This window comes from Gopherus flavomarginatus, chromosome 1, assembly GCF_025201925.1.
Source record: "Gopherus flavomarginatus isolate rGopFla2 chromosome 1, rGopFla2.mat.asm, whole genome shotgun sequence".
NCBI classification, from domain to species: domain Eukaryota; kingdom Metazoa; phylum Chordata; order Testudines; family Testudinidae; genus Gopherus; species Gopherus flavomarginatus.
In genome coordinates, this window is record NC_066617.1 from 7,885,428 (window position 1) to 8,025,066 (window position 139,639).

Genomic DNA, 139,639 nt, shown 5'->3' on the forward strand with positions numbered 1-139,639 from the left:
ATCCGTACAAACTCCTCGTAGTTGACTTGCCCATCGCTGTTGCTGTCAGCCTCCCTGATCATCTCGTCCACCTCCTCGTCCGTCAGCTTCTCGCCGAGGTTGGTCATGACGTGCCGGAGCTCCGCCGCACTGATGTAGCCGTTCTTGTCCCTGTCGAACACTCGGAAGGCTTCCCGGATCTCCTCCTCGCTGTCCGTGTCCCTCATCTTCCTCGCCATCATGGACAGGAATTCGGGGAAGTCCACTGTGCCGCTGCCGTCAGCGTCCAGCTCGCCAATCATGTCTTGCAGCTCGGCCTCGGTGGGGTTCTGCCCCAGTGACCGCATGACGGTCCCCAGCTCACTGGTGGTGATGGTCCCATCCCCATCCTTGTCAAAGAGCGAGAAGGCTTCTTTGAACTCCGCGATCTGCCCCTCCGTCAGCTGGTCAGCCATGCTGGTACCTTCAGAGTATCCGCGTCACACAGCCTCCCTGCTCGCTGGAGCAATGCACGCTCGGCTCGCCTTGCCTCAGCATGTACAGGCAGCGCGTGGGCACAGGCAGGGAATGGCCTCCTGACATGCGTTGTTCACTGTAAATCAGAACATCCACACCCTCTGCATCACCTGAGAGCCTGGAGCAGGCTTCCACGCCTGGGTGAAGTCACTGGGAGGGTCAAGCCCCCAACGCTGTAAGCCGGAGCCATGGCAGCCATGTCTGCAGGGGACAAGGGGTTAATAGAAGGGGCGGAGGTATCTACGGGGGGACATATTGATATTAGCATGGAGAATATCAGAGAGGGACTAAATATTTTCAATGATCCGTCTCTCTGTCTGGCCACCTGTCTGTCTCTCTCTCTAGCTGCATAGCGCCCCAGGACTCTGCCTCATCCTAGGGAAAGAGAATTTAGAGATGGCCCCTCTGTTGGCCAGGTGCCATCGGAAGATTTCATACTATGATCTAGACTGAAGAGCCACAACTGGGGAAATCAAGGAGGGTACAGTGGCTCCCTCCTTCTTCCTCCTCCTTCAGGCTTAGGGCTCAGCTTTCTGTGGGTCTGCACTAGACTCTGGCCTGCTCTGTATTGTAACGCCAGCCAGTAATTCATACTGCTGATTATACCCAGGGATACATGCACGTTGTCTACCTAGGGCACAGTTGTGGTCTCAGAGCGTTGTTGCTCCCAGCTGCAGTTGCTGTGGTAGGACTGGGAGTTAAGAAACCAGGGTTCTTTTCTCAGCTCTGCTGTGGATTGGCTCGGTGAGCTGGGGCAAGTCACATCGCTGCTCCGTGACTCAGTTTCCCTGCCTCTAAAAGGGGATTATGATGCTCTGTGGAGGAGAAGTGTTATCCAAGTAATATTATTAATATGCTACATAGCTCTTGTAGCTCTCCACGCCAGCCTGTGCGTCCCACCAGGCGCAGACCCTCAAAAGGTATTTAGACACTTTAGTCCCATTGAAATCAGCGGTGCCTCAATCCCTTTGAAGATCTAAGCACAGAGGGGCCACAGCTGAGCCAAAAGAGGGGTCAATTTCTCTCCTCCTCCACCGCAGACTCTGGGCACTGTAGGTTGAGAGAGGACAAGCAGCGGGAATCATGGGATGTCAGCTGGTGGAGGGAACTATCTTCCATGGGTGGCAAATGCAAGGAGGAAAGCTCAGTGACTCGAGCCCTGGAGAACGCCAGGCTTTACAATGGTTCTTCCCCGGCTCAGCCCCGTGATCACTGGTCTTGCTCTTTGGACTGTAGGCAGCCAGATTCTGAACACGTGCCACCTGCCAATGGTGTGATGCCAATCTAAGAGCGAGCGGGTTTGTACAGCTCCAAGCACGAGGGGACCCCAGTCAGTGACCGTGTCTCCAAGGTGCTAACGTAGCGCAAATCAAAATTATAATGGAAAGTCCTGGTAGATTTCAGAGCTCCCAGGCGGTAACACCACGGTAATTTCCTCACGCTGGCATACAGCTGTTGAATAAGCTGGCTGGAAGGGATAGCTTCTTGGGGCCTTTATGACATAAGTTTTAAAATGTTTTAAAAGGATCTCGGCCCTTCACTGACGTGATGGGGCCTGTTTCACTGAAATCCAGTTTGGATGAGAGAAGCTGTTAGCCCTTTGGGGTTCAGGTGCAAACCCTGGACTGCTGCCAAAAGGGATTCACATGAGGGGTTGGGATTTGACAATCCTACCTCCCCCCCGGGCTTGGTTTCAAACATTCACGCACTGTGATGGACAGCTGGGAATTTCTGCCCTGATTTCTCTTCTGCCAAAGGGTCAGCTTCTCGTTTGGCCGAGGCCCCTTTCCCCTGGCAGAGCTGCAAAGGGGTGAGAAAGTGAATGAGAATTAGGCCCTCTGATTTCAGACGAACACAATCAAGCCAAGCGGAGACTTGTTTGAAGGGGTGTAATACTAATGATCTCACAATCATTCAGTTACAGTTCCTGCTAATAATAATTAATGGACGGCCTGATCTAAAGTCCAATAGAGGCAGGGAAACTGAGAGACGGGGCGGCGACTTGAGCTGCCCGAGCTCACAATTAACCTGCAGCCATTCAGTTCAACCTCCTGCTAATGACAGTAACAGGTTTGGTCTAAAGGCACAGTACTGCGTCTTTTCACTGCCTCTCTAGTCCTCACTGCATCTTCGCAAGCCAGGGTTCACCTAATGGTGATTCATGGCTCAGCAAATCCCAGGCCATAGGCATGCATCTGGAATTGCCTTGCCTCGCCCAAGTTTGATTTCAACGGTACCATATCACCTATGGTAATAGATGTGGTTAAAAACATCTGAACAGCTACATCGATGTACCCTGCTCTAAGGAGCTTACACACTTCAGTCCCCAGTGCGCACTGTCTGGCATTGTTCAGCAGCCATACATTTATAGAAAGGGGGTAGCCGGGTTAGTCTGTATCCACAAAAACAACGAGGAGTCAGTCCGGTGGCACCTTAAAGACTAAGAGGTTTATTTGGGCCTAAGCTTTTGTGGGTAAAAAACCTCACTTCTTCAGATGCAACTTTTACAGAAAAGTGCCCATGACTGCAAGCCATTTTCAAAATCATGGGCCTGATGCTGCTTTTGGCTCTTACTGGCTCAGAACGCAGTTTAACGCCCTCGATGGTGTCACTCCAGATTTACTCCAGCGAAAACGAGATCAGAGTCTCGTGCCAATCGTCGGCGCCACGTGCGAGCTGCCGAATCCAGCACGAACTGAAAGGAAAAGTTGGTCTTGTGCACTGAAAGAGACGGGCGAGAGGAACTGATTACAGCGACGTCCTGTTTGTAACTGACTCACCATTTCAAGAAACAGTGGGACGCTGAGAAATGAAACCACCGCATTTGGGAGCTGCCTGGAAGAGATCTTTCCAAAATGGGTTCAGTGTTAATGATCTTTTTGAATCTTTGTTTCTTCTTCTTTATATATGTTTGTTAACGGCGGTGTTATGTAAGAGAAATGGGAGCTGGCAAGCTGCCCCTTTAAGAATAAGGCAAATGGGCACAGTGAGTGAACGAGTGTGCGGAGCAAACGCTGCTGCCAGAGTTGGCTGACCTGCAGCGGGGCACCTAGACTAGGGTTAGTCCCGATTTTGGGTCTTTTTCTTATACAGGCTCCTATTACCCCCCACCACAGTCCTGATTTTTCACATTTGCTCTCTGGTCACCCTAACCTAGACAGTCTCTGCAAAAGCCACTCAAAGAAAGTGTTGGAAACTCCAGACTAACCAAAGTTCTCCCTGAAAACCTGAGTCTTGTGAGTGAAGGTGTGACGTGTTCTGCTGTACATTCACACGCCAGCAGCACCCCTCGGGATGATGACAGCTCCCAGCATGGTAAGGTGGCACTTGGATTGCTAGGCCCAGAAAGTCTTCGCTGGCGGAACGTTAAGACAAAAGAGAAGAAGAAAATCAGGGCCCTGCAAATCACTAACTGAAACGAGGATTGCACACATGCCTGCTGTGTGTGCATGCTGGCTCTGCTCTCTATGCTAATAGGGCAAAAACGACTTTCTGCAGACGTGAGCTTAGATTTTAGATCAAGCACTGCACACAGGGAAAAATCAAGAGAAAAGTCTTCAACAGGGAGCACGTTCTGTGCAATGCCTGTGTGCTCAGCTCATTCTGCAGGCAACAGTCCTGAGCGATTTAAAGATGTCAGAGACAGAAAACAAAGGTGTTGCTGTTACCTAGCTACATACCCCACATTTAATGGGCTACATTGAGGATTTAAGAGGATTTACCATGCGCATGGGTAAATGGCTCTGTGTGGGCTGAGTTCAAGCCAAAGTGAATTTCGTTTTAGAGCAAAGAAAAACAGCCAAACAAGAACGAACAGAGGTAAAGTCTCCTTGCAAGAGAGCACAGTGTGTGTGTCTCCTTGGTGACAGGCTGTGTCTGAACTGAACACAAAATGGCAGCCATGCCTGAAGTCATCCAGACTCCTGGAAGTTGGGCAGCATAGTACACAGACAACAAAAGAAGCAGCATCCCATAGCAGCATACATCAGATTCCCTGCACGATGCTTTCCAGTCAGCTGTTCTTTGTAGTGCATGAACATCTAGTGCTCATAAAAGCTTGAGTCAAATAGATTTGCAAGATCAGGGAAGGGGGGGTTAGATGCAATGGAGATATCACTCAGGAGAAGAAGAGTGATCCAGTGGTTAGGGATGCTGGAGACCGAGGTTCAATTTCCTGCTCGGTCTCAGATCTTCTATACGCCCGTGGTCAAGTCACTTAACCGCTCTGTGCCTCAGTTTCCAATCTGTAAAATGGGGGTAATAGGACCTCCCTGCCTCACAGGAGGGTTGTGAGGCTAAATGCATTCCAGATTAGGCAGTGTTTGGATACTGCAATAATGGAGGCCAGGTATGCACCTGCACTAGGCTTCAGTCACGTGTTTCAATCCCTTTTTGTACCAGCTGCATTAGGGTAGCAGAGACGATTGCTTAGCTCAATCTTTTCCCCACGGAACAAGCTCAGCACCGTCACTTCCAGCTATCGCAAACAGCTGCTGAGCTTGAAAACAACCCCACAATCCAGACCTGCAACCCCCAAGGCTCTTGCAGGCACTCACAGCATCTTTGACAATATTTTCAGGGCTTGCAACCTGGGTTCCCTTGGGCAGCTAGCTTGCCGCTGTGCAGGGCCCCTAACGGAGATCATTACTCCACCCGTTGTTGTGCACAATGCTATAGCTGCTAAATGGGGGGTCTGGCGTCCTAGCTTTGTTTCCGAGATCAGTCTTTATTTGACAGCTCTAGGTGGAGGCTGCAAGGATAGAGCAGACTCGTAAAAAAACTCCCAAACAAAACACCCTGTGATTTTCCAGGCAGATTGAAAGGATTTCCTGAGCTGGGCTAGACAGTTTCCCTTGCTTTGTGTAGGGAAACAGATAGTTTGTTCCCCCAGCGGATTTTCCTAGATCTCTTTTAAAGCACAACCCTTTTTGATCTTGGAAAACAGCTCCGTGTTTATGCCACAAAGGCTGGCGCACAACCAATTCGGGTGCCCGAGTTGCTTGTGGAATTGCACAGGCTGTCAGAGCAACTGCACACGCAAATCAGGAAAGCAAACGTGGGGGAAATTCACCCCTCTGCAGAAGGCTTGCAGAAAACAAGGGCTGTGCAACAGTTAAGACCCAGGAAGACTGAGTCTCTCCCACAGGTCCCCCAGGGGCCACAGGCCAGCTGAGAATTGCAGAGCGCAAGCTCACTCTGCCCAGATCCTGACATGCCCTTTGTGCTGTGGGGAGCAGTTGGTGTAGGAGCTTTACACCCAGGCCAAGGGAATTCTCAGGAAGCCAGGTAGGGCCAAATTCCAGCCTCTTTGTGCGTCTTGAGCCAGAAGGAACAAGGAGGAATGAATCTGGCTCATGATCTCTAAGCCAATGTCGCACCGACGTTCCGGCACAATCTGTGCTCTTTTCCAGTCATTTTTATTTGTTAAATGCAAGCCTGAATCAGGCATCTTCCCTGCCCTTTTCTGCCTTCTGGGTGCTTGATTTCCCAGCTGTCACCCTGCACGGCCTCTACTGTATAACATGTTGCCATGTGCTGCTTGCTATGCAACTTCACAGCGGGAGAAAGAGAGCTCACTTCCAGAATTCAGCCTGATCTCGTCTACTCCAGGCTGTGATAGATCAGCTCCCGACAACCAGCTGGGCCTGGTCAATTCAACAGAAGCCCGGCACTGAGCTGGTGTTCTGAAGGCAAGTTCTCTTCATTTTACACTTCTCCAGCAGGCAGGACCACCCACCGAGGCACAGAGACGTTTACCTTAGTCCTGGAAGGCAGCCAAGGCATACAATTTCAAACAAAGCTACAGAGAACTGGGACTAGGAACAGCTCCAGGCCTATCAGAACTTGGCGCTCTTTGCACGCTCACAGCCAGTGCTGGACTCTGCTCTCTTTATATGGGTGCAGCTCTCGCCGACTTGCTCCTATGTAACTGAGAACTGAATCTGGTTTGTCGTCTCTAATGTACCATACAGCTCCCGCCCTGCAAGGTGGGAAGAACTCAACAGCAACCTGACCTATCTGCATGGGGATTTATCACAAAGGCATCATGGTTGGTTTTTTGGTCCAGTGAGGATTACTCATGGTTTTAATGTTGTGCTTTAATATTTGTCTGTCTTTGTCAGAAAACAACTGGGTATAAAATCAAAGAACGGTGAGGCCACCTGCTCAGTGATCCATCCATCTGCCTGTCTATTTTCTGTAAAGCCCTTCACTGGAGCACCTGAAGTACCTCCCAGATAAATTAGTTCTACGCAGCCAGGAAGTTAGTTAGAACAAAGGGCCAAATTCTCTATTAGTGTAAAGTGGTGCAGCTCCATCAGTCTACACTAGCAGAGAATTTGACCCAAGGGATTTTTGGGAAACCCTGCATAACGTAAGCAGGCATTCAGTGGGACGCCCCCTTTCCCCCATATCCATGCAGAAGGCGTGGGAAGGCAGAAGGTGCCCTCCGATGGGAAAGGGGATGACCTTGCCAGGAGGTTCGACTGATTTGCCAAAGTGAGGGCTGAGAGAGCAAAGAGGAGTGAGCAGTTCAAAGGCTGTAGAGGGGCCTCGTGTCTGGGGCACGTCCAGTCCCTCCACCCTTCTGTGGGCAGAGAAGGCCATGGACGCAGTGGATCTGGTGCTGGCCTTTTACAAAGGATGATGGGAGATCCTACTCAGGATGTTCACAAGCCCCACACAATACTGAGCACAGCTCCACAGGCCTGGTGCAGAGCGGGAGTCTGAGATGGGGCAGCCCAGGTGCAGGGCAGGACAAGCAAAGCCCCCAAGAAATCTCTTGTAAAGAGGATGCCGTGTCTCCCCACAACACTACTGCTTCTTTTTCCCTCAGGGCCCCCAGGACTGGTTCCCCCTTTCCCATATCTCTGTCCTCTCCTTCAAACCCCTTCATCTTCACCGTCTACACTCATAGCTTGCTGCCTCCCTGAAGGCCTCCATAAATCTCTCCACAACAGCCTCTCCATGTTGTTTCCTTTCTCTCCACCATCTTGTCTCTTCAGCATCCACTGCCTGCCAAAAACAGGCCATTAGGGGTTACCTGAGGAGTGTTCCTGAGCTTGTGCCTCCTCCAGCTCCCCCGCCTCCCCCAGCTCCCACCCTTCGCATATGTGCCAGATGCCCCAGAAGCCGGTGAGAGGCAGGAAGCTGGGAGTCAGCAGGAGGCCGGGCAGCCCCCGCGGTGGCAGGGTGAGAGGCCAAGCCAGGAGGTGGCAGCCAGCAAGAGATGCTGAGCGGGTAGGAAGGGAGCCAAGTGCTCAGCATGTGGGACATTGTGGGGTGGCACGAGCTGTTCCTCAGAGGGCGCCGGACAGTGCCCCATGCGCCATCTCCTCATGGGACAGTGAGCAGCATCTGGCAAGAGGGGTGGGGAGATTGCGGCTAGAGGGGAAGCAGGACAATGCTAAGTCCTCCTCCCTGAGGACACCTAAGGCTGGGTGCAGAAGAGTTAGGCCTCATTGTCCTTTTCATCGGGAGGATCCCCTGAGCCCGACTGGCCCCTCCACCCACCGTGTTTCTCAAGTCTGGAGACCTGGCGGAGTGTGGAAACGGTCCCAGGGGCAAAACCCCAGGGTGAAGCCCAATGTTCTCCAGAGCGTCCAGCCAGGAGCCTTGGGACCCTGTGGCAGTGAATGACGGCCATGTTAAACCCCACTTCCACTGCCGGCTCCCTGGGAAGTGGGGGAAGATGGTGTCTATGGGCATGGGACTTACAGGTGCGCCGTCTTCCACTGAGCAATGGAGTCACAGCCATCTGTGGAGGCTGCGAGGGCAGCATGTGAATGGAAACTGGCATCTCAAGGCTTTGGAGGGCAATCAGGAAGCTGGGAAACTGAGGAAATCAGACAGCAACCAAATCCAGCCACCCAAGAAAGTGACTTCTGATCTCAGCTTTGCCTCTTACAGCCCACCTGCACGGGCTAAACTGCCATGCCGGGGGCTGGACTGTGACACAGCAGAGCCCTGAGGGAGTTTTAATGCACTGCGGTCTTTCCTGTGCAGAGGGGCCAAACCATGGGAGACATAGGCACCCACTCCGTCAGTGGTCTGGGACTCAAGCATTCACAGGGAAAAAACAGGGGGTGCTCAGCACCCACCAGCCACAGTGGTTCCGTGGCACTAAGGCTGGCTGACGATCAGCTGTTTGGGTGGCCCCGGGGTTGGCCACCGATCAGCTGTTCGGTGGACCTGGGCCAGGCCGGGGATCAGTGAGTGGCTCGTAGGAGATGCTCTGAGGAAGATGGACAGAGAGCAGCATGTGGCAGACGGGTGAGGAAGCCTCGGGGGAGGGGCGGAGTGGAGGGCGGTGCACCAGGTTGGAGTGGGGGTGGAGCATCCACCAGGAAAAACAAAAGTCAGCACCTAGGATGGGAGAACCATGTCACTGAATCATGGTGTAGTTTTATAGGGAGAAGAATGGACTTGTGCCTAAAGCAAGAGGCAGGCCTCCTGGGTTCTATTCCTGAGTCTGTTGCAGGCTTTCTGTGCAAACGTGGGCAAATCACTAAGGCCCGATGGCAGTTAGGTGCCTAAATCCCTTTGAGGATTTGGACCTCATTGTCCTCTAATTTTTTGGGTGTCCATCTTGAGACAGTGAAAGGGACCTGATTTCCAGAGCAGCCACACCTCCAGTTGAAATCAACAGGAAATGGGGGTAAGCAGCAGTTTGGACACTCAAGGCCTGTGTCAGCATCTCCAGTTAAGCACCCCAAATCCAATGCACCCCAAATGCATGGACATGCTTGAAAACCTGGGCCTTTGATCCCCCCCCCCGTGTTTCATTTTCATTGAGGATAATGAATGTTACTTCCCCTCACAGATTGAGGTTTGCAAAGCATGCTGAGAACCTCATCTGGAAAGAATGATAAGCGTGCAAAGTGCTATTATTATTATCAATTGGACAGGCCATTTTTCTGGATTTATTGCCAGCCCGGTGGAACCTGTTTGCCAAGGAACAAAGCAATGTTCATCCCTTGAGATAATATTTAGGTAGGGGCCAGCTTTGACAGCTGCTGGATGCTTATATCTGATCTTGTGCAATGACTTGCCATATAATTGCCAGTGGAATGACTTGATTTTCTTTCCTGCTCCGTATTGACTGAGATTTAATTGATATTATTATGAAAGAGAACCTGGCAGTCAGCCAAGGAGCACATCGTAGGGAGGGCTGGATTGAAGTACCTTGAGACAGGCAACTGCCATCAGATAACAATGTGTTCTCTAAAGCCTGAGGGATTAGACAGACTAAGGTGACGATGCCAGCTTCTTGGGCATGCAATGGACGTTGGAACATGAAAAACAAAGGCAGGGTTGGGGTGGTGTTGCCTGAAACGCCAGTCAAGAGGGTTACCTGCTAAATGAAGATGTGGACATTCAGTTCTTGGGCAGCTTGGCCTGATCCAAAGCCCAACAGAGTCAAGAGAGGTCTTTCCATTGACTTCATTGGACTCCAGCTCAGCTCTAAAGACATTTACTTTTCTCCATGCCCCATGAGCTGTAACAGTCTTCTGGTTTCTATTAGCCTAAATTGTTCCAGCTGTACAGCACAATCTCAGCACTGACTGAGGTAACTTGAAGGGAGAACATCCATGTAAACTAATCTGATTGCTACACCTACCTGCAAATGAATCCATGGTGCCTTACTGTGAAAGACAGCCTTTAACCTGGGGGTGTCGTTTTGTGCCCAAAATTAATTGCAGCCATATTTATGTGCCGGTGATTTAGTGATGTCATCCGATTGCCTGTATAAATCAGCTGGCTGGGTGGCAGAATCCTATCATTTGTGTCTGCAATTAATTGTGAGCACAAGAATGCAGTAATATGGGGATAGATAGATAGATGTGGAGGGGGATCGCGAGGTAGATGCACCAAGTCACAAGAATTAAAATGCCAGATTGGATCACTTGGTGATGACCTGTTCTGTTTATTCCCTCTGGGGCAGCTGGCATTGGCTACCATCAGAAGACAGGACACTGGGCTAGATGGACCTTTGGTCTGACCCAGTCCGGCCATTCTTATGTTCTTATTGCCTCGTGTACCAGAACAATCCATATTGCAGAAAAAGCCCGAGCAAAACATGCTCAAAATAAGGGACTTGCTTCAGTCCCTCTGACAGAGACAATTCCATTACAAAGCCATGGAGCTCTGGTAGCTTTCATGTTAAGATGCCTGGGTTTGTTTTACTTGGCCTTATTTTGCTTTAGAAAATCAAGATGATTTTGTAGTGAACTTACCAATGTCAGTGGTAAAAGCTCTAAACACAACAACCGATCAACCCTCCCCATGAAGCATGACAAGAGACAGATTCATTTCCCCGCTACAGCCCTGGCAGGAAGGAGGTGGATATGGGCCTGCTTCTGTGTTGTTAGCTTGCAAATGGAGCAGGCTGCCTTTTCCTTTTCTGGCCCTTGACCAGTAACAATATGGGGTTTCAGAGATGCAAGTGCAAGAGATCTGCGGATGTCGGGAGAGGGCCAGATCTCAAGGCTCTTTGACCCAGAATCCCAAAGGGAAGGTAAGAATCACAGCTATTAGAAAAGGCCTAGGAGTCGGTCTAATCAACACCTCTGCCCGTGTAGCACCGCAGTCTTCTCTCCTTTGCTTTGTCTAGTCTTGTTTTAAATGTCTCATGTGGTAGGAGATCCTGCCACTTCTCCACGGAGAACATGCCACAGCCCGGCACAGCAAGTGTCTCCTAGTTTCTAAATCCTTCAAACATGGAGGACTAAGTATCAGGGGGGTTGCCGTGTTAGTCTGTATCCACAGAAGCAACGAGGAGTCCGGTGGCACCTTAAAGACTAACAGCTTTATTTAGGCATAAGAGTTCATGGGTAAAAAACCCACTTATGCCCAAATAAATTTGTTAGTCTTTAAGATGCCACCAGACTCCTTGTTGTTTTTTTGGAGGACTAGGTGACCCCGAATAACCAACGGTGGTGGTGTTAGTCATCATTTGTTCACATTGATGCCTTTGAATTTTTCCTCAGAAATCAATCACTCCAACATATTAGCCCATTTGCAAGGGATCTTCTCTGAATTATTCCCACTTTCTTTCAACTCCTCCTTTCCTCTGTCACTCTGTACGGGAGCGGATACTTGGGGTTCTGTCCATTGTAGTTTTTGCTTTACACTGTGTCTCTGGACAATCTCATCTCACTAAGATGGCTGCACCTGTCATCTCTGTATGGGTGACTCAGACGTTTCTCTTCCTCTTTCTACCACCAAACCACTTCCCTCCATCCCATTCTGTCTCTCTGACATCTTTTGGGTGGCTTCAGGTTAGGATGACTGTAAGCGAGACTCGCCGGGGCTCGACCCTCCCGGATGAGGAGGGGAGCCACACCGGCCTCGACTTGTCATCTGAGGGTCTCGGTTCTCGGAACTGTCGCCCACCACCCGGGTAGCTCGGTCCCTGTGGATAGGACCGGGCAGTGGCACAGTCAAAGGGGGCCCAGCCCTTGGTTCGGGCGGGCACCAAGTACACAGTTATCTCCGCTCCGGCCCTTTGGTTCAGGGGCGGGCTGGCGGGAGTGCAGGTTGCTCGGGCCCTTTGGGACAGGGCCGAGCAGTGGCACAGTAACAGGGGGCCCAGCCCTTGGTTCGGGCGGGGCACCAGTTACACAGTTATCTCAGCTCCAGCCCTTTGGTTCAGGGGCGGGCTGGCGGGAGTGCAGGTTGCTCGGGCCCTTTGGGACAGGGCCGAGCAGTGGCACAGTAACAGGGGGCCCAGCCCTTGGTTCGGGCGGGGCACCAGTTACACAGTTATCTCAGCTCCGGCCCTTTGGTTCAGGGGCGGGCTGGCGGGAGTGCGGGTTGCTCGGGCCCTTTGGGACAGGACCGAGCAGTGGCACAGTCAAAGGGGGCCCAACCCTTGCTTCAGGCGGGGCACTAGTTACACAGTTATCTCAGTTTAGCTGGCCTCTTCAGGCCAGGGGAGGGGGATTCTGCCACCCGTGGATGGGTGGCGGGGGAACGCAGGCCCACCCACTCCACTGCGTTCCAGCCCGGGGCCCTAGTAGCGGTGATCACCGCTGCAGGTGGTCAGTGGGGATCCTGACCGCAACACACTGCCATGGGTATCGGGAGGTCTGCAGCCTGACTCGGGTCGGCTGCTCCCAGGCTACTTCCAGCATCCCCCTCTGAGCCTACCTGGTTCGTGGGATCAGCTTCGGGGACGTCCCACCACGTAGGCTCCTCCCGGCCAGGGCTGGGCGGTAGATCCGGCAGCTCCTCTGGGAAGTCCGGCCAGGCCTGTTCCGGGGGGTCCTCGGGGCCGCAGCGGGGACGGGGCGATTCTGGCTGCTCCTCGTTATAGCGAGCGCAGGGAAGCTCTGGCAGCTCCGGACACCGGCCTGCGGCCTCAGCGGCTTCCCAGTCAGGAGCTCCCGCGGACAGGTCTGCTCCTGACGGTGGCTGGGCTCCAACTGAGGGCTGAGGGCCGGCTTTTATCCTTCCGGGTCGCCGCTTGACCCTCTGGGGGGCGGGACTTCCGCTTAGAAGTCCCGCCCCATGGATGATTGACGGGGCTCAACCCTCCCGGATGAGGAGGGGAGCCACACCGCCTCGTTACAGTGACCATATTTCTTAAAGTAAAAACAGGATGGCTCAGGGCTTGCCCAAGCTGAGACGTCCTGCCACGTTCCCCACGCCCCCTTCTCATGCCACCCGGGCTGACCTACCGAACCCCATGCCACTGAGATGGGGGGAGGTCAGCTCTGAAGGCAGTGCTGCCTGCCAACAGCAAATTTCTCTGCTGCTGCTGGCGGACAGTGCTGCCTTCAACTGACCTCTGGGCAGCAACTGCAGCTCTCTGCTTTCCCTTGCAGCTGGGACACATACCCAGTTTTGATGAAAAAGTAGGGACTGCCAGGACAGAGTTGATAAAGGGGACTGTACTGGCCAAAACGGGACATATGGTCACCCTACTTCAGCTGAAAAGGAGACAACTGTGATGTAACTTTAACACAGTTTTCAATACAAGCTATCACTTTGTGATTTCCTGATCCTGCTGGTAGTTAGGGGACTCTGTAGGGAATCATGGGAGCTGGGCTTCTGCACTGCAGTCAGACTCAGTCTGCAAAGAGCCAGCTTCTAGCAAGGTGAGGGTAAATTGTGCGTGTCTGTTTTAGGGAGCAGCCTGCTTTGTCTCTTTCTGTCTTGCGGTTCTTGTGTGTCATTGTTCTGAATTCTAAGAAATAAAGTAGTGTGATGTTGCCACCAACCAGCAAGAGGCATTTTATATTTTCATCTGACTTTGCTCTGTGTATGCCACGAACATAGGAACAATGTGCTCAATGCCCCTGGACTGAAAACAACCAAGAACTCCTTAGTTTTCATCCCAGCTTTGGGCCTCAACCTCCCCATGTGTAAAATGGGGATAAAGACACCTCTACCCAGGGCTGTCATGAGGATTCAGTAGTTAAGGGTTTGTCAAGTGCCGAGTCTTAATACATTAGTAAAACGGCTGGGACCAGGGAACGCCAGAGGACTAAGTTCACTTGAGGCCCAGTGAAGATGGTGGTGTCAATAAAGATAATGAATGATATTGTGCAATCACATGCAAAGTGAGCAGAGCCCTTCCTAGGAACTAGGTTAGGAAATAGGATGTACAGAGCCCATAGAAACATGTAAAAATGTGAGAATGCGGGGGAGGTGCGGGAAAGCAAAGGAAAAAAAACAAAACCCAGGTTGTTAATAGATGGAAAATTCCTGCAACTCTCAGTCAAGTGTGCAGCTGCAGTAAAACCAGGCTAACAAGGTACTGAGCAATACCAGCTGAGGGCCATAAAAGGACAAAAAGATGTTAGTCATTCTACAAAGAGTTCGCTGGACTCCATTTGAAACATCACATACACTTCTCTGCCCCTTTTCAGCAAAGGATATTTTTCTGCTGGAGCAGAGAGTATGATACAGGGAAACATAATGGCGATAATTTGGGATCTTAAGAGCAGCTTTGATGAGAAATGGTTCAGGGAGTTGAGATCACTCTCATCAGAGAGCAAAGAGTTTATGCACCGGATGAGCACATTCTCATCGCCCAAGGGGAAAGTGAATAAAGAGTAGCTCAGTCCAATGCAGAAAGGTCAGCAGCTCAAAATTAGGGCAGCAGCGCACATTTCATTCTTTATTTATATGGTTGCACCATGACTGGTAGTTTCATACAAAGTCAGTGCAGCAGAGAGACGACAGACAGACAGACAGAATGCAATCAATACAGATTTTATCCAGAACGATTTCTTGCAAAACTGATAAACATCTTGCTCTGTGGAAGCTAATCTATGGGTTTCTAAGGTGTTGCTATTGTTTCAGGATCCATGATCCTCAGTTTAGACCAGTTGAATATCTGGCTGATAGACGTTAAAGCCAGTAGGGACCATTATAATTAGTCTGACCTATGATTTAATTGGGGTTGGTCCTGCTTTAAGCAGGGGGTTGGACTCGATGACCTCCTGAGGTCCCTTCCAACCCTGATATTCTATGACCTTCTGCATAACCCAGGCCATAGAATTCCACCGTGTGCTTGCAAGAGGAGAGTCAGTGAACATTAGACTACAGAGTTCAATAGCTTGTGGTTGACTATAGACCATGTCCTTTAGAACCACATCAAATCTAGGCAGAACAAGTGGATGATAGATAGATAGATATTCCAACGTGACGAATTAGGTCATTAAAGCAAATGCAGATGTGTTCAGAAGACATCTGGGGTTATGTCAGAAGAGGGCCAGAAGGTGGAGGAAAATGGAGAAAGGGTGACCGATCTGTGAATAAGAATGGTAAGGAAGCTGAGATGTGAGATTTGTTTGTTGGCGAATACTCTACTGAGCCCAGTAGCTGTCGTGTGTTCTGAGATTCTCTAGGTCCTGTAGCAGGATACAGTAAAATTCAGTCCCAGCTGAGCACTACTGATACATCACTGCACGGATTTACACACGTCATGTGTTCAGAACCCTCCCAGTCTTTGGCTGTCCTGAATTTCATGCAGAGCCTATTTAATCATAGGCCAAGCACTGTTATTACAGGAAAAACACGCCTTTTAGAAAGTCAGAGCGCAAAATCCATCACAGTACACAAATACCAGAGAGAGACAAAGAGCCTTGCATCAAGACGTGTGTTTGAAACTTTGCTCAGCTGGTGGCTTAATAAACAGAGGCACAAACTTCATCTGGGCTTAATGTCCAAGCTGAGATTTTAACAAGACCAAGTTTGGTCATGATCCAGTTAAGATTTGGGGATGGAAGGAGCGCAGGAAAAGCTAGCTGGGTCTGGTGCTGTTAAACACACTGTCTGCAGGCTGCTCCGTGCTAGTAAAAATTAGCATTCAATTTGTTTGGGCTTTTTTTGCATAAGTGTCTTTGCTAGTGGGTTCTGAAGGACGACCACGTCCAGTGCAACGTTAACGCCATTCTTGCGCGGGCTCTCACAGGTTGTATTGTTTCTAGCTTAAGCAGAAGAAATCATTAGCTGAACATGTGCACCTGGTTCAGCCATCCCAGGGGCATTTGATTAATTGTATGTTGAAGTTTCATGCTAGAAAAAGGGTGGCTGGTCCTGAGGTTAAGGCTGTGGCCTGCAATTTAGCAGAACAAGATTTAGTTCCCTGCTCTACCTCAGGCTTCCTCTGTGAGCGTGGGAAAGTCACTCAGTCTCAAGTGTAACCTACGGACAATGCTCACTCTGCCTACCTTTTGTCCCTTGATAAACTGTAAATTCTTCATGTGTTTGCCTAGTGCCTGGCACAATGGACCTGGAGGTACTTCTCTGGCTCCCATCACCATAGCGTCCAAGCACCTCCCAATCTTTAACAGAGTCATCCTCACAATGCCCCTGTGAGGCAGAGCTATTATCCCCATTTTACAGATGGGAAGCCAAGGCACAGAGTGGCTAAGTGACTTGCCCAAGGTCACACTGAAAGTCAGTGGCAGAGCAGGGACTTGAACCTAGGCCTTCCAGTTCAGTCCACTGGCCCATCCTGCTTCGCTTGATGGGCTCTAACTTTGGGCGGCGCAACTGTAATACAAATGATTGTAGTGGCAGAATCTGGCTGCGCAGTTGTAGAGGGTTTATATGCACTTCAAACGAAAATGGAGAGTGTCCTGGCTTCATGTCTTTCCTTCTGCGAGCTCTGCTCTTGCAGTTACTCTGTCTCATAGCACTGGATGGGGACCCAGGACACGGGGGTTCTAAAGGGCTTTGAGAGCTGTGGATGGAAAGCTCTAGGTGCTAGTATTAGTCTTCTCATCAAGGGATGAACATTACAGGGAGAGCATTACAATGAGACCGCTTCTGGCATGCTAAATTCTCTTCCCTCAGTGGCCTTGTTTCTTATCTGAACCAGTTACTTTACTGAAGAACAGGCGCTGGTGGAAGAGGCAGCCATCAGCAACGGCTGTTGCAAGGAATCTAATTAATTCACAACTTTCTGTGGCTTTTACCAACAGGAACAACTCATCAGCAGGCTTCAGTAACTCATCGTCCACTTCCTCATCCAAGTCATTAATGCAGCTATTAACTAGCAACCTACTATCAGCCTGCCTTCACTTGGTGTAGCAGCTAGGCGGGAGGACACCCTGCTTATTACTCTATTCCATGGAAGAACTTTGCTGAAGCATATTGATTTTCCATCATTGTTTGCAGTGATGTTGCCAGGATGTTGGAGCCACAAGGTGGATGAGGTAACAGCTTTTATTGGACCAACGTCTGTTGGGAAAGAAACACACAGTTGAGTTCCACAGAGCGCTTCTTCAGGACCTGTGTGGCCTTCGAAAGCTTGTCCCTCTGATCCACTAAAAGCTATTACCTCACAAACCTTCCCTTGCAGGAGCTCCGGTGGCTTGACCCGATCATGTCCTACTTACCCCAGGTTATGGTGGTGGCTGAAGCTACACATGATCCTGTATCCTTTATTCCCGCCAGCAGAGAGAAAGGATGGCTCTGTGGTTAAAGCACATGAATGGCAGTCAGGAGCCCAGCACTTCATTCCTGCCTCTACCACAGACGTCCCATGTGACCCACGCCACACAGGGCCTGGTTTTCAGCAGCCCATTTGAAGTCAATGGCACCTGCGGGGTGGGAGAGGTCATATGAGACGAGATAATGAACTTGCAGCAGCAGGCTCAGTAGAAAGTAAGGTGAGTGCTTGTTCAGGGAAACACCTGCCAGCACCAGTCTCACCTTAGGGTAGGGAGGGGGCCTATGCAGCTAGGTCAGAGCAATCCCATTTCACTGATGTAGACGGGACAGCGAGAGTAGCTCCGACAGACCCGGTTAGACGATGCCCCATGACACAGCTAAGCCCTTTATCGTCTCCTGAACAAGGAGCTGGGGCTGCTCATCTAGTCACCGGCTGTGTGGCTAGTTCATCTCCCTCATGCATGGCTAATACTTCTACTGCGTGTCCAGAAACTTCCAGCGTTAATTACTGACCGAGAAGCAACAACTAAGAATGGAAGTAAAGTTCCCACCCCGGGAGCACAACGTGTGCATGCATCTGCTTCCTTGAACGTGTCGGAGCAGCCGGGAGAAGAAAAGGGCTGTCACTTCTGCAAGAGTGGCTGAGTTTTTAAAGTACCGTAAAGAGCGAGGCGCACACATTGTAATTTCAGTGATAGTGCTCGGTGCTCCTGTAGCTTCTTCACCCCCGAGGCTCTGGTATTATTGATAAATTCACTTTAAAGGCAAATTTCATTCGCTCTTCCCAACTGATTTGCTGTCTGTGGCTAACTCAAGACAGCAGCCATCTCTTACTTGTTCTGACAGTCACTATCCAGGATTTTCCTGCTCTTCAGAGAGTAGCCACATGCCAGGCTAGCTGAGCTCTTTATTCTCGGAGAGTTAAAATGTTCACTTTTCCACACCTTGTGGATTGTTTCGTTTTTGTCAGCTAACAAGTTGATCTTTCTTCCAGGCCAGGAACTGCCTGGAAAACAGGATCATCCATTGAAAACCCCACTGGGAAAGACTCCCACATTAGTCACCACCAGTTGTGACTTGTTTGGATTTTGAAATTTGAGTTTTGCACCCTTACACCGAGTAAAGTGTCTTACTCCACACAGCTCCTCTACCAGATATGTAGTTCAGAGGTCGGGTAGCTGCCAGGGAAATATTATTGGAATGTCTGCTAAAGCTCTTTGCCAAATGTCCCGACACTGTTCTGGGGAAAGAGGCACTGGATCCTAAGTCCCTCTCCCAAACACACATGAATGTATCCTATTGCTTACCCTTTCTTCGATACTTGCAGGTAGTAATCTTTTGCTTCTATCAAAGTATTGCAAAACAAGAGATTCCTTTCTAGGTGGTGTTTTTTCAAAATGGGACAGTGAGCCATTCTGATCTGTAAGAGAGCAAAATGAGCATCTATCTTAGTAGTGCATACGGACCCAAACCGTTGTTTTCGAATACACACATCTGGTTCTTAAGACCCCCTTTCCTGTTTATGAGAGCTCACACCCTGGCTGGGTCTACACGAAACTTTTCCCCCCTAACATTTCTGACAATTGCTACCTCCCAGACAGCATGGCTGGGGACAGTAGATGGTTTCCCCATGTGCTCCAGTGCTGCTCAGAGCAGAGCTAGGGAACACGACTAGAGCACCAGTAGATCTGCAGCAATGATTGCAATGATGGAATATTTTAAGAAAAAAATGATCTAATGTGACTAGGCCTCTGTGTTTAAAAGCCTGGAGTGAACTTTACAGGAAGTGAAGGGAATTCTGTAACCAGGTAAATGCAGGCTATGTTTGTGTTCTGGACAGGGTCAAGGACAATGTCAGCACTCAAACATTAACCCAATCCTAACTATCCAATCCAATATCTGTTGTATGGGTTATATAGCATCAGTTGTCTTATTCATTGGATGATCACTGTCTTTTCCGAATGGAATCCTTGTTAAATATGCCCTACTCCATCTGAATCTGATTTTCCAGAGATCACATAGGTAGAGCAACTCAATTACTGCTCTTAGATAGTCAGTCTCAATGCTCCAAGAGATTCAGGAGTGCCACACCACCTCTCCCTTTGGCTTTCATTAGAAGATTGTGTCTATTTCTTGGTTGGTTGTTTAAATGAGTTATTTATAAATCTTTGCTAAGTAAGGATCTTCCCCCGGCCCCTCCTCCGCATTTTTACCAGGTGAGTTTGAAAGCAGTATCAGGATCATCTTTACACCTCGGTGGAATGTCTGTAGAGTTCTCTCTGATATGTCTGGGTCCAGTCTGGTTTCAGGGGAATAACTGGAAGCTACCACCTCTCTGATACTTGGGGAATGGAGAGAAGAGAAATTAAGTGAACTTTGTCCATGGTCACACAGTATTGTTTGTTCTTTGTTGGCCCCATTAACAAAAAGCATGTCTGTAGAGATGGTTTTCAAATGCGCCAACATCTGATTGGCAAAGCAAGCTCTCTCTGTGGACCAAGTACAGTATATCTTTACAGACTGTTCTAAACAAGGCATTCACCAAGTCTAAAACAGAGCCAAGTTTAAAAATGACTATGCCTGGTCCACCTCATCCAGGCAAAACATAATTATACCTGTTAGCCTAAAATATTTTGTAACAGTCTAGGCTATCAGTTCAACCCCAGGATGCACAGAGCCGTTCGATCTCAGGGAAAAGCCAGGGTGAAAAAAGAATAGAGGGTCTATTTCGGGGCACTGACACCATCATCATCACTGGCTTACATAGATATTTTTGCATCTGTAATTCCAGGAGTTGAGAAAATTAAAAACACACTGCTTGAATGAAGCAATTTGGGTTGTATGCTCCTTTATAAAATGAGTTCTGCATGTGTCATGCATGAAAGCTTGCTGTGGTGAGTTCCATTTTGGAATCGCAAAGCAGTAAAAACTAGGCTTGTGTCTAGCCAAGTGTTCGAGTTATTGGTGCAAAGCTACTGGTCATTCTTAGCCTTCCCAGCATAGACATCATGAAGTCCTTTGCAAGCTGGAGAGAGGACTCTGATCACAACCAGCAAAGACTCCCAGGAATTGCAGAGCCCACATCTCACGCTAGGCAATGACATTGGTGACAATGACATCAGTGTTTGCAGATTTACAGCAATGTGCCCTGTCCCTTCTTATGGCACCTCATTCTGTAAAACCCCTTATCATGTGAGTAGCTCTTCTGAACACAAGTAGTCCCATTGCTTTGGGTAGGTCCACTTTGAGAGAGGGTTTTTTAAATCAGTAACATACCCTGGAATCAGTAACTCACAGCCCAAAATGCTGTTATAAGTAGGGGCATTGCCAGCAGATCAAGGGATGTGATCATTCCCCCTCTATTAGACATTGGTGAGACCTCATCTGGAGTACTGTGTCCAGTTTTGGACCCCACATTACAAGAAGAATGTGGAAAAATTGGAAAGAGTCCAGCGGAGGGCAACAAAATGATTAGGGGGCTGGAGCACATGACTTGTGAGGAGAGGCTGCGGGAACTGGGATTGTTTAGTCTGCAGAAGAGAAGAATGAGGGGGGGATTTGATAGCTGCTTTCAATTACCTGAAAGTGGGTTCTAAAGAGGATGGAGCTAAACTGTTCTCAGTGGTACTCGATGATAGAACAAGGAGTAATGGTCTCAAGTTGCATTGGGGGAGGTTTAGGTTGGATATTAGGAAAAACTTTTTCACTAGGAGGCTGGTGAAGCACTGGAATGGGTTACCTAGGAGGTGGCAGAATCTCCTTCCTTAGGAGCTTTTAAGGTCAGGCTTGACAAAGCCCTGGCTGGGATGATTTAGTTGGGGATAGGTCCTGCTTTGAGCAGGGGGTTGGACTAGATGACCTCCTGAGGTCCCTTCCAACCGGTATTCTATGATTCCAAAGAATACTGCTTCTTGAGAGGCATGATATTTGTGATGAGGAGGATTTACTCAGGGATATTTCCACTTCCCCCTTTGCATCAACATACACAATACAAGCGAGATGCTGTCAGGAATTTAATTGTACTTGGCACTTTAAACTGTACAGTACATTTACAGAGAACCATTCATTTTGTTGTGTCTATTTACATTCTCTTCCAATTTTACCACTGCCAGCCCAACAGCTTGCACATAATAACTCTTTATATCTGAGTTACAGACTCTTGAAGACTGATTCATGTAATGCTTTAGTATCCTTATTATGTGCTTTCATTACTGTCTTAATGATAGGAAAAAACCTTATCATTTGAATTGCAGCTGTTGCCACTTTGTATAATTGTTCCTACGCCATTTTGCAGCATAAGGCTTACTGAGTTACTTTCGTTCATCCCTATGATTATTAAGGCCACCAAAAATGTGTCAACTTTGTTGTTATTACACGTATAAATACTTGATCACTTTCCATTTCTTTTCTCCATAACATCACATCCTCTCTCTTCTCCATTCTTCTATGACATACAATATACCCTCATGTTTGCCTCCAAAACTGTCTTTCCTATTCCAATGAACTTAAGACATTTTGCCACATAAAGCAAACAAACTTTCTCTTCTCCACTATTTGCCACTGTCAATGCTTCTCTCCACCCAAACCTTCTGCGACATTCTTAAAGCCTTCAGCTCTTACCAACACAGTTCTCTTTCAGTAGTCAAGAGCACACACAAGCCATTTACCTTGCTTATAATCAACACAAAATGCTACACTGAGTAAGTTGTCTTCCCTTATTTCTATCAGCTGAAAACGCTATGGCTTGGTTTCATTTTGCAAAGTTTTGAATTGACTGTAAAAAATAGAAAAAAAAAATATATATACACACACACGCACACAAAACCAAAAACAGAATGACATTTTTGAACAAAAAAGGTCAAATACTTAGAGAAAATGCCAAGTTCAAAGTCTTAAAATACAATACATTGAAATAATTAAAAATGCAAAACAAAAAATTCTAAAAAACCCTATTTTAAAATATAAAAAATTAAATACCTGGCAGGTTATGTAAATGAAAATAAGGAATGTACAGTGAGCAAACAAAGACGAAGAGTTCCAGTAGGTAAAATGGAAAACTCATTGAACCTGGGGTCTGTTTTTTAAAACGTTGTATTGCATGAAATAAAATAATCAAACACTGCAAAACATGCATCTCATAAGAATAAGGATACAAAATTGCTCAGATTTAAGTTCTAATTTAAAAGTTCTTTTGCAACATTGATCCAAAAGTTGTGACTGGTGCATAGCCTGAAACTTGCTGGATTTCCCTCAAGGGAGCAGATTTACATTATCGCCAATACAGATTACTTGATGTTTTCCAGTTTCAAATACGGTACCATACCACTGCTTTGGAAAACTGAAGTCTACTCTTCAAGTCTGCCATTAAATAACAGTCAAAAGCACAAGAACTTTTGAATTGTTTATTTCACACTAAAAATCTGAATCAAGGTTGCCATATCTTCTTCAAAAAACAGACTCCAGCTCAACAGTGTTAACTGCATACCAGTAGCTGCCATTAAACAAATACATTTATTTCAGCAGAGTAATCCCATTATGCTCACGTTACAAGAAGAAAAATGTACACATTATTTATAAATAAACAGTCCTTCTGCTAGGAAATCCCTGGGCTCCTTTTACACTAATGTTTCTTTCCGCTTGCTGCTTAACGGCTTCTCCCTTGTTCTTTTGTGCCCAGATTGCGTTCGGTGCGTTTTCATGCTCTTAGCTTCCTCCGTGTCCATAATGGATCCACACTCTGATGTGTTTTCATCTAGTTCCATCTGAACCACACCAGACATAGAGGACTGCCTCCTCTGGACTTTGACGTTGGAAGCAGATGGGTTGTTCTCTTCAGACTCTTCACTGAGCTCGGGCAATTCTTTCAGGTCTGCTGGAGCAGCAGTCCGCTGGAAGGGTGCGATGGCTGTTCTGATACAATTAAACCACTGCTGCTTGTGGAAGATATCATTGGCCTGCAGTGTGTGGGACTGGCCAGAAGAAGGGTCTTGGAATCGAACTCTGAAGATATTTTTAGCTAAAGGTAATCGTAAGAAAAGAAAAATCAGTTCTGCAAATTAACACTTACGGATTCTATTGAGACTAAACATATGTACAGCTACGGTTATGGAGGAATTTCTCAAAACATGTGCATTGAACAGAGAATGCGAAGCATCTAGTCTGCACCCTTGATTTCACCATTTCAGACACAATTCACTTATGACTGCGTAAAGGCAGGTCACACATATTTCCTGCCTGCTCTCTGAGTGGGACTTAAAGGGCAGACAATTACTAAGCCCTCCCAACGTTTTAACACAATTCCTTTACACTGAGTGGCTTGACAAGTATGCATTACTAATGAGGACTAATTGGCTTGTTGTGTACCTTTATCTGAATTGCCAAAAGCCCCTCTGAAGGACCCTCCCATTTTCACATCGCCATCCTGCAGATCCTCCAGTACCAGCTCCTGAACTGGGATCGGTTGTCTGTACACCTGGTAAGAGTGACGCTCATTACGAGTGACTGGCCGAGTTAAAACCAGGATGTCTTGGAAGAGGAAAACGTATAGTTTCTAAAAGAGGGAAAAAAACCAGACAAGCCTTGTTGGAATGTTTGCATTTATAGTCTTAGATTAAAACATATTCTCAAAATAGTCACATCACTCTGGCTTGAGGCTACACTAACGTCGGTGCTACCTACATGAACCTCATTAAATGGCCTGTTATAGTATCGCCGCAGTAATACATGACCTCTGACAATATTATTTTCATAAGACTGTGGGCCTGAATCTGCTCTTTGCGTATGTCCACCATTCATTATGAAGCTATATACAGTGTTGTTGACAAGCTAGTGCAGTGCTATCAGATGCTGCTGTAATTAAGATTACTTGGGGAGAAGATAAACTGTTGTCACTTCATTTCCACTCAAGCAGCTCTGTGCAGACAGCATTTGTTTGGAAGAGCTTAAGGGTCACATTACATCACTGGGAATGTCATGATACCTTCAAAGTAAATGTTTAGACAGGAAATCCTTTTTGATTGAGGGCTAAATGCATAGCATGCTTTCTTTGGTAGTTTGATGCTAATGATTTTGCAATATCTGAAGGCCCTTAGAAATCCTGGCAACAGTCAGCTTTCCTGTAAACTTAAAATAAAGCAAGACATCACATGAATTCCCTTTTTATGTATTCTGGATTTGTTAGTACCCTCTAAAATTAGGGCTAAGGGCTTAAAGGATCCCTGCTCTGCTCCGGCTAACAAACAGCTTTAATCTACCCTTCTCCAGAGGTGGGGATGGAGGGGGAGGAAAGCTCCCAATTTCAAGCTTTCAAATTAACGTAAAACACCAATAATGAGACAAAACTTACATGCCCATTCTTATTCTTCAGCTCCCCATGGCACAGTAACACTTTGCTGGCTTCGATTCTAGGGTCCTTCTGCTTCTCGTCCAGATATTCCAGCTTGTCGATGTAATACTGACATTCCGATTCTCCCTTCTTCAAGTTGATATCAGACAGGACTCCTTGGATTATAGAGATCTATAAAACAAAATGTTTTAAAAGCTTGATTGGATGGGGATTTATGCTTTAGTTTACCCATTCTTTAAGCTCCGCTATAATAACTGGCTTTGATCCAATAGGAGCTCAGGACAAATCACTCACTGAATTTCACTGGAGTTCCATTTGCAGGATTGGGCCGGTTGTGAAAACCGTACCACTCCATGATTTAGGATTTAAGAGCTTTCTTATAACCCCAGAGTTATATGGTTACGTAATAGCTTCCTCATTACTTACTGCTTCTTCCAAAATCTGGACATCAGCATGGTCTTTAGGAGTATGTTTAAGAATTTCTTTTAAGAGCAGTGGATATTTCACCAGCCGACTTCGAGGAATATCTAGGAAGCTCCAGAGGTCTAGCTTGCGACTGAAAGGGGATTCAAGACAGCGCTGAAGGAAGTCCTGGACTCTACGGTCTTGCTTCTTCTGATCCAGAAGAGCTTTGGCTGCCAATTGGTTACTGCAGTAACCTTTGTAGGCATTGAGTCCTGGTAACTGAAAGGACAACAGAGCAACATTTATGAATTAGATTCTTTTGAGGGAAGTATTGACCCATAGGAACATGTCACACTTATGCAATTGGATTATCTCTTAACAGAATATTTGGTTTTAACTTAAAACAAATTAGAGATTTAAATTGCATATGTGCAGTTAATTTGTGGGGGGAATGGAAGCTTCACATTCTGCATCTAATCCTTTGACGTTTGAGGTTAAACTGTGGTAAGCGTCCTGCAATCACCTCACTTACAAAGGGGCCACAAAATACAGACACTGCAAATGTAAGTCAATGTGGGGATGAAATTCTGGCCACTGGTGTCAAAGGGCTCCCATTGATTTCAGTGTAGCCAGGGATTTCACTCGAGATCTTTAATTCAAGGCAACAAGAGCTTGTTGCTTTGTAACTTCTAACTTCAAACCTCATTTAAACTCATCATAGTTTTATGTCTGGTTTTCCCTGCTAATTAGAGTAAATAACCAAAGTGATACTCACCCATTTCACAAGTATGGGCCCTATCTGCTCCACTGTTCCATCAGGTCTTGTTGCTTCTCTTAGCCTTGCCAAGAAGTCTGAAATTTAGAAGCAAAAATAGGAAATGCCACAAGTGTCTCGGGTATGGGTCAGTAAGTCTTTAGGATTTGAATGAGAAAATACAGATTTTTTTAACCACTGTCCAAGACACTCCACTAAAAATTAAGTAGCTGCTCTTACCTTCATGCAGAGGGATATAAGAATCCAAGTCCCCAAATATGTGTGTAAGTTCCTCCTCCGCCATGATGGACAGTTTCAACATGGGGTCATGATAAGCCTGTCAAGGAAAGTGCCAAATTATGTCAAGATCCCCCCAAAGAAAGTTATTAAATGTATATTTGGGGAAATATTTGTAGCTCTACAGTTATCAAGAGTAGGAAGGTCTCATGTGCAACCATGCACTCATGGACGCTAACAGCAACAGTCCCACTGACTTCGATGAGTGCACAATTGAGCCTTATATACGGGTACTAGGACCACAAAAGTGAAGAAAAGATTCTAGCACCTAAACTGCTCCCAAGATGACTTTTCTATGGGGAAGAATACCCACAACAGATATTTGTGGAACTAGATTATTGCGAGTATCCTTTTCCAGCAGATTTATTATGAAACAATCCAGTACAATGACTGTAGGACTGATCACGTCACCATTTTTAATGCAATACACAGTGGGTTCAAAGCCTAGTGCTAATCCACACTGTTTGCACACGTGAACATGACCTCACTAAGCTTTTAGCTGTGACCACTCATCACAAGGAAAGAAGAAAAATACTAACCTTTCTGGCAAGCTTAAGATCCTCAATTAAATCCTGTTCTCCTCTGGACAGTTCATATATTGCCTGAGAGAGAGAGCAAGAGAGAGGGCAAGACACTGAGTTATTGCCTCATTTTAGAGCACAAAGTGAGCAATTCAGTCTAGCTGCTTTTTGAACGTGAACACCCTGTTATGTTATGTACTTTATACCCTGTTTCTGTTCAGTTTTTGATAAAACCATGAAGTGTGAGTAACAAATCAAAGTCTCTGCACTGTCTGAAACAAGCAAGGTTCAGCTGTGTACCACCTCGGTGTTACAATCCAAAGTAATTCCTCCCTCTTCCTTTGTGCTGAGAAAGGTACACTACTTGTAACTGTGAAAGCTCTGAAACTAACGGCCAAATTAAATCCTAGAACCTGCGTACTCATGACTTTTGCATATGAAGAGCAGAGATTTACCTGAAAAGAACGTGAAGGTCAAAATCCCAAAAGTCATTACTTAGTTTCTACTTACTCAACAGGAGGGCTGCCTAAAAACTAAGTATGCAAAGGCCTCACCATTTGGCCCTTAACCCACTGTCAAGAGCTTTTAGAGGAAGAAATCTGGCCTTAAAAAAGAACTCTCTAGTCTAACATTTCAAAAGTGACTAATGACTTCCGAGGTGTTGAGCACCACCTTCTGAAAAGCTGGGCTCCCATGGGGCATCTGAAGTTGGGCACCCGATGTAACTAATCAATTTAGCAATAGAATCTTTAATTTTCAGAAAGTTAGTACAAGTGGATCATTTCCCCTAAGTCAGGGCACACCGCAGAATACAATCACTTTAATGAGCAACAATTTCTCCCTCCTCCTTCATCTGCTTTCTCTTCTTCCAAACACGATAACTAAAGGCACCAAATGCCTACTGGTTGATTGACAGCCTACCTCCTGGCGTTTAATTTCTTTGGTGCTCAGAGTCTCTTTCATGTTGACATCTAACATCTCTGACCAAAGGACACTGTTTCTTCTTTTAGGAGGTGTTGGAGCAGCAGATCTGCTACATGACTTCTGAGAACAGCTGGGGGATTTGCTGTCACCACGGAGGGCAAATGACTATTGGAGGGAGAAAAAAATATATGAAAAGTTTATTTCTTATAGCTGTACATTAGTGTCATCCATACACCACTCCCATCCCCCCTTTGCTCTTCTGCCTAGAATAGGAAGACACACTCAGGAGATGCTTTTCCTCAAGTAAAAGGAGTATTTCATAACTGGTGATAAAACCCCTATGATCTGCAACTGCTAGACTCTTTCCTCGTATCCCTCTCACCACACTGTGAACCAGAAACACTTCTGGAGGAGGAAAAAAACTGAAACTAAAATCTAGTTACAAGGCACAAGGAAGCGCATAAATTAAGACTAATTCCACCTCTGGGTGCTGGTGACGCTAACAAGCTAATTGAGCATTGCTCTAGTGATCCGCAATGTCTCTACGTCTGGGTTCTACATCTAGTCTAGTGTAACTGTATTTACACACACAATACAATACATACCATGTACATTACTAGAATATGCACTGATTTGTGCATCAGTGGACTCCCTCCTTTTAAGCTGGTTTATTCCTTCCCCTTTGCTAAACTGCAAGCAACCTGGACATTTTATACTACTTCAATAAAACCAACAGAAGCAGCAATGTATTGACTGTCTTAACTCTTCACCCCTCTCAATGTGCTTGAGCGGCTCAGGAGTATAGAAGAGGTCATTCCTGGAGCACATCAGATTTGATCTGCATTTAGGGACCTCATCGCACTGAAGAGTTACTTATCAGGTGTACATTCAGGGGAGCTTCTTTCACCATGAGCCGGGGTGGTTTAGGAACCTGCAGCTCCTTTCTGTGCACTGATTTGGCATGGGTCAGTTTCCCAAGAGATGCCTTGAAATTATGGCATCAATTCCACAGGGCATATTGCTTCCATATTCATATATTCTTTACCTGTATTGTCTGACCAAAACGCCGGACTGCACCATTTCTTACAGGGGAGATCAAGTTCGCCAAGGATGTGACCCGAGCTAGAGGCCGAATCCTCTTATTACTTGGCTCCTGTAAGTTATAAACAAGACAAGAACAAACTGTACTAACTGCGGTTTACTTAGCCTTGACATATCAGTGCTGCCCAGACTTGTTTAAGGCATAAACAGATTTACAGGTTTCAAAACAGAGAAAAGCACAGTGCTTTGACGCAGTCGTCCCTCTTAAAGTCAAACCTGAAACTGTCAATATTTAAACATGGACGTCACACTCAAGTTGCAAACAAGTTGTCCAGTGTTGCAAGAGGCCGGGGTAAAGGAATCCATTATAATCAGGATGTTCAAAATTAGTTTTGAACAGTAAATAGGTAAGGCTCAGTGTGGCTTCACTTTTCTTGTGAACAGTTGGAGATACATACACCTCAGCTGGTGTGACCTGTCACTACTCCACTGATTGAGCTATGGCAAAATTTACACCAGATGAGGATCTGCCCTTTTAGTGTTAGAACTGTGTGTTTTCTCCCAACGAGAACATGTTTTCCATTCTTTTATTTTATTCTGAAGGCAGGAGGCATAAAGAACAGCCAGAGTGCAAGGCAGTTTTATGTAGCTAATATAACAAATGGCAGAACATGCTGAACATTCCAGTGATGTACAGGTAAACATGGTGGGAGAAGTCAGCTGATTAAATGTAAAGCCTTCAGCCTAGGAGATATTTTTCTAAAATGATAACAGGTTCTCTTTCATATCATTTAACTCTGAAAAGCAAAGTTGTTGATTTTGCATAACACTGATTTGTGCAACGAGTGTCGTCAATAAGTATTAAAAAAATCCATTCCAGTGGAAGCACCTCCACAGATGGAAAGTCATCATCTCATTGCAGCCTGTAGGCTCTCAACATCAGATATGATTTTAATGAAATAATCAAGCGAGGGTAATGACAACCGTAAGATTCCTGATATAGAGGAACTGTCAAGAAGAAAAGATGTGCACAATGGCAGGTAAGGCAAGGACGGAATGAAAGTTTGATGCTAGAAGAAAAATTGCAAGACCAGGCAAAGTATTCTGGTATTGCATACATAAAAATAATTGCAAGTTATCTATAGTGAATGGCACTGCTGAAATTGACTGCCTGATCACAGTGATACTTCAGTTAAAGTTTACTATTATGTTTACTTCATTAGACAACAAATGTAATGAGTTAACCTAATTAACTATGTTATCAAGGTCTTATCAGCCACTTTTGGTTAATTATGGTGGATTCATCCCTAGTAAGTAGGAAAAAAAAAAAAAAGGTGGAGCATGAAAAGATTACATAAGTGACTGAGATGGGGGGCCCTACAGTCTCCATTTCCTGTCTCAGATTGCAAAGAAAGTACCAAAAGCCATAGACGTTCTTTGCTTCTGTGCAGTAACGGTAGGGACAAACCCAAAGAAGGAGAAAAGGAACATGCGGCACTGGAACTGGATTTGGAAGAGTGCCACTGAAGGCAGAGGCATTACACTGGGGTAAAACCTGGGTAAAGGAGATCAGACTGAGGCCACACTATGAATAGCAACCATATCTTCCCATATACAATATTAAGCAAGAGATGAGTTAGGGGAAGATATAAATGAAGTCTTTAGAGCTGTAGGGGGAAAAAGCAGCACTTAAATTTCAGTAAGAACAGGAGCATCAGCTATAGGATGAAAAGAATTTCAGCACAGTATAAGATAACTGAGGCCCCATTCTAACAATCTTAAAACAACTAAGATATTATAGGTGTCAGAAAAGAACGGCAAATAGGGTGAACCAGATGGCCTGATTTTATAGGGACAGTCCCGATATTCAGGGCTTTGTCTTATACAGGCACCTATCACCCCCCATCCCTGTCCCGATTTTTCACACTTGCTATCTGGTCACCCTAGCTGCAAACAAAATGACATTAAGACTAGGAAGTTGGTTATCCATTTCATTTATGCTTAACATACTGGTCCCAGTGACCATTATTTGCAATGGAAGACCAATTTAACAGTACTAAATACAGAGTCCATCAGCAAAGAGATTATTCAAACTTTTAGAAAGGTCTGGCCCGTATTCTTTGGAAGAGAGGGCACCTTAATGAATTATAAAAGTCTCTGAAGGGAGCATTGGGATGGATTCTACAGTTCTATTTAACTTTATATCAAAGTACCAGAATGAGGGAACAGAAGCTAAGAAAGGCTTGAGAGTTAGTGAGGAACATAAGCAGAATTTATACAGACAATAACCAAATATGCAGATCTACCAAGAATAGAAATACAAATGAGGAGAGAAGGAAGAATGTGGCACCGAAAGTGAATAGTGTAAGAAATCTCAGTGCTTCAGATGGGATGTGTGTATAATATTTTTCAACTCACTCTGATAAAGGGTCAAAGGAACAGACTTTCTAGATCTGAGATACGACACACTATATGCACTAATGCACACATGTGAATGTCTTTGCAGCACATCTGTGCAAGACTGAAGTGACACATGCATATGCACAAGGTCTGGCAGAAGGCATTCCTTTCCATTTGCTAAGACAGTACAAAGGGGCTCCCTGTTTGAATGGATTTATAAATTACCACTCTTCAGAACAGATAAGTTGATACAAACAGACATGCCAACACTAGAGTGAAGTGAAAACAGCAAAAGTACTTCTCTTCCTAAACCAAGAATAAAGCCATGCCCCCAAAGTACTCTTGTGCATTAAGGAAGAAAGAATTTTGCACAAACCACCACCAGTAAGAAATTAGCACAATCAGAAAGCTTTCTAGATAAACATGCCCTCCACCAAGGAATTCAAAGCCAGAGAGGCTTGACTACATGGAGAGAGAAAAATCGCCCCAAACAGAAACCACCATACACCACAAAAACCTGTTTTCCTTCCTCAAAGAATAAATACTGCATTTTGCTATGATCTCACATCTGTATTTCAGCTTTGGGTTTAACTCCACATTAGGCCAAGTTCATCCCTGAGGTAAACTTCATTAGTTTCAATTGAACTTATATTAGGGATGATATTGGCCCAGTATTTAAAAGTACTGCATTTGGAAACAATAAATAGTCCGACGCTGGGAAGCTCTACTTATGGAAATCTACAGTTTTAAGAAAAGATTAACATTTATTAAACTTTCTTGTGTTTTAGTTAAGTGTCAGTGCTGCAATAGCTAACAGCATGTCTCTTTCCATTTGAAAAACCAGTTTTTCAAGGCCTTTTTTTGGTTTTTGTTTTAAAAAAAAGTATCTGGGCTAGACATTGCAGGCAAAGATTTGAGGTTGAAAGCAAAGCTTTCGCATTCCATTCAGAAGGCAGAAGAGGCAGAGAACAATTAGAAGTTTCCAAGTCCTTATCCTTCACAGGTACAAAATTTGTCACATTTTAAAAAGCCACATTTTGTAGCTGATTCAGTCTAAAGTGGTTTCTGTTTTTCGAGTGCAAAAGGACTTAAGAGCCTGCACTGTGTACAGTATTTCCTCCACAGTAATTCTTACTATTTTTACAAGGATCATTTACTACATCAAGTGTAGTTATACATTCTACATACAAGGGCATACAAACATAGGAAAAGTTGGTGACAAATTGAAAAAATATTCACAGCACAAATTACTGCCAAATATTACCAGTGAGATTCAAAAGGGACTGAACTCACTAGTTCAAATATGGTCTCTGTCAGAAGTAAATGCTATCTGAGAATTATTTAAAGATTTATGTGAAATGAGTCTGCTTGTGCTCAGCCCAATTCTTAGCAGATAGCTGTCCACATCTCAAACTGAGTTTCAGCAGAGGCCAAGGATTGAACTGACACATAAATTAAACCACCTTCTCACTTCCTTGCAGTGAAGAAAGTGATAAGGGTAGAGGGGGAAGCATTGTGCTGTACCTCTTTGGTGGATAAAGGACTTCTCTGGCTGGTGACAGCAACTGAGTACTGACACCCCAACCAAAAATAACTATTTCATGTCCAATACACAGCCGAACTTTCATAGTATCCTACAACACATAAATCCATACAAGGATACAGATTTATTCCTTAAACTGTTTTTACCTTGTTTATTTCACAACTCTCTTAGCATCTATTTTTTCTTATATATTATGAAACGACAGTAGTGACTCCTTAGCTGAGGTTGCATTTATGTTTCCCGACTTAAAGCAGGATAACTGTTTTAGAAACTGACGCTCAAAGAACTTTAATAGGATGTCTTGGGTCAAATAGACTTTTACTGCAGAATTGACTTTTTTATAATATACATCTTTTAACAAGATGATACCGTAGGCAGTACATTTCTACTGGATTACTGGACTTGTGTCTTGTGTCAACACACAAGGTATGCAATAATCCTCCAGGAATGCAATGGGACTGACTTACACAACATTAAGGTTGCAAAGCTTTTAAAAAAAAATAACCTTGTTTACACACATAGTAAACACCTTAATAAAAAAAATCTGCAAAGCAGCCAATAAAAAATAATGCGTGAGTCATTAAATAGGATGGTTTTAGAAAAAGGTTCATGGAGAGAATGAGCCCACTTTAGGGCCTGATCCTACGAGCATATACTTGACTTTACTCATACAATTAGTCCCAGTGACTCCAAGGGGACTACTCACATGAGCAACGTTACTCAGAGGCATACAGTGTTACAGGATCAGGCCTTTACATATTTAGGATAAAACTTCAAAAAGTGTCTAAGTGACTTAGAGGCCTAAGTCCCATTTTAAAAAGAGACTTGGGTACTTCTAAATCACTTAAGTTCCTAAGTCACTGAAGTGCTTTTGAAAGTTTTACCCATCAGATTTAAGTTTATGGGTTTCTACAAGATTGTCCTAAATCTTTAAGATTTTTATATTAATACTATTCTAAAAACAAACACAATGAAAAACAAAATAAAACTAATTTTCAAGGTATGGAAAAGAAACAGTGTAACCAATCATTGGCAGAAAAACTAAAACATGAAACACCACTGATCATAAGTTTTTAATGTTATGCTCTCATGATAGCATTAAACACTTCAAAAATACTTAAACTTACTATAAAAATTGAGAAGAAATACCACACAATGCCAGCTTTTAGCTAAAACAGAATTATTCAAAAATTTTAAAAGAATGCTTTAACCTTTCTACTCTCTAACAAAAATAAAAATATGTAAAAACTCTGGATCCTGTCTCTTTAGTTGTATCCCAGCAAAAAGAAAAAGATATTTCATTGCCACCAAGTAATTCTATCCATATAATTCCGTGAGGTCAAAATTAAAACAAAGTCTAGACTAAGCAGAGGGTCCAAGACAGATAAACCATGGGTTTAAACTGCTTCCTGTTAGAGGAAGGGTATAAAATACAAACTTGGCAGAATACAAAGAAAGTTCAGACCTCTCCACTACAATTTTGTTTTCTCGATCTACCTCAACTACAGAGGAAGTGTTTCTGAACATAGTCCTGTGAAAAAACTGTCGTTAAAGCAGAAGTCTAATACAAATTAAAAATTAATCTACCTACAGCAGAAAATAAACAAGTGTTCTATCTGTATCAGGCACGCAAGTTCCAAAGTCCGCTGTTTTAACTGAAGAAAGTCTACTTCTGTTTGGAAGTCAGAGTCTAACTAACCAGAGTGGACAGATGTACTGTCCACTCTGGTTAGTTATTACTATTTGCAGCGCCTTACTGTCCACTCTGGTTAGTCATTTCTATTTGCAGCACCTTAGGTCTTCAACGGTATGTGGTGTGCAGTGCCTAGCACAATGGGGTCCTGTTCTCAGTTACCCCCTTGGAGTTAGCATAATAAACAGGATAAATGCTAGAGCAGTTTTGCCATAATCTTCTAACACAAAATACATTTGTAACAGTTGATAAGAGCCAAAAAAGTCAACGGAAAGCTGTTAGAATTTGGAGCAGTTCACCAGAAATTACACAAGGATAAAAGTACCCAAGCAGCAGTGCCAGCTTTAAACTTACCTCCTGTTCTCTGAAAGACTGATTCTGAGCATCTAGGACTCGAATCGTCCTTTTAATAGGAAGGAGACCTCCAACTTCATCATAAGCCACCATGCTGTCTCCTGCCTGCAGAAGCTTTAGTTTTAATCCAGGTCAGAAGTGCCTCCACTGCTACTTCACTACAAACTCCTCTCCGTAGCTACCAGAAACCTTCGGGAGGCTCTCGCTCATGTTTCCATGTGATAGCCCTGCCTGCCTTGTGAGCTGGGAGTTCAAAGCCCGCAGACCTCAGCGGGAGGGGCAGGAACATATGTTTCATGGGCGTGCTCCCATGGAGTCGTGTATCATTCGTTAACTGACAGTTAATGACACACCTCCGCCTCTCAGTTTACACACTGTGGGAGGACTTTTGTACACCGAGTTGAAAAGCTGGTTTCTTCCCCCTCCGACATTAAGTAGTGTAAGAAGTTTTACTAAATAGATATGCTTTGCTTAAGACAAGTTCTCAGCTGGAGCAGTGTAATTCCTACATCCAAGCTATGAGAGATCTAAGCCAGCTGGACCAGTATTTTCAACACTTTTCTAAAATTAAGCTAGTCATTGCTATGCCAAGTCAATCTAATCTGAGATCCTGCCTCTGATACCAGCCAGGACATAATACTTCAGGAGTTAGTAGAAAATTAAAATAAAAACGGATGCATGCCAAATGCCTCCATTTGGAGGGACTCTGCTTGCTACTTTGTCCCTTCCACCTAAAAAGCCCTGAGTCCTAATCCAATGCATTTCAATGGAGTTGAAAGGTGTGGCCCTATTTAAATGTTAGCAGGTATTAGAAAAGCCTTCCAACAGAGCTAATTATTCTTGCACTAAATAAAGGAGAAGAGGCCAGGGGTAAATCTCCCACAGGAAAACAGACTACATCCCAAAAGGGAAGGTTGGGTTATCCACCCAGCTAACATTGCAGCTGTGCCAGTTAAGATAAATGTTAGTCTAGATGATTTTATGATCACTTGCTTAAAAGCCTGCTTACACTGTCACCCTGATGTCAAGCAGCAGTGAATTCCACAAGTTGAATATACCACACATAAAGCAAGCATTTTCCTTTCTCTCTGGGAAGAGTTGCCATAGTATCACTGTCTCTCCCCACACTAGAATTCTTTTATCTAAAACTGGGCTAGGGTAAGCAAGGGAAGTTCAGGGGTGATTATTACTGGCTGTTTTCTACTACCAATCCAGTTAACAATTGGTTTGCAACAAAACAAATTGGCCCTCCTCAGAGATTGTTGTGAATTCCTCTTCTGTCAACCTCTCATTATTTGTCACACTCTCTCCTTCCACTTCTTTTTGTCCAGATCTCTCTCACGATTTACCCCCTTGCACCTCCAACCCTGAGGCCGTACATCAGGAATCTCTCTCCCTCCCTCTTTTCTACTCCCTCCATCACTCTCCACTTTGTTGCTCCCCTACAAAGGTCTCCTCCCCTCAACAGAAGGTCCTTGCCTATTTCACTCTGCTTTATTTTTATGCAGAAGCAGAATAGATGCTATTCTCCACTGAAGGATTCTTGTACTCACTAAAGAGTCAGATTACAGATTCTAAAGCCAGAAGGGACCAAGATGAGTAGGTCTGGTGGATCCAGAGGACTTTTACAATCTCAGATGCAATCTAAGTCTTTTATATGGGAATGTCCCTTTTCAGTAGTTTATTTCCATTTAATGCATTCAGATATGTACTCTGCCATTTTTATAAAACCAAACTGCTAATGAAGCATGCTGCTGGGCAGGAAGTAGCCATCTTTGATCAGTTATCCCGTTTGATTAGCTCTTTTGAAGCTTCTCATAATTCCCAATTTCTCCCTTGTCCAAGTAGTTTTGTGTAGCCAGAAAGTTTTAATGATTAAATATAGCCAGGAATTGGAGGTGGTGGACATTGAACACTATTGGTCCTGATACCACTTCCTGAGGAATCCAATGATAGCTTCTCCCTGCTGGAATCTACTATTTATCGATTTAAATGTTTAAGAACTGCACAGAGTTAACAAAGGAAAGGTTCTGATATGGACTGTCAAACAAGAGGAAGCACTATGTGGACTCTCACACATGAGCACTGGTATTTAAATTATTAATCAGTAGCTTAGAACACAATGTTCTGCATCTTGAAAGCACTTTAGAAAGTATTGCATGAATTGTTATTCAAGTGCTAAATATAATTTCTTATTACAGAGCCCTAAGGGAAAGAATCTGGTGCCACATCTTATGGAAGCACGTGACTCATCTGCAGGAAGATCCCTGTTCAATTGCATGCCTTTCTACATGACACCTTGTGTCTAGGTCTGATTTGGGGTGATGCAACTCAAGGCTGATGTATTATGTGTAAGTTACATTAGGGAAATGTTAAGATCTTACTGTGACACATATGGAAAATCTATCATGGCACATTGCCTGCCTTCTTATATGACGCACATTAATGGGAAACATTCTAGGCATATATGATTCATTTATAACAATGCATTGTTAAGGATCTTCTGTGGGGAATGCTGATATTTTAAAACCACAAGTTAAACCGCATGCAGCTCTGAGTTGCCATTGTAATGGATGGGCTGATTTCTGAATGCCTCCTATATACAAAAACCTGTTTTGATATTTCTCAGCAGCGGCAACACTTGGGCAAACTCTGGGCACTCATCATTTGAGCAGAGCAGAGATGCATACGGTAACATGGTAAAAACAGCATTACCATGGGCCTATGTTCTTACCCAACATTCACCAACTTAGTGTAAGTAAATTTAAGGTTGACAAATTATCTAGACACACCATTGAGAAGAGAAAATATGCTGTATAAGTCCAGTTTATGTTGCTAATAGATGGATTTCTGTTTTTGTTTTTTTTTTTTTTTTTTTTTTTTTTTTTTTTTTTTTTTTACACAGTTTGTGTTCAAATGCCCCCACAGAACATTTGAAGTAGTGTATATGATTAAAATAAATCCTAGTGGGCTTAATTATCAGTTCCAACCAAGCTACCCTAAGTGTAAGACTAGGGGGAAGGATAGGCCAATTGTTAAGACACTAGACTAGGACCTGAGAGCTATAGGTTCAAGTCCCTACTCTACCACAAATTTCCTGGGTGACCTTGGACAAGTCACTTAGCATTTCTGTAGAAGGGGGTTAACAGCACTTCTTGCTTCATAAGGGTGCTGTGAGGCTAAATATTAAAATGATTGTAAGTGCTTTGAAAACAACAGATTAAAAGCTAGGCATGATTATTATTAATGCCACCTTTATACATCCCTCTGTTCTGGGTCTGGTCAGAGGACTGTGTAGCATAAATCAAAGCTGTTTTAACTTACATTCAGCAACCTCAAAAGGCCTTTCTGGCAGTTGAGAAGAGTCAAAGAGCATAAGTCTCAGTTCCACCTATTACACCAGTGGCTGTGAGGAGGTGGGTAGAGTGGATGCAGTAAAGGGATCCCCTAAGACTGGGGATTCATTGGCCAGATTTTTCAGCTTTTATAGGTCCCTTTATGCTGTTGGAGCCATGAATCAGTCTGTTACTTAACTGACAACTGGATCCAATTTCTTCAAAGAAAGAACCTGTGGCATTTCATCATGTTTGGCGTAAAAGTTTCGTGGAACACTGAAGTATCCATAACCTTTTGCAGAATAAACATTTTATTCATTTTCAAAATGTAAAGTCCACAATAACAAAAATAACTTTCAGCTTAATTTCAGATTCTTAGATGCTGAAACCCAACTAAACTGACAGTTACCTTTTCTGAAACTGACGTTCTTCGAGATGTGTTGCTCATGTCCATTCAGCTTGGGTGTGTGTGCTTGCCACATGCACTGGTGCCATAAGTTTTTCCCTCAGCAGTACCCATAGGGGACCGGCTCTGATGTCTTCTGGAGTGGCGCACACATACCGTACTATTTAGGGCGCCACCGGTTCCCCCCACCCTGAGTTTCTTCTTGCCAGAAACTCCGACAGTGGGGAAGGAGAGCAGGTTGTGGAATGGACACGAGCAACACATCTCAAGGAAAACCAGTTACAGAAAAGGTAACTGCCTTTCCTTCTTTGAGTGCTTGCTTATGTCCATTCAACTTAGGTGACTCCCAAGCAGTACCCCTCGGAGGTGGGTAGGCATTCATGGATGTGTAGACTGCAACACCGCTCTGCCGAACTCGGTGTCATCCCTGGCCTGCTGAGTGCTGGCATAGTGGGCCATGAACATGTGCACCGAGGACCATGTCACAACTTGACAGATGTCCTGGATTGGGAAATGTGCCAGGAAAGCCTCCGAAGATGCCTGCGCTCTGGTCGAGTGGGCTCTGACAATCGGCAGCAAAGGGACTCCCACCAACTCGTAGCAGGTCTGAATGCAAGAGGTGATCCAGTTAAAAATCCTCTGCATGGACACCAAGAGGCCCTTTATCCAATCAGCTGTAGAGATGAAAAGCCAAGTCTACTTACGGAAAGGCTTTGTCCGATCTAGGTAGAAAGCCAGGGCCCTTCTTACATCCAAAGCATGAAGGCGCCTCTCTTCACTAGTCTCATGGGGCTTAGAGCAGAAGACCTGAAGGAAGATGTCCTGGCTCACGTGGAAAGTAGACACGACACCACCTTGGAAAGGAAGGCTGGGTGGGGCCGGAGCTGGACTGTGTCCTTATAGGAGACTGTGCATGGCAGTTCTGAGGTCAGGACCCACAGCTCGGAGACTCGCCTCGCCGACATCACCGCTACCAGGAAAGCTACCTTCCACGATAGGTGAGACAGGGAGCACGAGGCCAACGGCACAAAGGGTGGGCCGTGAGCATGGACAGAGCCAAGGTGAGATCCCACTCAGGGACCAGGGACTAAACGTGAGGAAAAAGTCTCTCAAGACCTCTGAGGAACCTGACTATCATGTCATGGGAGAACACCGTCTGCCTGTGAATGGGCAGATGAAGGGTGGAAATAGCCGCCAGATGCACCCTGATAGAGGACTGTGCCAGGCCCTTGTTCCTCAAATGAAGCAGGTAGTCTAGGATGGACTGCACCAAAGAATGTGAAGGGGAGATGCCTCGTTCAGCTGCCCAGCAGAAGAATCTCCTCCAATTTTCCAGGTAAGTCTCTCTGGTCATACAATATGATGGGAGCAAATTTAGTACAATGAGTCAGGAAAAAGAAGATCTTGGAGTCATCGTCGACAGTTCTCTGAAGATGTCCACACAGTGTGCAAAGGTGGTCAAAAAAGCAAACAGGATGTTAGGAATCATTAAAAAGGGGATAGAGAATAAGACTGAGAATATATTATTGCCCTTATATAAATCCATGGTACGCCCACATCTAGAATACTGCGTACAGATGTGGTCTCCTCATCTCAAAAAAGATATACTGGCACTAGAAAAGGTTCAGAAAAGGGCAACTAAATTGATTAGGGGTTTGGAGAGGGTCCCATATGAGGAAAGATTAAAGAGGCTAGGATTCTTCAGCTTGGAAAAGAGGAGACTAAGGGGGGATATGATAGAGGTATATGATAGTGGATAAGGAAACGTTATTTACTTATTCCCATAATACAAGAACTAGGGGTCATCAAATGAAATTAATAGGCAGCAGGTTTAAAACAAATAAAAGGAAGTTCTTCACGCAGCACACAGTCAACTTGTGGAACTCCTTACCTGAGGAGGTTGTGAAGGCTAGGACTATAACAGCATTTAAAAGAGAACTGGATAAATTCATGGTGGTTAAGTTCATAAATGGCTATTAGCCAGGATGGGTAAGGAATGGTGTCCCTAGCCTCTGTTTGTCAGAGAATGGAGATGGATGGCAGGAGAGTGATCACTTGATCATTGCCTGTTAGGTTCACTCCTTCTGGGGCACCTGGCATTGGCCACTGTTGGTAGACAGATACTGGGCTAGATGGACCTTTGGTCTGACCTGGTATGGCCGTTCTTATGTTCTTATGGTCGAGGGCTTTCTGGACCCCTTCCGAACAGGCTCATTCCTCCAGGTTCAGCCATGCAACATCCACGCTGTAAGGTGGAGAGATGAGAGGTTGAGGTGCAAGATTCGACCGTGATTCTATGACAGCAGGTCCAGTCGGTTTGGCAGGAGCCATGGAGGGATTGCCGACAGGCTTGATAGCATCCCAAATCAGTGCTCGCGAGGCCTTGCTGGGGCAATCATGATAACCTGAGCCTTGTCTCTCTTGATTTTCGCTAGGACTTTGCTGATGAGTGGAATCGGAGGGAACATGTACATCAGGTTTCCTGCCTATGTCAGGAGGAAGGCGTCGGGGGGGAGCCCTTGCCCAGACCCCGTCTGTAGCAAAACCTGTGGCACCTCCCGTTCTGCCTGCTGGCGAACAAATCCACTTGGGCAGTTCCGCACCACTGGAAGATCATGCCAGCTACCTGCGGGTGGACCACCCACTTGTGGTGAGAGGAGAAGTCCCTGCTTAGGTGATCTGCTAGCATGTTCTTGGCACCCGGAAGGTGACATGCGTCTAGGTGGATTCCATGGCCAATGCAGAAGTCCCAAAGATGGAGTGCCTCTTGGCAGAGGGCCGAGGATAGTATTCTCCCTTGTCTGTTGATGTAGAACATCGAAGGTGTGTTGTCTGTCAGGACTCCAACCACTTTGCCCGACAGGTGAGGTAGGAAGACCGCGCACGCCCTGCGGACCGCCCTGAGCTCTTTGATGTTTATGTGTAGCATCGTTTCCTCTGGGGACCACATACCTTGGGACTGGAAAGTGCTGAGGTGCCCCCTCCCCCACAGCTGAGTCCAAGGCATCCAAAACCAACTCGACTGAATGAGGAGTGCTGACAAAGGGAACTCCTTCCAGGACTTTCTCCAGGTCGGTCCATCACTGCAGCGAGATAAGTATAGTTGTGGGGATGGTAACAACCTTTTGCAGGTGCTCCCTGGACTAGGAATAGACTGTCGCCAGCCATTGCTGTAGAGGTCATATCCAGAGCCTGGTGTGGCGCAACACATATGTACACGCTGCCATGTGACCTAGTAGGCACAGGCAAACCCTGGCCATGGTCAGGGGAAACACTGAGACTTCTGCAATGAGGTCCATCAGTGCCCCGAATCTCTCCAACAGCAGGAACATCCTGGTACAAGTTGAGTCGAGCACCACTCCGATGAACTCTATCCTCTGTACTGGAACTAATGTGGTGTTTTTGTCATTTACCAACAGGACAAGGCAACGGCAAGTGGCTAAAAGCATCGCAACATGCCTTTGGACCTGGAGCTGCCCTTGACTAGCCGTTCTTCGAGGTACGGGTAGATCTGGATACCCCAACGTCTGAGGTAAGCAGCCCCCACCAACATGCACTTGGTAAATACCCACCTTGCTGTCACTAGGCCAAACGAGAGGACCGCAAACTGACAGCAGTTGGGACCTACCATAAACCAGAGGAAGTGTCTGTGTCCCTCAAAGATGGCGACGTGAAAGTACGCATCTTTCAGATCAAGGACAGTGTACCAGTCTCCTGGATCCAGGGAGGGGATGTTGGAGGCCATTCAGAACTTCAGCTTTGCTAGGAAGCAGTTCAAGTCTCGTAAATCCAGGATAGGTTGCAGACTGCCCTTGACCTTTGGGTTTAAAAAGTAACAGGTACAGAACCCCTTGTTCCTGTACTCTGGAGGACTGACCTCCACTGCATCTAGCTGTAGTAACCCATCTACCTCCTGCGCGAGGAGACTCTCGTGAGAAGGATCCCTGAAGAGGGACGAGGGGGGGGGGGTAGGAAGGAGAGGTGGAAAGTAACTAAAGGGTGTAACCCCACGCCACCGTATTGAGGACCCATCGATCCAATGTTCTAGATGCCCGCGCAGGGAGGAAAGGAGAAAGGCATTTGGCAAATATGAGGGAGGGAGGATCCAGGGAACAGTCCAGTAGGTCGCCCTCGGGCATACCCTCAAAAAAGACGGTTACTCACCTTTGTAACTGTTGTTCTTCGAGATGTGTTGCTCATATCCATTCCAGTTAGGTGTGTGCGCGCCGCGTGCACGTTCGGAGAAACTTTTACCCTAGCAACCCTGGCGGGTCGGCTGGGTGCCCCCTGGAGTGGCGCCGCTATGGCGCCCAATATATATCCCAGCCGACCCGGCCACCCTTCAGTTCCTTCTTACCGGCTACTCCGACAGTGGGGAAGGAGGGTGGGTTTGGAATGGATATGAGCAACACATCTCGAAGAACAACAGTTACAAAGGTAAGTAACCGTCTTTTCTTCTTCGAGTGATTGCTCATATCCATTCCAGTTAGGTGATTCCCAAGCCTTACCTAGGCGAAAGGGTCGGAGCGAGATGTGGTGGTATTTAGAACTGCTACGCCAAAGGCCGCATCATCTCTTGATTGTCGGACTAGCGCATAGTGTGCGGTGAATGTGTGGACCGATGACCAGGTCGCTGCACGGCATATCTCCTGGATAGGCACGTGCGCCAGGAAGGCTGCCGACGACGCCTGAGCTCTCGTGGAATGTGCCGTGAGGTGGCCAGAGGGGACACGAGCTAGATCGTAGCATGCGCGAATGCATGCAGTCACCCAGGAGGAAATCCTCTGGGAGGAGATTGGTAGACCCCTCATCCGTTCTGCGACTGCCACAAACAGTTGCGGAGACTTCCGAAACGGCTTTGTTCGCTCAATGTAGAAAGCGAGTGCCCTGCGTACATCTAAGGAGTGTAGCTGCTGTTCTCTCCGAGAAGAGTGGGGCTTCGGGAAGAAGACCGGGAGGAAGATGTCCTGGTTGGTATGGAAGGCAGACACAACCTTAGGGAGGAACACCGGGTGGGGTCGCAGGTGTACCTTGTCTTTATGGAAAACAGTGTAGGGTGGGTCCACTGTGAGAGCTCTCAGCTCGGAGACCCGCCTGGCCGATGTAATGGCCACCAGGAAGGCCGTCTTCCATGACAGGTACAGGAGCGAGCAAGTTGCCAGTGGCTCAAATGGTGGGAGCGTGAGTCTGTTTAGGACCAAGTTAAGGACCCAGGTAGGAGCAGGGAGGCGTACGGGGGGGTAGAGACGCTCCAAGCCTTTAACGAATCTAGCGACTAGGGGGTCGGAGAATACGGAGCGGCCACCTTCTCCTGGTTGGAAGGCAGATATGGCCGCTAAGTGTACCTTCAAGGAGGATGTCGCTAGGCCCTGCTGCTTAAGGTACCAGAGGTAGTCTAGGACCGTGGGAATCGGAGCCTCTGAAGGGGTCACACCCTGAGTAGCACACCAGCAAGAGAAGCGCTTCCACTTGGCCGTGTACTTGAGCGGGTGGAAGGTTTCCTGCTGCTAAGAAGGATATGCTGAACCGGTGCGGAGCAGCTCAACTCTGCCGCATTCAGCCATGCAGCAGCCACGCCGTGAGGTGGAGGGCTCGTAAGTCCGGGTGACGGAGCCTGCCGTGATCCTGTGTGATCAGGTCCGGGTGGAGAGGGAGGGGGATTGGGTGGTCCACAGACAGATCCAGCAAGGCGGTGAACCAATGCTGTCTGGGCCACGCAGGTGCGATCAGGATTAGATGCGCTTTGTCCCTGCGGAGCTTCAACAGGACTTTGTGCACCAGAGGAAACGGCGGGAAGGCATACAATAGATGGTGGGTCCATGGCAGGAGGAATGCATCCGTGATCGACCCGGGAGAGAAACCTTGAAAGGAGCAAAACTCCTGGCACTTCCTGTTGGACCTGGTCACGAATAGGTCTATGCGGGGAAATCCCCACTTCTGGAAGAGGGAATGGATGACATCCGGCCTGATCGACCATTCGTGGCATAGGAAGGATCAGCTGAGTCTGTCCGCCAGTGCGTTCCTGGTCCCTGGGAGGAAGGGTGCCACAAGATCTATCAACTGGGCTATGCAGAAGTCCCAGAGTCGAATGGCTTCCTGACATAGGGGAGATGAACGGGTTCCCCCTTGTTTGTTGATGTAGTACATGGCCGTTGTGTTGTCCGTGAATACAGAAACACAACGGCCGTGCAGGTGTTGTTGGAACGCCTGGCACGCGAGGCGGACTGCCCTCAACTCCTGGACATTTATGTGGAGTGACAACTCTTGGGACGACCGTAGGCCCTGGGTACGTAGGTCCCCTAGGTGGGCCCCCCACCCCAGGGATGATGCATCGGTTGTTAGAGTCATCGACGGTGGCTGTGGGTGGAATGGCATCCCCGCGCATACTATGGATGGGGTCAGCCACCAGTCGAGGGAGCGGAGGGGGCCGGAGGGGACTGTCACCAATATGTCTAGGTGGTCCTTGCCCGGGCGGAATACCGAATGAAGCCACGTTTGGAAGGGTCTCATTCGGAGCCTGGCATACTTTGTCACATAAGTACATGCGGCCATATGCCTCAGTAGTGCGAGACAGGTGCAAGCTGAGGTGATTGTGGAGGCCTGCAAGCTCCGTATGATCAAGACGATAGTCTGGAAGCGGGGCTGAGGCAAGCAAGCCCTGGCTTGAGTAGAGTCCAGGGTCGCGCCTATGAAGTCCAACCTCTGTGTGGGGACCAGGATGGATTTCTCGGCATTGAGAAGCAGTCCGAGCTGGGAGAAGAGGTCCGTAACCCCCTCAACATGTTGCCGCACCTGCGACTGGGAGGACCCCTTTAGGAGCCAGTTGTCGAGGTACGGAAACACGTGGATTTGCCGCCGACGGAGGTGGGCGGCCACGATGGCCATGCACTTGGTAAACACCCTCGGGGCCGTGGAGAGGCCGAAGGGTAGGACTGCGAATTGGAAGTGCTGATGTCTGACCGTGAAACGAAGGTACTTCCTGTGCGGTGGAAAGATGGCAATATGGAAGTACGCGTCCTTCATGTCGAGGGCGGCATACCAGTCTCCAGGATCCAGGGATGGGATAATGGTTCCCAAGGAGATCATGCGGAACTTTGACTTGAGCATCCATTTGTTGAGGCCCCGCAGGTCTAGGATGGGTCTGAGACCTCCTTTGGACTTGGGAATCAGAAAATATCGGGAGTAGAATCCCTTTCCTCTCTCGTCTAGAGGTACCTCCTCTATAGCTCCTGCTGCCAGGAGAGAACGAATCTCTTGCAGGAGGGTTTGCTCGTGAGAGGTGTCCCTGAAGAGGGACTGGGAAGGGGGGCGGGAAGGGGGTGAGGAAGCAAATTGTAGGTGGTATCCTTGCTTCACCGTGCGCAGCACCCAACGGTCTGAAGTTAACTGGGACCACACCGGGAGGAAGTGGGAGAGGCGGTTGGAGAAGGTAGGGGAAGGATCCTGTCTTGAGGCTGGTACGCCGTCCCCGGGCGCACCTTCAAAAGCCGGACTTGGGACCTGGTGGTGCCTTGGAGGGCCCTTGGTTTTGTCCTCCCTGGGAGCTGGACTGGTGTCTGCGGCCCCCCCGGCCACGCTGTCTGCTGAAGTCCTGCCTCTGGCGGGGTGGGAAGTATGGGCAGCGTGCTTGGGGCCTGAAGGGTCTACGCTGGGTGGAAGGTGTATGCATCCCCAGCGAGCGTATGATGACTCGGTTGTCCTTCAGGTTTTGCAGTTTGGAATCCGTTTTGTCCGAGAACAAACCCTTCCCGTCAAAGGGTAAGTCCTGGACGGTATACTGCAGTTCCGGGGGTAGAGTGGAGGCCTGAAGCCAGGAAATGCGCCTCATGGTGATTCCCGAGGCCAAGGTTCTGGCTGCTGAGTCGGCCGCGTTGAGGGAGGCCTGTAGAGAGGTCCTGGCCACCTTCTTACCCTCCTCCAGGAACGCATTAAATTCCGGGCGCGAGTCCTGGGGTAGAAGCTCGGAGAACTTGGCCACCTCCGCCCATATATTGTAGTTATACCGGCCCAACAGAGCCTGTTGGTTGGCCACACAGAGTTGCAAGGCCCCAGCTGAGTACACCTTGCGACCCATGAGGTCCATCCGCCTAGCCTCCTTGGATTTGGGGGCCGGTGCCTGCTGGCCACGCCGTTTCCTGTAGTTGACAGACTGAACAACTAGGGAGGAGGGTGGACGTATAGGTACTCGTACCCCCGAGAGGGTACCATGTACTTTCTTTCCACTCCCTTAGCCGTCGGTGGAATGGAGGCTGGAGATTGCCAAAGGTTATCGGCGGTGGACTGGATAGTCTTGATGAAAGAGAGGGCTACTCGGGTAGGCGCGTCCGCAGAGAGGATGCTCACTACCTGGTCCTCAACATCTGGGACCTCCTCCACAGGTAGGCTGATGTTAAGGGCCACTCTGCGGAGGAGGTCCTGGTGGGCTCTGAGGTCTATCGGTGAGGGCGCTGACGCTGAAGACCCAGCCACGGCCTCATCTGGCGAGGAGGAGGAGGAGGATACTCCGAGGATAAGGGCATCCTGTGTGGTCTCCTGCTCCTGGACCAGTTCCTGCTCCAGTTGACCTGGGGAGTCTGGTGGCAGTTGTTTTTCTGACTCAACCGCGGGAGGGGCAGGAAACCGTGGCCTCCGGTACCCGATGTTCTGAGGTGGCAGAACGGGTCTGGGGCAGGGAGCCACTCTGGGTCTGATGGTATGCCCAGGGTGTCCAAAAACCCCACTGTTGAGACCCCACGTCCTGCGGGCGGGGGTCCTGGAACACTCCCAACGGTACTTCGGGATCCTGGTCCCGGTCGTAGTAGTTACCCGCCTGGGAGGACGCCGACGTGCCTCTGGACGGCCATGGTGGAGCAACGAAAGTTGGAGCCGAGGTTCTGACAGACCTTACACCTCTGGGTTGTGGTGACCGGTGTCTGTATTGGTGAGGTGACGGTGCCGAGAGCGAGACCGGGACCTGCGACCGGCTCGGTGCCGGGAGGTCAACCGAGATCTCGAGTCTCTCTGTCTCAACCTGCTCCTGGAGGTGCGGTACCCTCCGCGGTGCTGCGAGCTGGAGCGGTACCGTGAGTACCAGGTTGACGCTCGAGACGTCGACCGGTGGCGGGAGTGTGAGCGGTACCGAGGTGATCGGTGCCGGGGTGAATGCCGGTGCCGGGAGTCTGACCGGTGCCGCAACTGAGATCGCCGTCTAGAGTGTGAGCGACGTCTCGATGTAGAGCGTCCGCGGGACCGCGATCTGGATCGGTGCCAGTCTGCTACGCTGACTGGAGCTGGTCTGGTCAGGACCGGTTTGCCAATTGAATGCAGCACCCGCACCGGCGGTGCCGGGGGTAAGGGCGGTGGTGCATCGGTGAGCACAATCAGATCCTTCGCTGCGGCAAACGTCTCTGGGGTAGATCGCGAAGCAGGCTCTACCACGGTGGGCACCGGGGAGCTGCCAGGTGCCGGACTAGACGGCCCTCGTGGGGTCGGAGTCAACGGTGCTGGCTTAGGCGCTGCCGCGGCAGGTATCGGTGCCGGGCGGTCCGTCTTTGGCGCAGGCTCTGGCTGCGATGTGGATGTTGGTGGGATGATTTGTGCCTTCGCCGTCTTCGACCTCGGGGAGAGGGAGCGGCTTGGAGCCAGTTTCGGCGCCGGCGGAGGCTGGTGCCATGAGTCCTTGGAGGCAGCGCTCGGTGCCGTGGCGGTGCCCTTGCTTACCGGCTGGCTTGTGCTCGGTGCCGAGGGTGGAGGTGTCAGGGCCGCTTCCATAAGGAGCTGTCTTAATCTAATGTCTCGCTCCTTCTTGGTTCTCGGCTTGAAAGACTTGCAAATCGAGCACTTAGCTGATAAGTGTGACTCCCCGAGGCACTTTAAGCAGGAGTCATGGGGGTCTCCAACCGGCATAGGCTTGTGACAAGCCGAGCACTGCTTGAAACCCGATGAGCCGGGCATGAGCTCCGGCTCCGGGTGCGGGGAAGAGAAAATGAGCTGCTAGGGAGTGTGGAGGTCAGCGAGGCCGCTCTCCACAGTTCCAATGACCGACATGGGCGGTAAGAAGGAACTGAAGGGTGGCCGGGTCGGCTGGGATATATATTGGGCGCCATAGCGGTGTCACTCCAGGGGGCGCCTAGCCGACCCACCAGGGTTGCTAGGGTAAAAGTTTCTCCGACGAACGTGCACGCGGCGCGCACACACCTAACTGGAATGGATATGAGCAATCACTCAAAGAATGAGCGCTTGCCTGCCCGCTTATTGCGGGTTGAGTTTGACAGAGGCCTGCGAAGGCTGTTGGCTAGGACACCTCTTGCAGCCTCTGGATTTTTTATGGAGGTTCCTAGCAAGGGTGGCTCCCCTGACCCTGAGGCTACTGTGGTTTAAACCGCTTGCGGGCAGGGCCGGGAACATACAGGCCCAGCATTTTAAGGGTCGCGCGGGGGTCCTTTAGGCCATGGAGCTTATTGTCCGTCTATTCCGCAGATGGGACTTGCCTATTGAAGGGGAGGTCTTACATTGACTGCTGAGCCTCTGTGGACAAGCCAGAGAGGAGTAGCCAGGATGTCTGGCACATGGTGACTGCCAAGGCCATGGCTCTGGTGGCAGTGTCCACCGTATCCGCCGCCGCTTGGAGTGTCGCCCTGACCACAGTCATGCCCTCCTGTATAATAGCCCAGAACTTTTTCTTAGAAGCCTCAGGAAGACAGCCTCGAACTTGGCCATGGCTTGCCACATGTTAAAATCATAGTGTCCCAGGACGGCTTGATGGTTGGCAACCCTGAACTGGAGACTAGAGGATGAATAAATCTTACGCCCAAACAAGTCTAGTCTCTTGGAGTCTTTGTTCTTAGATATAGCCTGGGTTGACCGTGTCGCTCCCTGCGGTTAACCACTTCTATCACTAGGGAGTTTGGAGCAGGGTAGGTGTACAGGTTCTCGTGGCCTTTGGATGGCACAAAGTACTTGCGCTCAGCCCTCTTGGAGATGGGTGACCGGAAGGAGGGAGTTTGCCACAGGGCATTAGTGATCTTAGAGACCCCATCATGAAGGGACAGAGCCACTCTGGTCAATGCTGTGGAGCAGAGGACATTGCAGAGAGTCTGAAGGCTACTCTAGCTCCTTCACCTGAAGACCTAGGTTGGCAGAGACCCTCTTCAAATTGTTCCTTGGCGCTTTAGCGTCATCTGGAGGAACCGGGGAAGGGGGCCCCATTATAGCCTTGTCTGGCGATGACGAGGAAGATGTCGGTGCCGTAGGGTCCTGCACAAACATTGGTGGTCCAGGGCCTTGTTCCCCTGCTCCCTCTTGAACCTGTTGGAGTCCTCACACCCAAGGCTTTAAGGAGGAGGGTGGGAGAGAGAGGCAGCTGGTCTCTCCAAGGCTCCAGACACCAAGCAGGTGGCCTAGGAGGGCTGGGTGAACCCCCACGGGTTCCATGGGTACCACGGCACCAGACACTGTGCTTGAGGCCATTGTGCTAGTTTCAGTGCCGACAATGTAGCCATTACCACTGCTATCGGAGCTTCTCCTGCCATCAGGGAACCTCGCTCCAAACCAGGGCTGGATCCTGAGTGGTCACTCAGAAGACCAGGACAGCAGATTGGTGGCTCTGACCTGACTGGTGCCATTCACTCCGGCTGGAGTCCAGTAGCGCTCGACAGATCCACGACGGCTTGGAGCCAGCTAGCTACATCTCACAGCTGACGAGCGGTACTGGGATGAGAAATGGGACCGGTAGTCAGAATGGGCCCGGTGCCAGGAAGAACCCACACACGGTGATTGGCGACGGTCCAAGGAATGGTAACGTCGATCCCTCGACGAGTCCCTGGACCAGTACTGTGGTTTTGGAGATACTGGGTGCTGGGACCAGAACTCCTGCTGGGAGAGGCGGGGGGCACATGCCTCCTAAGCTCTGTGCCCGGTGGCTGGCTAGCTGCACCTTGAGGCTCTCTGCCTGTGCCCAAGGTCTGGGGACCGAATGGGGGTGTGCTGTGTCTGCCTTTCATGATCAGATACGTGGCGGCTATGGGAGGGCGAGCACTGGTGGGAGGTTCCCCATGACGGGGAACAGTGCCACTGAGGTGGGGACCAAAGTGTAACTGGGAAACCACAGGAGCCAGTGTGGGTGGGACCAGGAGAGACATGATCTCCTGCACCACCTGAAGGACCTGTCGCTATCCGAGGAGGCCTCTGTCGCTATCTGAGATGGCCGGCAGAGAGCGGCCTGGACTACACCGCTCCACCAGAGCTTGGGCTCGAGATTCCGACGTGGGTGAAGAATTGCCAGGCATGGGACCTTGCTAACACCCAGTCTTATCCTTTCCCTTGTGGGAGGTTGGAGACCAGCCTCGCCCCACCTTTTTGGGCTTCTTGGTCGGAGCCACGGATGGGGACTGGTGCCGGCCAATGGATGGTCCCGGTGGGACGACGCGGGTCACGGTAGGTCATCCTACTCGGTAGTTCATGGTACTCGGTGCTGAGCTGGAGCGTTGCTCCAGTGCTGGGGTGAGGGTCGACTCCATAAAGAGCGCTCTTAAATGAATACTGCACTCCTTCTTAGTCCTTGGCTTGAAAGACTTGCAAATTTTGCACTTCTTACTAACGTGTCCTTCGCCCAAGCAATGCAGACAACTGCTGTGTGGATCACTAATGGGTATGGGCCTCTTGCAGCAATCATAGGGCTTAAAACCTGGGGACCGGAGCATGCCCCATCTTGAGGCAAAGTCCCGTTTGGGACCTACAAAGTCTCTAACTATAGCTAAGGGATTTATAAACACTAAGAAACTATATACACTATAATACAAGAGATAACTAGTTTGTACGAACAAGCAGCAACAGCACTAGCTGAAGCAGCCACAGTTCCAGCACCATCACTGGTGGCAAGAAGGAACCGAGGGTGAGAGGAACCGGCAGCACCCTATATACTGCGGCATGCGCACTCCATTCCAGGGGGCACCAGAGCCACTCCCATATGGATACTGCGGAGGTAAAAACTTTCAGCACTGGTGCATGTGGCGAACACACACACCTAAGTTGAATGGACATGAGCAAGCACTCGAAGAAGAAATACTGGTTTTAATTAGCTATTTTTAATGTCTCATATATACACCCCTACTCTGATATAATGCTGTTCTTGGGAGCCAAAAAAAATCTGTGTTATAGGTGAAACCGCGTTATATCGAACTTGCTTTGATCCACCGGAGTGCGCAGCCCCGCCGCCCTGCTTTACCATGTTATATCCGAATTCATGTTATATCGGGGTACAGTTGTACTGTCATGCGTAACATGCACATACTTGAATAAATACGAACTCATTATAACATTCAGGCAATCTCATGCTTCTTTGTATTTTTGTAACTTGAACAAAATCAGCACCATCATCTGTATAGTCGAATTGTTTACTGACTATGATCTGTGTTTAACATTCCATTGCAGATATTTATAGTCTACGTCAAAAATTCAGAGTAGTTTACTTGAAAACAGACAAAAGTAGGACATGAAACATTACTGGGTCACATGAAGTGTTTACATGCAGTCTGAAATACTGAATTTTATTGGTATGATGAGAAGGCTCTATAATTATAATGGAATTGAATAAAAAACAAACAATTACAAATATTCCACACAACAGAAGTGAACTAGACCAGATTTTTTTTTCTGTCCTTCAATTTTTAATTAAAATTAGCATTTGAGACCTCTGTTGGCAGACAGTTACCACAATATTTATATTTGTGAGTCTAGATGTATGTGATCCCAGGATATGAAATCATAAATCAGTTTCCATCCTGCTAATATGGATGCAACGTTAGAAGAACTTTACTGTAGAAGCCTGTGACATTTATGAAATATAAAATTTGTCTCAACAGCAAAGTATTACCACAAGTGAGAAATGTGTTTACACAATTGCTTTAAGCTCCCTGTACTGCTCATGTCTCAAATGTTCTAGGGAGGTGTGGTACTGACTAGCAGCCAATCTCAGAAATGCTAGTTTTAACGTTTATTTCCAAATACATTTTTTCAACTCATGAATGGGCAAGTTGTTGCATGAATTTACATTACCACACCTGACAAAAGTTGATATGGTTTTCTTTTAAAAACGCATCTGCAGCTGGCGGGGGTGGAGAGCGAGAGGGAGGGAGGAAGAATCAGATTTATTCTCCTTTTGTACATCATTATGACACATGGATTTATAAATTCTAAGGCCAGAAGGGACCACTGTGATCATTTAGTCTGATCTGCTACATAATATAGGCCAGAGAATTTCACCCAGTAATTCCTGCATTAAGCCCAATTAATTAATTTATGATTGAACTACAGCATATTTTTTACAAAAACATCCAGCAATGACTTAAAGATTCCAAGTGCTGGAGAATAAGAAGAATGTGGCCCAAGAAGGGTTTTTGTTTTTCAGCTTGTTTTCTACATTAGAAATTCAGGTCTTGTCCACCCTGTTTTCTTCAAAGACCGTGACTGTCTACACTAGAGTTTCTTGGCAATAATTTCCCTCTGTCAACAACACTGACGCACCTCTAGAGCTAGTGTGGACAAAGCTCTGCCCTTCCTCATACTGAGTAACATTTACTCACACGAGATGGTCCCATAAAAGTAAGGGCTGGAGAGGAATATAAGGCTCATTTGTATCTCCTTTGCACAATTCCCTTTTCCAAAGCTGTACCTTCATCTACCCAAGCACCTAAAGAGAATTCTATTTTCTCAAACATTAGCAACCCATGTTCACTAAAGAACTGGAGGCCCGGCAAGACTTGATTCATGAATGTTACTCAGCATTGCTTCATCTTGCTTCTGGCAAGATATACCATCAGTCTTGGTCTACTCCCTGTCAGATACAGAAAGGTCATAATCTGGTTGCTAACAAACATCAGAGTACATGCTTTCAGAACCCACAGCCTAGGTGCTCTCTAAATGAATCATTCCACCCTTTACAGAACAGTACAGAGACAACGCAGTGTGCTGTGCAAGCTGAGGATTTACTTCAGAAAAAGTAATTGGAACAGTTAAAATGCATGACAAAACACAGTATCTATGGTTGCTACGCTCACTAAAGAGTCTAGGAAAGGGCAGAAGTCACCAAAGGGTTTCGGGTGTGCCCCAAAAGTGGGAGAAGTATAACATTCGTAAACAGTTTAAACTCGCTGCGGGCTGAGGGATGTGCTGGCTGCCACTTATTGCAGCTCCCGTTGGCCGAGAATGGCGAACTGCGGCCACTGGGAGCTGTGATCGGCTGAACCTACAGACGCGGCAGGTAAACAAACTAGCCCAGCTTGCCAGGAGCTTTCCATGAACAAGCGGCGTCCCTAGATTGGGAACCACTGCCTTAAAGCTTTGACTCTGATGGCTTTAAGGATTTTCTAAACCTTGCCAATTGTGTTAAAAGGCACGTACATACATTAAATACACACAACTTATGGACAAGCTGTACAGTGACTAGTATCAGAGCTATAAATAAAGTTTTAAAAAAGTGTCTGAGTGTATTTTGTAGGTGCGACTCCAGAACTATCAAGTAAGGGTGTCAGAGATAGCTTAACCATTGAAAAACAACAAGGTAAAAGGGTCAAGTTAAACAAAAGACACAGTATGAGCTTTTAACTCTTTGTGCTCTGCGACTTTTCCCTTCCTGCCGAAGTCTCTATTAAAACTATTATAAGGCAAATAAATCACCTATAATTTTCAATTCCCCCCCTCACCCTCCCAGTGACCCACCGCTGTGGATGTGAGTCATAATTCGTAGGCATTTCTGTCCAATCCAGCAGAATGGAGGTTTTTTTTTTTTTTTTTTTTTAAAGTTCCTTCCCCTGGCACGTTTACTGAACATACCACTCCTAGAAAATCTGAGGAGTCACAGGCCTGGCTTACACTTAAAATGTAGGTTGATATAGTTTTGTCACTCAGAAGTGTGAAAAACACTCCTGAGTGATGTAGCTATGCCGACCTGATGCCTGGTGTAGACACAGCTAGGTTGATGGAATGCTCCTTTTGACCTAGCTACCAGTGCTTGGAGAGGTGGATTACCTACAGTGAAAGATCATTGCTGTATCTACCATCTACCCTATGGGGTTAGTGCAGAATAGCTATGGTGCTGTAGTCCCCATAGCATAGACAAGCCCACAAAATGACATCAATTTGGTACTGAACCCCCCCCCCCATTCAACCAATGTGTAGATGATATTATTGTGATATAACAGCCCTATCTGATATTCTTTCTTGCCTTGAATTGAAGGAACATGTACTGAAATACCAGAAAAATATAGGGAGAGGCTTGTCCAGAGCAGTGGATCCACTGTGGAAGAGGCCTTTTTCCGCATAGAAGTGATCACTCATGGAAAGCAGCAAGCTGTGACTGACACGCAACCACAGCATAGGAAAGTTAACAAAATAGTGCACAATCACAAAAAAAAATCATGGCAACAAAGGATATAGAGGGGTGAGTGTCGGTTGAACAAACAAGCCCCCACCAAAAAACTAGAAATCAAAATTAAAAAGCCATACAGACTAATTAGCTATGAACTCAAAAATTATTACTTCCCAGAAGAAATATTTCATCCCTCTTTCTCCCCCTACTCTGAGAATTCGCTTACAGTCAGATAGTCAGAACAGCTAAACTACAACAAGCAATCTTCCCTTTCCAAAGAATTGGCTTGGATTGTTTCCCTGGAAGCAGCTTTCTGACTCTAAACACCCAGAACATTTACTTGTGTCACACTTGAACCATAAACACATTGTTTCTATATGAAAGAGTTACACACATCATAAAGTCCAGTTTGCTTGAAGTGCAATAGTGTGTGCTTAAGGGTTTGGCTACACTTGCAGGTGTGCAGCGCTGGGAATTAAAGCTGTCTTCGTACAGCTGTGTAGGGAAAGCGCTGCAGTGTGGCCACACTGACAGCTACCAGAGCTGCAGTGTGGCCACATTTGCAGCGCTGTTGGGAGTGGTGCATTATGGGCAGCTATCCCACAGAGCACCTCGTCACATTCTGGCGCCGTGGGTTGTGGGAAGGGGGCAGAGGGTGTGGGTCATTTTGCTTCCTGTCCCATCGTCCTGTGATGCATCACTTCACATCCCAGCAATCCCTGTTTTTCCATCCACGTTTGGCGCCATCTTGACTCTCTCAACGGTTTCTATGCAGTGAGATTTCTGTGGGAAATGGAGCCCAAACTGCTGAGGAATATGCTGATGAGTCTCGCCAGCACATCACGTTTGGCAGTTGAGCTATTCCTTAGGATAAAAAGTGATGAGGAGTCCGACGATAATAGCGAGTCGCGTACGACACGAACTTGCTTGTGGCATTCACGGAAATGCTCAGCACCGTGGAACGCCGCTTTTGGGCTCAGGAAACAAGCACTGAGTGGTGGGATCACATCATCCTGCAAGTCTGGGATGACGAGCAGTGGCTGCAGAACTTTCGGATGAGAAAAGCCACTTCCATGGGACTGTGTGCTGAGCTCACCCCCACCCTGCGGCGTAAGGACACAAGACTGAGAGCTGCCCTGTCGGTGGAGAAGCGGGTGGCTATTGCAGTCTGGAAGCTGGCAACTCCAGACAGCTACTGATCGGTCGGGAACCAGTTTGGAGTGGGAAAGTTGACCGTTGGAATCATGTTGATGTGAGTTTGCAGGGCCATTAATTGCATCCTGATAAGAAGAACCCCGACTCTGGGGAACGTGCAGACATTCTGGATGGCTTTGCACAAATGGGTTTCCCTAACTGTGGAGGGGTGATAGATGGGATGCATATTCCTATTCCGGCACCACCCCACCTAGCATCCGAGTTTGTTAATCGGAAGGGGTATTTCTCCATGATTCTGCAGGCGCTAGTGGATAACCATGGGCGTTTCACTGACATTAGCACAGGCTGGCCCGGAAAGGTGCATGATGCACTGGCCTGTTCAGGAAGCTGCAGGCAGGGACTTTTTTCCCAGATCGGAAGATCACAGTAGGGAACATCAAAATGCCCATTGTGATCCTTGGAGACCCCGCTTACCCATTAATGCCGTGGCTCATGAAACCGTACACAGGGAACCTTGACAGGAGCAAGGACCGGTTCAACTATAGGCTGAGCCGGTGCCGAATGACTGTGGAGTGTGCTTTTGGCCGTTTAAAGGGGCGCTGGCAATCTCTGTATGGGAAGCTAGACTTGGGGGAAAACAGCATCCCCGCGGTTATATCTGCATGCTGTACCCTCCATATTATTTGTGAAGGGAAGGGTGAAAGATTCAGTCAGGCATGGACCTCTAAGGTTCAACGCCTGGAGGATGAATTTGCACAGTCAGAGAACAGGGCTACTAGAGAGGCCCAGCACAGGGCTGCAATGATTATGGATGCCTTGAGGGAGGAATTTGAGGCTGAAAACCAACAGTAATGTTTGGTGCCTTGCACGGGAGTGAAGTGCAGTGGTTACAATATTAGTAGGAATCTGTTTTTCCTAAGCTGATTTGCAGTGCCTGTTTCTTTCCTGGGCTAAGGTATCTTTGACTTTCTGCAACAATAAAGACTGTTTTCAAAGCCAAAAAATCCATTTATTGAAAAGAAAATAACTTTGTTGACAGACACACAAGTTTTTGAGAACCTAAAGGGGCAGGGGAGTGGGGTGGGGAACTGTACAGTCACAGGTTTGAATATGTCCCGTCTGGAGTGCTGTACAATGACTGCTGCACTTCAGGATGGCTATACTGCATGGTGAGGGGGTTGAGTGCAGAGGGTAAAGGTCATAGTTCTCAGGGCTGCTTGGTGAACATACAGGTGTTGGAGGCAGCTGGTGGTGGTGGTAAGAACCTGGATGCTGGGGAAGGGGGTTTTGAGCTGACATGGGGACACAAGGGAAAGAGCTTTGGGACAAGAGTGGCGGGGGTAGGGGGGCAGGCGCGGTAGTGCTCCCGCCTGCATGGCTACGAGCGCCTGGATACAGTCTGCTTGGCGCTCCTGGAGGCTTATCAGCTGCTTTGTGCTTTTCTTCCTGTCCGCTGCATTTCTCTGGCGAATCCTACTTTCCCTTTCCCTCCAGTCCTGCACTTTTTGATTCTCTGTGACAGAGTGCTGCATAACTGCTTGCAGCATGTCTTCTTTGCTTTTTTGCGGCTTCTTCCGGAGGTTTTGCAGTCTCTCAGCCGTTGATAACACGGGCAGCTGAGATCTCAAGGTTGCATCTGTAAAGGCAGAAATGCAACACTTAATAGAGGCAGCATTGTTTATACCAGACAGTTATTCCCCCGCAGTTAAGGAGGGTAACATTCTTCACAATAGCATAATATTCCCATCTCAAAGAGAGCGCATATAACCCATGGGAGCCCCGAAATGGTGAGTAAGGGGGACTGATTGTTTCAGGGCTGTACTGTCCTCGGGCTTTCTGTGCGTTGGGAAAAGCAAACAGCTGCAGGGGACACCTACACTGAACACTACCCCAACATTTTCCACAGGATTTTATCCTGGAAGATATCTCGCTGCTGCGGGTGACCTAGGAAGCATGGGAGGGTCTTTTACTGCAATGCAGATTCCGCCCTGGCCCCTATGCAGCTTGCCCGTGTCTTGCAATGATCCTCCCACCCCTCGCGGCACAGTGGCGCGGATGCGTTAGCCTGACTGGGACAAGGACCACAGTGGCTCTCCCAAGAAACCTGCGCAAGCGCATTGCCCACGCTCTGGCTGAAACTTTTGAAGAGATTACCCAGGCCGATTACCGCGACGTGATAGACCACATCAATGTGCTGTTCCGCATCTAGGCACGCATGCATGCAGCCCTAACCCTCCCTCCTCTCCTGAAAAATTTCAGTCCTGAAAATATAAGCCGCTTACCGGGAACCCGCTCCTCTGTTTGTCCTCCACCAAGTACCGGCTGCTGCGACTGGCTGCCTTCCTCCTGGCTTGAGAAGACCTCCTGGCTGCACGCCTCCTGGGACTCCGGGGTGTCTTCCCCCACCCCAGTACCCTCACTCTCGCTTTCCTTCTCCTCCTCCTCCCCCCCCGCTCTGAAGTGTCCATCGTGGTCCTCGGATTGGCGGTGGGGTCACCCCCAAGTATTGCGTCCAGCTCTTTGTAAAAACGGCAGGTCGTGGGGCAGCACCGGAGCGGCGGCTTTTCTCGTGGGCTTTGCAGTAGGCACTCTGCAGCTCCTTCACTTTAACCCTGCACTGCAGCATGTCCCGGTCATGGCCCCTTTCCAGCATGGCCCTTGATATCTGCCCAAAGGTATCGTAATTCCCACAGCTGGAACTGCACAGCTTCCTCCCCCCAAACACTGATGAGGTCCAGCAACTCGCCATTGCTCCATGCTGGGGCTCGTTTGCCACGTGGAGCCATGGTCACCTGGAAAGATTCACTGATTGCACTCCACACCTGGCTGAGCAAACAGGAAGGGGATTTTTTAAATTCCCGGGGCATTTAAAGGGTGGGTCTGACACTTGGTCACCTGAGGCCAGGGCTGTAGAGTTCGAACTGATGAGCAGAGTGGCTGAACAGGCATTCTGGGATATCTCCGAATACCTCTGGAGGCCAACAACAGCGCTTTTGGTTGCCACTCTGGTGGAGCAGTGCTGCATCAGCAGTGCTATAGTCGTTATTCCCCATGTCAAGGTGGAGTACAACCAGTGCTGTAGCCAGGGAGATACAGCGCTGTATGTGCCTTGCAAGTGTGGATGGTGAGTGAGTTGCAGTGCTGTAAAGCCACCACCAGCGTTGCAACTCTCCAGTGTAGCCAAGCCCTAAGTGAAATATGAATTAAAGCAGAATTTGAAGTGTCATTTTTACCACTGTTATTTTACATCTCAAGTGCCCATCACTTGAACGTGTTCATACACTTCCTTGGGTTTCTTTCACCAGACATTAAACATTGGGGGAATTTCTGGGGGCTAGATAAACTACAATAGCAGGACATTTGAACCTGATAGAACAATACGTTGAACAACATATTACTTGACTTACCTTAAAATCAAGGCTGCAGAGACTGACAACATCATCATCTTTCTCTCGCCGCTTCCTTTTCTGTAATAAAAGAAACCAATCATATCTAACCATTTGATGATACTGTAGAAAGCATGCCTCCCTATATTATACACACACACACACACACACGCACACAGCCTGATTTTGAAATCAGCCTCAAGATGCCCTCCTTACTGCATCTGCAGAACTGTGGGTGAAAATAATTGCACGAGTAATTTTGCAATGGCAAAAATCATTTAGGCTCGTCACTTTATTGCATCCACAAACCATACATTTATAAGTTTACTTGTTTCTTTATGCTCCCCATAATTATAGCTGTGAAGAAAGAACCAAAAGACAACAAGGAAAAACTAAAGCAATGGAGACTGAAGTGCATTCATGTGGCAGTTAGCTCTCTGAATGGATTCAGGTATTTACTTAATTAAATGAGATACTTCTTATGGTTTCCAAGCTCAGCAGGTAATAAAGCTGGGATTTTTAAAGGGGTCTAAGGGAGTTAGGTGCCAGCTCCCACTGAAAGTCAATGGGAGTTGGGGTTCTAGAACCCTGAACGGGACTTGGACGATACCATTATTCCCCAAGATGTACCCCCACCTGCATGGATGAGCTCCTCAGAGGAGCTTAAGGTGGCCTTGAAAATCCCAGCAATGTTGGTGAGAGTACAGCTTGGGGTATAAAGGTATCTTCTAGTTCCCCTTCTGGATTCCAAGAACTCCACACTTTATTTTACAATGTTTTCATTTATACCACTGGGCAACTCTTTTCCACCCCAATAAGTCTTCTTACCAGTACATATTAGACAAATTTATGTTTAAATATTAATTACAAAAGTACAGAAATCCATTAGCTCACATTAGTATTTTCCTTCCTCAGCAGTTTAATCTAACCAGAGTACCAAACAGAAGTTAGAGTTTCCACGGTTTTCAGTCATTTTATTGTCCGAATATTTTAATTCTAAAAGACAACACACAAACTCCCCAGTAGGGTGACTGAGGCCCACTTGCTGATTGAGGAAAAGCTTCTTATAAAATATATACGTACAGCATTTCATTTGTGAGGCTTATATGGAACTCAATGCCATTATTTCAGAAGAGATTTTTGACAGGCTTGATAATGTGTGCAGGTTTGTATTTGTTTTTTAGGTTAAGTTCAATAAAAAGTTCAAAATAGATTTTTGACTAGAACTTGCAACAATACAAGATACCACATCTTTTTGGTTTCAAGATTCCCCCTCCCCGCTTTATGCAAGTCAAGTATACTAATGTCTTCAACACACAGCTCTGTACCCAACCCCAGGCTCTGAAGCAAAGCCAAGGTTTTGTTTTTAAACTGGCGAGACTTGGGTAATAAGTACTGCATTGCCCAGTTCCCCATTTCCCCTGCCCAACATAGCTTCAAAACAGAGCCGGCTGTACAATTCTCACAGGGCGCCAAGACAGGAACAGATTCCAAAAAACCCACCTGTTCAAACTGCTCAAACCAGAAGGCTTAACCAGCATAGCAGAAGGAAAACCATGATAAATACTGTTTTATGACATTATGTGTCTGGCTAGCAATAGTCACAATCAAAGACATGATACGTAAACCTGCTTGAGAAACTCAGGTCATGTGGAAAATATATTTCTATGAAAGGTATTAGACTATAAAAAAAGTCAGGAAGTATTATTCAGGCAACCACAAAGGTAATGAAAAAAAGTATGAACATTTTTTAAATGAAACTCTTGGAGGGAAATGTCTTTCCAAAACAAGTAAGCAAAACAGCATAAAGACAGACACAAAAGAATGCCATTAGTATTAGCATTATATAACCCTTAGGGGTGGAATGTAAAGATCCAGTAATATGTCATAGAAAAGCAAACAAAAATCTGCAAACAATTCTAGTCATCCCATTTCCCCCCCCACTCATTCTGTATTACCAGGAACACTTGCATGAAAATAGCTGGCAAATACCTAAAGAACAAAGAACTTTCTGCTGCTTATTGTCAACCTGGGATTCCTAGAACAGGAATAGAACTTCAGGTGAGGAATGTGCATCAGGACCGAAACTTACTCCCCAAAAGATCAAAGACCTTGTTTTCAGACAAACATCTCTTATAACAAAAACAATACGTTGTTAGCAGTGTTGTCCTAGCCCTGTTGGTCCCAGGATATGACAGAGACAAGGTGGGTGAAGTAATGTATTTTATCTTTTACCTCACCTACCTTGCCTCTCTACAAACAATATGGTCAGTATTGGTTTCAAACACGAGAACATGCGAAGGTTTCCAATGAGCAGGTCTCACATCAATGTCAAGGTTCAATCCAACTTTCAATGGGACTTATCCACAGACCCCTGGGCACTGATTGTGTACAGGCATTGGAAAGTTTGAAAGAGGAGGGCTAATGCAGGCATGCAAGTAGGGGAGGAGTTTGAGTTAGGAGGCTCTGTTCCCCATTGGAACCAGAGAACTAGGCCACGTCTACACTATAAACTTCAAAAGCATAACTATGTCACTCAAGGGTGCGATGAGGTGTCATGTGGTGGTCAATATAGGTATGCCAGTAAAATACCCTTGTGTAGATGCAATTACAACAGCATAGCTTATTTCACTTGGGGAAGGAGGGGCCTTGGCTGGAATAAGCTCTAGTGACAAAATTAGTTTTGCGAGTATAACTGCATCCATACTAGATGGACTTTGTGGATATGGTATGCTGGTATAACTATACTGGCAAAGCCTTCCAGCTGTAGATGTGGCCCTAGACTCTGCAGCAAGGGTGGGGACTCATGGGCAACAGGACTAAGGGATTCATCCTCCATTATCCATACCCTCTTTTAGCTGTTTTTGTCACCTATCCAAGCTCATTTAAGTAAAATTGGGACATCCTCTATATATAAGAACCCTCCTTACAGTTGATAATTCTGTAGAGGAAAGTCCCAGTCTGAAATATTTCCTCAGGTCCATCCAGAACTTGTCTCTAGCAAGCCACAAGCGGCTTGTCAGAAAGAGAAGCTGCCTCCAGACCAGAGCTGAAGTTCTAGGGTGCCCATTGGCTCTTCAGGATGAAGGAGAAACTATGTGCACTGAGATTAAGAGCAGGTAATTGAGATTGATAGTGGGAACTGATGGCAGAGTGCAGATAAACAGTTAACTCATTCAACACCAGTCTCCTTGATTTTTGCAGTTTCCATTGGTGGGGCCAGGGCCGGCTCTGGGCCCCAGCGCGCCAAGCGCGTGCTTGGGGCGGCATGCCGTGGGGGACGCTCTGCCGGTTGCCGGGAGGGCGGCAGGTGGCTCCGGTAGACCTCCCGCAGGTGTGCCTGCGGAGGGTCCGCTGGTCCCACGGCTCCGATGGAGCTTCTGCAGGCACGCCTGCGGGAGGTCCACCGGAGCCGCAGGACCAGTGAACCCTCCGCAGGGACGCCTGCGGGAGGTCCACCGGAGCCATGGGACCGGCGAGCGGCAGAGAGCCTCCCACAGCGTGCCGCCGTGCTTGGGGCAGCAAAATGGCTATAGCCGGCCCTGGATGGGGCATGCAATCTAGTAACACTAAATCTAATTTAGAGTTAGAGAATAAAACATTAGTATATAAACAGCCAAAATGAAAAAGCAGAAAAAACCACACATAGAAAATGGAGATAAATAAGTTTATTGCTTCAAATGCTTTCAATCTGTGACCCTGGGGCAGGTTCATTTGAGAGGATATAATTTGTAGGGCTAATCACTGCGATTCAAAAATGAATATTAAGTTAATCTGTAACCATCAGATAAAACCTTAGAAAGTTTTTTTTTTAAAGTCAGGATTTTATTTCCCACACTTCACTACATTATTATTCACACAACCTCATAAACATACATGATACGTCAATGCCTATGCCCTGAGGAGTGACCAATGAAAAGCAAGCCAAAAAGGACAATAGGGAGAATACAGGACAAGCGTTACCACAGTAAGGCTTATGGATGCTTCAGTTATTATACCCATAAATAAGCTACAGTTTTTCAGTATTACAAAATGTTACTTCTGTAGTCCTGTTCTAAATCCTGTTTCAAGTACCAGCTCAGTCACATTTACCCTGCTAAGTCAGCAAAAGCTGTAGCCTAAATAAAAACAATGGCAAGTACCATCTTGACACTCAGAGCCACAAGCATACAATCAAGTTAAGGCCAACAAGGCAGATCAGCTCTATTATGTACGATTCTCTAGCTACTCAAGAGTCTCAGAATGTCTCAGTGAGGAAGTGTTCATATTTGCCTAACCAGAAAGAGAACAATATGTTTCTTTCTTCCTTATGCAGGAAGAAGGAACCTTATTTATTGACAAGCTTTTGACATACAAATACAGTGTATGCTTTACTCACCAGAGTGAAGTCCCACTGGGGCCCAGGAGTTAGAAATGTGAAAGAGCTGCCTCGTCGCAGAGGATATCTGTGAGTTGAGAATGTATAAAAGTAAATAAAGTAGCTATAATTCATTCCCCCTTTCCCTTTTTAGTTGTTTTAAAATCCTGTGGTGTAACAACATCCCATGCTAACCCTGTCAAATCTGAGCAAGGGTCCCAAATCAGCTCTAAATACTTGTAACCTCTGCGACAAAACACATTTCCTGTGGATTTTTTCAGCCCAGGGTAACCAACTTACAATAGCCAAAGTCCAACATGAAGTACCTCATTCCAAATGGATGGAACCTGGCCTGGAACGGAAATATCCCAAGGGGACAGACCATGCTAAAAAAAATAACCAATACCAGGAGGATACCATCTGAGATTCAATCTTCTGTTTCTGAATTCTCCCTCAGAGGCACAACTGTAACCTGAAGAGAGGCTACGATTTGAGAGGATGCCCAAACAATCTTGACTGTTGCCTGACAGATCAGAAGGTTGCTGCTTCTTAACTTAACCATAAAAGACCCTGCCAGGACTTTAAGAATCCGACTCATATGTCAAATCCTCTCCTTATGAAGAAAACCATGAGCCTCAAGCTACACCTACATTACAGCACTTACTGTGGATCAGCTGCATCCAGCAGCGATTGTGATGGAGATGATCTAAGAGAAGCAATAGCTATGTCTCTCCAGCTGACATAGCTCTGTCTACAGCGGTGCTTAGGTTGGTATTATTTACATCGCTCAGGAGTGTGGATTATTCACAGCCCTGAGCAACATAAATTATACTGTACTGAAGTAACCTGTAGCGTATACTAGGTCTCAGACTTCTCTTCTGATGGGCTTCTGGATTAAAGGATTACAGGCCACAGAGCCAGTGGGTCAGTGGTGTAGCCAGGTTTTCAGGGTAAGGGGAGCAAAAAACACAAAAAAGGCGCCTCCCCTTGGCTCCCCCTCTGGCCGCGCCCCTTTGCCCCCCCACCCCGGCCACGTCCCCAGACTGGACCCCCACGTCCCCAGACTGGACCCCCCTTCCCCCTCTCACCTTCGCTCCCGCACCGGCCAGCTGCCCCGCGGCTCCTCTGGCAGTGCAGCGGGCAGCGTGGCCGGCAGGCGCGGCTTCCGAGCCAGCCTGGTGCCCCGCGGCTCCTCTGGCGGTGCAGCGGGCAGCGTGGCCGGCCACAGCGGAAGCAGCTGCTTCCATTGAATCCAACCAGCTACGCTACTGCAGTGGGTGAATACTCCAATCCTTATGAGCAATTGTTCACACATTTTGTCTGAGGCAATAGGAGCACCTCTTGGACCTCAACCTCACCCCCATTTGCCATCTATTTATTATTAATTATATTACCATAGTGCCCACGAGCCCTCCTCAAGGACCAGATCCCCATTGTGATAGGTGCTCTATAAAAACTGAACAAATACGGTTCTTGCCCCAAGGAGGTTACTCTCAAAGTAAAAGATGAGAAACAACAGATGGCTATAGACAAGGGAGCACAATGAAACAATATGAGTCAGCATGACTAAACAGGTCAAAAATCTGAACCAATCAGCTATACTAAGTGATAACTTTCCTAACTATACAAGTTTAGGAAACTAAACATCCCACACCAATCCTGACATAGAGAAGTAAAAACATCTGGCCTCACTTTCCAATCTCAATGGAGATGAAATCAATGGAAGCTGCAGGTCCTCTGCATCTTGAAAATGAGGCCATCAGCCTTTGCATAAACTTGCAACTGAGGCTTGATCTTACAATAAGTCATCCTCATCAACAAAGCAAAACTGTCAAAAAGCAATATTTTCAGAATAATGTTAAATAAAAATATCCTGGGACCGATACGGCCACACCACCACTGTATCCATCTAAGTCAGGGGTCTCAAACACGCAATGGAGTTATTTGCTGTGGCTCACCAAGCTCCCCTCACCCGCCGCCCCCCTTAGCCCCCCCAGTGCACCGAGTCCCTGCTCCTCTGCTTACCTCCAGGCACTTCCCGCCACCAAACAGCTGTTTGGAGGCGCTTAGTGCTTTCCAGGAGGGAGGGGGAAGGAGCGGGGAGCCACGCTCTTAGGGGAGGAGTCAGAGGAGGGGAGGGACAGGGATTTGGGGAAGGGGTGGAGTGGGGGCGAGGAGGAGGCAGAGTTGGGGTGGGGACTTTGGGGAAGGGTTTGGAATGGGGCGGGCAAGGGGTGGGAAGAGGCGGGGCAGGGACAAGGCTTCATGGAAGGGGTGGAGTGGGGGCAGGGGCAGGGGCAGGGGCAGGGGCAGCAGGCTTTTGTACCTTTATATGAAAAGGTGTCAGTAAAGCGGCCCTCGGGCCAATGTACTAGCCCTCATGTGGCCCTCGTGGTGATCTGAATTTGAGATCTCTGATCTAAGTCATTCTACAGTACTAGTACTGTGCTGACCCAACAAGTTGTGTTCCAAATTTCACTGTCTGGTGGATTCAACGTACATTTCCAGCAACATTTAGTTTATTCTGGACATCATATTAAGAGGCACTTTTGCCCAAAGTTTAGTTTCTGCATCTCAAACTACCAGTCCAAAACAAAGGGTCGCTCCCTCTTTCTGACATAGCCAGTTGAATCAGCTAATAGGGAAGATTTTACTGCGCTGTGTTTTCTTTGTGAGCTTGTGACTAGAGCTACTTTCAAAATGTTGGACAAAAGTTTCATCAGAAAATTCCAGTTCACTGGACTGAAATGTTTAACCCAATCTATTACAGATTTCGATTTCCCTTAGCACCTACAGTGCCATGGCCTATGCATAAAGGAGAGCTATCACTCCTGAGACTGACAAATTTCCAATAGCGGGGTTGGGGAAGACAAGAGAGGATATTTTGGAGGAAACAGTGACAGCATCCCAACAGAGGGCCACAAAGACAGATATGTGGAGTGATGGTGTCCTGCAGCATTCACAGGACTGAAATGGAGCACGTGGCCCTGGAAAGAGACATGACGCAGAGGCAAACAGCTGTGATGGAGCATCTTTGTTACAAAGGTCAAGCACTGCACCCCAGCCTTGCGTTGTCCTGCAAATTATGGAACACACATCATATTGGAACCACCATCCTAATTACTGGTCTTTCCCACAACAATCAACCATTCTGGAGATGAAAAACACCTTGAAGTGCATCATCTACAGAATTTGTGAGCACTCTGTCACTTGGCCATGTCACAGTTCCATTGGTCTTGAATGTAAAAAACTAAACAAAAAACAAAAACAAGCAAAAACCTTAAAGTAGTGAATTTTTTCCCCTGTTGTTTGTGTAACCCTGAAGGAGATTACCTTGATTCCTGGGGCTCTGTCTGCTGGCAGCTCAGCGAGAGGCACACTGTCCCTGGTCGGGAGGGGGAGCCAAAGCAGACTCAGAATTTGCCCAGCACCAACAGGGAGTGAGAGGCCCTTCCCAGCGAGTTCAGGAAAGGGGAGAAGCCATTTCTGAGGGTATGGCTACACTTGACATTTCAAAGCACTGCCGCGGCAGCGCTTTGAAGTGTGAGTGTGGTCGACCGCCAGCGCTGGGAGAGAGCTCTCCCAGCGCTGCACGTAAACCACATCCCTTACAGGTGTAGCTTGCAGTGCTGGGACTCGCGCTCCCAGAGCTGCGGCACTGATTACACTGAGGCTTTACAGCGCTGTATCTTGCAGCGCTCAGGGGGGTGTTTTATCACACCCCTGAGCAGGAAAGTTGCAGCGCTGTAAAGCGCCAGTGTAGCCATGGCCTGAATCAGTCTGGAGCCAGCCAGGGCCAGGGCCAGGGCAGGACTGGCTGTGTGGGGAGCTGGTGAGTCCCAGGCCTGCATGCAGGGTTCCCCTTGAGAACTGGCCTCTAGGGACCTAAAAGCAAGATCCCTCAGCTGGGTTTTCCTTCTCCACCAAGGACTCCCAGTTTGTAGAGTTTTCCTGGGAAACTTCCCCAGCCAGGCTGAGCTACCCTCCAGCTCCGTAGGTGAGACCAGTCATCACTCAGTCAGCTCTGCTCTGGCTGCTAGTCCAGGGCTGCTGCCTGCTGGGAGCGTGTCTGGATGCTGGGCTAGGAGACTACAGTTTGGATTTTAGTATGGTTGTGTAACCTGCACCTTGAGCCCTGCACCCCTTTGTGGTGAGGGAAAATCCTGGGACTGAAGCAGCCTGACTCCTGCCTGAAGAGGATCCCTGCCAACAGAGATCAGCCCCTCTGCAGTGACTGAGGAGTCCAGAGTCATCTCTGAACCTGAGGATCATTCATGGAGTTCGTGAGTGCACCAGCTTTTAGTTAGTCAGTCAGGGAAATTGTTTTGGGGACCCCCTACTCCCTGAACTGTGTCCTCAAGCCAGGGAGTAAGGGTTTGGGGATTTTATAACCTGCTGCATATTAAACCCTGTGGAAGGACTTACCACCTTCCTCCCATTTGAGAGTCCTTTGGGCTGTAGGCTTGTCCATCAAAACCTGTAAGCAGATTGGCATTAAAGAAGGCAACCAGATGGAAAGGGGGCGCTACATTTGTTAACATTATATATTTTGATACAACTCTGCTGAAGAGTTTCATGGAGGTAGAGCTTAACCCAACCCCCATAGCATCAACTCCAAATAAAATCAATGCACAACATTTCAGTTATTGCCTTGATTATGCCATCTTCATTACCCACAACTGCACCCTGGCCTCAAAGTAGGAGAAAAAAAATGCATCACTGACCCTGTTTCCCTGACCTTTTGGGAAATTTCTCAGAGGCACCCTCTCTGGCTGTCAGAGTTTAAGGCCAGAAGGGACTCACTTCCTACCTATCTATCCACCTCTACCCCAGTATAACACAAATTTGGATATAACATGGTAAAGCAGTGCTCGGGGGTGGGGGGGCTGCATAATTCAGTAGATCAAAGCAAGTTCGATATAACAGGGTTTCACCTATAACGCAGTAAGATTTTTTGGCTCCCGAGGACAGCGTTATATCGAGGTAGAGGTGTATATCTAATCTATATCTAAATATCTGGATGGAGATGGCCTGTGATGTATATCTATGTATCTATATCACAGGCCACCTCCATCCAGTACCCATCCATAATGTTCAGAAAGCCTCACCACCTCCTGCTCCCACTGATCCATTAATGTCCACAGAGTCTGCGGGGGTGGGGTGTGCAAAAATTCCCTTGGTCATTCCAGAAAACAGGCCTGAGTTATTAAAGACCCTGGCACCACGGACCTTTCCAGACCACCCCATGTTAATAATAGTGAACTTGCTATGGTGATCAACCAGGTCTTGCAGTACCTGGCAAAAATACTCCTCCCTGTTGATGAAGTCTTTGGGTTGGTGCAGGGGGCAAAGAATAGGCATATGTCCCATCAATAGCCCTATACAGTGTAGGAAGCGTATCTGTGCTAAGTCATCAATAACCTCCTGTGCATTGTTTAGCTTTATGACATGGCACAGCACCACGCTTCTCATAGCCTTACAAACATCCATGACAACAGCCCCAGTGGTTGATCTACCAACAGCCAACTGGTTAGCTTGTCCGGTAGCAACGGGATGTGGCAAGCTTCCAGACAGCGATAGCCACATGCTTCTTTCTCCATGCTGAGGAGACCTCTTGTCCTATTGCTGCAGCTCAAAGGCGAACTGTGCAGATTTCTAGGAAAGTGGCTTTTGTCATTCTGTAGCTCTGCCATCGCTGCTGGTCATCCCAGTTCTGCAGCATTATCTTGTCCCACCTACCAGTGCTAGTCAACTGAGCCCAAAGGGCAATCCACTGAGTAAAGCTGCTCCAGATAAACACCCTGCAGAAGTAACTGCTTGATTTCATCTATCTGCTTCTCCTCCTCCTGCAGCTGTATTGCTGCGGCGTAAGGCATCCAAAGCCGTATGGAGCCACAGAGCCAAATTCATCTGCCTAGACCAGGCTTAGGCAACCTATGGCATGCATGCCGAAGGCAGCATGCAAGCTGATTTTCGGTGGCGCTCACACTGCCCGGATCCTGGCCACCAGTTCGGGGGGCTCTGCATTTTAATTTAATTTTAAATGAAGCTTCTTAAACATTTTAAAAATCTTCTTTACTTTACATACAACAATAGTTTAGTTATATATTATAGACTTTTAGAAAGAGACCTTCTAAAAACGCTAAAATGTATTACTGGCACGGGAAACCTTAAATTAGAGTGAATAAATGAAGACTCGGCACAGCACTTCTGAAAGGTTGCCGACCCCTGGCCTAGGTGACTGTCAACACAGATATGTCATCCTGTTCATGATCATGACTGCGGCGCTCAGCAATGCATTCTCCATGTGGCCAGAGAGCTGTTCAAAAATGGCACTGGCAAAATATAAGATGAATTATGGGATGCCAGGAGAGGAATCATGGGAGTTTGTTAGTTTGACCCCAAGCCTCAGATTTCCTGTAGTTTTTGATAGGCACCCCACAATGCATGACAAGAAAAATCAGAGCACAGAGTTGTACAGTAGCACATTGCACCATAGGATATCAGCCCAGAATGCTGCACTGTTAATTTGAACAAGGGCAGAGGTGCATGGATGCAAGACTTAACCAGGAAGATACCATAAAGCAGGGTGGAAGCACTTCAGTTTGATATAGGTAAATTGCTGCACTTAGAGTGAACAAACTAATCTGATATAACATCCCCAAACAAACAAGGTCTTAAGGTACATCTATACTGCAGCTGGGAACGAGCCGCCCAGGCTGGGTCGACAGACACGGACTAGCTCGGCTTGAGCTAGCACACTAAAAATAGTAGTGTGGATGTTGTGGTTTGGGTGGCAGCTCAGGCTCTCAGGCCCATCTGACCCCCCTGAATCTGAGCTTGGGTGTCTGGCCCGTTTTTAGCACACTAGTGGAAGCCAAGCTAGTGTGGGAGTTTCTCTACCCAAGCTGGGAGGCTCACTTCCAGTGGCAGTGCAGACAGACCCTTAGAGACCAATTCTCCTGAACAACTTGGTGTTGCAAAAAAGTAACCCTTCTCCCTAAGAAACCCAGAAGTGAATGACTAGTACCTGTGGTTAGTCATTCATTCTGATTCCTGAAAGGAGACTACTCTTAATAGATAATTATCTCGTATTGTTCTTCCCAGGATCCCTCCCTTCAGGATAGACTGAGCGGATACAGCTTGAGGAAAGACAGGCATACAAGCAACATGCACTAGGTGTTTTCTCCAGGTTAACTGAGGGGCTTGAAGGGGCTTGTAAGAACAATAGAAAGTGACCACTAGTAGGCTATAGCAGGGAGCATTTTGTTTTAAAAGAACGTTTTTCCCCTTGTTTCAGATGAACTTTGGAGGGAGAACAGGGGAGGTTAGGTGAACAAGTTAAACATTTTCCAGATGCAAGAGCTGCAACTATACTCTGGAGGCAAAGCTCTCCAAACTAGAGAAATGATACTGAGACTGTCCCAAAAGTATAGAGAAATCTGCTTCGATGTGCTGTCTCTGCTTAAGGAAATTAGGTGCTTACCAAAACCAGCCAAAAATAATTTCATCAGTCTTGCCATGCTTACCTTTTCCACAGTGCTTAAAAACATATGATTCTGTATTAAAAATTGTGTTGCCTACAAAAGTCCTGTCTCCATGCCATGCAGCTTAATTGCCAAAATGCAATCCAAAAATGAAAATGGGGCTTAAGCATTGTACCTGAATGGTAATCTGCAAAGGACTCACAAAATCAGACACCCATATTTAAGCAGGTAAAAGGGACCAAACCTGGTCTGGCAACATAGCAGGGAGGAGATAAGTGGCCCCAATAACCCTCCTGGGGGAAGTTTGGGCAATTTACATATCACTAAAGATAAAAAAGCCTAGTAGATTGGTTCTAATGTGAAACAATCAAGAGTGACAGATCACATGTCTAAGGAAGTACTGTCATTGTTCCATGTCTTCCTGAAGTAAACATTAGGACCTTCTGATATACACAAGTGGCTTCTACTGAAAGCAACAGGAGCTATGAGAACATAGAATTTGAGCCCAGACAACAGCAGAAACTATCTAGGCCAGGGGTGGTCAACCTGAGCCTGAAATGGAGCCAAAATTTACCAATGTACTTTGCCAAAGAGCCACAGTAATATGTCAGCAGCCCCCCAGCAGCTCCCCCCAGCCCGCTCCCAGCATCTCCCACCTACCAGCAGCCTCGCCTATCAGCAACTCCCCTTCCCTCCTGATCAGCTGTTTTGTGGCGTGCAGGAGGCTCTGGGGGGAGGGGGGAGGAGTGAGGGCACGGCAGGCTCAGGGGAGGGGGCAGGAAGGGGCGGAGTGGGGGCAGGGCCTGTGGCAGAGCCAGGGGTTGAGCAGAGAGCACCCCCCAGCACATTGGAATATTGGCGCCCGTAGCTCCAGTCCTGGAGTCGGTGCCTATACAAGGAGCTGCATATTAACTTCTGAAGAGACACACGTGGCTCCAGAGCCACAGGCTGGCCACCTCTGATCTAGGCCAACCATCTCATCTCAGAACTAAGTGAGGTGATGTTCTTCAAAATTTCACTACAAAAGGGATAAAGAATAGTGCTCAGCAACATGCAGCCATTTCTGTAAACCTGCCAGCTACACAGACATTACAGATGGGTACATCTGCTGTATAGTTTCTGTAATCATTTAGGAGGATCTTAGAAAACCAAATGTTTCGGTCAAATTATTTTCATAATGGTTACTTTTGCATGTTTATACTGATTTGCTGACTGTCTGAAAAGAAAGTCGTCTTTGTTTCATTGTTTCAAGTCTTGTTGGGGGTAGGGTGGGGCAAAACAGACTGTGTATAGAATGGTGTGAGTGTCAGGTCTCCGTGCCTTTAATCCTGTTTGAGCAGAATAGCATATGTAAAAATCCAAAAGGTGTACAAGATGGGCATCCCATCTTGGATTTGGATTTGTTGGACTACAGTATATGTAGGCTTGGCAGAATTCAACTTAAAAAACCTAACAATTTTGACAGATAATATTGATGCATTTTTTCTGATCACCAATTTAAATGTTCACAGTTACAGGAAATTATGGGAGTGTTAGAGAATAATTATTTTACGACAATATCTAATAAGCTGTCAAGGTGATTTTTCTTTGTCAATCTGTAAATTTCTATTATTATTGATGAAAATATTTGTGTTTGTTTGGCTGTGTATGGTGATATTGACCTTAACCGATAAAAATCAAATCCTTCCAACCTTAAGTATATAGCACAGGGGAGCCTGTACCTATCCTGGCTATTGCAACTTCTTTCCAACTCATTTAATGTAGCTTTCTTCCTCCGTGTTTTTTTTTTTTGTTTACTTTAAGTCTGTACCACTTAGTCAGCATCATTTAGTCAGTCTGCACTCATTCTTTGTACTTATATTTCATGGCTTATCCAGGAAACTGCAGAAACACTTTGATCTGGCAGTTCCCTTAACCTTAAGTCCAACTAAAGATCCAAAATAAATTCTTTGGAGTGAGAGGGGAAGGAAATAAAGAATTGCTGCCCAGTCCAAACCTTTTTTTTTGTTTTCACCGCAGCTTGCTCTTAGTTTTAAATACAAACCATTCACATCGGTTAAATGCTATTTGATTATGTATATTACAGGAATACAAGCATTTTGAAACAGATAGATTATCCTAGTGAATATTTCATTTGAGATCTCCAAAGGCACAAGAAAAGACTTTGTACTTATGCCTTTGAATCTTAATTTGAAATCTAACAAAAAGAACCCCCTTTGATTTCTCACCATTTAAAAAAAAAGACGGTTACTCACCATTGTAACTGTTGTTCTTCGAGATGTGTTGCTCATATCCATTCCAGGTAGGTGTACGCGCCGTGCGTGCACGTTTGCCGGAAACTTTTTACCCTAGCAACTCCAGTGGGCCTGCAGGTCGCCCCCTAGAGTGGCACCACTATGGCACTAGATATATACCCCTGCCAGCCCGCCCGCTCCTCAGTTCCTTCTTGCCGGCTACTCCGACAGTGGGGAAGGAGGGCGGGTGTGGAATGGATATGAGCAACATCTCGAAGAACAACAGTTACAACGGTGAGTAACCGTCTTTTCTTCTTAGAGTGATTGCTCATATCCATTCCAGGTAGGTGATTCCTAAGCCTTACCTAGGCGGTGGGGTCGGAGTGAGAAGTCGCGGCCTGGAGTACTGCAGAGCCAAAGGCCGCATCATCTCTGGACTGCTGAACCAGGGCGTAATGGGAAGCGAATGTGTGGACCGATGACCAGGTCGCCCTACAAATCTCTAGGATTGGGACGCGGGCAAGGAAAGCCAGCGATGATGCCTGTGCTCTGGTGGAGTGAGCAGTCACACGGCCCGTCGGGACATGGGCCAGGTCGTAGCAGGTCCTGATGCAGGAGGTAACCCAGGAAGATATCCTCTGGGAGGAAATCGGCAGCCCCTTGACCCGGTCCGCTACCGCCACGAATAACTGGGGGGACTTGTGGAATGGTTTGGTACTGTCCACATAAAATGCTAGCGCCCGACGGACATCTAGCGAGTGGAGCTGTTGCTCCCTGCGGGACGAATGGGGCTTTGGGAAAAAGACTGGGAGGAAGATCTCTTGGTTAACATGGAAAGCTGAGACCACCTTGGGAAGAAAGGCAGGGTGAGGCCTCAGCTGTACCTTGTCTTTATGGAAGACGGTATATGGTGGGTCCACTGTGAGGGCCCTCAGCTCTGACACTCGTCTAGCTGAGGTAATGGCCACTAGGAAGGTAGTCTTCCACGAGAGGTAGAGCAGGGAGCAAGTAGCTAATGGCTCGAATGGAGGGCCCATGAGCCGAGTTAGGATCAGGTTGAGGTCCCATGAAGGGGCAGGAGGGCGGATTTGTGGATAGAGCCGCTCCAGTCCCTTCAGGAATCTCATCACCATAGGGTGGGAGAAGACAGAACATCCGTCCACTCCAGGATGAAACGCGGAGATGGCCGCTAGGTGGACCCGGAGGGACGACAACGCCAGACCCTGGGTCTTGAGGGATCAGATGTAGTCTAAAATAGTGGTGACGGGAATCTCCATAGGGCGAAGACTTTTCTCCGAACACCAGCAGGAGAAATGCTTCCACTTAGCTGAGTAAGTAGCCCTGGTGGAAGGCTTTCTACTGCCCAGGAGAACCTCCCGAATCGAGGTAGAACAGCGTAACTTGGAGCCTGTCAACCACGCAGGAGCCATGCCGTAAGGTGTAGAGACGGAAGGTCTGGGTGACAGAGCCTGCCATGGTCCTGGGTGATCAGGTCCAGATGTAGGGGCAGGGCAACTGGGTTGGCTACTGAGAGGTCCAGCAACATGGGGTACCAATGCTGTCTGGCCCATGCTGGAGCTATGAGAATCACCCGAGCTCTGTCTCTGTGCACCTTGAGGAGAACCCTGTGTATCAGCGGAACGGGAGGGAATGCGTAAAACAGGTGGGTTGTCCATGGGATCAGGAATGCATCTGCTAGAGACCCTGGCTCCCGACCCTGGAAGGAGCAGAATGCTCGACACTTCCTGTTCTGCCTGGACGCGAAGAGGTCCATCCGGGCACGACCCCACCTCTGGAAGAGTGAGAAGGTGACGTTTGGACGGAGGGACCACTCGTGCGAATGGAAGGATTTGCTCAGCCGATCCGCTAGAGTGTTCCGCACTCCCGGGAGATAGGAAGCGGAAAGGTGAACCGAATGGGCTATGCAAAACTCCCAGAGGCGCATTGCCTCGAGACACAGGGGAAAGGACCTGGTGCTGCCCTGCTTGTTGATGTAAAACATGGTCGTCATGTTGTCGGTGAACACTGCGACACAACGACTTTGAAGGAGATGGACAAACGCTTGACAAGCAAGACAGACCGCTCTCAACTCTCGTATGTTGATATGGAGGTTGATCTCTTGAGGTGTCCACAAGCCCTGAGTTCTCTGGGCGCCGCAGTGTGCCCCCCAGCCCAGATCTGAGGCGTCCGTAGTCAGGGATGCCGAGGGCTGGGGCAGATGGAACGGGAGCCCCTCACAGACTACGGACTGGTCCAGCCACCACCGAAGGGAGTCCAGTACCCTCTGAGGAACGGTGACGACTGTGTCCAATGAATGTCTGGCCGGCCGGTACTGCGCGATGAGCCAAGATTGAAGAGGCCTCATGCGGAGTTGGGCATATGCCGTCACGAACGTACAGGCTGCCATGTGGCCTAGAAGGGCCAGACATGTTCGTAGAGAGGTCAGCGGGGCCGCCTGCAAGCGCAGAATAATGGCCGACAGCGACTGGAACCTGGGCAAGGGTAGCAAGGCCCTGGCCAGGGTAGAGTCCAGAACGGCCCCGATGAACTCTATCCGCTGCGTGGGGAGCAGAGTAGACTTGTCCACATTGATGACGAGGCCCAAGGCAGCAAAGAGGGTGCTGATCCTGCAGACGTGGTCGCGGACCTGCAGCTCCAATGTGCCTCAGATCAGCCAGTCGTCCAGATAGGGGAAGACGTGAATGCGGCAACGTCGAAGGTGTGCAACGACGACTGCCATGCATTTCGTAAACACCCTCGGGGCCGTAGAGAGGCCAAACGGGAGGACCGCAAATTGATAATGTTGGCGGTCGACCACAAAGCGGAGGAAACGTCTGTGCTGGGGGGCAATGGAGATGTGGAAATAAGCGTCCTGCATGTTGAGGGCGGCGTACCAGTCTCCGGGATGATGGTTCCAAGGGATACCATACGGAACTTCAACTTCACCATATACTTGTTGAGTTCCCGCAGGTCGAGGATGAGCCTGAGGCCGCCCTTGGACTTGGGGATTAGAAAGTAGCGGGAATAAAACCCCTTGCCCTTCTCGTTTTCCGGAACCGCCTCTATGGCTCCCTTGACGAGGAGCGCATGCACCTCCTGACGGAGGAATTGCTCGTGAGAGGGGTCCCTGAAGAGGGACGGGGATGGTGGGTGGGGGGGGAGGGGGCGAAGAAAACTGCAGGCGATAACCGGCCTGCACCGTACGCAAGACCCAACGGTCCGATGTTATTCGGGTCCACGCCGGGAGGAAAAAAGAAAGACGGTTGGCAAACTGCGGGGAAGGATCCGGAGGGGAAACTGATACTGCGCCCTCGGGCGCACCTTCAAAATGAAGGCTTAGGTCCTGGAGGGGCCTTGGCGGAGCCTTGGTTCTGCCCCGTTTGGCCACCGGACTGCCTGCGGCGGTTGTTCCTGCCGCAGCGCCTAGAGAGGTCCTGCCGCGGGCGGAACTGAGGGTACAGCCGCCGCTGCTGCTGCTGGTTCTGCTGCCGGAATGGCCTGCTCTGTGTCGCAGGCGTATGCATTCCCAGCGACCGTATTATGACCCTGTTGTCCTTGAGGTCTTTTAGTCTGGGGTCTGTTTTATCGGAAAACAGGCCCTGGCCTTCAAAGGGGAGGTCCTGGATAGTATGTTGGAGCTCCGGTGGAAGGCCAGAGACCTGCAGCCAAGAAATTCGGCGCATCGTGAGCCCCGAGGCCAGGGTCCGAGTGGCCGAGTCGGCAGCATCAAGGGAGGCCTGTAGCGATGTCCTTGCTACTTTCTTGCCCTCATCCAGGATGGTGGAAAACTCCTGGCGGGCGTCCTGTGGCAAGAGCTCCGCGAACTTCCCTGCCGCTACCCACGAGTTGAAGGAGTAGCGGCTGAGGATGGCCTGCTGGTTTGAGATCCTGAGCTGTAGCGCCCCCGCCGAATAGACCTTGCGGCCCAGGAGGTCCATTCGTCTCGCCTCCTTCGACTTGGGCGCTGGGGCCTCTTGACCGTGGCGCTCCCTGTCGTTCACCGACTGGACCACCAATGAGCAGGGTGTCGGGTGAACGTGGAGGTATTCATAGCCCTTCGAGGGGGCCATGTACTTCCGTTCCACCCCTCGAGCAGTCGGAGGGATGGAGGCCGGTGACTGCCAGATGTTAGCGGTGTTGGTCTGGATTGTTTTTATAAAGGGCAGGGCCACTCTGGTGGGCGCATCGGCGGAGAGGATGCTTACCACCGGGTCCTCAATTTCAGACACCTCCTCCGCTTGCAAGTCCAGGTTCTGTGCCACCCGGCGGAGGAGGTCTTGGTGCGCCCTAAGATCGAGCGGGGGAGGGCTGGAGGACGAGGTACCCGCCACTGCCTCATCCGGAGAAGACGACGAGGAAACCCTCGGCAACAGAGTGTCCACGGGGGGTTCCATGTGGGGCTGCACCTCCGACCCTGGAGGGAGCTCTGGGTCCTGGTGACTGGACCTGCCGTCTGCTTCCGGGCAGGGAGGGGGTCTAGATACCGTCGCCTCTGGTGGTCTGCGTTCCCCTGTAGGGCGGGGGGTAATGTGTTGAGGACCCTGGGCTTGGCAATACGCCCATGGGGTCCAAAACCCCCACTGTTGAGGCCCTCGCTCTTGTGGTGGAGGGTCCTGGAACAGGGCCGAGTGTCTGTCCTGGCCCATGGCATAGGCGCTGTCAGCCTGGGAAGACACCAATGGCTCCCTAGAAGGCCACGGAGGCGCTGAGCCTGATTGGTATGCGTCTCTGTGCGCCGAGTCCGACGCTCCCCTCGGGGCCAAGGGTCGGTGCCGCGACCCACATCGGTGCCGGGATCGGGAATGGCGTGATGACCGGTGCCGGGATCCAGATCGGGAGCGATGTCGGTGCCGGGAGCGGGACCGCGACCTTCGATGAGCGCGGTGCCGGGACGGCAGCGGAGACCGGGACCTGCCACCGGCGCGGTGCCGGGAGGTCGACCGGGATCGGGACCTACCATCGGTTCGGTGCCGGGAGGTCGACCGAGGAGCCGAACGTTGAGGTGAACGGCTCCTGGAGTCTCGGTGCCGGCGGTGAGAGAAGCCCGACCGGGACCGTGCAGATAGCGATCGGTGCCGCGAGTACGACCGGTACTGCCTGGGAGAACGGTGCCGGGACTCCGAGCGGCGCCCCGAGTGGGAGCGTTCACGCCTCCGGGGTGATCGGTGCCGGGACTCAGGAGACAGCGCTCGAAGCATTGGTTTACCCCTGGAGGTTACCTGTCCCGGGGGTGCCGGCTGAGGCTGCGATGGCTCCGTCATCGCGATCAAGTCCCGTGCCGAGGCAAAGGTCTCCGGCATAGACGGTACCAGTAGCTCGACCCCTGATCTTAAGGGGGAGCTAGGAGGGGCTGGACTCGACGGACCTTCCAGGCCCGGAGTCGACAGCAGCCCTGCAGGCGGTGCCGCGGCCAGGGTAGGAGCCGGGCGCTCCACTCGGGCCTGCCTCGATGGGTGTTGCAGACACCGAGAGACGTGAGTCTGCTCCCGGTGCCGGCGCGGTCCGGTGCCGGAGTAGAATTGGCAGACTGCACCGCCGATGCCGGAGTCAGAGCCGCTTCCATGAGGAGAGCGCGGAGCCTCTGATCTCTCTCCTTCTTCGTGCGAGGCTTAAAGGCCTTGCAAATGCGGCACTTTTCGCTAATGTGCGATTCCCCCAGGCACTTAAGGCACGCATCGTGGGGATCGCTAGTAGGCATCAGCTTCTTGCATGCCGAGCACTGCTTGAAGCCCGGCGAGCCAGGCATGGGCCCGGTGCCGGGCGCCGGGGAGGGCAACGGCCCACCCGCGAGCGATGTTAAACAACTATATAAAAGACTCTAATTAACTACTACACTAACAAACTATCTACGAATTATCTATGAACTACTTACAACTAAGACGACGAACAAGTACAGGAGAGCTAGGGACGTGGAGGACAGCAAGCCGCACTCCACAGTTCCAGCAACCGACACGGCGGTAAGAAGGAACTGAGGAGCGGGCGGGCCAGCAAGGGTATATATCTAGTGCCATAGTGGCGCCACTCTAGGGGGCGACCTGCCAGCCCACTGGAGTTGCTAGGGTAAAAAGTTTCCGGCAAACATGCACGCGCGGCGCATACACCTACCTGGAATGGATATGAGCAATCACTCGAAGAAGAATGTCTATTTCAGCAATAACCAGTGGCCCCAACCAGGAACGCCTACGTGCTAAGCAGTGTAAAAATGGAGACTAAGCTTCTTGGGGCAGCACCTGTCCCTGCTTCCCATATCTAAGACGACACCTAGAAAAATAAAACTTTACCTTAGGAGAACTAGTTGACAGAAGCACTTGAAATCCTGGAGAGAAAAAAGGGAGGTGGAAGATCTGCTCACAGAGAAATTGCACTGGTAAATTTCTACACTGAGTCTAATTCATTCCTTGTCATAAATGATACCATTTATAGTAGCACGAAGTAGTACTAGGGACACTTTGCCTTGATTATATAGAAAGCCCAAAATGATGCTCTACTTTCTGGCAATTCGTTTTGGTAGAGCTACTCCCCAACTTTCTGTTAGCATCAGCAAAAGCATCATCCTTTGCAACTCTAGTGCAATTAGTAATTCTAGTAGTAGCCTGAGCTTTCAAATAGCAAAGCCATGGAAAAAAAAATGTCTGCTGGGTGATGCGGTTAAACACAGAACATAAAAAAAAACCTAAATCCAACTCCTACTTGGATAGGACCCTGTGCTGCTACTGCTGATCTCAGAACTTCTTGTACTTTTCAGACACCCTGAAATAGCCATTACATTGTTCATTTATATTGGAACAAATTCTGTTTCTTAAGAAAGCTTCCTTTACCACCTTGAGCATGTCTAACCCACAAAGAGGGTGTAGGCTGAGAGGGAACTGTGGTTTTTTCTTTTAAAATTTGCTTTTTTGCTTCGGTGGAACATTATGGCCACGTGTCTGAAGAGGTTAGCTATCACTGTTGACCACATCAGCAGATAAGGCCAAAGTAGATTAACCAGACACTGCTATCCTTGGATAATTGTAAAGTTGACCTCCACATAGCTATGACTTGACCATCTTTTCCCAATAAATATGGCAATCCCCATACACCGACCACAATTTCATCACTAAGGCCTCGTCTACACTAATGAGGTAAGTCAATTTAAGTTACGCTAGTTATGTTACATAATTGAAGTCGATATAGCTTAGATCAATTTACAGTGGTGTTTACACTTTGCTATGTCTGTGGGAGACTGGTCTTCCATGATTTGTCGCAACTTCAACAGACCCGATGAATTGACAATGCTGCATTGATCGCAGCGGCACCGATTTAGCCCATAAGGACGACAAGCCCTTAGATTCTCTTATATCTTTTCACTGCAGACTTCCGCTATGGTCCAAGGATCTTCCTTCCAGTTTCCCTTCAGGCTTCCCTCCCCAATGGGATATCTATTTCAAGCCAAGATTTAGTAAATGCTATACTCCCTAACAATTGTTGCTAGGATATGGCTTCTAGCCGCTCTACAAAAGGAAAAAGATGATAATGAGTTTCCAGTAGCAGTTTCAGCAATCCACCCCACCTCCCCCAAATCCCTTAAACTATTCTGGTTGCGCCAAAGGTGTGAGTGACCTACTGTGTTTGGTGCAAAAGGGCAGTTTCTTTGGCTTACAGTTCTTGCAGCACCTCATCCGGCATGTTTTGTAGGGCACTCTGCTCTTGCAAAAATATATTTGATGAGTGAATGGGTTGTAAGGATAGTGTTCTGGAGCTCCTTCAAAACCAAAGGAGCAAATCTCCCACTTCTTCTCTGGCAGGAGAGCTCAGATTTTCTTCTTCATTTTCTGAGACAAACAAACATTCTAGAGAGTCTATGGTTGTACAGAAACAGAGGCTGCATAGATGCCATGGGTAATCTGTGAATTCCAGGTCTTACCACACCAGCAACCAGAGAGACACCCCTAAAACTCATCTGGAGCTTCAAGAGGGTCTTCTCCTTTTCTTCCCCTCAGCATGGGAAACAGAGCTGCTGTCTACAGAAAAAGGAGCACTTTTTCCTTCCCCTCTGAACCTCAAAGCAGGGGCATAAGCCAGCTTGTTTGGCATAATGCCTCCTCAGGTCATCAGCACTGATCATCATCTACACATTGATGGCATCCCATGCCAGGGCCCAGTCATTTCCTTGGCTGTGTATTAGACCTTGCCTCAATCCATACATATCTTGGAAGATGAGCAATAGCAGATCTTTGCTCCTGGATATCCTCTTTAGGTCTTCAAGGAGAGAGGTGAGTAAAGATCCATAGGAGGAGAGCTCCAGTTCTCAAGCTGTAGATATTGTTTTGTAATTGAGAAATTATAAGTGTATGATGCATATGGAAGAAGAATTAAGATTCCATATATACCTGGCATCTCTGGACTTGAGTGTTTAACCATGTGCCAGGCACGTTGGATGTGTAACGAAGTTATTTGTGCAGTAGTTTCCTCTTGTTTTTTAATGCTTAATTGGTGGTGGGGATTAGACAACAGGGGTGGACCTGTGAGAGTAGAAGCACAACTGATGACAGAGAATATTTCATTTGTCAGCCCTAACACATGCACTCTTATCTGTTGCAGGATAATTTCTGACAAGTGTTGCTCCTGACGGAGGTGGTTTTATGTGCACTCAGCCCCTAAATCAAGCAGCCTTTCAGGAAAGAATGTCCCTGCTTCCAACTCTCAGAACAGTCCTGTGTTCTTAAAGATGTGAGCGACACACACCTTCTCTGAGCAGCCCACACTGATATCTTCACCGCGGTGAGTCGACTGCTGACACTCCCTCGTCGACTCTGCCTGTGCCTCTCGCTGAGCTGGAGTACAGGAATTGATAGGAGCGCGCTCGGGGGTCGATTTATCGCGTCTAGACTAGACACAATAAATCAACCCCCACCGGATCGATCGCTACCCGCCGATCCGGCGAGTAGTGAACACATACCCAGTGAAACATCCCTTTGATCCACCAGCGCTTGCATAATCATAGCTATGTAGCCCCTTCTGTTGATGTACTCTGTGGCAAGGTGGGCTGATTCCAAAATAAGGATGTCTGTGCCATCTGCAGCCGCAATGGAACCCACTGCTGAAAATCCATCCAGAACATCTTGCACATTGGCGAGAGTCATCTCCAGCTACGCAGGACTGTTAATGCCCTACACACTTGCATGACACCAGCCCCCACTGCGGATTTTCTAACTCCAAAATGATTTCCCACTGACCAGTAGCAATCTGGCATGACAGACTTCCAGAGTGCAATCTCATCTCATCTTTCATTCTGGTGTCTCTGGGCTCGAGGGCTAGAGCAAGCTCGGCACATAGATTGATGAACATGGCCTTCTGCACCCAAAAGTTCTGCAGCCACTGCTTGTTGTCCCAAACTTGCATTATGACATGTGCCCATCATCTGCAGCTGCTCTGCAAATGCCACCATCAACCCTGAGTTGATTTTCCACCAGATCTCTTAACAATCTGTCCTCAAAGAAATTGTCACATCCCCCATTGCTGCAGTTCTTCCTGCAGCTATGCAAATACCGGAGAATTATGCATACTGTATTTACATTTGTGAGACTAATGTAGAATTCTGTGGGCATCATTTTTCTCTCTGCTTGCCATCTCTGACAGAAGTGCCACATGGGTTTGTAGGTTTTTTTTTTTAAAAAGGCATGACAATTATAGAATTTGGAGGGCATTATGGAATGGAAAAAGTTGCATTCTGGGAACTTAAACCCTAGCTCCCAGAGATCCCTGGACAACTAATTTCTACCCCTAAGAATTGCAAAAAGTTTCCAAAAGGCATCACGCCAGACAGCGGAGTATGGAACACTGGGATACCAACCGGTGGTGCACTGCACTTTGTATTGACACAAGCATTCCTGGTGAGTATGCACAGCACCAATGCAAACAGCCAAGTGTGCACAATCAAAATACAAACTTTGACAGCTGGGTGCCAACATAATTTGCATCAACAAAAGCTTGTAGCATAAAACTCATTCAGTGTTTCAAATGAACTTCAAACTAGTAGAAAGTTTCCAGTCAGAGAGCAAAAAGCATATTCCAGAACTAGCCGACATTAGTTGTACTTTAATATCACTTTCTCCAATTAAGCCTCAAAAACCTATATTGAATGCTCTCATGGGAGAGTAACAAGGACCAAATAATTCAATGTGCCACGTACGCATGAGAGAAAGATTTCCACTCCCAAGTGCTATGCCAGCTGCGAATGTTTAGATTCAACGCTAGATAGCTATTTTGAGTTCTTGTGGGAACAAACTTTGATCCAAAAAACATTAGAAGCCATCACAAGAGACCAGTTGACAAAACATACACTTTTAAAGTTGGTTGGTGCAGAATCTCTTTTATTTAAGGCCTGGTCTACATAGATTTTGCACAGGTATAACTATTTCTGTTAGTGGTATGAGTATAAAAAAAAAGTTAGTAGTACAACCCCAGTGTGAATGCAATTAAACTGATGTAAGGTATCTTATCCAGTATAGTGTACTCCCTTTGTTGTACATGAATAAACTATACCAATATAAGGCACCTGTATACCAGTATAACTGCGTCCACACTAAGGAGGTTGCACAGCTTTAACTGTACTGGTATAGTTAAAATGGAATAACTTTCGTATTTAACATAAGAAACATAAGAACGGCCATACCAGGTCAGAGCAAAGGTCCATCTAGCCCAGTATCTGTCTACCAACAGTGGCCAATGCCAGGTGCTCCAGAGGGAGTGAACCTAACAGGTAATGATCAAGTGGTCTCTCTCCTGCCATCCATCTCCATCCTGTGACAAACAAAGGCTAGGGACACCATTTCTTACCCATCCTGGCTAATAGCCATTTATGGACTTTACCACTATGAATTTATCCAGTTCTCTTTTAAACGCTGTTATAGTCCTAGCCTTCACAACCTCCTCAAGTAAGGAGTTCCACAAGTTGACTGTGCGCTGCGTGAAGAACTTCCTTTTATTTGTTTTAAACCTGCTGCCTATTAAGACAACCCTCATTACCCTTTGTTACAGAACGATAGCAAGAACATAGTATAAAAACAAACAGAAAATTGCTTGGATCTAAAGCAATCCAGATAATATTTGTTTGCACTGATTGGTCATTGATTCTGTGTACACAATGGCATTCAGCTGGAGGGGGAGGTGAAGGGTCATGTCATCATCCCTTCTTAATTACGAGACACACAGGTTGCTACTGTGCAACGCCAGCCCTCCTCCTCATCCTGCTGGGAAAGAAAAATTCACCTTCTGATCCTGTGAGAGGCTGGAAAAAGAGCATCCAGATTGCTTTGGAGGCTGGAGAGAATGGGACTTGTGCACAGAAGAACTGGGATTTCATTTGAGCAGGTGGATTAAGGAAAGCATGGTAGAAAAATACGAGGGGCACATAAACTAAACAGAGCAGAAGGAAAGCAAGGAGACCGAAAATCAGAAGATACTATGGAAGGCCAAGGAGAATACATGCCTGAGGTTTGGAGGTTGGGCAGAAAACTACTTGTTGGGTGGGGCTGTTAAGCGTAATGTCTATACAATGTAAGAAAAAAATGTTAAGATAAACACAGACTTTAGAGTGTGGGTGGCATGGCCGCACTCAGTGACCTCACATTTTAAAAATCTGATGAATTAAAGATATACCTTGGCCTTATGATTTAAATTATTTCTATTGTATTATGTTTACTTTCTATTAGGGCAGCCCCTTTCAAATTATTTTCTTACCAAATGCAAGGTAAGCAGGCACCCTCCTCTCACTGCTGGTTTTCTAGGCAGTTCTGCATGTCAACAATTAAACAACTGATGCTGCCAGATAGTCACTGTTGACAGATCATTAAGCCAGTAGCAATCCTGTGTGTGTCCATAGGCAGGGTTTGCACTGTTTTTATTCAGCTGGTTTAAGACAGATTTTTGTGCAACTGATGCAACTTTTGTGCTTAGACAAGATTGGAGTCTCCTCATTTCACTTGTGACTGTGTCTCCATGCTGCCCTTCACTCCCAAAATAGCCTTCCTCCTTGTACATGCCTAGAGGTTTCCAGTTCTCCTCAACACTCAGTCCATTCGTCTACTATTCCAGTCCAAACTTGGCGTGGGCACTCTCGGTTGTCATTGCTACACCTGATCATAACGAAGATTTTACTAACAACAAAAATAGGAAGAAGCAGAATAGTGAAGGGGCTGAAAGTTTAGGACAAGAATCTTGAACAAGATAAAGTGGGGAGTCAGAGACTGCGACAATAAGCAAGTAAGAGACAGCTGCCAAGATCATTTTGTAGAAAAAGAAGACAAGATGGATGTTTGGGAGGCTAGAAGAGAGGTGGCTGCAGTAATCATGATGGGAAATGAGGAGAGATTGGATAAGAGAGATTATAAGAATTGCCATACTGAGTCAGACCAATGGTCCATCTAGCCCAGTCTCCTGTCTTCTCTGACAGCGGCCACCAGATGTTTCAGAGGGACTGAACAGAAGAGGGCAATTTATGTAGTGATCCATCCCATTGTCAAGTCCCAGCTTCCAGCAGTTGGAGGTTTAGAGATACCGAGAGCATGGGGCTGCCCTTGTCCCTGACTATCTTGGCTAATAGCCATTAATGGATCTATATTTCAAGAACTTATCTAATTCTTTTTCAAACCCAGTTATCCTTTTGACCTTCACAATGTCCCCTGGCAACAAGTTCTACAAGTTGACTGTTCATTGCATGAAGAAGTGCTTCCTCATGTTTGTTCTGTATCTGCTACCTATTAATTTCATTGAGTGACCCCGGGTAGTTGAGTTATGTGAAGTGGTAAATAACAACACTTCCTTATTCACTTTCTCCACACTGTCACATACACTTCTATCTATCACCTCTCATTATTCTCTTTTCCAAGCTGAACACTCCCAGTCTTTTTAATTTCTCCTCATATGATTAAGGGTATGGAACAGCTTCCATACCCTTAATCATTTTTGTTGCCCTTCTCTGTACTTTATACAATTCTAATATATCTTTTTTGAAATGAGGCAACCAGAACTGCACACAGCATTCAAGGTGTGGGAGAACCATGGATTTATATAGTGGCATTGTCTTATTAACTATCCCTTTCTTAATGGTTCCTAACATTGTTAGCTTTTTTGACAGCCACTGGACATTGAGCAGATGTTTTCGGAGATCTATCCACAGTGACTCCAAGATCTCTTTCTTGAGTGGTAATAGCTAATTTAGATCCTGTCATTTTGTATGTATAATTGGGGATTATGTCTTCCAACACGCATAAATTTGCATTGATCAACACTGAATTTCATCTGCCATTTTCTTGCCCAGAATTAGATAAGTGAAGTTAGCTTGTTTGATTAAAGAAATGTGTGATGTAAAGAAAGGTCCTAACTAGCATGTAAAAGAAAGGCCTTGAAAAGAAAAAGTTATAAGGCCAGAAGGAATGAAGTAGGGAGGATGTCTGGTTCAAAGAATGACTAACGAAATAAGTGACATTTCTAAAAAGAAGGCCTCTGACTGATAGGGGTGACTGCAGATGTTTTTAAATAAGACAGAAGATCTGCTTTAAAAAGAGCCAGCATGGATCATCCCACACCCACAGGGTTATTTCAAAGAATAGGGCCTCGGCCTATGTGAATCCAGGTGCAAAGGAAAAACAGTTGGTCAGTAAGGAGGGGAAGAGATAGGGAAGAAAGGCCTGGGGAGAAAGGAGGTTATAAATCTTATCTGGATTAAGACTGGAAATGAGGGTGAACTGTCTCAAATTGGTTTTTAGCTGAAGATAGTAACTGGCAATGACATCGTCTGTTTGTTAAAGGATATAAAGAAGTAAATGCTTAAAGGGTTCATTGCTAATACCTGCCTGACCACACTGGAGCTGACTAATATGGGTCTAAGCACCCCTGGTGGATTTATCCTGTTTGCAAGTATCTTGATCAAATGCTCATAAATGTTTTGTTACTGTTTGGATGTAGTAAATTGCTTGTTTAGGCTTTTTAGGCATGTTTACAACCATCCTCTGCTTAGTGGTTGGGGATGGTTGTAATGTACTCTCCCCCGCCATGTCCTGCCCATCTTATAATCCCCATGAATTGCTTATTATTTAGGCTTTTTAGGTATGTTTAAAGCAATTGTATAAATATAATTTGGCCTTTGGAGTTAATAAAGGAATTTATGGGTAAATTAATGTCACGATAATATTCTGCATATATAATAATTCCAACACCTTGGCAAAGGCTTTCTGAAAGTCTAAGTACACTAACTCTATCCACTGGGCTCAGCCTTGTCCATGTTTATTGACCCCCTCAAACAATTCTAATAGATTGGTGAGGCACGATTTCCCTTTACAAAAGCCACATTGACTCTTCTGAACGTATTGTGTTCATCTATATATCTGATAATTCTGTTACTTACTATAATTCCAAACAGCTTGCCTGATACTGAAGTTAATCTTACAGGCCTATAATTAACAGAATTGCCTCTGGAGCCTCTTTTAAAAATCAGTGTTACATTAGCTACCCTCCAGTCATCTGGTATAGAGCCTGATTTAAGAGATAAGGTACATTTCCACAGTTAGTAGTTCTGCAATTTCACATTTGAGTTTCTCCAGAACTCTTGGGTGAATACTTATAACTGTTTACTTTATCAATTTGTTCCAAAATGTCCTCTACTGACACCTTGATTTGGAACAGTTCCCTACATGTGTCACCTGAAAAGAAAGGCACTAGTGTGGGAATCTCCCTCATAGCCTCTGCAGTAAACACCCTACAAAGAATTCATTTAGCTTCTATGCAATGGCATAATCCAGCCTAGTCTTCCTTGAGGGCTCCTTTAACACCTTAATCATCCAGTGACCCCACTGATGGTTTGACAGGCTTCCTGCTCTGGTGTATTTATTTATTTATTGCTTTTAGTGTCTTTTGCTAGTTGCTCTTCACATTGTTTGTTTGTTTTTTTTGCACTTAATTTGCCAACATTATGTTCCTATTTTCCTCAGTAGGATTTGACTTCCAATTTTTAAAGGAGAGATAGGTAAGAGTTTTATAAGTGTAACAGAAGTAATTGGGGGAGGAGGGCTAGCTCAATGGTTTGAGTATTAGCCTGCTAAACCCAGGGTTATAAATTCAATCCTCAGGGGGACACTTAGGGATCTGGGACAAAAATCAGTACTTAGTCCTGCTAGTGAAGGCAGGGGGCTGGACTTGGTGACCCTTCTCTTCCAGCTCTATGAGATGTGTGTGTGTGTGTGTGTGTGTGTATATAGATGTGTGTGTGTGTATATATAGATAGATAGATAGATAGATAGATAAAATAGTGAGATTTGGAAACTGACATTCCACTAGAATCACAGAGAAGGTATAAAAGCTTCACAGGTATTTTCAGTTATTTTGAATAAAAAGTGTAGAGTTGTTTTTGGGGTGTTTTTAGCATTGCATGAAACACCACCATCCCACTAATAAAAGAACCTGACTTAGGGAAACAAGAGAGAGTCCACTAGTTGTGAGCACAGAAAGTCATTTTGAAAAATTCACCTTGCTTTGTTCTACTAGAGGTTATTCAAGCTTGAGAGAATATTTCAGGTGTGTTAGTAAACAAGGATTTCACTGTGTCTTCTAATCTAAACACTATCACAAACAATTATCTACAGGGATGAAATTGCACCTAGGCCCCACAGCAATCTCAACTCTGCCCCCTAGTGCATATGCATTAGTATTGCAATAAAGTCTTACGAAGCATGATCATACAAAATGCAATATACAATATGCTTGTAAACACATTTCTATGCAGTAATCACATTAAAGGCAAAATCTGAATAAACTGAGGGAAGAGCACTGCACTGAGATTCTTTTACAACTTGTACTGGAAATGCACTACAAATTAGGTCAAAGCTTAAATAATAATACAAAATGCTACATACATAAAGCTCTGTGCAGCTCAAAAGCTGGTCTCTTTCACCAACAGACGTTGAACCAATAAAAGATATTACTTCACCCAGCTTCGCTCTCTAATAAAGCTACAGTTTTAGAAAAACGCAGTTTTTAGTACTCCCAAATATAGTACCGGAACAGAACACATTTTGCAGTATTGTGTGATAATAAAATACATAAAAAGAACAGGAGTACTTGTGGCACCTTAGAGACTAACAAATTTATTCGAGCATAAGCTTTCGTGGGCTACAGCCCACTTCATCGGATGCATAGAATGGAACATATAATATGAGTATATATATGTAATTGACCATCTTGATTATCACTACAAAAGCTTTTTTCCTACTGATAATAGGTCATCTTAATTAATTAGCTTCTTAAAGCTATTTTTTATATATATATATATATATATATATATATATATATATATATATATATATATACATACACACACACACACACACACACCCACCCACCCACCCACCCACCCAGAGAAGATGCCATACCAGCTCTAAGAAGCTAATTAATTAAGATGACCTATTATCAGTAGGAAAAAAGCTTTTGTAGTGATAATCAAGATGGTCAATTACAGATAGTTGACAAGAAGTTAAGGATAGTTATCATAAGGAAATAGATTCAAGTAGTGTAACGACTCAGCCATTCCCAGTCTCTATTCAAGCCAGAGTTAATGGTATCTAATTTGCAAATCAATTTAAGCTCAGCAGTTTCTCCTTGAAGTCTGTTTTTGAAATCTTTCTGTTGCAAACTTGCCACTTTCAGGTCTGTTACTGATGGTCAGAGAGGTTTTCAATTCAAGGTGGCAATTTTCAACCTCTCTGGCCACTCAGTGACTCAGGAACACAATACCCACTGAAAGTCACTTAGGCGTTTATGAAAATCTCACATTTTGGGACTCTCAGATGTTAAACTAAGAAAACACAGTAACATGCACTCAATGCCCTAACTGACCAAAAAGTGGCTGCTATTACAAAAAAACAAACAAACCCACGAAGACTATCACGTTTGCAAAAACAATTCAACTCGATTGTAACCTTATCTGCTGGTTGATGCAATAGTGGAGTTTTGTACTCTCTTCAATGGCACAACCACAATGATACATTCTGGAGTATCTGCAGCAAACCTGGTACCATCCAGCAGAATGTACAGCTTTTCTTTTTATGTTAAAGTTTAGACTTATGTGATGATTATTACCCCATGCCTGGCTACATTCCTCTCCCAGCCTCCCTCCACAAAAGTGTCTAGGGTGGTTAGCATATATTTTTACGCTTGGCTCAATTTTCAGGTTTCTTTTGCAAATCACCTTTAACCAGATTTAGCTTGTGTGGGTTAAAAGGAGACTGATCAGAAGAGAGGACTCTCCTGAAAGGAATAATCATACAATGGGAGGAGGGAAATATCACCCTACTATGTTCAAGAAGCTAATTTTTGTTTTTACATTGGGAAAAACTAGTTACACACGACCCCTTATTAGGAAAATAAAATGAAATCTACATGTCATCCAACTACTGAATTTTTAATATAAATACTGAGCTCAAAGTTCTACCCTAAAATATCAACATCGCTATCTTATACTGACACCCAGAGGAAGAAAATTTAATTGCAGTCTCTCCCTTATACAGTGTCTAAAAATTCACAGCAAGCACTTTTCCTAAAGTAACTTTAAAAATGTGAGTCTTAACAAAAAGACCCAAATTGCATCTTCTGAGATTCCCTATATTCTAGTCACGCCAATAGTCTCCCCTCCCGTTTTAGTTGTATTGTTTTCTGTTTACAAATATAATCAGAGCTGTAGCATGACAGAACACAGAATGTACTTATTCAAACATATGTCTTTTCAGTAGGGATGGTTTTTGTAAATATTTAACTCCCAATTCAGATATTTTGGCATTTCAGCCCCATCACATTCATGGTTGAGAGGACTGGCAGATGCTACTGTAATGCAAGAAGTATAGCACTAAGAGTAGTAAGAAGTTGGCATTCTCTGAGGTTCCAGCAAGGGGTTCAGAAATGATGGGGGAGGAAAGAGAGAAACCCAAATCCATTGTGAACAGATTGTGTATATGGTAGGGACAGCCCAAGAGTCCTCATATTTGTGATCCCACTCCTCCAGCTCAATTTGCACCTCAGGCCATTAGGGAAGGTTGAGATATATTGCATGGCAATATCAGAATGCAGATGATATTCAGCTGTACATTCACCTAGATTCTACAATCTCCTTACTTTCCCACAGCCTGACCATGATAAGGGCCTGGAAGAAAGGTGAATTGTTTGTGACTCAATCCAGATAAAATGGAGATTATGCTTGTTCGTGGTAGGAAGCGTTTTAAGTGATGGCAGACACTGCCTCTGTCCATTTAAGGGTGTATGTCTTCTTTTCACCAGACTCTGGACTACTGGATTCTCAAGTAGTAGCATTGGCCAACAGTGCACGTCTATGACTAAATTAGAAGACTGCATCCACTCTGGCCATTGAATTAATGAACTGTGCCTCTTACCTCTTGGCTAGAGTACTGCAAAGTGTTCCACTTAGGGTTGCTGTTGAAGTCAGCCAGGAAGTTACAACTGGTACAAAATACAACTGTCCACTTCCTGAGCAAGGGCAGGTGGCTGAGAGTTCAGGAAACCATATTTGATCCAAGTGTTGTTCATTTTCAGGTACAATTCAATCTGTTTATATCAATCTTTAAAGCCCTGAATGGTTTAAAACTCCACTACCTGAGAACTCAGCCTCTCATCCTACACTCCACTTCAACAGTTAAGAACAACTGAAGGCTTTTGGATAACAGTTCTTAAGGTTAAAATATTACAGACTCAGCAACCCGGCTCTCAGAAGCGGGCTGCTGTGTCCATAATTTGCTCCATTAGATATTCCACCAGTGCCTGAGTACAAGCAGCTTTTGTCTGATGTTCTAATGCACCGAGAATGTGTTTGGATACTGTATTTGCTTTTTTAAAAGTTTCTGCATAACTGTTTATAGCTGTGACAGGAAAAACAACTTTCCAAAAGAAAAACAAGAACTGCAAATTGAAGGGAGTTGGAGGGAGATGAAATTTCAGATGTTTTATACTTTTGCCATCTTTTGGTTCATCAAAGATAATTAACTGGTATTTCTAACTTTTCAATTAAAGTTTCTGACTAATGCCAAGGGAAACTATTTTCCATACTCCATGAGGTACTTGTTAAAAAGGGAAAAGGCAACATCTCTACAAGCTGTCTCTTCTACTTTTAAAGGGGAAAGGAGAGATCAGTCTCCAGGCCCACTCAAGATTTGTCTTTACTGAGACTGTCACCACCACCAACAGCTGGTGACAACTGCAGTAATGATTTTTATTCTGTGGACCTTTTCCCACTGAACAGAGATGAAACCATTTTATTTCACATAAGGATTGATGGGGGAGATGGCAGATGACAGAACAAGCAGTGGTCTCAAGTTGCAGTGGGGGAGATCTAGGTTGGATATTAGGAGAACCTGCGCCTATAGCCAGACAGAGCACCAAAGCATGGATGCTTTTACCCAGATTCTGGTGTGGGCTTGCAAAGACTGTAACTTGCAATTTCCACTTACTGATATCCAGGCTCGGGGTGGCATCCAATGTGAAAGGTGCCTACTGATGGAATCTCTCAAGCAGCAGGTAGGAGAGCTACAGGAGGAAGTGGCTAGGCTGAGGAACATCCGTATCCATGAGCAATTCCTGGAGAGTATCCATGTGGAAACAGCTGACGTAGCTGTCCCAGTTCACAGGACTACTGACACACCAGTGGAGGTGGAAATGGCTCAGGGTGTATCTGACACACCAGTGGAGGAGGAGATGGCTCAGGGTGGACACTGGCAGCTGGTCACTTCTGGCAGCAGGCAGTGCTCCACCCCTGCTGCAAACCCTCTTGCTGTGGTAATAGATAACCATTATGCTCTTCTTGATACAGGAGAGAAGGAATCACCCCCAACAGTTAAGGAGGGGAAGCCTCGTTCCCCTAAGGCTGGGAGGTCTGCTGCCACCACTGATAATAAGAAACGTAGGGTAGTGGTGGTTGGAGACTCTCTGCTGAGGGGGACGGAGACACCCATCTGTCGCCCTGACCGTTCATCCCGGGAGGTATGCTGCCTGCCAGGGGCCCGTATCCGAGATGTTACAGAGGCATTGTCGAGGATTATCCGGCCTTCTGACTACTACCCCATGCTACTCATCCATGTGGGCACAAATGATACTGTGAGGTGTGACACTGAGCAGATCAAGAGTGACTACAAGGCTCTGGGAGTATGGGTTAAGGAGTTTGGAGCGCAGGTGGTATTCTCTTCGATTCTTCCGGTCGAAGGTAGGGGCCCAGGCAGAGACAGATGCATCGTGGAGGTGAATGCCTGGCTGCGAAGATGGTGTCGCCAGGAGGGCTTTGGCTTCCTCGACCACGGGATGCTATTCGAGGAAGGACTGCTAGGCACAGATGGCGTTCACCTTTCGAGATGGGGAAAGGCCTTATTTGCACATAGACTGGCTAACCTAGTAAGGAGGGCTTTAAACTAGGTTCGACGGGGACAGGTGAGCAAACCCCACAGGTAAGTGGGGAACAAGACCTCGGAGATGGGTTGCAAACAGGAGGGAGCACAGGCTATAATGGCAGAGAGAAAGGAGGGTCAGGGCAAAGCTGGGAGGCAAGATCAAACCAGTATCTTAGATGCCTATATACAAATGCAAGAAGTATGGGTAATAAGCAGGAAGAACTGGAAGTGCTAGTAAATAAATACAACTATGACATTGTTGGCATAACTGAAACTTGGTGGGATAATACACACGACTGGAATGTTGGTGTGGATGGGTATAGTTTGCTCAGGAAGGATAGACAGGGGAAAAAGGGAGGAGGTGTTGCCTTATATATTAAAAATACACACACTTGGACTGAAGTGGAGATGGACATAGGAGACGGAAGTGTTGAGAGTCTCTGGGTTAGGCTAAAAGGGGTAAAAAACACGGGTGATGTCGTGCTGGGAGTCTACTACAGGCCACCTAATCAGGTGTAAGAGGTGGACGAGGCTTTTTTCAAACAACTAACAAAATCATCCAAAGCCCAAGATTTGGTGGCGATGGGGGACTTCAACTATCCAGATATATGTTGGGAAAAATAACACCGCGGGGCACAGACTATCCAATAAGTTCCTGGACTGCATTGCAGACAACTTTTTATTTCAGAAAGTTGAAAAAGCTACTAGGGGGGGAAGCTGTTCTAGACTTGATTTTAACAAATAGGGAGGAACTCGTTGAGAATTTGAAAGTAGAAGGAAGCTTGGGTGAAAGTGATCATGAAATCATAGAGTTTGCAATTCTAAGGAAGGGTAGAAGGGAGTACAGCAAAATAGAGAATGGATTTCAGGAAGGCGGATTTTGGTAAGCTCAGAGAGCTGATAGGTAAGGTCCCATGGGAATCAAGACTGAGGGGAAAAACAACTGAGAGTTGGCAGTTTTTCAAAGGGACGCTATTAAGGGCCCAAAAGCAAGCTATTCCGATGGTTAGGAAAGATAGAAAATGTGGCAAAAGACCACCTTGGCTTAACCACGAGATCTTGCGTGACCTACAAAATAAAAAGACGTCATATAAAAAATGGAAACTAGGTCAGATTACAAAGGACGAATATAGGCAAACAACACAGGAATGCAGAGGCAAGATTAGAAAGGCAAAGGCACAAAATGAGCTCAAACTAGCTATGGGAATAAAGGGAAACAAGAAGACTTTTTATCAATACATTAGAAGCAAGAGGAAGACCAAGAACAGGGTAGGCCCACTGCTCAGTGAGGAGGGGGAAACAGTAACGGGAGACTTGGAAATGGCAGAGATGCTTAATGACTTCTTTGTTTCGGTCTTCACTGAGAAGTCTGAAGGAATGTCTAGTATAGTGAATGCTTACGGGAAGAGGGTAGGATTAGAAGATAAAATAAAAAAAGAGAAAGTAAAAAATCACTTAGAAAAGTTAGATGCCTGCAAGTCACCAGGGCCTGATGAAATGCATCCTAGAATACTCAAGGAGTTAATAGAGGAGGTATCTGAGCCTCTAGCTATTATCTTTGGGAAATCATGAGAGACGGGGGAGATTCCAGAAGACTGGAAGGGGGCAAATATAGTGCCCATCTATAAAAAGGGAAATAAAAACAACCCAGGAAACTACAGACCAGTTAGTTTAACTTCTGTGCCAGGGAAGATAATGGAGCAGGTAATTAAAGAAATCATCTGCAAACACTTGGAAGGTGGTAAGGTGACGGGGATTGGCCAGCATGGATTTGTAAAGAACAAATCGTGTCAAACCAACCTGATAGCTTTCTTTGATAGGATAACGAGTCTTGTGGATAAGGGAGAACCGGTGGATGTGGTATACCTAGACTTTAGTAAGGCATTTGATACGGTCTCGCATGATATCCTTATTGATAAACTAGGCAAATACAATTTAGATGGGGCTAGTATAAGGTGGGTGCATAACTGGCTGGATAACCGTACTCAGAGAGTAGTTATTAATGGCTCCCAATCCTGCTGGAAAGGGATAACAAAGTGGGGTTCCGCAGGGGTCTGTTTTGGGACCGGCTCTGTTCAATATCTTCATCAACGATTTAGATGTTGGCATAGAAAGTACGCTTATTAAGTTTGCGGACGATACCAAACTGGGAGGGATTGCAACTGCTTTGGAGGACAGGGTCAAAATTCAAAATGATCTGGACAAATTGGAGAAATGGTCGGAGGTAAACAGGATGAAGTTCAATAAAGATAAATGCAAAGTGCTCCACTTAGGAAGGAACAATCAGTTTCACACATACAGAATGGGAAGAGACTGTCTAGGAAGGAGTATGGCAGAAAGAGATCTAGGGGTCATAGTGGACCACACGCTTAATATGAGTCAACAGTGTGATACTGTTGCAAAAAAAGCAAACGTGATTCTGGGATGCATTAACAGGTGTGTTGTAAACAAGACACAAGAAGTCATTCTTCCCCTTTACTCTGCGCTGGTTAGGCCTCAACTGGAGTATTGTGTCCAGTTCTGGGCACCGCATTTCAAGAAAGATGTGGAAAAATTGGAGAGGGTCCAGAGAAGAGCAACAAGAATGATTAAGGGTCTTGAGAACATGACCTATGAAGGAAGGCTGAAGGAATTGGGTTTGTTTAGTTTGGAAAAGAGAAGACTGAGAGGGGACATGATAGCAGTTTTCAGGTATCTAAAAGGGTGTCATCAGGAGGAGGGAGTTTGTTCACCTTAGCCTCCAATGATAGAACAAGAAGCAATGGACTTAAACTGCAGCAAGGGAGATTCAGGTTGGACATCAGGAAAAAGTTCCTAACTGTCAGGGTAGTTAAACACTGGAATAGATTGCCTTGGGAAGTTGTGGAATCTCCATCTCTGGAGATATTTAAGAGTAGGTTAGATAAATATCTATTAGGGATGGTCTAGAAAGTATTTGGTCCTGCCATGAGGGCAGGGGACTGGACTCGATGACCTCTCGAGGTCCCTTCCAGTCCTAGAGTCTATGAGTCTATGAGAATGGTGAAGGACTGGAATGGGTTACCTAGGGAGGTGCTGGAATCTCCACCCTTAGAGGTTTTTAAGGCCTGGCTTGACAAAGCCGTGGCAGGAATGATTCATTTGGTGTTGGTCCTGCTTTGAGCAGGGGATTGGACTAGATGACCTCCTGAGGTCTCTTCCAACCCTAATATTCTATGATGCGTACAGCCCTGCAAATCTGTGGATATCTGCAGATGCAGATATAAAGCAGATATCCACAGACCATTTTTGCGGATCGGGTGCAGATACAAATTTTGTACCTGCACAGGGCTCTACTGATGTGGCCCATGAATAAACTTAATTTAGTTTCCATGGGACAGTCTTCCCCGTTGCATAGTTTTAACTAGCTCCATTCACTTTTTAGGAACATCACACTTGTCATTTTCTGAAATGCTCTATACTTACTCTAAGAGCACATGTTCTCGTTACACACATATTTTTAGTGTGTGGGAAAGGGATTATGTTTAGATCATTTTCTGAAATCCTAAAACTACCTCAGGTTTCAGAGTGGTAGCCATGTTAGTCTGTAGCAGCAAAAAGAATGAGGAGTATTTGTGGCACCTTAGAGACTAACAAATTTATTTGGGCGTAAGCTTTTGTGGGCTAAAACCCACTTCATTGAATGCATGCAGTGGAAAATACAGTAGAAAGATATATATACACAGAGAACATGAAAAAATGGGTGTTGCCATACCAACTATAATGAGACTAATCAATTAAGGTGGGTTATTAGCAGAAGGAGGAAAAAAATGTTTGGAGTGATAATCAAGATGGCCCATTTCCAACAGTTGACAAGAAGGTGTGAGTAACAGTAGGGGGAAAATTAGCATGGGGAAATAATTTTTACTTGGCGTAGTGACCCATCCACTCACACTCTTCATTCAAGCCTAATTTAATGGTGTCCAGTTTGCAAATTAATTCCAATTCTGCAGTTTCTCGTTGGAGTCTGTTTTTGAAGGGTTTTTTTGTTGGAGTATTGCAACTTTTAGGTCTGTAATTGAGAGATCAGGGAGGTGGAAGTGTTCTCCAACTGGTTTCTGAATGTTATAATTCTTGATGTCTAATTTGTGTCCATTTATTCTTTTGCGTAGAGACTGTTCAGTTTGGCCAATGTACATGGCAGAGGGGCATTGCTGGCACATATCACATTGGTAGATGTGCAGGGGCTCATTCACAGGGAAACAGAGAAGTTATGTGGCTAGGAAATTAAAGTACAATTTCCCTAGAAACCCAAGTGACCATTTAAATGATTGTTTGAGAGGAAGCCACATTCCTCCTCTTTTTACCATTATTCTCTATTTGATTAGATATATTTATGATGCAATATGAAAATGTGCCTTGGTATGGAAGAGGTACCTTTCACCACTGCTTACTCCAGTGGCCCCCCAAACCCCAAGGGGAGTGTAGAGGAACATTCGGGGGGAGTGGTGGGGCCAGGCCAGGCCAGCCCCCATTGGGGGCAGGAGTGCTACCCAGTCTCACTCTGCTCCGACCCCAGCTCCTGATTATTTACCATTCCCTCAATTTTGTGTCACTTGCAAACTTTATCAATGATTATATGTTTTGGTGCACATCACTGATAAAAACATTAAATAGCGTATGGCCAACAACCGCTCTCTGAAGGAACCAAGTGGAAACACACCCACTTGATGACAATTCCTGGTTTACAATTACATTTTGAGACTTATCAGTTAGTAAAGAGACATTCCCTCACCATAAAAGCAGCAAAGAATCCTGTGGCACCTTATAGACTAACAGACGTTTTGGAGCATGAGCTTTCGTGGGTGAATACCCACTTCCTCAGATGCATGATACACATGGCATTGGTCTGCTAAGTGGTGGTCTTTCAGATGAAGTGTAAAGCAAAGGGTTCTTATCACTCACAGTTAAAGTTTCCATAACACTTTTTGCAAGAATAGAGACAGTCAATACCAGTATTCTAGCCAAATCCATGGTGAACAATCCATAATTCACCTAAATTCCCTTTCAGTTTCAGCCAAATGCAATATTTTTAATAACCTATGCTTAGCAATGTGCAACAGTGCAAAATAGCCATACCAGTATGCTTCCTATTAGAGGGCTACATTTCAGTGGCCAGTGAAATTACTATATTGAGTTGGCATCTCAGTTTTTGAGGTTCTTAGAGCTCCTTTGATCTAAGGTGGAAGTATCAAGCTACAAGTTTCCATAGTAACCCAGAGACCTTTATCAAAGTCTCACATGATTGAAATCTGTTCATATGTTCATCAGTTACCAGAATACAATGTCAAAATTAGAAGTTGGGGGTTATGGAGTTGTGTGGATGCTTCTGCGAAGGGGGTGGGGGAGAAGAGATTTTCTGTAATATTTTGTATGAATACTGTGTGTGCCTTAGCTTCCCCTAGCAGCATGGTTAACTAGATGGTGGGAAAAAGATTGTTTACTCTTTGTGGAGACCTAGAGATAGAGGTGTGGCTCATGCCTAATTTCTCTGGGACCTGAGGTCCCTTGCCCATGGAGAGTCTGAGAAGACAATGGCCACTCTAAGTGCCCAGACATTTGGTACCTAGCAACTGATGACTACTATGGATGGCCCATCCCTCCAGCAGAAGCCAGCTGTGTTTGACCAGCTGGAGAAAAAGGGCTGAGGAGGAGGGACAGCTGACAATGGCTGCCCAGGAACAAGAACAAAGGACTGAGGATGGGGTTAGGTAGGGTTGTTAAGTGTGGCCTGCTGGAAGCAGTGCTACTTGCCTCAACTGGGACAAAAGTAGGGTCAGAGGGCTCTGTGCTCTGGACCGACCAAGATGGACTATGCTGTAGCTTGTTATTCTCTGTGTTAACTAAGGACTTTCTACAGTAATGTTTCAGACTTCTAATTAACCCTACTGTTTTTACAACACTAAGTGTCACTCCAGTTTAAGGGGGGCAGTAACATTGCTCCCTTTGGATGTACAAGTGTCTCAGGTGTCCAACTCAGGTGGACTTCCTGAAGGGAGCTCCCAATGAAGTAGGGATGCTGATGGCTCCAGGGTTCAGTCTCAGGAAGCAGTGAAACACTAGTGAAAGAGTGTAACACAAAAGGGCTCTGACACACCGAGAAGTCCTCCCAGGAACTGTTCAAGAGCATGGGAATGGTGGATCCAGGACAGCTCCTCATCGCAGTTTTTGCAAGATGTAGTTTGTTTCAATCTGCATGCACTACAGTCTAAAAATGTTAAGGCCCAGTCCTACTCTCACATCAACCATGGACACAATTCCTGTCATAGTCTGAATAATAATTGAAATTGAAGGCACATTTGGGAAATCTAGATAAACATGTAGTTTGTCCTATATTAAGCTATCTATGAATTTTAACTGCTTTTTGGGAGTTCAAAAATCTGAAGAGACAAAGCAACTGAATCAACATACAAGGGATTTAGGTACATCTCTACCCCGATAAAGCACGACCCAATATAACACAAATTCAGATATAACGCGGTAAAGCAGAACTCCGGGGGAGTGGGGCTGCGCGCTCTGGCCGATCAAAGCAAGTTCGATATAATGCGGCTTCACCTATAACACAGTAAGATTTTTTGGCTCCCGAGGACAGCGTTATATCAGGATAGAGGTGTACTTAATTTCCATTAGTCTTCACAGGAAGAAATCTTCCATCAATGTGTATTTACAGTGTGGGTGAGAGGTTTCCTTCCTCATTAAAACAGCTGGGGAGACAGGGGCTGGGAGTGGAATTAAATTTATCTTCAGTTGCTTTGTCATTGTACCTTTATCTGTACCACTCTTTCTTAAGTTTCAAATTTTATTCCTCCAAGCGCTTTACTTCATAATGGTAGTGCATCTCTATCAAGTTCCTTCTAGAAAGTCTTTTCTTCCACATATTAGTCTCAATGCAGTCTTGTCACTACTTTCCATTTCCGAACTTTCCACAATGCAGATCCTATGCTTTCCTCCAAACTTTCCACAATGCAGTGGCTTGCCACTTACCCCAAACTGCACATTTACTGCCCTTCACATAGAGCAGGGAACTGTAGAGTTCAAGCTGATGCAAGACTGGAAGTAGAGAATACAGTGGACAATCCATTAGGAAAGGGAATGAAGGGGGAAAAAAAGAGGCAACAAGTAACATTAGCCAACTGATAAGCGAGGTCCAAGAACAGAATTAACTTAACCTCAAGCAATAAACTTCTGCCGCTGCCTACTGGAATTCATAAAGGGGACTAAACTCTTGACACTTTCAACGATGACTTCCTCAAGTCAGTCAGTTTCCAGGGCTGTCAAATAGACTGATACCTTTAATGAATATTACATTCACTTCAACATGCAGAAACATTTTGATTTAATTGAAGGCATTGACGATTTTGCTATTGACTTCACTGGGGGGTCAGGATTACATCCCTTGATTTTTTTTTATTTTTTTTTTAAAGTCTTAGTAATGTCTTGATTTAAAGCAAGTCACTGCTGTATGTAAGGTCAAAACAAGAAACTTTTATATTTACAACCCTATCAAATGACCACGATAATGGCTGTTGTACTATGAAATTGACAATTGTGACATTTGTAATGCTAAGAGTTGAGTGGTTTTATGTCCATCCAAAATTTATAGTTTTGGGGCCAAGTTCTATCCTCAGTCAGCAGGCATAATTCCCATCAACTTTAGTGGGAGTTACAGTAGGGTGCAGTGAATTAAATCAAAGTAATTTAAATAAGATTTAAATCATGATTTAAATGAACCAGCAGGAAACTGATTTAAATCACTGATTTCAATCTTGTTTTGCATTTGTATTTTTCAGTTATTTTCAAAGAAAAAAGAAAAAAGTTAATTCACAAGTTGATTTGCAATCAAATATAGCCTTTACACTAAATATACTTTTTGCTGACTAGGCGGATACAGCATATCTATATATTTAAACGATTATATAGCTTAACATACATTTATTCAGAGTCTTAATTTTTACATTTTCTATGTTACAATATAGTGAATTTTTTTTACTGCAAGATAATGGTTGTCTTTTTTACTCAGGATTTGTTTCAGGGTGCATTTAGAAGGAAACTGGAATTCAATTAAATATGTACAAAACCACATTTAAAATTTTTATTAAATGAAGCTACTTTAAAATGTTCTGAAGATTATCAAGGCAAGTTTTGCATTTAAAATGGATCAGACAAGTATTAACTCATTTACTATAGGTGACAGATTGTTTCCGATTGCCATGGAACAGATTTTCAGATAGTTAGATGCCTAAAGATGTAGATAGGTACCTACTGGGATTTTCAAGAGTGGATAAAAAGGTTAGGTGCCTAACTCCCATTGAAACCAAGAAGAGTTAGGTGCCATACCTACCAAGATATCTTGAAAATCCCACTAAGCATTTATCGGCATTTTTAGGTGCATAAATATGTTTGAAAATCTGGCCCAATGTCCTTCAAGTTTTTAGAATTAGTAGAATTTATTCTTTTATTGGAAAAGGAAAACAAGTTTTCCTGCATTCTCAACTCTCAAATCAGTTTTTCAACTTTGAATAAAACTAGTCCAAATGAAGAAATCTGCTAGACAAACTGAAACCAAAAGTAATCAAGGCAAAAGCTTTTCTGCACAACAGAAACAGAAGAAAGGTATTTGGAAAAATACAAATACCAGTATCCAATGTAAAGAAAGAAAATAACACAATAGAACCCCTATTTTACACCAGCTAATTGGTGATTAGTGAATAAAATGAATAAAAGTGAATAAAACGAAACTTCTCTAAAGTACAGTCGGTACAGTGCATTAAGCTGTAGTATGCAGTGTAGTGTGCACCGCGCTGATTTCTTCTTGTCCTTCAAACCATTCCAAAGTGATTTCCAAAGCGCTGAAGGCATGGGAATATGAAGGGATATCAACATGTTTTCATTGATGTCACTTTCATTGTGTGACTCCTTCCCCTGGCTGACGAAAAATATTCCATATAACTCAACTTGTAAGTAGTGTTTAAAACTGCGGTTCTACTAACTATAGATACCTAATGCAGTACATGTTATTAACTCAAGTTCTATAAAAGTCGCAACCTCAAAAGTTGAAGATTTTTGTCTTTCCTGTGCTGTATATATTTAGAAAAGCAGCATCCTTTAACATTACAATTTGAGGGCTCGTTGGGCTAGTACATTTTATACATAAATGATTAATAGATTATAGTACAGTTAGGGCTGACCATAAGTTGTCAACCTTAAAATTAATTTTAAACAGATTTAAAAAAAATAAAAATTCTGATGTATTTTACATGAAGGGGGTCAGGGAGAGGATTACACTCGGAGATGATTGGGAGGTTGAAGTAGTAATTTTTAATAGTTGTAACACTTCTATAAAGTGGAAACCAGGAGGAAGAGGGAGGCCGCGTATCAGCACATGACCCTGTGGCTCACTGGAAGTCTCAGGATTGCTTATACCCATCACTTCTAATCTTCATATTTGCTTTGGGCTCAACCAGTCTTGTCTAAGCATCTGGGATTTAACTCAGCAGCAAAATTCTTCAAGAGCTATCTAGGGGTACGTCTACACTACAGGATTATTCCGATTTTACATAAACCGGTTTTATAAAACAGATTGTATAAAGTCGAGTGCACGCGGCCACACTAAGCACATTAATTCGGCGGTGTGCGTCCACGGTCCGAGGCTAGCGTCGATTTCCGGAGCCTTGTAATGTGTGTGGGTAGCTATTCAATAGCTATCCCATAGTTCCCGCAGTCTCCCCTGCCCCTTAGAATTCTGGGTTGAGAGCCCAGTGGCTGATGGGGCAAAAATCATTGTCACGGGTGGTTCTGGGTAAATGTTGCCAGTCATTCCTTCCTCCGGGAAAGCAATGGCAGACAATCATTTTGCGCCCTTTTTCCCTGGATTGCCCTGGCAGACGCCATAGCACAGCAGCCATGGAGCCTGTTCAGCCTTTTTTTTTTGTTTTTTGTTTTGTTTTTTACAGTCACCGTATGTGTACTGGATGCCGAGGACAGAGGCGATACTCCAGCGCTACACAGCAGCATTCATTTGCTTTTGCATGATAGCAGAGACGGTTACCAGTCGTTCTGTACCGTCTGCTGCCAATGCAAATTGGCAATGAGATGATGGTTATCTGTCCTTCTGTACTGTCTGCTGCTATCATGGGTGCCCCTGGCTGAGATCGGCCGGGGGCGCAAAGGCAAAACTGGGAATAACTCCCCGAGTCAATCCCTCCTTTATGGTTTCTAAAAATAGAGTCAGTCCTGCCTAGAATATGGGGCAAGTGTACTAGAGAACCAGTGTATCAGAGAGCACAGCTGCTCTGTGTCAGATCCCGCAGAAATGATGAGCTATATGCCATTCACAGGGGATGCCCCTGCAACAACCCCACCCGTTGCTTCCCTCCTCCCCCAACCTTCCTGGGCTACCGTGGCAGTGTCCCCCCCATTTGTGTCATGAAGTTATAAAGAATGCAGGAATAAGAAACAGTAACTTGTTAGTGAGATAAAGTGAGGGGGAGGCAGCCTCCCGGTGCTATGACAATCCAGGCAGGACATTAAGCTGTGCAGAGGAGAGGAGCCCAGCATCCCGCTGCTATGGTAGTCCAGGCAGTACAGAATCTTTTCTTTACACAGGAAAGGGAGGAGACTGATGGAGCTCAGCCCCCAGTTGCTATGATGAGGACAGTTACCAGCCGTTCTGTCCCATCTACTGGGAATGACCAGGAATCATTCCTATTTTTACCCAGGCGCCTCCGGTTGACCTCACCTGAGGCAAGCCAGGAGCACTCATGGGCTGATGGTGACGACGGATATCAGTCATATTGTACTGTCTGCCACCAGGGAGGGGAGAGGAGCAGATACTGCTCTTCACTGCTGCAGCATCACGTCTACCAGCAGCATTCAGTAGACATAGGGTGACATTGAAAGAAGTCAAGAAACGATTTCTTTCCTTTTTCTTTCACGTGGGGGGGGGGTGTAAATTGACGAGCTATTCCCTGAACCACACCGGACAATGTGTTTGAACCTACAGGCATTGGGAGCTCAGCCAAGAATGCAAATACTTTTCGGAGACTGCTGGGGACTGTGGGATAGCTGGAGTCCTCAGTACCCCCTCCCTCCCTCCATGAGGGTCCATTTGAGTCTCTGGCTTCCCGTTACGCTTGTCACGCAGCACTGTGTAGCCTGTAGATTTTTTTTTCCAAACACTTTGGCATTTCGTCTTCTGTAACGGAGCTCTGATAGAACAGATTTGTTTCCTCATACAACACTCAGATCCAGTATCTCCCGTACGGTCCATGCTGGAGCTCTTCTTGGATTTGGGACTGCATTGCCACCTGTGCTGATCAGAGCGCCACGCTGGGCAAACAGGAAATGAAAATCAAAATTTTGCGGGGCTTTTCCTGTTTACCTGGCCACTGCATCCGAGTTCACATTGCTGTCCAGAGCGGTCACAGCGGTGCACTGTGGGATAACGCCTGGAGGCCAATACCGTCGATTTGCGGCCACACTAACACTAATCCAGTATGGTAATACCGATTTTAGCGCTACTCCTCTCATCGGGGAGGAGTACAGAAACCGATTTAAAGAGCCCTTTTTATCAATATAAAGGGCCTCGTAGTGTGGACGGGTACAGCGTTAAATCAGTTTAATGCTGCTAAAATCGGTTTAAAGGCATAGTGTAGACCAGGCCTAGGACTGGAAAGTCCTTGCCTTTAGGAATTGCCTGTGAGCATGTGGAGCATCCTCTGAGGCAAGTGAAAGAGGTGCCTGGATATTTAATTCTTTTACAGGAGGAATTCTGGGTTTAACTGGGTAGACTGACACTTGGGAAACATCCTATGCTTATCCTTTAATTCATGGGACTAAGATTGTCTAGCTTCAGCAGTGATAACTTATTTTTATCCACCCTGAGTTTCACACAATTATAAACCAGTAATACAATATTTTGCAAGCCATCAGTAACATGCTTGCCCTGAGAATATTATTAACTGTAGCATGAACAACAGATTATGCAACTGTATGTGGACAACAGAACATAAGAACAGGCATTCTCAGTCTGACCAATGGTTCATCTAGCCCAGTATTCTGTTTTCTGACAGAGTGCCAGAGGCTTCAAAAGGAATGAATAGAACAGGCAATTTCTAGTGATCCATCTCTTGTTGCCCAGTCCCAATGTCTGGCAGCTAAAGGTTTAGGGCAGTGGTACTCAAACTTTTGTACTGGTGACCCCTTTCACACAGAAAGCCTCTGAGTGCAACCCCCCCACCCCAATAAATTAAAAACACTTTTGAAAATATTTAATACCATTATAAATGCTGGATGCCAGGTAGGGTTTGGAGTGGAGGCTGACAGCTCGTGACCCCCCTCCATGTAAGAACCTTGCGACCCCCTGAGGGATCCCAACCCCCAGTTTGAGAACCCCTGGTTTAGAGACACCCAAATCATACGATTGCATTCTTGACAATCGCTCATAGCCATTGATTGACCTATTCATCATAAACTCATCTAATTATTTTTTAACCCAATTGTAAATTTGGTCTTCACAACTGCCTTGGCAACAGGTTATGTGAATTACTTTTCTTGGTTTTAAACCTACTGCCTATTAATTTCATCAGGTGAGCCCTAGTTATTTACCCCTTCACATTACACACTTCCCTATCCACTTTCTCCATACCATAAATGCTTTTACAAATTATGATATCCCCCCCAGTCATCTTTTTCTGAACTGAATATTCCAGTCTTTTTAAGCTCTCCTAGTATGAAAGCTGTTCCATTCCCCTAATCATTTGTTGCCTCTCTCTGTACTTCTGCCTATTCTAATATCTTTTTTGAGATGGGACAACCAGAACGGCATGTAGTGGCATTATGATATTTGCTGTCTTATCTATCCCTTTCCTAATATTGTTAGCTTTTTTGACTGCCACTGTACATTTAGAGGATGTTCACAGGGAACTAGCCACTATGACTCCAAGATCTCTTTCTGGAGTGGTAACAGCTAATTTAGACCCCACCATTTTGTATGGATAGTTGGGATTGTTTTCCAGTGTGCATGAGAAGCAGGGGGAAAAACAAAAACAAAACAGGGAAAAGGAAGAGGAAACCAAAGGAGAAAATGGAAGGAGGTAAAAAAGGGTGGGTCTTACAGTAACAGGGAAAGAAGACAAAGATTGTAAATATCACAAAATTGACAAGACTACTCAGGTGCAGTAACAGACTCTGAAATAATTAAAAACAATTAGGATTTCACATTTACTATTCTTGTTAAATGTTCTCTTAAAATAATATAGTAAAGTGCGACTGTAACAGAAATTTTTAAGATGTGTCTAGATTTTTGGTAAGCTGCACTTCAAATACGGATTATGTTATTTGTTAATGTTACAACCAAGTTTGTTTTTCCTTTTTATCTAAGTCAGTAAAACCTTGCACTGTTTCTCATTATTTTACCAACCAAGTGGCTAGTAGCAGCTCCCAACATAAGGAAATATCTATCCCAAGGAGCTTAAACACTCATTTCAGACAACCAGAAAAAAAGAAAAAAGGAAGAAGAAAAAAAAGGAGAAGAAAAAGAAAGAAGAGAAGAAAACGAAAAAAGGCAGACAATGGCATCACCACCAGATTACTTGGCTGCTAAACTAATGATGAATCACAAGTGTGAGATAAATGGAAAGAATGAATAAACATAAGAGTGAAATGGAGAGTTTATTGCAGAAGAAGGTATTTGGGAGGGATTTAAAAGAGAAAAAAGGCAGTGACTTCACATACTAGTTCAGGAAGGCCATTCTTCATTCAGATCTCTCCTGAAAATTCATCTTTTTTTTTTCTGTGCAGAAAGCCAGGCCCTTATCTTCAATCATGATTACAGTAACTCCATCTCTGGCCTTCCTAGCAGCCACATCATCCTTCCCCAGTCCATGCAGAATGCAGCTGCTAAGATTTTTTTTTTTTTTGCCTGCTGCTCTGACCACATCTAACACACACTACTTTGAATCATTCTTGTGACTCCTCCTGTTTTACCACATCAAAATTCAGCTTCATGTCCTCACCTTCAAGTTCCTTCATAGCTCCACATCACCTTACTTGAGCACTCGCCTCATGTCATGTCCCACTCACATCAGTGATGCCAGCCTTAAGAAGCTGACAAACAACTGTTTCTTCTCCACACTGTCTTGTCTTCACGGATCAATTCAGGGAGGGCACTTCACGTGTCACTACAGTTTTCTTTCTAATCCTCCTCAAGGCTGACCTCTTAACAGTGATGCCTATAAGAAGCCATCCAGTTAACGTCGGTCAGTCAGGTAACAACTGAAGACAATTTGCTCTTTATTTATAATGTATCTATATATAAAATTGCATGTGTTTTGACTATTTTTTCTCTTCTCTACCATTGCATGTGTCTTGTCATCTTACACAAGAAATGCCTATGTACTTGTACAGCACCCAGCACAATGGTGGCCTGATTCCGACTGGGGCTTCTGGGCACTGCTACAATAGAAGTGCTATGTAATTCAGGTCTCAGCATTGCAGCAAATGGCTGACCATGAACGAGACGACATTTGAAATGTTAACTGATACCTTTTTCAGGTTTCTTAATGATTCATTTATCTTTCACCATAAAGCATCAAGTGTGAGTTTACTTAGCACATAAACTTGCCAAACGCAGCGCAACCTTGCAGCTGGAACTCTGTCCCTACATGGAACTTCCTTTGGGGTCTGCCTGTGCACAGGACTCCACCTGCATGGATCAAAATGCAGGATTGGAGCCTAAAACGAGACGATGCAGCCTGTCCACAAAATAGTCGCATTATTTCCTTGTGCTCCCTTATCGGTCTGGCCATATCCATCTTTTGTCTCTTGTCTTTGATTGTAAGCGGTTTGGGGCAGGGACTGTCATTTTGTTTGTACAGTAACTAGCTGTGATATATGAAAGGGGGTGGGGAGGGCACAAAGCCATCCAGCTAGCTGTAAAATCCCTCTTGGTCTGTTCTCTGCTTGCTTTACCTGTAAAGGGTTAACAAGCACACAGGTAAAAGAAAAGGAGTGGGAACCTGACCAAAAGACTCAATGGGAAGGTAGAACTTTTTCAAATTGTGGAAGAAATTTTCCCTTTGTCTGTTGTTCTCTGGGCTGCAGGGACATGAAGCAGTAATTCTGTAAACAGCTTTAAGCCAGGTATGATTATAGATTATCAAATCTGTTTATCTGGAGCCTCGGATATGCAAGTAAAATTAGGGAATTTCTAAAAAGACATGATTATGGTTATTTCTTATTAGCTTGTAGACTCCTCTGTGCTAACCCCAGATGCTTTTGTTTGCTTGTAACCTTTAAGCTGAACCCCCAAGAAAGCTATTTTGGGTGCTCGATTTTTGGAATTGCTCTAGCAAAAGCCTAAGTTCCAGATGTATTTTCTTTTTTTGTTTTGAATAAAATTTACCTTTTTTAACAAGATTGGAGTTTTGGTGTTCTAAGAGGTTTGTGCATGTGCTGTTTGATTAGCTGGTGGCAACAGCTAATTTCCTTTGTTTTCTTTCTCAGCTCTTCCCTGGAGTGGGGAGGGAGGGGCATAAAAGGGCTTGAGGTACCTCACAGGGAAGAATCCCAAGTGCGCCTTCCTGTGTCCAAGGGTTTGTTTTTTGTCGGGTTTTTTTTTGCATTTGGGTGGTGGCAGCATTTACCAAGCCAAGGTCAGAGAAAAGCTGTAACCTTGGCAGCTTAATACAAGCCTGGAGTGGCAAGTATTAATTTTTAGAATCCTTGCGAGCCCCCACTTCTGCACTCGGCATGACAGAGTGAGGATTCAGCCTTGACATTAGCACAATGAGATCCTGGTCCATGAATACAGCTGCTAGGCACTATGATAATACAAATAATAAGTAAGCATTCCATCAGCTTATACAGCAACCTAAAGACTTCAGCACTGTCATCCCCATCTATGCTACAATTTGACCCATACCAGCTTATTGTAAGATAAGGTTTTTAACATTAACTTTAAAATGTTTGCATAAGCAGTAGTGCCATCTAGAGTGGAGGATGTTTTACTAAAGCCAGTCATTTTAAAATAATTCTAAACAATATTTTATCTATTTAGATTTAGGCTGGCCAATTAAAGAAACACCCTTCTCGTGCTCTGTGGGCCTTTGACACTGTTCAGCAACTTAAAGTGTACACATTAAATATACTGCCATAACTGCTCCCAGAACACAATACTAGAATTATGCACATTCCACATAAGCTAGTATAGTTGTAGAAATTATTTCCTAAGTAGTAAGAAGAGAAAGCCAGATTGAATATTTGTCTTGACTTTTCATAGCTTTGAGATTTTTTGGTTTTGTTTTTTTTTTTTTTGACATTCATTGAGGTGAAGATATATTTACCATTGAAATAAACTGACCTTGGAGGCCAGGGCATAGGCAGTTGTGAGCCAGATCTAATGCTGCTGCAGCCAGCGTGAATGCTGGACACAAACCCCAGGAAAGTTGAGTTAGTAGCTGGAAGAGAGTGGTAATAACCAGGGATCCTAGAAATCCATTTGCTAGAGAAAAAACACACAATTTGCATTTTTACAGAGAATCTTTAGTTTTTACTCCATCTCCCCAGCTCTGAAGACAGAGTGGAGAGCGATAGCTCCTGCCGAGACCCAGCTCTGAAGGCAGTGCCACAACCTGCAACAGTGCAGAAATAAGGGTGGCATAATATGGTATTGCCAGTGCTTAATTTGTCATGAAAGGTGCTGTTTCATAACTGACACATCAAGCCCAGAGGTGCCCCCGGGGCACAGCCCTGGCACAAATAAAGCACTGGGTATTGCCACCTTTCCTTTCTTCAGAGCTGGGTGCCTGGCCAACAGCTGCCATTCTCCAGCCGCTGAGCTCCGAAGGCAGAATCTGTTTGGCCCACACAAGGTTGTGCTTCGGTTTATGTGGCCCTCCTATATAGCATGTCATTTTAATTGCGGAAAAATGCAAATTGAAGTGTTTTGGTTTTTAATCAGAGAATTTTGTTTTTTAATCACAGAAAAAAAAGGGTCACCGGTAATAACAAAGTGGTCTGATTTGTTACAAATGGTTGGCAAGAGATAGCATTTATTTATTTTTTGTAAACATTCCCAAATATTTTTATGGCAGACAGGATATAAACAACTACTAAGTTTAACAAGTCTCTAGAATAGCATAATCACACACAAAGAAAAAAACTTTGTAGATTATAAAACAGACAAATCAACATCACCAATAAACAAACATATGTTGAATGATGGATGAAACAAGACATTAAATACAACTCTTAGCTGTAATGTCAGATTCCTAGATTCCAAAGGCAGAAGGGATTATTGTGATCATTTAGACTGACTTCCTCTATAACAGGCCACAGAACTTCCTCAAAATAAATTCCTAGAGCAGATCTTTTAGAAAAATAACCAATCCCGATTTAAAAGTGATTGAGAATCCACCATGATCCTTGGTTAATCCTTCCATTAGTTACTCTCACTATTAAAAATTTGCACCTTATTTCCAGTCTGAAATTTGTCTAGCTTCAGCTTCCAGAATTCAGTTGCAATGCTGCAGCTGTGCCACTGTTGCACTTCAGTGTAGACACTACAGTGACAGGAAAGGGTCTCCTGTTAATCCACCTCCCTGAGAGGCTATAGCGAGCTCAATGGACGAATTCTTCCGTTGACTTAGCTCTGTGTACACTGGGGTTTAGGTTGGCATAGTTATGCCAATGTAAGTTTTCAGTGTAGACCAGCCCTGTAATCAAGTGACCCCTTAACCATCTCTTTGTTAGAGTCAAGTTGCTCGTCTACTCAGATTATCATTAAGGCACATTGTCTAATCCTTTAATCATTCTCCTGGCTCTTCTCTGAACTCTCTCCAATTAATCAACATGCATCTGGAACTGTAAGCACCAGGACTGGACACAGTATTCCAGCAGCCATTACACCAGTGCCAAAACAGAGAGAAAATAATCTTTCCCACATCACACCAGGCACTCATGTTCAGCTGATCATCCACTATGACCACAACATCTTTTTCCAGAGTAACTGCTTCCCAGGATACAGTCCTCCATCCTGTAAATATGACCTACATTATTTGTTCCCAGATATATACATTTACCCATATTTAAAAAAAAAATTGTTTGCTTGCACCCAGCTTACCAAGTGATCCAGATAGCTCTGAATCAGTAACCTGTCCTGTTAATTATTTACCACTCCCCCAATTTGTGTGTCATCTGCAAATTTTAATCAGTGATGATTTTATATTTTCTTCCAGGTCATTGATAAAAATGTTAAATAGCATAGGGCCAAGAACAGATCCCTGCAGGACCCCACTGGAAACATACCTGCTTGATGATGATTCTCCATTTACAGTTACATTCCGAGACCTAAGTAAACCAGTTTTTAATCCCTTTACTGCGTGCCATCTTTGTTTTATGTACACAGTGCGGTTGTAGCTGTGCCTGTCCCAGGACTTTAGAGACACAAGGTGGGTGGGGTAATATCTTTTACTGGACCAATTTCTGTTGGTGAGAGAGACAAGCTACACAGCGCTCTTCCTCCGGTCTGGGAAAGGCATTCTGAGTATTACAGCTAAATACAAGGTCAAGCAGTTAGATAGAATATAACTACTTATACTAAACTATATCTGTTTGACCCTGTATTTAGCTATAATATTCAGAATACCTTTCCCAGACCTGAGGAAGAGCATGGTGTAGCTCAAAAACGTGGCTCTCTCACCAATAGAAGTTGGTTCAATAAAAGATATTGCCTGACCCGTCTTGTCTCTAATTAGTTTTATATCATTCTAATTTTTCAATCAAAATGTGATGCAGTACCAAGTCAAATGCCTTCCAGAAGTCCAAGTATAACATTAACACTATTACCTTTATCAACCAAACTTGTAATCTCATAAAAAGATGGGTGTTCTGTCTCATAGAATATCAGAGTTGGAAGGGACCTTAGGCACTCATCTAGTCCAACCCCCTGCTCAAAGCAGGACCAATCCCCAGACAGATTTTTGCCCCAGATCCCTAAATGGCCCCCTCGAGCATTGAGCTCACAACCCTGGGTTTAACAGGACAATGCTCAAAGCACTGAGCTATCCTAAGATATCAGGTTGGTTTGACAGAATCTATTTTCCATAACCCCATGTTGATTTTCATGAATGACATTACCCTCCTTTAATTCTTTATTAATCAGGTCCCGTATCAGCTGCTCTATTTATCTTACCCATGGAGAATGTCAAGCTGGCAGGCCTATAATTAGCCAAGTATCCCTGCTCAGTCTTTCTAAAAGCTGGCACATTAGCTTTCTTGTATCTTCTGGAACTTCCCCAGTGCTCCAAAACTTATCGAAAACCAATATAATAGTCAACCAGCTCTTTTAAAACTCTTGGATACAAGTTATCTGGACCTGCTGATTTAAAAAGTTAGGGGTCACTTTTCTCCCACCACCCCAAGGAAAGAAGACTCAGAGTCCTGACTTCACTGGTGGACTCAGGTTTCAAGTGTTTACTGTGAGATTTCTCAGCTTTTAATTGGAAGGGGGGGAAGATACTGAATCCATATCAAAAGGAGTTATTTGACTAAAACACTTAGACACACGAGGTGTTAGAAGTCCAGTTAAAAACCACTTCCTAGCTCAGATTTCACTTGCTTTCTGTTTGAGATGGCATAATCCTTCTAGCTCTCCAGCCAGCTATAGTGTTACCCAAGCGGAGTAGTACATACCTCACTGTGTAGTGTTATTTTTAACTAATACAGGCAGGGGGAAAAGCCTTTAAGGTATTTTTATGCCTCTTTTACAAAGGACAAGGAAAAAACGTTTCTCTTTTCCCTTGCTGGCCACCTTTAGAGCAGCTTCAGTCTTTTTGTTCAATTTGTACAACACCTAGCACAATGGGGGGTCCAGGTCCACGACTGGGATTTCTAGGCAACACTGCAAAACAAACAATACATAATAGTGACAAACAGAAACCCAGCGTGTGTAAGTACCCAGCAGCCAACGCTAGATCTGCATGTAAAGCCTTTCCTCCTTTGCCCACCTACACCTCGGGGGTCCCTGGCCCAGAGCGGGAGGAGGACGCTGGGGTCGGCTGCACCTACCGGCTGCAGGAGGCGGCCGAGGCCGAGGCCGATCCCATCCCGCCCGGGGTCGCCTCTGTCTCCGCCGCGGGGGAGCGGTTGGCCCGGGCGCTGGTGCTGGCCCTGCTCCGTCTCCTCCTGGGGGGCTTGTCCCCGCACGGGCCGGGCCCGCTCTCCATGCCCAGGCCTGGCCCCGGGGGCGGAGGGGGAGGGGGAGCCGGGCCGGGCCGCTGCAGCTCACGGGCTAATGGCGGCGGCGGGCCCACAGCGGTTTGAAAATGGCGGCGGCCAGCACCCGGGCCAATCAGCGCTGCCGCCGGTTGCTAGGAGACGGCCGGGCGGGGCGGCCTAGGGCCGCGGCTGAGAACGCTGCAGCGTGAGGGGGCGGAGCCAGCCGGGCTGCTCTTCTCTTCGGGGCGGGGCTCTTTGTGTTGAAAACAGGGGCAGGGCAGCTCCGTGCTGCACATGCGCTGTGAACCCCTGTAGACAGGGGAGGGGACGTAGGGGCAGAAAGAGGCACTTCAGGTCTCCTTGTCCCGTGACCCCGCCCCCATTGCCTCAGCTGGCTGGTACCCATGATCCTACTGCCCCCCCCCACCCCCACCCCCCGGGCAGTCTCTCCGCCAAGGACTTGAGAATAGCCCCTTGCTTTGGAGCCCATGAGTATTGGGGCCATGGTGGGCAGTAAGGGGCATGTAATGTGCCTGCAGTGCAGCTAGGAGCCAGCTTGCGTTGGCAGACTGGCGCTAGCAGCCCTTAAGCCACAGTACTAAAAGTAAGTGAGGCTGTAAAAGCAGCAAAGAGTCCTGTGGCACCTTATAGACTAACGACGTTTTGGAGCATGAGCTGTCCTGGGTGAAGCTTTCGTCGCCGAAGTGGGTATTCACCCACGAAAGCTCATGCTCCAAAACTTCTGTTAGTCTATAAGGTGCCACAGGACTCCTTGCTGCTTTTACAGATCCAAACTAACACGGCTACCCCTCTGATAAGTGAGGCTGGTGTAGCTCCAGCTGTTCAGCCTCCTGCCCCCCAAAGCTGGAGCGCATCAGTCTCCCACTGCTACTTCTAGCACAGTAGCTCCAGCCCAGCTAGCATGTTTCTGTCCCTGGGGGCTAGGAGGCTTCCACCTAGCTGCAGTGTAAACATACCAAAAGCTCTCATTTCTTTGCACCCTGCCGCCCTAAGGAAACTAGGCTCTAGCCCTGGCATGTATGATTTTGGAAGGCCCCGCTCACATAAGGAGAAATCATCTGAGCTGCTTGTAATTGCCGTATAAGTGCTGTTCCAAGTTTTGATGTGGTGAAACTAGCTGTTAGCTGAGGAAATTAAAACAGTAGGGGGGAAACAGCCATTGAGGAGAGGCGGCTGCACAAAAGCAAGCCATGATATTATCTAGTGCATGAGGATTTGAGCTACTGACTTCATACAGTGCTAGAATCTACAGGATACTAAATACGTTTAATGCCATTTCTGATTTTGTCTCTACAGATTTTTTTACCCAACCAGGCCTGCTTCCTCCCTCAGGTAAGGAAATTTTGGTTTTAGCATAGGCCCTGTCACCTAAGAAGTTTTTTTGCAGATTTATCAATGTTGCCAACTTCCACTATTTTAATCAGAAGTTTTGCTCTCTGTGACAATGCGGTTGTGGCGGGACCCAACTGAGAGTGCCAATTCAGGACAAATAGCTTAAAACAGGGCAGTTACAGCCCAAGACCGGGGTTTTTCCACCTCTAAGGCAAACCAAACCAGTCACTGGCTAACCACAAGTCACACAAGCAATTCCCTTAGACCTGTGGTCCCCAACCTTTTTGGCTGGCAGGCGCCAGCCGAAGGACCACAGCGGCGGTGGAGCACCTGCCAAAATGCCGCAGTGGTGACGCCTCTCGATGACGCCACTTGCCATCGATAAGCGACGTCATCAAGAGGCGTCCTTGCCTCCCAGCACTGCACGTACTCCACATCCTGATGGGGTTTAGTTTGCAGCGCTGGGAGCCGCACTCCCAGCGCTGCGGCACTGTTTACACTGGCACTTTACAGTGCTGTATCTTGCAGCGCTCAGGGAGGTGTTTTTTTCACACCCCTGAGCGAGAAAGTTGCAGCGCTGTAAAGCACCAGTGTAGCCAAGGCTTTAGACACCTTATATGACCCCCTTTACATAAGATTTGGTCCACTACAGGACCTTGGTTGCAACTATGTTCTATATGGGCCCAGACTATATCAATAACGTCACACCGTCTAGCACTGAAAACTTTTAGCATGCAGCTTAGAAACTTAAAAACTGTAAACAGGAAGAAATGGGAAAACAATAAAAAAACAGCAGCTAGAAGGCAAATGAAAGTTTTGCAATGATATTATGGGATCTGATGGCTATCTGTACCATTTCATGGACTTCTAGCATAATATAAAAGATCGTGGTGAAATTCAATCCACTAAAGTCTGGTCAACACTATCGAGTTAGGTTGACAAAGGAGGCTTAAGTCGGCCTAGCTGTGGAAGTGTCTACACTAAAATTTCACTGTCTTCTCTGTAACAGCCCTGCTACGTGGACTTAACTCCACCTCCACAAGAGGCATAGAGTCACTGTCAATGTATTTAGGTTGACGCAGTGTCATTGTATTATGCTTATGTCAACAAGGAGTCCAGTGGCGCCTTAAAGACTAACAGATTTATTTGGGCATAAACTTTGGTGAGTAAAAAACCTCACTTCTTCAGATGTTTTTGTGGATACAGACTAACACGGCTACCCCCTGATACTTGACACTATGCTTATATTGACTGTTACTGGCTTTCAGAAGCCATTCCACCATGCCCCACTCAGCATACAATCAATACAAGCATTCCTAGTGAGGATGCACATTGCCAACAAAGAACAAGCTGTAGACATGCACAAGCGATGTAATTACTGTGATGGCAGTATGCCGACATAAAGCAGGTTGACTTAATTTTGTAGTCAAAACATGCCCAAAGTCACTAAAATAAACTACATTAGTTGACACCCAGTTTTACAGGATACTGAAGCCCTGTCTAAACCAGAAACGTATATCTGTATAACTACATTATTCAGCAGTGTGAGGCTACGTCTTCACTACCCGCCGTATCAGCGGGTAGCAATCGATTTCTCAGGGATCGATATATCGCGTCTCATCTAGACGCGATATATCGATCCCCGAACGTGCTCCTGTCGACTCCAGAACTCCACCAACGTGAACGGCGGTAGCGGAGTCGACGGGGAGCCGCGGACGTCGATCCCGCGCCGTGAGGACGGTAAGTAATTCGATCTAAGATACTTTGACCTCAGCTATGTTATTCACATAGCTGAAGTTGCGTATCTTAGATCGATCCCCTCCCCTAGTGTAGACCAGCCCTGAAAAATCCACAATTCTGAGCAACACAGTTATACCAGCCTAACTCCTGGTATAGATAATGCTATGCTGATGGCAGAGCTATGATGGATTAATTACTACACTGATGGGAGAAGCCCTCCTGTTGGTGCAGTAGCATCTTCACTAAAGTGCTAGAGTGGCACAGCTGCACCGCTGCAGCTTTTTAAGTGTTTTAAGCTTTTTAGACCTGCCCTGAGCTTCCCCAGATAGGGCATGAGGACAATGGATGTTTATTCTGTGTTAGTGCTGAAGAGTTGTTGTTAGCCAGTTCTCACAACAGAAGTCAAGTTTGGCCATCTGTGCAGGTCTGCCCTGGTTTTCTCGCATTCTTCTGGTACCAGCAAGTGCTTTATATGATCTAAGTAGAAGACTTTAATATGTTTCTTCCTTACACTGTCACCTCTTATTCCAAACACCTGCTATTTTGGTTGAAAGAAGCAATTTACTTTTTCAGTTTGTGCATAAGAAATAACATAAGAACATAAGAATGGCCGTACTGAGTCCGACCAAGGGTCCATCTAGCCCAGTATCCTGTCTTCCAACAGTGGCCAGTGCCAGGTGCCCCAGAGGGAATGAACAGAACAGGTAATCATCAAGTGATCCATCCCCTGTCGCTAATTCCCAGCTTCTGGCAAACAGAGCTAGGGACACCCTCCCTACCCATCCTGGCTAATAGCCATTGATGGACCTATCCTCCATGAATTTATCTAGTTCTTTTTTGAAGCCTGTTATGGGCTTGGCATGACAGCCCTTAGTCTGTCACTTTCACCATTTCCCCTGCAGGGACAGTTGCTTCTATTTGGGCTGGTCTTCATGCCAGCAAAAAAACCCAGAAGATAAGAGACAGTCACTACCTTCCTCAGAGGGACAGCTGAGGACAGGGGCACTCTGGGATTAGTAAAGAAAAGTTTAACAAATTATAAAGACTGGATTGCAAGTTGATTCCATCTAAGATTGGACAGCCTTAACACCACTAGCTTTCTGGCTCTTACCAGTGCTATGATGGAAGAGTCTCTTAGAAGACCTAGATGAATGTGGTCTGCTGTAAGACAGTCCCCACTCCATTTGGGAATTGTTCAACAATACTTTGATACCCAGGAAAGGTACACATACGGTATGCATCTCAGTGCTATAAGTTACTGCATGGGTTCTTTTGGTAAGTGACAAGGCTATTCAGAGGCTGCTAGAGAGCACACCACAGATGTGCAGCTGTTTTCAGAATGAAGTTAAATGTTATGTTGCAAAAGAATGGGGTACGAGGATTTCTTTGTTAGAGTTCACCATAGGGCTAAGCAAACATAACTTTGAGTGTCTATAGCAAAAGTTCAAGGGGTACAGAAAGGCCAGATGGTATGTCATTCGGACATCTGCTACTGCCAGAGATGGAATGAAGGGTAGGCAGGAAGAATGTATTAGATAGATCAGATTTATTGTCAGCATGAAAGTCTCCTGCAAAACCCGCATAGTCAGATTTTGAGTCTTGATGTGGTTTGAGAAGATCAGACAGATTCGGAATAGAATCAGCTTTGCTTATTTTATTGAGGTGCTGACTTGTCATATGACAAGTTGCAGGGTTGTGGAGTATCTAGCCTTTTGTTCCCACTTTAATTGTTGGTCAGTAGGTTGCATTCATACAGCCAACATTTGATATTCTCCCTTTTCTTTATAGTTAAGGATTAACATTCATCATTATCTACTTCCTCCCCATCTGCAGAATCCAACCCAACTTCCTCATAGTCCTTCTCAAGAGCAGCCATTTCCTTCCTGGCTTCAGAGAACTCCCCCTCCTCCATCCCCTCCCCAACATACAATGCACAAAGGCCCATTTCACGTACATCAGTTCAAACCTGTGATCCAGCTGGGCCCAGGCTCCCGCAATAGCCGTGGCTGCATGGTTAAGGCACTCTGAGGGACCATCTCCAGTTCACCCAGCTGCCAGATGGGTACCTGATCCATCAGGTTAGGGCAGTCAGATGCAGTTGGACGTGATGCTGGCCACACCACTCCCTTGTGTACAGTTGGCTATGAAACTGATGTGCCTAAACTGTCAGTCCCATGAGCCATTGGCTGAGGGGAATTGTGATTATGGTGAACAACGTCTTCTGCTTTGCTGAAGTCCAAGATTTTGCCTTTGACGAGCCTCTTTCTGCCCTGAAGGTGTTTCAAAGGGATCCACAAATCCCTTTTGTTTCTTCTTTGCAATCAGATCCTAGGGGCTCTCACCTACTCCCATGAATTATGTACTGAAGTTCACAGCTCCACCTCTCCCTGCTCAGACCAACATATCTGTATGGATGTCTCAGACTTGTTTCTACCCATTCCCTTTTGCACCCTATGCCTTATTTCTCCACCGGGCTCCCTTCTGCCATTACTGAGAAGTTTTGAGCAGCTGTTATCTTTCAGTGTGGGAAGCATCCTCAGTCTGTCACTATCCTTGGCAACTCCATTCTGTTTGCTTTCCATCGCGGCAGCTCCAGTGCCACTCATTTTCTGTTCTGCTGCCTGATTCAGTCTAGTCAAGTTGGACTGCAGAACATCACGATGCAGTGGTCCCTGCACCTTTGTCACTGACATGTTTGTCTCGCCTATTGAATCAAGGACAGCTACACAATAGCTATGCCAGTGACCAGCTAAAATGAGATTCAGTCATTTACACACTAGCTAATGTTTGTGTAAAACTTTTGAGGCTACATCTACACTACAGGATAAATTCAAATTAGCTTAAACCGATTTTATAAAACAGATATTATAAAGTCGATTGTGCGCGTCCACACTAGGCACATTAATTCGGTGGTGTGCGTCCATGGTTCGAGGCTAGCGTCGATTTCTGGAGCGGTGCACTGTGGGTAGCTACTGTAAAATAATGAGGCCAATAATGTCGATTTGCGTCCACACTAACCCTAATCCGATATAGTAATATCGATTTTAGCGTTACTCCTCTCGTTCTGTAGGAGTACAGAAATTGATTTAAAGAGCCCTTTAAATCGATGTAAAGAGCAGTGTAGTGTGGACGGGTGCAGCGTTAAATCGATTTAATGCTGTTAAAATTGGTTTAACAGCGTAGTGTAGACCAGGCCTGAGAGTCTGGAGTACTTTAGGGCATTGCAATAGTCCACTCCAGTCACCACATCAAAATCCAATTAAAACTAACAACGCTCCAAGGGCAAACGAAAGCCTCATAACCAAACATAAATTGAATTGTAAGCCCACTACTGTTTTACGCAGCCATTTCACAATATCCACAGAAAGCTAAAATGACATAGGCCTCTTGTTTACTTAATTTCTGATTACACAGCTCATCTCTGTAGAGGAAGGGTTGGAGGGAGGAGCATAAGGACACCAGGATTTTCTGAGGTTAAGGGGAAAAATAGGCTGAATTATGGAGGGAGAGCAGGAAGGGAAGCCTGGGCTTGCAGTTTATGAAGAAAACTCAAGTGCCAGTTATACCTTCATTCCTCCGCCATCCCTTCCATCGGGTTTTGCATTTAAGCTGTATGCTCTTCAGGGAAGGGGCTATCCCAGTGCCTCCACCCAAGACCCCGACTGCTCCCATGCCAGGCCACCAGCCCAACTCCCCCCATGCCCCGGGCTGGACTGTGGCCCTGGCCGGCAGTGGGTCCCAGCTCCTGGCCATGGGCTGGAGCTGAACCCCAGCTGGATACAGGGGAGAGGGAGTGGGAGGGCGGGGCTTCCTGCAGGAACATGGGTGGGGCCACAGCCTGGGTCAGGGGAGGCTTAGCCTGCCCTGGCCTTTAGGTTGCCAGCTGTCCAGTTTTCAACTGGAACACCCAGTTGAAAGGGGACGCTAGTGGCTCCAGTTGGCACTGCTGACTGGGCCTTTAAAAGTCCGGTCGGCAGTGGAGTAGGGGCCCGGAGCTAAGCTGCCTGTCTGCCCTAGCTCCGTGTGGTTCCCGGAAGCGGCTTCCAGGTCCCTGCAGCCCCTAGCTGCATTGGTAGCCAGGGAGGTTCTCCCCCTGAGAGCTGGCTCCACAGCTCCATTGGCTGAGAACCGTGACCGATGGGAGCTGCGAGGGCAGCGCGTGGAGTCTCCTTGGCCATCCGTGCATCTAGGGGCTGCAGGGACCTGGCAGCTGCTTCCTGGGAACCATGGTAAGCACTGCCAGGATCCCACACCGCCTCTCACACCTCACCCCCCTGCCCCAGCCAGGAGGCCCCTCCTGCACCCCAAATCCCTCATCCCCGGCCCCACCCCTGAGCTCACATCCCCAGCCGGAGCCCACACCCCCTCCTGTACCTCAACCCTCTGTCCCAGCCCAGAACCCTCTCCCGCACCCTGAATCCCTCATTTCTGGCCCCACCCAGAGCCCACACCCACAGTTCATACCCCCCCGCATCTCAACCCCCTGCCCCAGCCCAGAGCCTTCACCCCCCGCCGGAGCCCTCACCCTCCGCACCTCAGCACCCTGCCCCAGCCCTGTGAGAGTGACTGAGAGTGGGGAAGAATGAGCAATGGGAGAGGGGGGGGGAGAAAATGGAGCGAGCCGGGGAGGGGCCTTGGAAAAGGGGTGGGATGGGACGGGACCTTGGTGCATGGGTTTTCGGTTTTGTGTGATTACAAAGTTGGCAACCCTACAGGCCTTTGATACCCGCCGCCCATGAGGCAGGGAAAGACTTCATCTATCTTTGGAAAACATGTAGTACTTTGGCATACTACCCTATAATAGACTGATAGGAGAGAAATACTGCAGCTCCTCCTGCCCCTTTCACTTGTAGAGGAAATCAGGTTCTCGACTTGCCATTTTATGTGTGCTCTCACTAACAGGATGGAGGATTTCCTTCCCAACGGTGGAGTGGTCCCTCCCATAGTTGTTGGCAGCATCCTCCTTGCAAGTGATGAACGCTCAGGGTGGAACAGTGAGCAATAGATCCTGGTTCAAATCTCTTCTGCAAAGCTGTAAAGGCAATTTAATTATTCTAACCCAGAGATCCTGAACTGTGGCCCATGGACACAGTGCAGGGCTCTGCTTACTGTCAGCCATTACCCAGAGGTATCTGCAGCAGTGAAAAACTTGGATAAGAGCCTGGAAGCCTATAGAAGCATTTACAAGGGAACCCTGGCTGCCTCTGTGCAGAACAGCTAGTAGCAGTCCCTGAGGTTAGATCCTATCAGCCAACAGCAGCCAGGGATGGCATGGTATTTGCTAGGGGTATTTTTTTACCAGGCAAAAATCTTGGTTTTTACTGCCTTAGAAAAAGCTAGGTAGTCCCACTTGAAGACATTTTCTATTTTAAAAATGGTTTCATGAATGTATGCTACATTCATTAGTTTCAGTTACATATTCAAGATGTGGTTACGTAAGGCAGTAGATCTTTAGATTTAGGACTGTACAAACAAAAAGGAAAACTGTAGTGGGCATATTATGCAGTTATAATATCGAACATCAGAATGACTACACATTTTGGTTAGGTATTTTCTAAAGGAAGTTATACATGTCATGATGACTCATTTCAGTTTTCAACGTTACGTAAACAAAACTCAAAAGCATTTGATTTATGAAAGCATAGCTACTGACTTCCTCTGTTCCCAGAGGGTGCTCGATCCCCACTCTGCCCCAGACCCTGCCCCCACTCCACTCCTTCCCATCCCTCCCCCTCCCCGCCCCCACTCTGCCCCTTCCCACCTCCACTTCTCTCCCTCCCCTCCAGCCCTTCCTGCATGCCGCTGAACAGCTGATTGCAGAGGGCAGGAGACACTGTGGGTGGGGAGGAGCTGATCAGCAGGGCCCACTGGCAGCCTGGGGGAGGAAGGCAAGGAGCTGATCTGCAGAGCTGTGAGTGGGAGTTGAGCACCCACTTTTTTTTTCTGTGGGTGCTCCAGCCCTAGAGCACCCACAAAGTCGGCGCCTATGTATGGAAGTGCCGATACTGCAGAACTGTAGGCGTGAAGCATTAAGCAAATCAGAAGTAATCAGAGTTGCAGACTACCAGTCCAGGTCCACTTGGTCCTGTAGCAGTCTGTAGCAGAAGACCAACTGGATAGACAGAGCCTATTCCTCAGCTTTGAATGGAGATATCCAAGTTTAAAGAGATTTGTTCTATGCTTGCTGGATACTGATGCAGTTATTTTCCCCAGTTTCCTGGCTTATACCAGTATTCGCTAGCCCCCTGTCCTAAACTAGTTTTTTCCCTGGGAAATTGCCAACTCTCGCAGCAGAAGGAAATTGCTACCCAGGTCAGGGTCAGGAGGAAAAAGTTAGGACCCATGTAGCACATCCTGGGGAGAAGAAACCAAACACAGCAGAGAAGCATGTTCAGTGGGAGAAGACAACCAGAAAGAAGTGGGATGGGACCAGCTGGCCATGGGAAAGAGGATTAAGCAGACTGCTCTTAACTCCATTTCTCCCTGCACACTTGGTGTGTTTTAAACGGATCATGGTTATGACATTAGATTTTGTGGTTTAAGATACTGTCCTATGAGTTTTCCATGTAACTAGTTGCTGTAACGGTCACGAAGAACCTGCCTGACACTAGGTGAGAGAGTAAGTAGTCCACTCAGTTGCAATAGGGAAGGGAGTGTGATGGTGTGGGACTCACCGCAGCAGCACCTCCTGCTGGTGTCTCGGAGAATTAGCTTCCAGCCTCTGGAGCGCCCTCTGTCGGTCAGTGTCTCACTACTACTGGGCCCCCCATGTCCCTCCCAGACCCCATTGTCCCTTTCCACTGGGGTGCTGCCCCCTGGCAGTAACCCCACAGTCTCTGGGTCTCCCCCCTTCCAGAGGAACCCCCACCCCTTATCCCCACTTCACCTCAGTATATGGCTACTGCCCAGTCCCCATCTAGCCCCCGTTCACTGGGGCAGACTGCAGTATATAAGCCACTCATCACAGGCAAGGGGGGTTTGGACCTGCTGCCTCTGCTTACCCTTGGGCTGCCCCCTGCAACTCCAGTATCTATTTGGCCTTAGACTAGGCCGGCAGCTGGGGGGTGCGGATTCAAACCGGAACTCCCCAGCTCCTCTGGCCTTCCCCCAGCCTTTCTCCACCTCAGGTACCTTGATACGCTCCCCAGCAGCCAGGTCCCTCCCTCTCCAAAGGCAAGAGAGTGACTGTCTGCTCCTAGCCCACTGCCCTCTTATAAGGGCCAGCTGGCCCCTGATTGGGGCATGGCCACAGCTGAGGCTGCTTCCCTCCAGCCACAGCCCTCTCCTGGGCTGTTTTAAGCCCTTTATGACAGGAGCAGGTAACCACTCCACTACAGGAGCCATCAGAACCTCGGCCAACGCATGGACCACACTTCGGAAGAGGTTGAGTGCCCCTGTTTTGAGCCATGTGACGAGTCTATAAAGCTTGTTTTGTACCGGGAGAAGTGGTTCCAACTGATGAATGACACTGTTTACATGTGGCAGAACAGAAAGGGCAATTCTGCCCTGCCCCCAGCCTGTCATAAAGAGGATCAAACCATTTTGGCAGAGTTTCTATAGAGGCAGTTTTCTTACCAATGGCTGGTGGTCCCAGGTCTATGAACACTGCCCTAGGCACGTGCTTTCCAGATCCAGTCTCACTGAAGAAGGTCTCAAAGGAAGAGTCAGATTGTTCAGTTGCTTATTACTAGGAATGCTGCCATCTGGCTGAATCCCATGCTCTAGACAGTACCGTTCCCAACAAGCATTGCCCATCTGGACTTCAGCTTGGCCAATAGGGACAGAAATACACTCCTTCTGGATTGGAGAAGGAAAGAGTGAGACAGTCTCCACAATCTTGTCATTGTTTTAGTTTCCTGTAATTATCTCCTGGCACCTTTTCAATGGTGCCACAGTTTGTGGCTCACTTTTAGAGTAAGCAAGCCACACCTTCCTTGTGGAGATCTGCAGCGCTGGCAGGAGTCAGATGTACGTTAGGGTAGATGTTATGCTGGTTTTCCCTATCCATACTCGCAGCTATGCCATTGCAGGTCAGGCCTGAGGCATCACACCCCAACAATTCTAGTCCTCATCCTTTTAAACCTAGGCTAAAACCAAGCAATCATGCAGTGTAATTATGTGGACCAGTGTTGAACCGGAAAGACACCACTTCTCATTTAACCGAGTACTTGAGCAAGAGCCTTGTCATTAATGCATGAAGAGCTCCTGACAGGGAAGCAAAGTCCACTTCTCCCACATGGGCTCGTGTATATACTGTGAAGACATGCGCTCTCCAGCACCAACAACTGTTACTTGTGCAAACTTATTTTCCCCTGCTAGTCTGGTGTTACTAGGTCATGGCATTTTAATAAGCTTTTAGGATATAGAACCTTTAATCCGAGGCTCATAGACATTAAACTCATAACACATATAAAGGTAGGACAGTGATCCCTTTATGAGGATCAGGAAGTAGGAACTAAGGAAGCTGTGACTTGGCCAAGGCCATCTATCAAGTCAGGCAGAGGCGTAGCGAGCGCCCTCCATACCCTCCGACTGGAGGGGGCCCCGCAAGGAAGGAGGCCCCTAAAAGTGGCAAAAAGAAATGTAAGGTATAACTAGGTAAGTGACATTTATTGACGCTATTGCACAATCCATGTCGGTTTTGCTGACAAAACCGTGAAGTCATTATGATACATCATAATGCTATTGGCTACATCAATTGTCGGTCAGTTTCGAATTTTAGTTGGACCCATTCAAAGAATGTGTATTTGCGTTCATAATGGTGGTCGGTGGATAAATGTTATTAATTTAGTTGTTTAGTTTTTTATCGTTTCCAACGCAGAAGCGTGCTTTGTGATGTCTAAGAGAATGTATAAGAGCGGAGCTAGTAAACGAAAGGCAGCAAAAGATGCCGAGAAAGAACTTGAGAAAATTCCAAAGTTGTCAACGTATTTTGCGCTGCAATCCAACGTACAGGTACAGGCACATGAAACGGACAGCGCTAGCAGCCACGAATCGTATCCAGAAGTATCCAGAAGTGCTTCAAGTGAGGTCGAAGGTGAAGCCAGTTCTACCAAACAAACTGTGACAGATACTCCAGCTGCTGCCGGGAAAGAAGTATCTGAATCTGAACCACTGACTGATGATCCAGGAGACTGGCCGTCTATAATATCGGACAGGCAAGTGTGTGACATTGTTGCACGTGGCCCACCACAGCAGAATGAAAGTTACGAATTTCCATTTAACGAGGAAAGACGGAGGTTCACAAGTACTCATTTTTATCGAACCATGGCAAATGGCGAGAAAATAAGACGTTCATGGTTAATGTACTCAGTTCAGAAAGATGCCATTTTTTGTTTTTGTTGTAAATTATTTGGCACTGGCGACATACCGCTACGTCATGGAACATCTGCTTGGAAAGCACTGTCAAAAAGACTTCAGCAGCATGAAACAGGCAAAGGTCATCAAGACTGTATGGTGAAATGGTTTGACCTTCGGTAAGGCATAGTAAACCGTACATCTATTGACCAACTCGAATTGCAGGCTTTTCTGAAAGAAGGAGATTTCTGGAGAAATGTTGTCAAATGCATGGTTGATGTTGTTATTTTCTTGTCCGAAAGAAACTTGGCATTTCGAGGAAGTAATGAAAAGCTCGGCGATCCTTCGAATGGCAACTTTTTGGGACTGTTTGAATTGCTTGCAAAGTATGATACTGTCCTCAGCGAACTTTTACAGAGGATTAAGAAGGCAGAGACACATGTTCAGTACCTCAGTCCACAGATCCAAAACGAGCTGATTCAACTTGTTGCCAGTAACATTCAAGAGGCCAACATAGCGCAGCTTAAAAAAGCAAAATATTATTCAGTTATTTTGGACTGTACTCCCGACGTGTCACATGAAGAACAGATGTCTGTGGTGTTACGCTTTGTTGAATGCAACGGTGAAGATGGTGTCAATATTCGTGAAGCGTTTGTTGGTTTTCTTAATGTTCATGATACAACTGGTGAGGGCTTATTGGAAGCGTTTCTTGAAAAGGCAAACAACTTAGGAATAGACATTGCTGACATGAGAGGCCAAGCTTATGATAACGGCGCAAATATGAGAGAAAAGAATAAAGGAGTTCAAGCCCGCATGCTAGAAATAAATGACTGTGCTTTGTATGTACCACGTGGAGTTCACACTTGGAATCTTGTGATCTCAGACGCGGCAAAGTCATCGAAATATGCAGTTGACTTTTTCGGTCTGATTAACAGAATATACGTTATCTTTTCTTCTTCACCTTCACGTTGGGATATACTTCAAGAACATATGCCAATATCTGTTAAAGGGTTATAGGACACTCGTTGGGAGTCGAGAATTGATGCTGTGAAGCCATTGCGTTATCACCTTGAAGAATTGTGCAATGCTTTGTCATCTTTGCGAGAATATGTGCTCGAAAAGAAAGATGGCAATACAGCAACAGAAGCCGGTGCGCTTTTAGACCATGTTACTACGTGGCCTTTTGTTCTGACTGTGTACACGTGGTACAATATACTATTTCACGTCAATAAAACCAGCAAATTAATTCAGTCACCAAATGTGTCAATTGACGTACTGCAGGCAGAAGTCAGTGCTACAATGAAGTTTTTGGAAGACTATCGAAATACAGGATATAACTCTGTGGTCACAAATGCAGGAGAAATAGCAGAGCATATGGGTATTGAGCAGGTGTTTCCAGAAACCAGGGTGCGACGTAAGAAGAGAATGTTTGATTACAAATGTGCTGATGATTCGAGTCGTCCTTCTGCCGAAAAAAAATTCAAATCGCAGTTCTTTCTTGTTCTCACTGATCAGGCCATATCTTCTGTTTCGTCGCGATTTGACCAACTCGTGGAGTGGTATAAGTTGTTTGGATTTCTGTACAACGCTAACAGCCTGAAGCAGTGTCACAGAGAAAATGAACTGGAGAATCACAGCAAAAATTTTGAAAGAAAAATGGGAGACATTGATGCCAACGAACTCATAATGTTTTATTCATGTCATCGAGAAAGAGAGAGGACTTGTCACGGCAAACAATTTTTTAACGTACATATACAAGAACAGCCTTCAGGAGATATATCCGAATCTTTGCATTTGCATCAGAATTCTTCTGACCACACCAGTTACTGTCGCTGGTGCTGAAAGGAGCTTCAGCAGAATGAAACTGATCAAGAATATCCTGCGCTCAACCATGACAGATGACAGGCTTTCTGCGCTTGCAGTTATCTCAATCGAAAACAAGATTGCCAGATCTCTGGATATGACACATTGATTAACCAATTTGCGGAGAACAAGGCTCGAAAGAAGCGCTTTGCGTAAATACAGAATACATGTACACTGTAGGCCTATGTATACATAATATGAACCCTGTATATTGTATAAAATAAATACGTCATTCCAGTTTCTGCATTGTAAGGGACCCCGGACATATGTTCGGAGGGGGCCACGTTCTTTGTTGCTATGGCCCTGAAGTCAGGGGTATAGTTACAAGTAGTATGGAGGATCCTTTATGCTGTGTGCCATTCTTCAGCCACAAGATCACTCTAGCCAGTCAGACAAGTGACTGAGTTACAGATCTGAAGCGTTAGTTATTGTGTGAAGAGCATTATGCACATAACTGCAGACTTTGAGATCTTAACACTGACATTAATTACAGGCGTACAGTCGCAGCATTCAGCCACTGCAGAGGTGTGTAAAAGAGGAAGGGTTTGTACAGGGCTACATAAGTCCCATGTGGCAATATAAGGGGTCACCTAGTACAAATGCTGTAGGAAAGTTGCCAAAAAAGACAGTTTCACCCCATTTTCATATGCTTACAGCTTTCTTTAAAAGGAAAAAGTATTGTAGGTTGAGGTTTCCCCAATGCTTGGTCTCTGTGCAAAGAGAAAGGATTTTGCTCAAAGGAGAACTTTCAGCCAGTTGACTCCCTCAATTTGAAAGAAAAGTATTAAGAACCAAGCTGGCATGTAGAAGGACATGCTGTTCAATGAGGACTAGGTCCATGGTCATTTATTAGAAATTGGCTGGATTATACAGTTGACTAGAATCAATTTATCGGGACCGTATATAAGTACATATTTATCCAACATGAGCTCTAGCTCAGGAATTGTACTCCCAGGTGGAACCACCCCTGGCATCCAAGGGTCTGCTCCTTTCTTTTGGAGCCATTCTAACAACACCCCGGGCGGTGTCACCGCTCCCCAAGTGAGGGTGTCTTCTCGCTCCGTCTGCTTCGCCTTTTTTTTCCCTTACCCCACAGTGGCATACTTAGCAGTGGCGTCTGTTTCTCCCTGCAGTGGGTTGCTAGCCTACCACTTTTTCACGCAGGCTTGAGCCGGATCTGCTCAAGAGACCAACGGGGGGGCACCAGGGGCAGGGCTGCCGAGAGTGGGTTCGAGCCCTGGTGAAAATGTTTTTTTCAGGCCCCCCAGCAAGGGTGGACCGGCTAAACAGGGCCAACGAAGCCAGGGAAGCCGGGCCCCTTTCCAGACCGCCTGGCCCCGGTAATTTGTACTGGCTTCCCAGCCCTCTCATCGGCTCTGGGGGACCCTACTCTTGGGTCAAATCCTCCACTAAGCTGCCTGCATTCTCCACCAGTAATGTTACCTGAAATTGGGCCAGCTAATAAGCTTAGGGAGGACTAATGACCCACCAGAGTTTGGCAGAAAGCATTACGTTTATTATACTGATAGCTAAGCTCAAAAGAAGGGGCGGCGGGGGTCACACTCACATTCACATACTCACACTCCCAGGACAGGCCTGGCACTGGAGATGTCAGGATCCTTCAAGGTAAGTGTCCCACAGCGCAGCGATGGACGGTGCGATGAAGGTAAGTCTTCCTGAGGCACGATGAAGTGCAACGTGGTGAACCACTGGCCAGGCGGTCCGGGTGAAGGCCTTTACGTGAGATACAATCTTGTGAGTGCACTGCCGAGCACGTGGTCCCCTCCCCTTTTAATGACCTGCTCCTCATGGCCTACAACTAGAGATGACTTGGCCACATCTGGTTGGTCAAACTCCACCTCGGGCAGTGGCCATGCAGTGGCCATGCATTGGGCGTGTGATCACTGCCTAATCAGATTCCCAGACACCTTGTCTACCTGGGAGCTATTCTGATCTTCCAGCTGCTCAAGCAGCCCATTCATCCCACAAACATTCCAGGAGGGAGAGGGAGGGGGAAAGCCACTCCACAAGTATTCAGAGAGGGAGAGGAGACAAGAGGGTGGGGACAGTGTAACAGACCTTTTGAGCATACAGGTTATACATAGCATACCGATCACTGCTGCTCCTACAATAAAGATCATATTCATTGTTACGCACAGTTTAAAACACTTGTCAATAGTCACTTGTTGGCCTTCAGGATTCAAAGTGACCAATTCTGTAGAATTTACACACTTAGCAATGTTGGTCATTTAAGCACTTATACAGCCTTAAAAGGTTGCTATCTAGAGGATTCAAGACAGCTTAGACCTTTATAGTGTCATAAATTACATTGACCAAGTTACCAAAGGTTGTGGTGGATTTGCCATCTGACAATTTTCTCAGAGATCTGCTCTAGGAATTATTTTGGGGACATTCTAGGTCCTGTGTTATACAGGAGGTCAGAGTAGATGGTCCCAACGGTCTCTTCTGGCCTTGGAATCTATGAATAAAGCTTTAAGCCATAAAGGCTCAGGGGGTTGGAGTTCTTTTGTGGCTAAGTATTTGAGGCCATTTAAAAAGCCATCTTGTATTTTCATCTTTAAAAAAACACTTGCACTTATTTCTTAAATATCTTTTTGAGATGAAAATTAGAATTGCACTAAAGCACCACAGTTAGTCATGAAGCTTTAGGTGATGGAAGAGTTAGGATTTAAAAGCCACAGTGGTAACTGCAACCTTTGTATCCAACGGGGGGGCGGGGTTCTCCCAGTCATCACACTCCCCATTTTACTGTCCTGTCCCAATTACAGGGGTCCCCTCCCCTGGAGGGGTATCCTCAGTGTGAGGATACCATGACATCATCTGGAAGGAGGGTCCCAACTAGGGAATCATTTCCTTCTGCTCCAACTTGATGCTCTTCTCAGACTTTCATCCTCCTCATCAGCACAGAGGCAGCCAGAGTGTGTTTGGGACTTTACTGTGTACTGAAAGTCTCTTCTATGCACCTCTGTCTCCCTTAGCTCCTCCAGTTCAGGTGCTCTGGCCTCAAGAACCCGTCCTTCGTCTCTGAGGGCCACGAGCTGCTTGCACACACATGACACCTGCCCACAAGGCAGGTAATCATCTTCTGCAGTCAGTGCAATAAACTGGATAGCCCCCACTCTGCTGCTGGACTTCTGCCTGCATTCTCTTTACTCTTGGTGCATGCATGCATATGTGGGAGTTCATTTTTTTAGGGGAGGAGGGAGGATTGGCTATTGGCCCAAGTTTAGAGAATGTTTTATGTAGTGGGAGTATCTGGCCTTCTCAACTTCTTCACAAAACTCACCTGTTTGCTGCTCCTGGTTGCTAGCTTTACAGGTTGCAGACCTCTGAAGACATCTGTAAAGAGATATGTGCAGTGCTGGGTGGGAGCTATTGGTCGTGGTACATTTTAGCTACCAATGAAAGGTAGGAGACAGGTCCTAGCCCAAATTTAGACTGTTAGGAAAGATTAAAGCCCAGGACCTCCATGATGGCATTCTCTGAAGTGCTTCCAGTTCTGTGTGCAGGGCGAGTGAGACAGGCAGAACTGCAGGAGGATGAAAGTCTCAATGTATGGATGAGAGGATTTAAGTTTATTACAAACAAGGGAACCTATTGGGAAAAGAGGAGCCTCTACAGGAAGGATGGGCTCCACCTAAACCAAATTGCTGGCATGCAAAATTAAGGTCAGTGGAGTTTTTAAACCAAGGGCTGGGGAAAGCTGAGCAGCACATGGTTCAGACAAACGTATCCCTTGGGGGAGGATGTATTAAAAAGGGATGCTTTATATCCTAGTCAACAACAGAGAACAGAAGTTGTTAAAGTACATACAGGAACTGAAGCAGGGCCAGATTACCCAATAGGCAGACTAAGCACATGCTTAGGGCACCAGCAAAGCAGGAGGCACCAAAAAAAAGAGGGTTTTTTTTTGGAAAAAAGTTGATATTTGATCTTTCAAAAAATGCATGGAAGTAGTCATCATGGGGAAAATCAGAACTTTGTTAGACTTCCTTACACTCCACTACACACTCTTCCCTCATTTTTCTGTTCTCTTTTTCTTACTTATCCCCACCTAAACCAGGGGGGCATCCTACTAACGTAGATCGAAATAATGCGAGGATCAGATCCTGTCATGTATTGCAATAAATTTATGTTTTATTATTGATATATACAAGAGGCAGAAAATATTGCAAACAATATGCAAGAACTAGAGTTTGTATTCATGTTGACCATGTGGAATGAAATTTTACAACACTTTTTACCACACAAGTCAAGCTCTCCAAGAAAAAGAATTGGATTTGAAAACATGTGCAGACCTCTGTCAATCATTAGCAGACCACATACACATTTTGAGGAATGATTTTGAAAAATTTGAAGATATATCAAAAGATATCTTGCCTGATACTAACTACAAAGAAGCCCAGTCCCGCAAGCGAATCAGCAAAAAACAAGCAAATGATAGCAGTGCAACAGAAACAGCATTGAATCCTAGAGACAAATTTCACGTATCTACTTACTACACTATAATTGATACACTTGAAGCTCATATGAAGAGGAGAGGTTAAGTGTACAAAGTATCAATTAGATTTTCTTATCTAAACAATATGGACTTATCTGACGAACAATATTCACAAGGTTCCCAAAAGCTAGTTGACTCATACCCTGTTGACTTGCACATGAATCTCTGTGGAGAAGTATGGCAGTTCCACTGTTAGGTGCACGCAAAGTTTAATGAAACAGGAAAAATGAAATTCAGTCACATTGATCTTCATGACACAATATTGAAAGATGGAATATAATGTGTATTTCCAAATGGAGAGATCGCACTCCGTATTTTTCTAACACTGATGATTACTAACTGCTCTGCGGAACGCTCTTTTTCTCAGCTGAAAAGAATAAAAAACCCTCAGAGAACAGCAATGTGTCAGGACAGACTTGTTTCACTTTCCCTATTGTGTATGGAACTGGACATGCTTCGTTGAGTCAGCTTCGATGAACTTATCCAGAATTTTGCAATCAGGAAATCTAGAAAGAAGCTATTTTAATTTCAGCATACATGTAAATTTTGTGTCATTTCGAAAAATAAAATTTTATTTTACAGTATAGTATTGTTTTTATTTTGAATTATATATGGGGGGGCACCATAATCTTTTCAGTGCTTAGGGCCTCTAAAGGTCTTAATTTGGCGCCGAACTGAAGAGAAACAATTAAATGAAAAGAGTCCCATTCAGTTACATCACATGAAGGCAGACAACCAAATATTGACAAGTTTTATAAGTCATTGCAGAGAAACTAAATGAATTCTTTGCTTCAATCTTCCCGGCTGAGGATGTTAGGGAGATTCCCAAACCTAAGCCATCCTTTATAGGTGACATATCTGAGGAATTGTCACAGATTGAAGTGTCACTAGAGGAGGATTTGGAATTAATTGATAAACTTAACCGTAACAAGTCATTGGGACCAGATGGCATTCACTCAAGAGTTCTGACTAAGGTTTGTAACCTGTCCTTTAAATCAGCTTCTGTACCCAATAACTGGAAGATAGCTAATGTAACACCAATATTTAAAAAGGGCTCTAGAAGTGATTCCGGCAATTACAGACCAGTAAGTCTAACATCAGTACCAGGCAAATTAGTCGAAACAATAGTAAAGAATAAAATTGTCAGACACATAGAAGAACATAAATTGTTGGGCAAAAGTCAACATGGTTTCTGTCAAGGGAAATCATGTCTTACTAATCTATTAGAGTTCTTTGAAGGGGTCAACAAACGTGGACAAGGAGGGTCCAGTGGACATAGTGTACTTAGATTTCTAGAAAGCCTTTGACAAGGTCCCTCACCAAAGGCTCTTCCATAAATTAAATTGTCATGGGATAAGAGGGAAGATCCCTTCATGGATTGAGAATTGGGTAAAAGACAGAGAAAAAAGGGTAGCAATAAATGGTAAATTTTCGGAATGGAGAGGGGTAACTTGTGGTGTTCCCCAAGGGTCAGTCCTAGGACCAGTTCTATTCAATTTATTCATAAATGATCTGGAGAAAGGGGTAAACATTGAGGTGGCAAATTTTGCTGACGATAGTACACTGCTCAAGATAGTTAAGACCAAAGCAGACTGTGAAGAACTTCAAAAAGATTGGGCAACAAAATGGCAAATGAAATTTAATGTGGATAAATGTAAAGTAATGCACAATTGAAAAAATAATCCCAACTATACATACAATATGATGGGGGCTAATTTAGCTACAACTAATCAGAAAAGAGATCTTGGAGTCATCATGGAGAGTTCTCTGAAGACATCTATGCAGAGTGCAGTGGCAGTCAAAAAAGCAAACAGGATGTTAGGAATCATTAAAAGGGGGATAGAGAATAAGACAGAGAATATTTTATTGCCCTTATATAAATCCATGGTATGCCCACATCTCGAATACTGTGTACAGATGTGTTCTCCTCATGTCAAAAAAGATATACTGGCATTAGAAAAGTTTCAGAAAAGTGCAAATAAAATGATTAGGGGTTTGGAATGGGTCCCATATGAGGAGAGATTAAAGAGGCTACGACTTTTCAGCTTGGAAAAGAGACTAAGAGGGGATATGATAGAGGTATATCAAATCATGAGTGGTGTGGAGAAAGTAGATAAGGAAAAGTTATTTAGTTGTTCCCATTATATAAGAACTAGGGGCCACCAAATGAAATTAATGGGCAGCAGGTTTAAAACAAATAAAAAGTTCTTCACACAGCGCACAGTCAACCTATGGAACTCCTTGCCTGAGGAAGTTGTGAAGGCTAGGACTATAACAGGATTTAAAAGAGAACTAGATAAATTCATGGAGGTTAAGCCCATTAATGGTTATTAGCCAGGATGGGTAAGGAATGGTGTCCCTAGCCTCTGTTTGTCAGAGGGTGGAGATGGATGGCAGGAGAGAGATCACTTGATCATTACCTGTTAGGTTCACTCCCTCTAGGGTACCTGGCATTGGCACCTGGCATCGGTAGACAGGATATTGGGCTGGATGGACCTTTGGTCTGACCCAGTGTGGCCATTCTTATGTTCTTATGTGTTTGTATACAAATGCAAGAAGTCTAAATGCCAAGATGGCTTAACTTGAGTGCCTGGTATTAGGTGAGGATACTGATATAACAGGCATCACAGAAGCTTAGTGGAATGAGGATAATCAATAGGACACAGTAATACCAGGGTACAAAATATGTAGCAATGGTAGAATAGGCTGTGCTGGGGGGGGGGAGTGGCACTATGTGTGAAAGAAAGCATAAAGTCAAATATAGGAAAAATCATAAGTGAATCAAACTGTATCATAGAATCTCTATGGGCAAAGGAATGTGATTTTTTGGGGGAAGACTCACAGGTTTTTGAAAGGGAAATCATGCCTCACTAATCTATTAGAATTCTTTGTGGGTGTCATCAAGCATGTGGACAAGAATGATCCAGTGGATAAAGCATACTTTCAGACTTTCAGAAATCCTTTAACAAGGTCCCTCACCAAAGGCTCTTAAGCAAAGCAAGCAGTCTTGGGATAAGAGGGAAATTCCTCTCATGGATCAATAGCAGGCTAACGGATAGTTTATTCCTACCCTTTGTTTCCCATTAGTTTTCATAGCGGAGAAGAGTAAATAGCAGGGTCACCCAAGGATCTGTACTGGGACCAGTGCTGTTCAACCTATTGATAAATGATCTGGAAAAAGGGGTAAACAGGTGGCAAAGTTTGCAGACAATACAAAATTACTCAAGGTAGTTAAGTCCAGAGGTGACGTGTAGGGTAGGGATGTGCCCCAGTTTGGCCTGCTGGGAAGGGAGAGGGGCTCTGTCCTTTTCTTCCTGCGCCTTTCTCCCCAGCATGTTTGGCCATTCTCTCTGGCAGCAGGGCGGGGAGCAGGATGGAGCCACTTCAGCCTGAGACAGCCTGGCTGGGATGGCCCTCTCCCTGCCCAGGCTCAGCTGCTGAGGACAGGGATCAAGCATGCGAGGGTGAAGGAGGGGAAACTCTGGCTCACTCGGCCCCTGTCCCCGGCAGCAGGGCCTGGGGAGGGGGCAGCCCATCACTGTCCCAGCTGCTGGGTATAGGAGTTGAGCAAGCCAGAAACATGCTGGGGGCGTGGGAGGGAGGGGGAAGATGGCATCAAACTTGAAACATTTTGGAAACTGAGTTTTATTAGAATTTTGTTTGAGACGAAAACCAGCAAGAATGGTTCCAACAATTTTCAGAACAAAATGTTTCAATTTTTTGTTCTGAAATTACGCTTGGTTTAAATTTTAAAAATTTTGCATGATACTGTAATGCAAATATAATGTCCGATACACATGTATAATGCAAAATAAAAAAAAAAAGATTCTGAAACATTATGATTAACCAAAAATAGATTTCTTTTTCTCCAGCATTTTCCTTCTTCAAGAACTTTGAAATAGTTGGTTTTCATTCCAATGTGGAATGAAGCCAAATTTTGATCTCTCAAAATCCTTCATGAAAGAGAACGTCCACCCTCCGCACAGCTCTGCTTTACAGCATTTTGAATAGTGGGGAAAATAGCTAGCACTGGAATTTGGAGACTTGCACATTTAGGATGCTGGTTCTAATATAGTCCATTTGATCAATGACAAAGGTTCCTATCCTGTAACTGGATCCATGTGGGTGGACCCCTGGGGACACAGACATCTCCACCGACTCGCACCCACAAGTAACTTTACACAAGGGAGTAGCCCAGTTGAAGAAGGATCCTGAAAGCCACCACCTTCGAAAGCAAGGAGCAAATTCAGTCCCGCTGTAGCTGGGCTCAACTTCAGGGAAGTGAATGGAATTGCACCAGCTTGTGTCAAAACTAGGACTGTCAAGCGATTAAAAAAAATAATCGTGATTAATGGCACTGTTGAACAATAACAGAATACCACTTATTTAAATATTTTTGGATGTTTTCTACGTTTTCAAATATATTGATGTCAATTAGAACACAGAATACGAAGTGTACAGTGCTCATTTTATATTTATTTTTATTACAACCTAATACAAGTACTGTAGTGCAGTCTCTTTATAATGAAAGTTGAACTTACAAATGTAGAATTATGTATAAAAATAACTGCATTGAAAAATAAAACAATGTAAAACTTTAGAAACTACAAGTCCACTCAGTCCTACTTCTGCCAATCGCTCAGACAAACAAGTTTGGTTACAATTTGCAGGAGATAATGCTGCTGAAAGTGAGAACAGGCTTTCGCATGGCACAGTTGTAGCCGGCGTCACAAGATATTTATGTGCCAGATGCGCTACAGATTCCTATGTCCCTTCATGCTTCAACCACCATTCCAGAAGACATGTGTCCATGCTGATGATGGGTTCTGCTCGATAATGATCCAAAGCAGAGCGGATTGATGCATGTTCATTTTAATCCTCTGAGTCAGCAGAACTCAGCAGAAGATTGATTTTCTTTTTTGGTGGTTCAGGTTCTGTAGTTTCCACATTGGAGTCCCCCTGGAACCCAGAGCACTCTCACCATGGCCATCAGCCCCTGCCCTAGGCTGGCTAGTGCCAGCAGATCCCCCCAGCCCCAGAGTGCTGAGAGGGAGAGCATGTGGCGGTGCTGCTGCAGTCTTCCCAGCGACAGGAAGTCAGGCTATGTGCTCCCAGCTCCTGGAGCCCAGCAGCACCACTGAAGTGGGCACCTGGGGGCGGAGTGTGAGTGGGGCCATGCCTGGCTGTCTGGGGAGGCACAGGCTCCCCCAGCCTCTCCTGCCCGCCACCCATGCTTGCCAGCACAGTGTATCTGTTACATCCCAGTTGTAGTCCTGCCACCAAAGGGAAGGCACCGCCATGGCCTGCCAATCTTGACTTCACCTTCATTTTTCTCCAATCATGTTCTCAAAAGAATTATCTTTCCTATCCCACCTTCAATGTACATAGTGCTGTACCATGGTAGGTCAGCGTCACCCTGGCAACAGGTCTCTGCCCAGGAATGGCTCTTGGGGTACAAACTAAGGCCAGAAGAACTGATATGGCAGAACATACATAAAGTGGGATGGTGGCTTCGAGACGTGGAATCTTCCCTGGAAGAACTTTGTTTGGCTTGTAGAACTTTCTTGCGTCACCTGTTGAGCTGGACAAAATTTTTCAACCCAAATTATTTTGGGGGTGAAAAATGCAGAGTCAGCGACGCCGAAACATTTCACAAATTTGTGTCAATTTGGGACAAATTGTTCATTTTGAAAAAAAGCAAAACAAAACTAATTTGTACATTTTGATTTTTCATTTTGAAATTTCCTTTTATTTGGGGGAAAAATTAAAATAACAGTAAAAGTGCTTGAAATCAAACGGAAATGATTCATTTTGGGTAGAACAAAATGTTCCATTCTACCTTAAGCAATTTTTGCCTGAATTTTTTGATTCAGTCATCCCCAGCCACACCCTCCTGCCCTTCTCCTCCCTCCCCAGTCACCCCTTTGAGGGTGGCTGGGTTCAGCTTAGGTGCTGCTGCGATCTCGTGCTAGCTCTGCTGCTGCTAGCATGACACGAATAGGTAGAGCCCTCCAAATCTGCGGCTATCTAACTTTATATCCTCACATATCCACCTCCGCGGATGCAGATATCTGTAGATGCCGTTTGCAGAGTGCAGATCAGATGCGGATACAAATTTTGTACCCATGCAGGGCTCTATTAATAGGAGCTGCTTAGCAAAGCACCTCCGTCTCATACATACCCCACCCCACACAGATGCCCCTCCCACCCCACATGTACAGCACAACCCTCACCAAGCCCCCACTTATCCTGACGGCCCTCACATACATCCCGCTCGCTGCAGTCCCTGGCATCTCAGTCCCACTGGCCCCAGCCCCCAACGTCTTCCACTCGCCCTCAAAATCCCAGCACGCAACCCGACAGCCCACCAACACCCCCTCTTCCTACAGCCCCCCAATACTCCCCACTCATCCCATTGCACCTGAAACTGTTTCCTCAAGCTGTGCAGCCAGCCTGAGCCTTCCCTCTTGCCTCTCTCCAGGCCTTTCCGCTAGCCGTCAGTCCTCTCTCTCTGGTACTGCACCAACTCGATGGCCCTGTCCAGAACTTCAACCCATAAGTTTATCACAGAAAAGCTTCCTCTTGGAATGGTCCAGGTGGGTACGTTGGCCTAGGCTTCTGCTGCAGAGTGGGTGAGCTGTGGAGGTAGCGAAGCCAGCAGAGGTTGAGGGGCTGGAAGAGGACAATGCACGGAGGGTTATTGTCTCAAATAGCTCCACGCAGGAGTGGCAGAAGCTCCCTAAAAGTGCATGGGGGGGCACTGGTGCCCAAACCGTGGCCCTGCCCCCATGCCACCCCTTCCCCGAGGTCCTACCCCCACGCCG

At 46.2% G+C, this 139,639-nt stretch overlaps 2 protein-coding genes and 1 pseudogene across 3 annotated transcripts in view; all 3 read right to left on the reverse strand.

Moving 5' to 3' along the window:
* The window catches only part of CALML5 (calmodulin like 5), a 10,190-nt gene extending 9,756 nt beyond the window's left edge, over positions 1 to 434 (reverse strand). The window contains 1 exon segment of the mRNA XM_050933837.1: positions 1 to 434. This exon segment is cut by the window's left edge and continues 12 nt beyond it. Coding sequence (XP_050789794.1) covers positions 1 to 434 — 434 coding nt within the window.
* A 20,972-nt stretch (positions 435 to 21,406) lies between these two features.
* Positions 21,407 to 114,048, reverse strand: NET1 (neuroepithelial cell transforming 1). Of its 2 annotated transcripts, XM_050936891.1 has the most exons (12): positions 113,891 to 114,048; positions 63,689 to 63,755; positions 59,332 to 59,391; positions 28,698 to 28,805; positions 27,650 to 27,817; positions 26,747 to 26,809; positions 26,151 to 26,247; positions 25,932 to 26,008; positions 25,178 to 25,435; positions 24,752 to 24,922; positions 23,770 to 23,956; positions 21,407 to 23,422 (listed from the first exon to the last, which is right to left on the reverse strand). In XM_050936891.1, exons 1-12 carry the CDS (start codon positions 114,046 to 114,048, stop codon positions 23,022 to 23,024), a joined length of 1,815 nt encoding a protein of 604 aa, XP_050792848.1. In that variant the 3' UTR covers positions 21,407 to 23,021. The 2 variants fall into 2 exon arrangements, with proteins under 2 accessions (XP_050792848.1, XP_050792849.1); XM_050936892.1 differs by lacking the exons at positions 59,332 to 59,391; positions 63,689 to 63,755; positions 113,891 to 114,048 and adding an exon at positions 34,684 to 34,950.
* A 4,880-nt stretch (positions 114,049 to 118,928) lies between these two features.
* LOC127040074 (tubulin alpha-1 chain-like) lies at positions 118,929 to 125,141 on the reverse strand (annotated as a pseudogene).
* Positions 125,142 to 139,639: the final 14,498 nt, after the last annotated feature.

Coding starts and splice junctions, on each gene's coding strand:
- NET1 (XM_050936891.1), bottom strand. CDS start 114,048: ATGGAGAGCGGGCCCGGCCCGTGCGGGGACAAGCCCCCCAGGAGGAGA. Junction 26,810..27,649: donor AAGAAATTAAACGCCAGGAG/GTAGGCTGTCAA, acceptor TCTCTCTCTCAG/GCAATATATGAACTGTCCAG. Junction 23,423..23,769: donor TTTTGGCAATTCAGATAAAG/GTACACAACAAG, acceptor GATTACCTTTAG/CTAAAAATATCTTCAGAGTT.